The 144179-nt window shown below is 37.3% G+C and overlaps 1 protein-coding gene and 1 pseudogene across 4 annotated transcripts; both read right to left on the bottom strand.

Moving 5' to 3' along the window:
• Positions 1 to 37932: 37932 nt before the first annotated feature.
• LOC140516115 (uncharacterized) lies at positions 37933 to 105839 on the bottom strand. 4 transcript variants are annotated; one of them, XM_072627084.1, is made up of 5 exons: positions 105716 to 105839; positions 97087 to 97195; positions 90282 to 90417; positions 54745 to 54894; positions 37933 to 46006 (listed from the first exon to the last, which is right to left on the bottom strand). In XM_072627084.1, the coding sequence occupies exon 5, from the start codon at positions 45371 to 45373 to the stop codon at positions 44207 to 44209; it is 1167 nt and encodes a 388-aa protein (XP_072483185.1). In that variant the 5' UTR covers positions 45374 to 46006; positions 54745 to 54894; positions 90282 to 90417; positions 97087 to 97195; positions 105716 to 105839; the 3' UTR covers positions 37933 to 44206. The 4 variants fall into 4 exon arrangements, with proteins under 4 accessions (XP_072483185.1, XP_072483186.1, XP_072483184.1 ...); XM_072627085.1 differs by lacking the exons at positions 90282 to 90417; positions 105716 to 105839 and adding an exon at positions 105346 to 105707 and having other exon boundaries at positions 37933 to 45638; positions 45883 to 46006; XM_072627083.1 differs by lacking the exon at positions 90282 to 90417.
• Positions 105840 to 135648: 29809 nt separating this feature from the next.
• On the bottom strand, positions 135649 to 137771 carry LOC140516285 (fizzy-related protein homolog pseudogene; annotated as a pseudogene).
• Positions 137772 to 144179: the final 6408 nt, after the last annotated feature.

The following is a 144179-nucleotide window of genomic DNA, read 5'->3' as shown; positions in this document are numbered from 1 at the left end:
AAATATCATAAATGGCAAGGATGCACTCTCATAGATATTGGTAGTTGGCCCAAATATTGACCTCATTTAGGTCTTTTAAAAATAAGAACAAGATAGATTGTTCTTACACTATCAATTGTAAATTCGAATTTAATATATAGGATGCATTGGAGATGAAAAAAGAAAAATATGACATCTTTTACCAGAGTCTCATGGATAAGGTGAAAACATCATAACTTTTATGGCCACCACAAAAACCATTTCAAATCGTAATCATGTGTAGATGTAATCCAAAAACAAAAACAAACCATGCAATCTACTGGTAGTACTATTAATGATAATGAACATTCAATAGTTTGGGTAAATAAGACATGATGTTATTCAAGATGAACTTACAAATGGAGAAGACTTCTGTTTGGAAGTTAGTGCATAAGTAACTCTCGAGTGCATAGGTAAAAAGTAACCCAATAAATGAACCTGCGTTAAAGGCCAACCAGGTCTTAGGAGGGGTTTCTTTAGGGATGAGAACCTCCTATCTGTTAATATCCTTCCAAAAATGAATGTCTGAACATCCAGGTATCACTAAAGCAGGAACATCGATGGTAGGCTAGAGCTTAGAAGGCAAGATTTCCCAGCATGAAAATAAGTCACACCTCAGAAGAAAACAATTAGAAATGGATTGTAAACAGATTTTTGATTGGGAACCTAGAATCTCTGAGCTTAATAGTAATATACAGTCTAGAAAACTGAGGTGGATGAGGGAATATCATTCTGCAGACTGGCTAGAACAAGGAGAATGGGAGATGTTCAAGGTTGATGAGCAAAACTGTCTGAAGAAGTGGGATTTTAGAACAATGTCAAGTGAGAGAGGAGCCTTAGAGAAGAGAATGAGGGATTGAGGGCAGATTTTAGAAGAAGGGATTTCTGATTCAGGAGAGAACACCAAAGTTCAGGACTGGCGTGTCCTCAAATTTTGCATGTGTCAAAGCTCTGAGAGCTTGAACCTATTTCATCTGCTGTGGAATGCCTTCAGATGCAAAATGTCATCAGTTTCAAGCATTAATTTAGATATATTCTTAGTGGACAAAAATATTTTCCAGTTCTAGGTAAATAAAGAAAGGAGGACAATTTAGAATTTCTGGGTGATATCATTTATTTGAAACTGCTTTATATCATATCCTTATAAAACTCAAAAGAATTTCACATCTACTACTACACATTTAAAGGGTTTGGTTAATGTATTGCTAATGTCTTGACTAACTAAAAAATCTTCAGACAAGGTAATATACCACCACCATGAAACAAATGCAATTCCGTGAATATCTTTTTTTGGTAAGAACTGACATTGATAGGATTACTATTGAAAATGAATATGGAGTTTTTGAATTTACAAAAAAAAACCCTTAGTTGTCAATTTTGGAAGATTCAGAAGTGACAGAAGTGACGTTTCCTGGTCAAAACTCTTGTAAATCATTAAGTACAGTATAATAAGAATCCCAAAAAATACTTTAAAAAACCAACTTTTTAAATGATAGGATTGCCTTTCTTTGCAACTAATAATGTGATGGTTTCTAGATGAGACCAGTCATCTATTTCAACTCATTTTACATAAAACCCTTGCAGAGCTCAATTTTTTTTTATCTCTTCCACCACACAGAAAAAGCATTTTGTTGAAGTAGTGACAATGTTTTGGCCAGTTAAAAAACTCCCAGACAAGGGAACATCCAAGCTCCAGGGAACAAATCCAATTCCATGAACACCTTTCTCTGATAAATGCTGCCATTGACAGGCTTGTTATTGATGATAAATAGAGAATGCTTTTGAACAAGTAAAACTAGGTTTTCATTCCTGAAGCCTCATTAGGGAGATTCATTTTTCCAGATGATAATACCTGTAAGTCATTAGGTACAGTACAATGAAAATCCATTAAAATTTTAAAAATGAAATTTATATATGACAGGATGGTGCTTCCTTGGCAACAACAATTTCATGTCATAGAATGTCCTTAGCACACTTAATGCCTGGGCTGTCAGTTCATATTCAACGCCGATTGTTGGCAGGAGGCAGAAATTTGACTTACCAAATTTATTACTTAGGTATGCGTCCTAACCCTGAATGTCACATGCTGAAGTGGGGATAGGACAGTACAGCAGAACCTTAGAACACAAAAGGTCAGATCTCTGACTGGGCTACAAACCACCCTGGGTGATTGTGGGAAGCCATCTGAGAAGATGAAGCAGAATCTGCTCTGGTAATGCCTTAGAAGGGAAAATGTCATAAATGGCAATGATTTATTTCCACCTATATTTTATGTGAGCCAAACTATTGGCCAGTTGTAGGTAAGTCAAAAACCAGAAGGAGGGAGCATTTGCTTAGGATTCCAATCTTTCCTGTACTTTTATTAACATTCATTAGTAGGGATGGTTTGAAACAAGCCATGAATCGACACCTACACAGCTAAAAGAGTCTGATTGAAGTACTGTTTTCTGAGAAGACAAGAAAAGCCCCCGAACCAAAAAAATTTGGACACCAATAGCAAATGTAACCCCTTATATGTTGTTCTTTAGTCCAGACTACTATTGATATTGCTAACAAGGAACATGAAAGCAACCTGCAGCATGCAGAGGCCTTAGAAAAGATACTGGTTGGTTCTGAAAATCTATATATAGGGAGGATGTATGTGCATTGTCATAATTATCCCATAAAATAAAATGAGATACCTTTATAGATCATTTTCATGATCAGGAGCTGGATGAGGCTACAGTAGGAGCAAAGTCACAATTTTTAGGGTCTGGAGAAAGGAGGGGGCAGAGGCAGAGGGGCTGGGAATGGAAATTTTCAGAAACAGGAGAGTTTGAGCACACAGTGCATCAGGTCTGAGAGTTGCCATGGAGATGAAAATGAGAGAGCAGCAGGGGCCAGAGAAGAGGGAAATCAGAACAAAGACGTTGATTAGGACAGAAAATGTCGGCTCTTGCAGTAAACAACCAAGCCACTATATGCTACAGGTGGAAGGGTGTAGAGAAAAGGGATCATCTCCTGGGGAAGGGGCCTTAGAGTGGAAAACCTCACAAATCTCATGGATTTATTTTTGTGTATGTACTCAGTGGGCCCAAGTATTGGCCGTTTCAAAGTAATTTTAAAAATAAGTGGGATTTTTTTGGTAGGAGATCATTCATTTATGGCAATATGATTTTTACTGAGCATCAGTGATGAATAGAAAAGCTAAAAAAGAAATTAAAATAAACAGAACACAATATTTCATCTCTTAAAATACTGTTCATTTTATGAGTCCAAAAAAACCACATAAACCTCAAATATCTGTACAAAAATAATTCTTCTGCAATTCATTCATTGAGAAAGATATTTCTATTTAATTATAGTAGTGTTAGTGATAATGAATAGTCAATGTTTTTGGCCATTAAAATGGCCTTCTAAGGGGAGAAAGCTTAAGTTTGGAAATCCGTGTATGGGTAAGACTTAAACACATTGGGAAAATAAAAGAAAAATAATTAACCAAAGCAGAAAAAAGACAAAACAAACATTAGAGATCTCAGGACTTTATTCCTTCAGACATGAGACTCATCTCTTTAATGTTCCTTAGAAAACTGAATGTCAGGACTTCAAATACCATTAAAGTGAGCAAGTGAGTTGTAGGCTGCAACTTGGAATGCAGAATTTCCTAAAATGGCAGTGAGTTCCTATCAATGAAACAATTAGGAATGGAGTATGAAAATGAAATTCTTGAATTGGGCTTTGACTTGGAATCTTGACTATGTGAGCATGATTGAAATATTCAGGGACTGAGAATGACAATTGTTAGAAATTAGAGAGCTTTAGCTCATAGCATAGTATAGCCTTGGAGAAGAGAAGGAAGGAAGTAGGAAGAAGGGATATCAGAGCAGAGAATGGCCTGAGACTCCACAGGGCAAATCTTGAAATGCCCTGAAAATCACCATGTTTCATTGCTGGGCATTCTCTGAGAATGTAAATGATTAACTCTGAATGGGCCTTTGAATGGCTATGTTACAAATGGCATCTCTTGATCAGGACTGCATCATACTATATGGTAAAATTCTTCTCTTTCTGACAATTTCCATTCTTAGCCCCTGAACATCTCCCTCTCTTCCTCTCCTATTGCCTCCCAATAATGATATTATGGATTCTACACTCAAGAGAATCTCAGGATTCTGGATTCAAAGTTTTTATCAAACTCACATAGTGTTGGTTCCAAGTGTCCTGCAAGATCACATGCTCTGACTTCACTGTCCCCACTAGAAAATTCAGAGGCTGGATTTAACTCGTAGTCTAGGTTTTCTTCATCTAAGATTCATCTACTCACAAGATTTCTACATGAAAGGTACCCAGAATCCTAAACTTTAGTGACCTAAGGACGATCCAGTATACGACATTTTTGTTTCTAAATCCATATGATGATAGATTGTACGAAGTTATTATTTTAATTAGATTAATTGGATAATTATTGTAATGTACATCGATCTTACCGATATGATGATTGAAATAATCTTCTCCATAAAAGCCCCCTTTACTGAACATCTTTTTTTGTCCAAAATTTCTCAGGATTCATTTTTATTAATAAAAATAAAAATAACAGAATTTACTAAAAAGAATATTTACAACTGCAATTGTTCTGGTATGCAAGTTTTGTGGGGGTCTGGGTTTTTGGATTTTGGGGGGAGAGGTTTCATTGTTTTCATGGGATTTTTTTGGCTACAGAAAATCTCACCATAATATTTTGCCTGATTATTTCAGTATGTGTGGGGTTTTTATTTATGTTTTTTTCTACTTGGATATTTGGGGTTTTGCAGTTTGCAGTTTGTTTCCGAGTGGCCAAAGAATAGATGATATTTTTATCTTGCCCTGGAGGCCCTGTGGTTAAGGAGGTCAGATTTTTTTTCTTTTGTGTACTTCAATGCATCTTAAACAAAAAATTGAAATTTAGGTTTGATCTCATAGGAACAATCCACCTTCTACTTGTTTTTTAAATGACCTACAACAGGTCAGTATTTGGGCCAACTTCTAATCTATCTGAGAATATGTCCTTGCCATTTATTATATTTTCCATTCTGAGGTCCATTCAGAGCTCATCATTTCTGTTCTCATGGATTGCCTAAGAATCAAACCTGGTAATTTTCAAGACATTCCAAGATCTGCCCTTTGGAGTCTTAGGGCATTCTCTGCTCTGACATCCCTTCTTTAAAGTGCTCTCCTACCTCCTTCCTTCTCTTGCCCAAGGCTACACCATGCTACATTCAAAAACCTATTTCTGAAATTTTCCATTCTCAGCACCTCAATGTCCCCAACTTGCCCCCTTCTAATCCTTCTGTACAGCAACATTAGAGATGCCATAGCTGAAAAAAGCTGAGGAATCTGAATTCAAAGTTTCCCTGAAGCCCATACAGTCTGGGTTGTAAAGCCCTCCATGATCACATATTCTGGCTTCACTTTCCACTCCACACTGGGACATTCAGAGGCAAAGATTAGCTACTAGTTCAGAAATTTTCAATCTGTGATCACAATTACTTCCAACATTCCCACATGAAAAGTATCTGGTTCTAGAGACATATCAAGGAAATGGGTCAAGGTATTATTTTTAATTTTATTATTTGAATTATTATTACAATGAGCATTGGCTCAAAGTGTATGATGACTTTAAAATAAAAGTCTTCTCCCTAAAAAGGTCTCTATACTGAACATCTGGGGGGTTGTTGAAAATTACTTGATATTAATTTTGATTAGTAGTAATAGAAAAAGCAGCCTTAGGAATGAAAAGCAAGGAACTGGGTATATATTGGGGGTCTGATTTTTTTGTTTGTTTTTAGGGGTTTATTGAGCTAGCTAAAAAATTGACAATTTCACCAAATATTTTCTTAGTGTGGTGGACAAGATCAGGTTTTTGGTTTATATTTTATTTAGTCTCTTTGTTGGTTTTTCTTATTTGTCACTGATGCCCAATAAAGATCCCATTGGAATAAATGAATGATCTCCTACAAAAATAGCCACCTTCTTAGTTCTAAAAAATTATTTTAAGGTGCCCCATTTTATGTCCACAGAGTATATGCATGAAAACAAATCCATATGATTTGTGAGACTTTCCATTCTAAGGTCCCTTCCCCAGGAGATGATCCCTTTTCTCTGAACCCTCCCACCTGTAGCATATAGTGGTTTGGTGATCACTGCAAAAGCCGACATTTTCTTTCCAAAGCACTCTCTCATTTTCATCTCCATGGCAGCCACCTGACCTGATACACTGTGTGCTCACATCCTCCTGTTTCTGAAAATTTCCACTCCCAGCCCCTCTCCCTCTGCCCCCTCCCTTCTCTAGACCCTCAAATTCTGACCTTGTACCTACTATAACTTCTCCCAGCTTATGATCCTGAAAATGCTCTATATGAATTTTTCTTTTACTTTTTACTGTGTAATTATTAACAACGCACATGAATCTTACCTATACAAAAATTTGCAAAACTAACCTGATTCTGTTCTAAGTCCTCAGCATGCTGCATATTCCTTTTATTTTCTAGATATACTCTGCTGTCATTTTCCTTGTCAGTAATATCAACAGTAATCTGGACTAAAGGAGAACATATAGGGAGTTTGATTTGCTTTGGTGTCCAGTTGTTTTAAGTTTAGGGGCTTTTTTTTGGTTTGTCGGATAACAGACAGTATTTTAACTAGATTGTTTTAGCTGTGTAGGTGTGCAATTATATTGTTTCAGAGCATCCATCCTGCCGAATGTTAATTAAATTTCAGGAAAAGGTTGTCATCCTAGGCAAAGTCTCCCTCCTTCTGATTTTTGACTTCCCTTCAACTGGCCAATATTTTGACTCATTTAGAATATAGATGGAAAGAAATCTTTGCCAATTATGGTATTTTTGGTGCTGAAATTTTCCATTTTCAGCACCTAAATGTCCCCAACTTGCCCCCTTCTAATCCAACTGTGCAGCGACATTAGAGATGCCATAGCTGAATAAAGCTGGGGTATCAGAATTCAAAGTTTCCATGAAGTTCACATTGTTTGGCTTCCAGAGCCCTCCATGATCACATGTTCTAGCTTCACTTTCCATACCACATTGGGACATTCAGAGACAAGGTTAACTAGTAGTTTGCACACTTTCTATGCGGGCTCTCAACTACTTCCAACATTTCCACATGAAAAGTACCTGGAAACATAGACCTTTAGGGTTCTAGAGACCAGAGATGACCTGACTTTTTGGTTCTAAGGCCATATCAAGGAAACTTGGGTCAAGGTATTATTTTTAATTATATTATTCAAATTATTATTACCATGTATATTGATCTAAGGGATATGATGACTTCAAAATAGAAGTCTTCTCCCTAAAAAGGTCTCTATACTGAACATCTGGGGGGTTGTTGAAAATTACTTGATATTAATTTTGATCAATAGTAATAGAAAAAGCAGCCTTAGGAATGAAAAGCAAGCAACTTGTATATTGGGGGTCTGGGTTTTTTGTTTTGAGGGACTTATTGAGCTAGCTAAAAATCAGCAATAATTTCACCAAATACTATTGTTAGTGTGGTGGACAAGATAAGGTATTTGTTTAATATTTTATTTAGTCTCTTTGTTGGTTTTTCTTATTTGTCACTGATGCCCAATAAAAATCATATTGGAATAAATGAATGATCTCCTACACAAACAGCCACCTTCTTATTTTTTAAAGATTATTTTAAAGTGCCCCATTTTTATGCCCACAGAGTATATGCATGAAAATAAATCCATGTGATTTGTGAGACTTTCCATTCTAAGGTCCCTTTCCCAGGAGATGATCCCTTTTCTCTGAACCCTCCCACTTGTAACAGATAGCGGTTTGGAGTTCACTGCAAAAGCCGACATTTTCTTTCCAAAGCAGTCTCTCATTTTCATCTCCATGGCAACCACCAGACCTGATACACTGTGTGCTCACATCCTCCTGTTTCTGAAAATTTCCACTCCCAGCCCCTCTCCCTCTGCCCCCTCCCTTCTCTGGACCCTCACAATTCTGACCTTGCACCTGCTGTAGCCTCTCCCTGTTCATGATCCTGAAAATGCTCTATAAGGATTTTTTTTACTTTTTTAACTTTTATTTCCTGTATAATTATTACAATACACATACATTTTCCCTAGCAAAAATTTGCAAAAGTAACCTGATTCTAATTCCTCAGCATGCTGCACGTTACTTTCATTGCTTTCATTTTCCTTGTTAGTGATATCAATAGTAGTCTCGACTAAAAGAGAACATATAGGTACATTTGTATTGGTGTTCAAATGTTTTCAGTTTGGGGGTATTTTTGGTTTGTAAGAAAATAGTTCTTTAACTAGGCTATTTTAGCTGTGTAGGTGTGGATTCATGATTTGTTTCAAACTATCTCTACCACTGAATGCTAATTAAATTACAGGAAAAGATTGGAATCTTAGGCAAACTCTCCCTCCGTCTGGTTTTTGACTTCCCTACAACTGGACAATATTTTGGCTCATTTAGAATATAGATGGAAAGAAATCTTTGCCATTTATGATATTTTCCCTTCTAAGGCATCATCAGAGCAGATACTGCTTCATATTCTCAAAGGGCTTCCCACTATTGCCCAGGGTGCTTTGTAACCCAGTCAAAGGGCTGACTTTTTGTGTCTAAGGTTTTGCTTTGCTTTCCTATCTTCAGTCCAACATGTGACATTCAGAGTTAGGACTTATACTTGGCTAGGAAAATTGGTAACCCAAATTTCAGGCACTTGCAACAATTGCCATCAAATGTGAACTGACAGCTCAGTTATTAAGTGAGTTAAGGACGGTCGATGACATGAAATTGTTCATTTCAAGGGAATACCCTCTTACCATCTATAAATTACTTCTTTAAAAATTTTGATGGATTTTCGTTATACTGTACCTAATGACTTATAGAAAGTCTGATCTGGAGAAAATGATTATCACTAATGATGTTTCAGGAATTAAAACCTAGTTGTACTACTTGTTCAAAGCATTCTATATTCTTTATCAATAATAAGCATATCCATGGTAGGCTGTATCAGGGAAAGATCAAGGAAGGGTATTTATTCCATGGAGCTTGTATATTACCTTGAATAGGAACTTTTTAGCCAGCCAAAACATTATCACTACTTCAACAAAACTTCTTAGCTCTGTGGTGAAAGATAAAAAAAAAATTTGAGCTTCACAAGTGTGTAATATGAATTGAAATAACTGACTGATATCATTTAAATATTCTCAATTCTCCTACTTTATTTACTTAGAACTGGAAAACATTTTGCCCACTTAAAATATATTTGAAGTGATCCTTGAGAATGAGGATATGTTGCATTGAAAAGTCCATTCCACAGAAGATGAAATAGGTTTGAAGAGCTCTCAGAGCTATGTCATATGGGAAATTGGAGGACACCACAGTCCTGATCTTTGCTGTTCTCTCCTGGATCAGTTATCCCTTCTTGTAAAGGCTCTCCCCAGTCTCTCATTCTCTTCTCCAAGCCTACTCCCAGACTGATATTGTCTGTTCTAAAATCCCATTTCTTCAGACAGTTTCCCTTCATCAGTGAGATGGACCTTGACTGCAGATCTTCCAAGTTTCTTGGGCTAAAACGTTTCATTCCCTGCTGCATCTGCTGCATGAGGATTTGTTTTGGGGCACAATTTTATGGTCATTTCTAAGTGAATGTGGGAGAGTTACAGCAATTTCCTGCTTACTCCACCATCTTGGCTCTAGGAAGTCACTTTTCCTATCAAAAGTGCATTCTCAATAATGAAATTAATTTGAATTTAGGTTTTATCTCAAAGAAACAATCAACTTTCATCTTCCTTGGGCCTACTTCCAGGGCCATCTCCAGTCTTCCTAATCTATATCTTGCCACTGGTTCCTAATAGTTGTGGACCAGAGAGTAAGACTGGACACAAATGCACAGCCCTAATTCACTTGCAAGTGATAATGTCACCTCCTACTTTCATGGTCCTCTTCAAGAAGGAAGAACAAAGGACAACCGGTGCATCACAACAGGTCAATATTTGGACCAACTCAGAATATATCTGAGAATATATTCTTGCCATTTATGACCATGGCCATTCAAAGGCCCATTCAGAGCTAATCATTTGTGGTCTCAGAGAATGCCCAGCAATCAAACGTGATGATTTTCAGGGCATTTCAAGATTTGCTCTGTGGAGTCTCAGGCCACTCTCTGCTCTGATATCCTTTCTTCCTATCTCCTTCCTTCTCTTCTCCAAGGCTATACTACGCTGTGAGCTAAAGCTCTCTAATTTCTAACAATTGTCATTCTCAGTCCCTGAATATCTCCTTTTCTCCCTCTTCTGCTCCCTCCTAATAATGACATTATAGATTCTACAGCTGAATGTAGGTCTTCATTCTGGATTTAATATTTCTGTGAAGCCCATAAAGTGTAGGTTCCAGGTGCACTCCTTGATACCATATTTTGGCTTCATTTCCACTCCACATCGGTACATGCAGAGGAAGGATTTAACTCCTGGTTCAAAAATTCTGTTGTCTCTGTTCTCAATTAATTCCAATATTCCCACAGGAAAGATACCTGGCAGCCTAAACTTTTAGTGATCTAGGAAACGTTGAAGTCATGGTTTTTTGGTTTTAAAAGTCATCTCTAGATAACTTTTATGTAGTTATTTTTAATTTTATTCATTATATTCTTATTATTACAATATACATTGGCTACTGATCTGATGACTTTCAGATAGAGGTCATCTCTAAAACACTCTCTATAGTGAACACATCAGATTTTTTTGTTCAAAATTACTCAATATTCATTTTTATTAAAAGGAATAGAAAAATCAGTCTTTGCTATAGAAAGAAAAACATGTACATGCCCTTCTTTTGGTGTCCATGTGTTGTGGTTCAGAGGCATTGTTTGCTAGCCAAAAAATAGAAGATAAACTCAACAAATTTTTTTGGTACTGTGGTTGAAGATAGGTGGTGCTATTGGTTTTTTAGAATTTTTTCATTTATTATTCTGTACATGACTAGTGTTCAATAAAAATAGTATTGGAATAAATTAATGATCTCCTGTAACAAATCTACTTTCCTCTTACTTTATAAAACCCACCCCATATAAACATGAAAATAAAGCTTTGATATTTGTGAGATTTTCCACTCTAAGACCCCATTCCCACCAGATGATGTCTGTTCCGTGGACACCTAGCCCTCTTCTCCACAGCATATACAGATTAGGAGAACACTGTAATAAAGGATCTTTGCTACTCTAAGGGCTGTCTTTTCTCTGAGGTCCCCTCTTCTGTGGGCAATGCTAGCTCTCTCATTTCGTTCTACATGGCATCTCTCAGACCTGACACATTATAAAGTCATGTCCCCCTACTTGTGAAAATGCCTGTTCCCTGACCCCATACATCTCCCCCTATCTCTTCTCTAGGCACTCACATATCTGGCCTGGCAGACTCTATGGTCTCATCCAGTTGATGATCCTGAATTTCTAATTTCCATCAAGGTCATACATTCTACATTACATGAGGCATCTCCTATCTTGTACTCTCACTAAGCTTTTTATTCCAAATCTGGAACATTTATTCAGAATCAGGAATCATGCCCTAGCTAGGAAGTCTGTTTTCTAAACAATGGCCCAACATAAGTCCTAGAAGGATCCTGGGAAGCTCTGATGTTCCATATTCCGAAGGGCTACCATGAGCTGACATTTTGGACAACAGGGCCATACTCTCCTGTGATCCATGAGGAGTTTTCTTTTTCTTTTTTTATTGGATCATTATTACAACACGCATTAATCTTATCGCATAACAATTTTTTAACACTAACCAGTGCCTCCTTTTTTTGCCTTAGCATGCAACTCATTATTGACCTAGATCTAGAAAATATGTTTGCCTAATAAACAGACATTTAGGGTAGTCCTTGACATTTGTAACATTATACATTGGAAGACCCAATCCACAGCCAAATATGTAGGTTCTTTGAACCTTCACAGTTATGACATGTGGAACATTGGATTATACTCCAGTCCTGACCTTTTCTGTTCTCTCCCAGATCAGATATCCCTTGTTTTGTAGGTTCTTCTCAATCTCTCATTCTCCCAGACTGACATTATCTGTTCTAAAAACCCATTTCTTCTGAGAATTTCCCTCATCAGCCTATGAATATCTTCCCATCTCTCTCTTCTGCTCCTTCCCCAAACTGACATTCCTGTTTCTATACTCATTGTTCTTAGGATTCTTGGATTATATTTTTCAGGATTCTATTCAAGATTATCTATTTCAATCATGCTCACATAGTCAAGATTCCAAGTCAAAGCCCAATTCAAGAATTTGGTTTTCATACTCCATTCCTAATTGTTTCATTGATAGGAACTCACTGCCATTTTAGGAAATTCTGCATTCCAAGTTGCAGCCTACAACTCACTTGCTCACTTTAATGGTATTTGAAGTCCTGACATTCAGTTTTCTAAGGAACATTAAAGAGATGAGTCTCATGTCTGAAGGAATAAAGTCCTGAGATCTCTAATGTTTGTTTTGTCTTTTTTCTGCTTTGGTTAATTTTTTTTCTTTTATTTTCCCAATGTGTTTAAGTCTTACATATACACGGATTTCCAAACTTAAGCTTTCTCCCCTTAGAAGGCCATTTTAATGGCCAAAAACATTGACTATTCATTATCACTAACACTACTATAATTAAATAGAAATATCTTTCTCAATGAATGAATTGCAGAAGAATTATTTTTGTACAGATATTTGAGGTTTATGTGGTTTTTTTGGACTGCTTATAAAATGAACAGTATTTTAAGAGATGAAATATTGTGTTCTGTTTATTTTAATTTCTTTTTTAGCTTTTCTATTCATCACTGATGCTCAGTAAAAATCATATTGCCATAAATGAATGATCTCCTACCAAAAAAATCCCACTTATTTTTAATATTACTTTGAAACGGCCAATACTTGGGCCCACTGAGTACATACACGAAAATAAATCCATTAGATTTGTGAGGTTTTCCACTCTAAGGCCCCTTCCCCAGGAGATGATCCCTTTTCTCTACACCCTTCCACCTGTAGCATATAGTGGCTTGGTTGTTTACTGCAAGAGCCGACATTTTCTGTCCTAATCAATGTCTTTGTTCTGATTTCCCTCTTCTCTGGCCCCTGCTGCTCTCTCATTTTCATCTCCATGGCAACTCTCAGACCTGATGCACTGTGTGCTCAAACTCTCCTGTTTTTGAAAATTTCCATTCCCAGCCCCTCTGCCTCTGCCCCCTCCTTTCTCCAGACCCTAAAAATTGGACTTTGCTCCTACTGTAGCCTCATCCAGCTCCTGATCATGAAAATGATCTATAAAGGTATCTCATTTTATTTTATGGGATAATTATGACAATACACATACATCCTCCCTATATATAGATTTTCAGAACCAACCAGTATCTTTTCTAAGGCCTCTGCATGCTGCAGGTTGCTTTTATGTTCCTTGTTAGTAATATCAATAGTAGTCTGGACTAAAGAACAACATATAAGGAGTTACATTTGCTACTGGTGTCCAAATTTTTTTGGTTCGGGGGCTTTTCTTGTCTTCTCAGAAAACAGTACTTCAATCAGACTCTTTTAGCTGTGTAGGTGTCGATTCATGGCTTGTTTCAAACCATCCCTACTAATGAATGTTAATAAAAGTACAGGAAAGATTGGAATCCTAAGCAAATGCTCCCTCCTTCTGGTTTTTGACTTACCTACAACTGGCCAATAGTTTGGCTCACATAAAATATAGGTGGAAATAAATCATTGCCATTTATGACATTTTCCCTTCTAAGGCATTACCAGAGCAGATTCTGCTTCATCTTCTCAGATGGCTTCCCACAATCACCCAGGGTGGTTTGTAGCCCAGTCAGAGATCTGACCTTTTGTGTTCTAAGGTTCTGCTGTACTGTCCTATCCCCACTTCAGCATGTGACATTCAGGGTTAGGACGCATACCTAAGTAATAAATTTGGTAAGTCAAATTTCTGCCTCCTGCCAACAATCGGCGTTGAATATGAACTGACAGCCCAGGCATTAAGTGTGCTAAGGACATTCTATGACATGAAATTGTTGTTGCCAAGGAAGCACCATCCTGTCATATATAAATTTCATTTTTAAAATTTTAATGGATTTTCATTGTACTGTACCTAATGACTTACAGGTATTATTATCTGGAAAAATGAATCTCCCTAATGAGGCTTCAGGAATGAACACCTAGTTTTACTTGTTCAAAAGCATTCTCTATTTATCATCAATAACAAGCCTGTCAATGGCAGCATTTATCAGAGAAAGGTGTTCATGGAATTGGATTTGTTCCCTGGAGCTTGGATGTTCCCTTGTCTGGGAGTTTTTTAACTGACCAAAACATTGTCACTACTTCAACAAAATGCTTTTTCTGTGTGGTGGAAGAGATAAAAAAAAATTGAGCTCTGCAAGGGTTTTATGTAAAATGAGTTGAAATAGATGACTGGTCTCGTTTAGAAACCATCACATTATTAGTTGCAAAGAAAGGCAATCCTATCATTTAAAAAGTTGGTTTTTTAAAGTATTTTTTGGGATTTTTATTATACTGTACTTAATGATTTACAAGAGTTTTGACCAGGAAAGGTCACTTCTGTCACTTCTGAATCTTCCAAAATTGACAACTAAGTTTTTTTTTTTTTTGGTAAATCCAAAAACTCCATATTCATTTTCAATAGTAATCCTATCAATGTCAGTTCTTACCAAAAATATATTCATGGAATTGCATTTGTTTCATGGTGGTGGTATATTACCTTGTCTGAAGATTTTTTAGTTAGTCAAGACATTAGCAGTACATTAACCAAACCCTTTAAATGTGTAGTAGTAGATGTGAAATTCTTTTGAGTTTTATAAGGATATGATATAAAGCAGTTTCAAATAAATGATATCACCCAGAAATTCTAAATTGTCCTCCTTTCTTTATTTACCTAGAACTGGAAAATATTTTTGTCCACTAAGAATATATCTAAATTAATGCTTGAAACTGATGACATTTTGCATCTGAAGGCATTCCACAGCAGATGAAATAGGTTCAAGCTCTCAGAGCTTTGACACATGCAAAATTTGAGGACACGCCAGTCCTGAACTTTGGTGTTCTCTCCTGAATCAGAAATCCCTTCTTCTAAAATCTGCCCTCAATCCCTCATTCTCTTCTCTAAGGCTCCTCTCTCACTTGACATTGTTCTAAAATCCCACTTCTTCAGACAGTTTTGCTCATCAACCTTGAACATCTCCCATTCTCCTTGTTCTAGCCAGTCTGCAGAATGATATTCCCTCATCCACCTCAGTTTTCTAGACTGTATATTACTATTAAGCTCAGAGATTCTAGGTTCCCAATCAAAAATCTGTTCATGAGTTCTGTTTACAATCCATTTCTAATTGTTCTCTTCTGAGGTGTGACTTATTTTCATGCTGGGAAATCTTGCCTTCTAAGCTCTAGCCTACCATCGATGTTCCTGCTTTAATGATACCTGGACGTTCAGACATTCATTTTTGGAAGGATATTAACAGATAGGAGGTTCTCATCCCTAAAGAAACCCCTCCTGAGACCTGGTTGGCCTTTAATGCAGGTTCATTTATTGGGTTACTTTTTACCTATGCACTTGAGAGTTACTTATGCACTAACTTCCAAACAGAAATCTTCTCCATTTGTAAGTTCATCTTGAATAACATCATGTCTTATTGTCCCAAACTACTGATTGTTCATTAGCACTAATACTACTCCCAGTAGATTGCATTGGTTTTCTTGTATACACATGTGGTATTTGGAGTAGTTTTTTTGGTAGCCATAAAAATGTTAATATTTTCACCTTACCCTAGAGGCTCTATGGTAAAGGATGTCAGATTTTTTTTTCTTTTTTCGTATGCAATGCGTCCTAAACATTCAATTGGAATTTAAGTTTGATATCATAAGAACAATCTACCTTTTTCTCATTTTTTGAATGACCTACAAGAGGTCAATATTTGGGCCAACTAAGACTATCTTTGAGACTCTATCCTTGCCATTTATGACATTTTCCATTCTAAGACCGATACTTGATGAATAATTTTCGTTTTCATGGATTGCCTCACAGTCAAACACGGTGAATTTCAGGACATTCCAAGATCTGCCTTTGGGAGTCTCAGGGCACTCTCTGCTCCGACATCCCTTCTTGAGTCCTCTCCTACCTCCTTCCTTCCCTTTAACATGGGTATAGCATGCTGTGTGCCCACATCCTCCTGTTTTAGGCAATTTTCATTCTCAGCTCGTAAATATCTTTCACTCTTCCTCCTCTAGTCCCTCCTGACCCTGGCATTATAGATTCCCCAACTGAATCAAGCTCAGAATTGCGAACTCAAAGCCCACCCTGTCTGGGTTCTAGGTACCTTCAATGACCTCATATTATGGCTTCAGTTGGGACATTCAAAGGCAAGATTTAATTCCAAGGGCAGACATTCTGAATCTATTCTCTCCAACATTCCCACTTGAAGAGTACAGGAAGCCTTGATCTTCATGTTCTAGGGACCATTCCAGATCTGACATTTTTGTTTTAAATCTATAGCACCCCAAATTAGGTCATTATTATTTTAATTTTTTACTCATTGGATTATTAACACAATGTACATGGATTTTACTGATATGATGATTTCAAAATAACTTTCTCCCTAATAAGTTCTCTTTACTTATCATCTTGTTTTCTTGTCAAAAATTCCTTGATATTCCCTTTTCATAATCATAATACAAACAGCAGTCTTTACTAAAGAATAAAATGAATGGAACTGCATTTGTTTAGGTGTGCAAGTATTCTCTTTCTGAGGGGGTTTTTGATTAGCCAAAAAATTGACAGAAATATCAATAAACCCTTATAAAAATGTGTTTAAAGAAGAGGTGATGTGTGTTTGTTATATTTCATTTCAGTTTCTTTATTTTTCACACACATCACAGGTGCCCTATAAAACTTGCATTGCAATGAATGAATGATCTCCAGCAAAAAAATCTACTTTCTCATTTTTCAGGCTAGTTAAAGTGCCCAACGTTTGTGCCTGCTGAGCATATACACAAAAATACATCCCTGTGATTTGTGAGATTTTCCAGTCTAAGACCCCTTCCCCAGGAGATGATCCCATTTTTCTGAACCCTCCCACCTGTAGCATATAGTGTTTTGAAGTTCACTGCAAGAGCCGACATTTTCTACTCAAAGCATTCCCTTTGTTCTGAGTTCCCTCCTCTCCAGTCCTTGCTGCTCTCTAATTTTCATCTCCATGGCAACTCCCAGGTGTGACATTCTGTAAGCTCAAACTCTTGTTTGAAAATTTACGTTCCCGGCCCCTCTACCTCTCTCCTCTCACTTCTCTAGACTCTCAAAATTCCAACTTTTCACCTGCTATAGCCTCATCCAACTCATGATTCTGAATGTGCTCTATATGGGTTTTATTTTTATTCGATTATTATTGCAATACATATGCATCTTCTCTATATACAAATTTGCAAAATTAACTCGTGTTTTCTAAGTCCTCAGCATGCTACAAGTTCATGTTATTGCCCAAATATACTCTGCTTTCATTTTTCTTCTTAGCAATAGCAATAGTAGTCTGCACTAAAGGATAATATATAAAGAGTTACATTGGCTTTGGTGTCCAAGTGATTTCAATTTGGGGGTGTTTTTTGGTTTGTCAGGTAATATTATTTTAACTAGATTCTTTGAGCTGAGTAGTTGTGAATTTTTTTATCTATTTCAAAGCATCTCTATGAAAATCTTAATTAAATTGCAGAAAAGGATTGAAATCCTAGGCAAACTCTCCTTCCTTCTGGTCTTTGAAATTCCTTACAATTGGCCAATATTTGGCTCACTTAGAACATAGATGAAAATGCGTCTTTGTCCTTTATGATATTTTCACTTCTGGGGCATTGTCAGAGCAGATTTTGATTCATGTTCTCAGAGGGCTTTCCACTATCACATAGGGTGGTTTGTAGCCACATCAGAAATCTGACATTTTATGTTCCAAGGTTCGGCTTTGCTCTCATATCCCCAATCCAACTTGTTACATTCAGTTAGAACTTATACCTACTTACAAAAATTGGTAAACCAAATTTCAGCCACTGCCAACAATCACCATCAATTGTGAACTGACAGTCCAGGTATTAAGTACGCTAAGGACAGTCTAAGTCATGAAACTGTTGGTTCCAAGGAAATGCCCTCCTATCATTTATAAATTTCATTTTAAAAGTTTGGTGACCTTGCACAGCCCTCCCTCACTCAAAATAAAGTCAAGTGCAAGTCATGTCATCATTTCAGAGATGGCATGGTCTTCTTTGGAAATGAAGGACGAACACAGCAACAACAATAACAACAGTGAATTTTCATAACACTATACCTAATGACTTACAGATATCATGATCTGGAAACATTACTGTCACTAATGAGGCTTCAGGAATTAAAACCTAGGTTTATTATTATGTTTAAAAGCATTTTATATTCATTATCAATAATAAGCATATCCATGGTAGTCTTTATCACCAAAAGATCATAGAATTGTATTTGTTCCTTGGATCTTGTATATTTCCTTGTGTAGGAACTCTTTAGCCAGCTAAAACATTACCACTACTTCAACAAAACTTTTTATCTCTGTGGTGGATGTTATAAAAAAATTGAGTTTCAGAAGGGCATAATATAAAGTGAATTGAAATAAATGACTGATCTCACCCAGAAATTCTCAATTCTCCTACTTTCTTTACTTACTTAGAACTGGGAAATATTTTTGCTCACTAAAAACATATCTGAAGTCATCCTTGAGACTGACATTTTGCATTAAAAAGACCATTTCACAGAAGATGAAGTAGAGCTCTTAGAACTATGACTTAGGGGAAATTGAATGAGACCCTAATCCTGACCTTTACTTTCTCTCCTGGATCAGATATCCCTTCTTCTAAAGGCTCTCCTCAGTCTCTCATTCTCTTCTCCAAGCTTCCTCCTAGATTGACATTGTCTCTTCTAAAATCCCATTTCTTCAGACAATTTCCCTCATCTGTGAGATGGTGCCCTTCTTGCAGATCTTCCAAGTTTCTTGGACTAAAACATTGGTTCATTCCATCTTTTTGCTGCTTCTGCTGATCTAGGATTTGTTTGGGGGCACAATTTTATGGTCATTTACAAGTGAATGTGGGAGAGTTACAGCGATTTACTGCTTACTCCACCATCTTGACTCTAGGAAGTCTCTTTTCCTATCCAAAGTGCATTCTCAATATTCAAATTAATTTGAATTTTGGTTTAATCTCATAGGAACAATCTGCCTTCATCATGTTTATTAAATGGCCTTCTTCCAAGGCCATGTCCAGTCTTTCTAATCCGTATCTTGACACTGATCTCTAATGGTTCTGTACCAGAGAGTAAGGCTGAACACAACTGCACAGCCCTCCCTCACTTAAATCCAACTCACTTGCGAGTGATGACATCACCTTCCTGCTTTCATGGTCCTCTTCAAGAAGGAAGAAGAAAGGACAATAAGTGGATCACAGTAGGTCAATATTTGGGCCAATTCAGAATATATCTGAAAATCTATTCTTGCCATTTATGACCATGGTCATTCAAAGGCCCATTCAGAGCTAATCATTTACATTCTCAGAGAATGCCCAGCAATCAAACGTGGTGGTTTTCAGGGCATTTCAAGATTTGCCCTGTGGAGTCTCAGGCCACTCTCTGCTCTGATATCCCTTCTCCCTACCTCCTTCCTTCTCTTCTCCAAGGCTACACCTAGCCATAAGCTAAAGCTCTCCAATTTCTGACAATTGTCATTCTCATTCCCTGAATATCTCCTTTTCTCCCTCTTCCAGTCCCTATGAAAAATGACATTATAGATTCTACAGCCAAATCTTGGTCATGATTCTTGATCCAACATTTCTGTCAAGCCCACAAGGTTTGGATTTCAGGTTTCCTCCCTGATCCCATATTTTGGCTTCACTTCCCAATCTCCATTGGTACATTCAGAAGCAGGATTTAACCCCTGGCTTAGAAATGCTGTTGTCTCTGCTCCCAGTTACTTCCAGTATTCCTTCAGGAAAGCTACCTGGCAGCCTAAACTCTTAGTTTTCTAGGGAACATTGAAGCCATGGCATTTTTGGTTTTAAAAGGCATCGCTAGATAACTTGTGTCCAGTTATTTTTAATTTTATTCATTGTATTGTTATTATTACAGTGTACACTGGATACTGATCTTGATAACTTTTAGATAGCAGTCTTTTCTCTAAAAGGTTTTCTATAGTGAACATGTAGATTTTTGTCCAAAATTACTCAATATTCATTTCTATTAAAAGTAATAGAAATAAAAGAAAATAAAAAGAAGAAAAAAGATAGAAATATCATTCTTTACTAAGGAAATACATGCATGCAAATGCCTTTCTTTTGGTGTGCATGTATTATGGTTCAGAGGCATTATTTGCTAGCCAAAAAATAAAAGATAAGCTCAACAAACTTTTTTGCTACTATGGTTAAAGATAGGTGATGATATTGCTTTTTTAGGATTTTTAAAATTTATTTTTCTTCTGCTTCACTAGAGTTCAATAAAAATTATATTGGAATAAATTTATGATCTCCTGTGAAAATTCCACCTTCCTCTTCATTTTAAAGCCTGCCCAAGAAAACTATAGTTTAAAAAATATGCTTCCACTATCTGGCCCTACAGGACAAAAGAGAAGATGGAGACAAGGGCAGGGAGGGAGGATAGAAGAGAGAGCAGATTGGTCACAGGAGCAATTAGAAAGCTTGGGTTTGGGGTGGGGAGGGGATAAAAGGGGAGAAAATTTGTAACCCAAAACTTTGTGAAAATAAATGTTAAAAGTTAAATTAAAAAAAAATAAAAAAAAATATGCTTCCATCTGCGTTCAAACTCCATCAGTTCTTTCTCTGGAGATGGACAGCATTTTCATCATGAATCCTTTGGGATTTTCTGGGATCATTGTATTGCTGAGAGACTCCTGCCCCTACCAGCTTTATTTATTTATTTGTTTGTTTATTTATTTTTTATTTTCTATTTAAAGAGGCCATTCCATGTCTACTTTTTAAAAAGGACTGTTCACTGAATGGGCGGTACCTCACTTTAAGTGAGTACCTGAAAAGACCTTAGCCTAAAAGACCAAGGTTTACCATTGCATTCTGGACCCTCTCCAGTCATCTTGATGAATATCTGGTCACTGGATCCAGATGGCTTAGGAGGAGAAAGTGAGGCTGGTGACTTTGCACAGCCCTCCATCACTCAAAACAAAGTCAAGTGCAAGTCATGTCATCATTTCTCTGATGTCATGGTCCTCTTCACAAATGAAGGACGAATAGAACAAAGCCTCACCGTATGTAAATATGAAAATAAATCTTTGCTATTGAGATTTTACACTCTAAGACCCCTTCCCCACCAGATGGTATGTGTTCTCTGAACCCTCCCCCTCCCCCTCCCCCAGCAAATACAGGGGTTTGGAGCTCACTATAATATCTCACCTTTGCTGCTCTAAGGACTCTTCTTGTTCTGAGGTCCCCTGTTCTATAGGTACTACTCTCTCATTTTTGCTTCTATGGCAACTCCTTGGCCTGGCACTGTGTGTGTTCAAATCCTCCTGTTTCTGAAAATGTCTATTCCCAGAACCCATGCTTCTCCCATTCTCTCTTCTTTAGTTCCTCACAATTTGAATGTTGAAGATTCTATGGTCTCATTCAGCTGATGATCCTGAATTCTAAATTTATATCATGCTCATCCATTCTATGTTATATGAAACATCTCCTATATTATACTCTCACTAAGCTTTTTATTCAAAATCTGGTCTTCAGAGTCATGACTAATGCATTAGCTAGGAAGTCTGGTTTGCTAAGCAGCAAGACCCCTTCAACATATGTCCTAGAAGGGTCCTGGGAAGCTCTGATGTTCTATATTCTGAAGGGCTACTGAAAGTTGTCATTTTGGATGATAGGGCCATACTCTCCTATGATCCGTGAGGAGTTGTCTTTTTACTTTTTCTAGTGGATCATTATTTTTTAAGTTAATTTATTTTTATTTTTCAACATTCACTTCCATAAGATTTAATTTCCCCCCCTACTTCACCCCTCCCTCCCCAAGACAGCCTGCAATCTGATATAGGCTTTACAGATACATTCATGTTAAACATATTTTCACATTACGCATGTTGTATAGAAGAATTATAATGAATGGGAGAAACCATGAGAAAGAAAAGAGAAAACAAAACAAAACAAGAAAATAGTATGCTTTGATCTGCATTCAGACTCCATAGTTCTTTCTCTGGATTTGGATAGCATTTTCCATCATGAGTCCTTTGAAATTGTTTTAGGTTCTTGTATTGCTGTGAAGGACAAAGTCTTTCAAAATCAGTCATTGCAGACTGTGGCTGTTACTGTGTACAGTGTTCACCTAGTTCTCCTCACTTCACTCAGCATCAGTTCATATAAATCTTTCCAGGTTTTTCTGAAGTCCTCCTGTTTATCATTTCTTATAGCAAAATAGTGTTCCATTATATTAGTATACCATAACTTGTTCAGCCATTCCTCAGTTGATGGGCATACCCTCAATTTCCAGTTCTTGGCCACCACAAAGAGAGTTGTTATAAATATTTTTGTATATGTGGGCCCTTTTCCTATTTTTATGATCTCTTTAGGATACAGCCTTAGAAGCAGTGTTGTTGGGTCAAAGGGTATGCACTTCTTTATAGCCTTTTGGGCGTAGTTCCAAATTGCTTTCCAGAATTGTTGGATCAGTTCATAGCTCCACCAACAAAGAATTACTGTTTCAACTCTCCCACATCTTCTCCAACATTTATCATTTTCCTGTTTTGTCATGCTAGCCAATCTGATAGGTGTGATGTGATTCCTCAGAGTTGTTTTGATTTGCATCTCTCTAATCAATAGTGATTTAGAGCATTTTTCATGTGACTATAAATAGTTTTAATTTCTTTCTCTGAAAACTGCCTGTTCATATCATTTGACCATTTATCAATTGAGAAATGATTTATCTTGTTGTAAATTTGACTCAGTTCTCTATATACTTTAGAAATGAGACCTTTATCAGAAATACTGGTTGTGAAAATTCTTTCCCAGTTTTCTGCTTTCCTCCTAATCTTGGTTGCATTGACTTTGTTTGTAAAAAAAACAAAAACAAAAACAAAATTTCAATTTAATGTAATCAAAATTATCCATTTTGCATTTCATAATGTTCTCCATCTCTTGTTTGGTCATAAATTCCTATGTTCTCCATAAATCTGACAGGCAAACTATTCCTTCTCCCCTAATCTGTTCACAGTACCAACCTTTATATCTAAATCATGCACCCATTTGGACTTTATTTTGGGTATACGTTGTCAGATGTTGGTCTATGTCTAATTTCTGCCATACTATTTTCCGGTTTCCCAGCAGTTTTTCTCAAATATTTTATACTGTCTAAAGTAACTTTAAATGGAATTTTTCTTTCTATCTCTTGCTGTTGAATTTTGTTAGTAATATATAAAAATGCCAGGCCTAGAGGCCTGAGGGCTACCCGAGTCTTACCTTACCTGCCCCAGGTCTTCGGTTGGCCAAACCGGATAAACGTATGAGAGAAGAGACTTTCTGGAGTCGAACAAGGGTTAGGCTTTATTCAGGGTCCTGGTTACATGTGCAGGGAGAGCTCTTCCTTAGGAGGGAGAGAGAAATCTCCCAAGGAGGCAAAGATCTTACGGTAAGAGATTGGAAGTAAAAGTGTAAGTGGGGAGAGAGGGGGAGGGGAGAGCGAAGAGAGGAAAAACGGAGCCTTCTGTCCTGTCAGGGCCCCTCCGCGCTAAGAGCGCCTTCAGGCTTTCCTGACCCTAATTAAGCTCTGTGGCCGTGTAGTTTGCACCTGAATACCGTGCCTGTTAGATAACAATAGGTGTGCCCAGATCCGGGACAGTCTCGAGGGCGGGATGCTCCTCCCATCACGTTTCTCACGGGAAGAGGCGGAAATACACGAGATAGCTCGGTCTCACTCCTCGATTCCCTGGTGTTTCATGGGGGGCCTCATGAGAACTCTAAGATTTAGAAGTTCCCACCTTTACCTGCCCGAGACTGTCCACATGGAATTGAGCTTCCACCCCCAACATAAAAATGCTGAGAATTTATGTGAATTTATTTTATATCCTGCAACTTTGCTAAAGTCATTTATTTTAAGTAGTTTTTTACTTGATTTTATAGGATTCTGTAAGTATATCATTGTATCATCTACAAAGAATGATAACTTAATTTCTTCTTTGACTATTCATATTCCTTCAATTTCTTTTTCTTCTCTTATTGCTAAAGTTGACATTTCTAGTGCCATATTGAATAACAGTGGTGATAATGGACATCCTTGTTTCACCCTGATCTTTAACCCCTAGCTTATTCCCACTGTATATAATGCTTCCTCATGGTTTTTTTGTAGATGCTACTTATCATTTTAAGGAAGGCTCCATTTACTCCTTTGTCCTCTGATGTCTTTAGTAGGAATGGGTGTTGCATTTTCTCAAAAGCTTTTTTGGAATCTATTGTGCTGCATACCTGGTATAAATTCTTTCTGATCAAAGTGTAATATTTTTGTGAAAATTTGCTGTGATCTTTTTGATAACATTTTATTAAGAATTTTGCATCTATATTCATTAGGGAAATATATAATTTTATTTCTCTGTTTGGCTTTTCTTAATTTAGATATAAGTACCATATTTGTATCATAAAAAAATTTGGTAGAACTCCACCAATTTTCCCAAATAGTCTATATAGTATTGGAATTCTTTACAGGATTAACTATTTCCATCAAGTTCAGATTGTTAAGATTCCAAGTCAAAGCCCACTTCAAGAATTTGGTTTCCACAATCCATTCCTAACTGTTTCATTGATAGGAACTCACTGACATGCTGCGAAATTCTGTATTCCAAGTTCAAGCTTGCAGCTCACTGTAATGGTATTTGGAAGTCCAGACATTTCAGTTTTCTAAGGAACTATATATGTATATATATATGAGATTCTCATGTCTAAAGGAATAGAGTTCTAAAATCCATAATGTTTGTTAATTTTTACTGCTTTGGTTAATTTATTTTTTTGTTTTACCAATGCCTTAAAATCTTCCATATATACTGATTTCCAAATTTAAATTTTCTCCCCTTTGAAGGCCATTTTCAATGGTCAAAATACTGAATGTCCATGATCAATAACACTACTATAAACAAATAAAAATATATTTCTCAGTGAGGGAGTTGCAGAGGATTGCATTATTGTTTTGTACAGATATTTGTGATTGACGTAGTTTTGTGGAGTGGTTACAGAATAAACAGTATGTGAAGAGATGAGATTCATGGTTCATATTTTCTTTAGTTTCTTTGTTAATTTTTCTTATAGGTCTCTGGTGCCAAATAAAAATTATATTGAAATAAAGGAATGATCTACAAAAAATCTATCTTCTTTGCACATTTTAAATTAATTAAAAGGGCACAATATTTGGGTTCAGTATATACATGAAACTAAATTCCTGTGATTTGTTAGGTTTTCCACTCTAAAATCCTTTCCGCAGGAGATGATCCCTTTTCTCTGAACCCTCCCACCTGTAGCATATAGCAGTTTGCAGATCATTGCAAGAGCCACCATTTTCTGTCTTAAACACTCCCTTTGTTCTGATTTCCCTCTTCTCTGGGCCCTGCTGCTCTCTCGTTTTTGTTTCCTTGGCAACCCGACACACTGAGCGTTCAAACTATTCTGTTTCTGAAAATTTCCATTCCCAGCCCCTCTACCTCTTCCCCCTCCCTTCTCTCAACCCTAGAATTCTAACATTGTACCTCCTATAGCCTCCTCCAGCTCATGATCCTGAAAATATGCTATAAAGATATTCTTAAAAATTTTTTATTGGATAATTATTACAATGCACACACCTCCTCCTTATATACAAATTTGCATAAATAACTTGATTCTATTCCGAGTCCTCTGCATGTTACACATTCTTTTTTTTTTTTTTACCCCAAATTACTCTGCTTTCATTTTCCTTGTTGGTAGTATCAATAGTAGTCTGAACTAAAGGAAAACATGTCTGGAGTTACATTTGTTATTGGTGTCCAAATGTTTTCAGTTTGGGGGCTTTTCTTGGCTTGTCAGAAAATAGACAATACTTTAACTAGACTGTAACGGCTGTTTAGGTGTGGATTCTTGATTTGTTTCAAAGCATTCCTATGACCGAATGCTAATTAAATTACAGAAGAAGATTGAAATCCTAGGTAAACTGTTCCTCCTCCTTCTGGTTTTTGACTTCCCTTCAACAGGCCAATATTTTGACTCATTTAGAACATAAATGGAAAGAAATCTTTGCCATTTGTGATATTTTCCCTTCTAAGGCATGGCCAGAACATATTCTGATTCATGTTCTCAGAGGACTTCCCACTATCACCCAGGACGGTTTGTAGCCCAGTCAGAGATCTGACCTTTTGTTTTCTAAGGTTTTGCTTTGTTCTCTTATCCCTACTCCAACATGTGACATTAATAGTTAGGACTTATACCTGACTAGGAAAATTAGTAAGCCAAATTTCAGCCACCGCCAACAATCGCCACTGAATGTGAACTGACATCCCAGATATTAAGTGTGCTAAGGACATTCTAAGAATAAAATTGTTGTTTTCAAGGAAACACCATTCTATCATCTATAAATTTCATTTGAAAAAAGTTTCAATGGATTTTGTAACATTCTATGAAATAAATTAGAGATATCATGATCTAGAAATATTACTGTCACTAATAAGGCTTCAGGAATTAAAACCTAGTTTTATTTGTTGTTCAAAAGCATTCTCTATGCATTATCAATAATAAGCCTGCCAAAGGCAGCCCTTATCAGAAAAAGATCTTCATGGAAGTGTATTTCTTCTCTGGAGCTTGTATATTACCTTGTCTGGGAAATTTTTAACTAGCCAAAATATTGTCACTGCTTCTAGGGACCATCCTAGATCACACAATTTTCTTCTAAAGCCATAGTACGCTAAATTGTGTCTTTTTTATTTTTCATTCATTGTATTATCACTATGTACATGGGTTTTACTGATATGATGATTTCAAGATGCCTTTCTCTCAAATAAGTTCTCTTTATTTATCATCTTGTTTTCTTATCAAAAATTTTCATAGAAACAGCAGCTTTTACTAAAGAGTGAGATGAAAGGAACATCATTTGTTTAGGTGTTCAGGTATTGGGTTTTTGAGGGAAGCTTTTGATTAGCCAAAAAATTGGCGGAAATTTCCATAAATGCTTATAAAATGTGTGAATGAAGAAAGAAGGTTTTGTTTGTTTTGTTTTATTGCAGTTTCTTTATTTTTCACATACATCACAGATGCCCAATAAAATTATATTATAATGTATTATATTATAAATGAATGATTCTAATGATCTTAATGAATATATTATAAATGAACGATCTCCAACAAAAATCTACTTTCTTATTTTTTAAATTAGTTAAAACGCCCAATATTTTGGCCCACTGAGCATACACACAAAAATAAATCCCTGTGATTTGTGAGGTTTTCCACTCTAAGGTCCCTTCCTCAGGAGATGATCCCTTTTCTCTGAACCCTCCCACCTGTAGCATATAGTGGTTTGGCGATCACTGCAGGAGACGACATTTTCTGCCCAAAGCACTCCCTTTGTTCTGAGTTTCCTCTTCTCAGGGCCCTGCTGTTCTCTAATTTTCATCTCCATAGCAACTGCCAGACCTGATACACTGTGTACTTACAGCCTCCTGTTTCTGAAAATTTCCATTCCTAACCCTTCTTCTTCTCCCCCCTCCGTTGTTTAGACCCTCAAAATTCTGGCTTTGCAGCTGCAAAAGCCTCATCCAGCTCATGATCCTGAAATTACTCTCAATGGATTTTTATTTTTATTGTTTACTGTATAATTATTACAATGCACACGCATCTTCCATATATACAAATATGCAAAACGAACCCAGGTCTGTTCTAAGTCCTCAGCCTGCTACACATTCATTTACTGTCCAAATATACTCTGTTTTCATTTTTCTTGTTAGTGACATCAATAGTAATCTAAACTAAAAGAGAGCATATAGGGAGTTACATTTGCTTCGGTGTCCAAGTGTTTTCAGTTTGGGAGTTTTTCTTGGCTTGTCAGAAAATAGATAGTACTTTTACTGTGTAGGTGTGAATTCATGATTTATTTCAAAGCATCCCTATGACAAAATATTAATTAAATTGCAGAAAGGGATTGAAATCGTAGGCAAACTCTCCCTCCTTCTGGTCTTTGAAATTCCTTACAGTTGGCCAATATTTGGTTCACTTAGAATATAGATGAAAATAAAATAGTATTTTCCATGTGATATTTCCCTACCTTCTCAGCATTCTCAGGTGTTCTAAGAGGGCTTCCCGTTTGTTCTCCTAACCCCACTCTAACGTGGAACATTCACAGTTAGGACTTATACCTAGTTGGGAAATTGGTAAACCAAATTTCAGCTGCCTGCAACAATCACCATTGAATGTGAACTGACAGTCCAGATGTTAAATGTGCTAAGGACATTCTAAGACATGAAATTGTTGGTTCCAAGGAAACACCTTCCTATCATCTATAAATTTCGTTTTTAAATGTTTTAAATGTTTTTTTATTCCACTGTTCCTAATGACTTAAAGATATCATGATCTAGAAACATTAGTTCTTTCTCTTATGAGACTTATTGTTTAAAAGCATTCTATATTATTTATTATTGTTAATATTAATATCCATGGTAATCTTTATCAAAGAAAGAGCTTCGTGGAACTGCATTTCTTTCCAGGAGCTTGTATATTGCCCTGTCTGGAAATTTTTAGCTAGCCAAAACATTATCACTGCTTTCAATAAAACTTTTTAGCTGTGCAGTGGAAGTTATAAAAAAAAAATTGAGTTTCACGAGGGCATAATATAATGCAAAATGAAATAAATGACTGATCTTATCTGGGAATTCTAAATTCTCCCACTTTACTTAAAGCTGGAAAATATTTTTGCTCACTAAGAATATATTTGAAGTAATCCTTGAAGTTGATGACATTTTGCATTGAAAAGTCCATTCCACAGCAGATATAGTAGGTTTAAAGATCTCTCAAAGCTATGACATATGAGAAATTGGAGGATACCTCAGTCCGGATCTTTTCTGTTCTCTCCTGGATGGGATATCCCTTGTTTTAAAGGCTCTTCTCATTCCCTCATCCTCTTCTCCAAGGCTCCTCCCAGACCTGACATTGTCTCTTCTAAAATCCCATTTCTTCAGACAATTTCCCTTATTAGCCTCTGAGCATCTCCCACTCTCTGTTCTAGTCCTGCCCCAAATTGACATTGTCTGTCCTAAAGTCCATTGAAAGCCAATCATTTGTGTTTTTAGAGATCTCCTAGCAATCAAGCATGGTGATTTGCAGAACATTCCAAGATCTGCCCTTGGGTGTCTCAGGGTACTTTCTGCTCTGATATCCCTTCTTCAAAGTGCTCTCCTCCCTCCTTTCTTCTTTTCACCAAGGCTACACCAGGTTATGGCTAAAACCCTCCCGTTTTCTGACCATTTCCATTCTTAGCCCCTGAACATTTCCCACTCTCCCTCTTCTAGTTCCTCTAAAAACTTACATTAGAGATTCTACAGCTGAATTTAGCTCACAGTTCTGGATTCAATACTTCTGATAAGCCCACAGTCTGGGTTCCAGTGCCCTCCATGATCATAAATTCTGGTGTCACTTCCACTCCTCACTGATACATTCAGAAGCAGGACTTAACTCATAGCTTGGTCATTCTGTATCTCTGCTCTCAACTATTTCAAACATTCCCACATGAAAGGTACCTGGAAGCCTAAACCTTTATTGTTCTAGGGAACATCAAAGACATGGCGACATTCTTGGTTCTAAAGTCATATCCAGATAACTTGTGTCAAGTTATTATTTCTAATTGTATTAATTGAATTATTATTACAATGTACATTGGTCTTACAATATGATGACTTTGAAAAAGAAATTTTATCTCTAAAAAGCTCTCTATACTGAATATCTGTTTTGGTTTTTTTTGTCCAAAACTGCTCGGTATTCATTTTTATTAATAGCAATTGAAATGGCAGTCTTTACTAAGGAAAGAAGTACATGCAAATACATTTGTTTTGGTGTGCTGTTGCTGTGGTCTTGAGGCTTTTTTTTACTCCCCCCCCCAAAAAAAGGCAGTAATCTTACCCTTTGGTACTGTGGTTGAAGATAGGAGAGTTTTTTTATTAGTTTCTTTTTTATTTTTATATGCATTATTGATGCCCAATAAAAATTGTGTTGGAATAGTTAATTGTCTCCTACAAGAAAAACTACCTTCTTATTTTTAAATCATATATATATAGATATATAGATATATAGATATAGATATAGATATATATGAAAATAAATTCTTGTGAATTGTGAGATTTTCCCCTGGGAGGTCTCATCCCCAGCGGATGATTTCTTTTCTGTGAACCCTCCCATCTACAGCATATACTGTTTTCCAAGATGCTGCAAGATCTGACCTTTTGTAGGCTATGAACTGTCATTATTCTTGATATCCCCTCTCCTTTGGACTCTGCTGCTCTCTCATTTTCATCTCCATGGCAACTCCCAGGCCTGCTACTCTGTGTGTGCTCAGATCCTCTTGTTTCTAACAATGCCCATTCCCAGACGCTATGCATCTTCCTCTCTCTTTTCTTTAGAGAACCTCTCAATTCTGAAATTGCAGCCTAATTTTTCTAAATTTTCTTCAAGTTCATACATTCTCTGTTCCACGAGACATCCTTCATCTAATGCTTGCACTCAGCTTTTCACTTAAAACCCAGACATTCAAAGGTAGGACCTAGCCCCTAGCTAAGAAATTCAGTATCCTAAGCTCTTGTAACCCTTGAACATATATCATCATAAGGCTCAGGAATAGTTCTACTATTCAATGTTCCAAAGGGCCTGATATTCAGGATTGTAAGACCTGTGATCTATAAGGATTCTTCATTTTTACTCTTTATTGGATAATTATTGCAATGTGCATGCATCACATGCATATGTAAATTTCCAAAACTAACTCATGTCTCTTCTGAGTCCTTAGCACACTGTATCTTCATTTGGTTGTCCAAACACACTCTGCATTCACTTTCCTTAACAGAAATAATAATAGTAGTCTCGATCAAGGGAGGGCCTATCGGGAATGACATTTGTTTTGGTTCCCAAGTGCTTTCAGTTTGGGGGTGTTTTTTTTTGCTTGCCAAAAATAGTACTTTAACTACATTCTTTTAGCTGTGTAGTTGTGAATGGGAGATGTGTTTCATACCTACAGAACAATATCCAGTAAATTGCTGGAAAGGGTTGAAATGCTAGGCAAAATTTCCCTCCTGCTTGTGAATAAAAATCCATAGAACTGGCCAATATTTTGGTTTATTTAGAATATAGATGAAAATAAATCTTTACCATTTATGATATTTTCCATCATAAGGGCTTTGCTAGAGCAGATTCAGCTTCATGTTCTGAGAGGGCTTCTAGCTCCCATGTAGGATGGTTTTTTGCCTATTCAAAGGCCTGATCTTTTGTTTTATAAAATTTTTCTTTGCTCTCGTATCCCCATTCCAAAGTGGGATTTGTGGGCAGCTAAGAAATTCAGTACACTAACTCTCAGCCACCTTTAACAATCATCCTTAAATGGAACCTGACAGCTTTTCATTCAGCATGCTACAGATACTCCAAGATGTGAGATTGTTGGTTCCAAAGAAAGATCATCCTATGAGCTATAAAGTTGATTTTTAAAGTCTTTTGATGGATTTTTATTCCATGGTACCTAAAGACTTACAGACATCATGATCTGGAAATATTAGTTCTTTCTCTCATGAGGCTTTGGGAATGAATACCTAAGTATTAAAAAATACTCTATGTTCATTATTAATAATAAATCATGTCAATGACAGTCTTTATCAAGGAAAGATCTTTGTGGTATTCCATTTGTTTTATGCTGCTTTTATATCACCTTGCCTGAGGATTTTTTAGCTAGACAAAAAAATACAGTACTTGCACAAAACATTTTTGGCTTTGTGTTGGAATATGTGCAATTTTTTTTCAGTTTCACAAGGGTATAATAGGAAGTAAATTGAAACATGATTTATGTCAACCAGAAAATTAAAATGCACCTAGTTTCTTTATTTACTAAGAACTCCAAGATGTTTTGACCAACTGAGAATATATTTTTAAATAACCTTTGAATTTTAGGACATTTTGCATTTGAAGGTCCATTCCACAGCAGATCCCGTAGGTTCTTAGAGCTCTCACATCTATGACATATGGAAAATTGGAGGATGCTCCAAGTCCTGACCTCTGGTGTTCTTTCCTGGTTATCTGTATCCCTTTCTTCTAGAGGCTCTGCTCAATCTCTCCTTCTCTTCTTCATGACCCCTCCCAGACCTGAAAGTGTCTCTTTTAAAATCCCATTTATTCCGACAATGTCCCTCATCAGCCTAAGAAGATCTCTCACTTTCTTTTTCTATCCATCCTCAAACTGATATTCCTATTTCTATAACTTCATCCAGCTCAGGATTCTAGATTGTAAAATCCCACCAACCTCAAAAATTCTAGGTTCCAAGTCAAAGAGCTGATCAAGAATTATGGTTTCCCAATCCATTCCTAATTGTTCTATTCAAAGGGGAAATTTACTGCCATGCTGGGAAATCCTCTAGTCTGCCAACTACTTGGCACCTTTAATGGTACCTGTTAGCCCAGATATTCAATTTTCTAAGAACCTTCAAAGATATGAGATTCTCATATCTAAGTGAACATGCTCCTAATATCTGGTTGGTTTTATTTTATTGTTTCTTTTGTTGTTTATTTTAACAACTCCCCTCAGTCTTTCCCTGATTTCCAAACAGAGTCTTCTCCCTTATAAGTGTTTGTTATCTAACACCATGTGGTAATGCCTCAAAATGCTTAAAATTAATTACCCTATCAATGAAGCAGTAACAGAAGATTTTATTGCTTTCATGTACAGATATTTGGGGTTTGTGGTATTATTTGGGGTGGTCAAAAATTGATTGTATTTTCTTATTACCCTAAAAGCTCTGAGGGTAAGGATGTAGGATTTGTTAATTTGCTGAAATGTAAATTAGAACTTATGTTTAATCATATCACAGAAATCTACTTTGTCTTGTTTTATAAATTACCTACAATGGGCCAGTATTTAGGCCAGCTTATATATGAGAATAAATCCTTATCATTTATGGCATTTTCCATTCTAAGGCCCATTCATGGCCAATCGTTGCTGTTCTCAGAGATTGCCTAGCATTCAAACCTGGTGCAGAATGTCTCAAGATTTGTTATGTCCTAAAATCCTTCTGCTTTTGAGAACTTCCATTCTCAGTTCCTGAACATCTTTTACAATCCCTCTTTTAGTCTCTCCCAACACATCCATTACAGATTCTCTAGCTGAATCAAACTCTGAATTCTGGATTCAAAATTTTTGTGAAGTCCACACAGTCTTGTTTCTAGTGACCTCCACTTTTGGCTTTGGCTTCACTTTCCATGCCTCTTTGGTACATTCAGAAGCAGGATTTAACTCCCAGCTTAGAAATTCTGTATCTCTGCTCTCAACTCCTTCCAATATTCCCACATGAAAAGTATCTAGAAGCCCGAACTTTTAGTGTCCTAGGGACCATACAAGACATGGTATCACAAAAATGTGTGTCAAGTTGTTTGTGGTTTTAAAAATTAGAGTCTTATTATAATATACATGGTTCATAATGATATGATGATTTTGAAATAAAAGTCATCTCCCTAATAAACCTTCTATATCGAACACCTTGTTTTTTGTCCAAAATTGTTAGTCATTTTTATTAATAGAAATAGAGACAGCAGTCTATACTAAAGAAAGATATAGGGGAACTGCATTTGTTTAGATTCATTATTTATTTATTTATTTTAGATTTGTTTAGATTATTTTTTTAGGGTTTGGGTTTTTTTTTGGCTAACCAAAAAATTGGCAGCAATCTTACCCAAACCCTTTTAATCCTGTTGGTGAAGGTGGGAGTGCTTTTTTTCTCCAATTTGTTACTTTTTCTTAATCACTGATGTTCAATATAATTGTATTGAAACTAATGAATGAACTCCTACCAAAAAAAACTACCTTCCTCTTATTTTTAAAAATTAAAGTGGCCAATCATCAGTCCCAACTAATTTATAGATGAAAATAAATCTTTGCCATTTATGATATTTTCCATTATAAGGCCTCTACCAGAGCAAATTCTGATTCATGTTCTGAGGGAGTTTCCAGCTATCATCTAGGGTATTTTCTAGCCTATTCAAGCACATTTTGTGCTCTAAGGTTTTGCTTTGTTTTCATATCCCTGCTCCAAACCTAGACATTCAGAGGAGGGACTTAGGCCTAGCTAGGAAATTCAATATGCTAACTCTCAGCTTCCTCCCACAATTGCCCTTAAATAGGGACTGACAGCCCAGGGATTCTCTGTGCTAAGGACCTTCCAAGACATGACATTTTTGGTCCTAAAGAAACACCGTTCCATGATCAATAAAGTTGGTTTTTAAACATTTTTAATGGATTTTTACTACACTGAACCTAATGACTTACAGATAGCATGATCTGGAAAGATTAAGTCTGTCTCTTACAAGACCTCAGGAATTGACACCTAAGGTTTTGTTTCTGTTGTTAAAAAATACTTTATATACATTGTCAGTAATCATATCAATGGCAGTCTTTATCAAAGAAGGATTGTTAGAGAATTGCATTTGTTATGTGCATATTTGCTATTGTTTAGGGATTTTTAAGGTTGCCCCCAAATTATCAGTTCTTTCACAAAACACTTGATTGTGTGATGGGAGATGTGATTTTGTTTTTCTTTTTGAGCTTCAGAAGGTTTTATATAAAGTAAATTGAAATAAATTATTGATTTCACCCAGAAATTCTAATTTCTTCTACTTTACCTAGAGTTGGAAAATATTTATGTGTTTAGAGTAATCCTTGGAATTTAAGACATTTGGTATTAGAAGGCCCACTCCACAGTAGATCATATAAGTTCTCAGAACTCTCAGAGCGTATGGTAAATTTGAGGACACTCCAATCTGGACCTTTTGTTTTCTCTCCTGAATCAGATATCCCTTCTTCTAAAGTCTCTCTTTAATCTATCATTCTCTTCTCCAAGTCTCATCCTTGGCCTGACATAGTCTGTTCTAAAATCCCATTCCTTCTGACAATTTCCCTCATCAGCCTCTGAACATCTCCCACTCTCTCGTTCTAGTCCTTCCCCAGACTTTCCTGGTTCTACAGCTAGTCCTTTCCCAGACTTATATTCATGGTTCTATAGCCTCATCTAGTTCAGCATTCTAATTTGTATATATCCATCAAGCTCAGATAGTCTAGGTTCCAAGTTGAAGACATGTTCAAGAGTTCTGGCTTCACAATCCATTCCTGATTGTTCCGAGGTCAGACTTAGTGCCCTGCTGGGAAATTCTGTGTTCTAAGCTCTGGCCTACCACCAGCTTGCCTGTTTTATTGGCACCTATAAACCCAAACATTCCGTTTTTTAAGGATCTTCACAGATATGAGATTCTTATAACTAAAGGAACATCCTCCTAAGACGTCTGGTTTTTTTCTTAAGTTTTTTTGTTTTATTGTTTTATTTTAACGGTGCATTTGAGTCTTACCCATATACTGATTTCCAAAAAGAAGTCATCTTTCCTTATGTCTTAAATACATAGCATCATGTTTTGATGAACCAAAATACTGAATGCTCACTATCATTAATACTACTATTATCTACTGATAATGTTTAATATAAAATTTTGGAATAATCTCTTTGTTCTCTCTGAAGCAAACTCAGAGAGTTCCTCTTCCTATGTCAGCAAAAGCCAGCCAAGGCCGACTCTACACTCCTTAAGGAGACCTTTAACCTAAGACACTATATCTTATTATCTATAGACATATACTATGTTTGTTATGGCATATTAGTGGTAAAGAAAATATAGACATCTTGGGTCGTAATTTCTATGTGAAACTTTGTCAAACTCTGTTATCTTATTGTATTTACAACCTATGCAATTAAGAAATTCCTTTCTAATGGTCTAGTTAGTCACTTATGGAGATCATAAATCTGAAGGACACAGAACACTTCTTTGTCCTAAAACATATTTAAGGCTGCCCAGTTCTTTGTATCGGTAGCCAGAACATTTCTGGCTCCATAATGCATTATGTTACTGTTGTCTTTAATAGGGAATTGATTAATTAATTAATTAAATCATAAAATGTATGCATTTAGCCTGTTGCCTTTTCTTAACAAAGTTTTCAGGTCAACACTACTAATACTAGTATTTTCTACTACTACTATCTATCTTTATCAATGAAGGAACTGCAGAAGATTGCATTGGTTTTGATTACAAGCATTTAGGGTTCAAGGCAATTTTTTTGTGTAGCCACAAAATAGACAGTATTTCTACTGTACCTTTCAGGTTGGGTGGTTAAGGATATATGATTTTTTCTTTATTTTGCATCAATAATGTATACTAAAAATTAAATTGGAATATGTTTGATCTCATAAGAACAATCTGCCTTCTTTTTAAAATGATCTCCAACAGGCCAATATTTGGGGCAACTAAGAAGATGTATGAGAATACATCCTTGCCACTTATGAAGTATTCCATTTTAAGGCATATTTCAGAGCTAATGAATTACATTTTCAAATACCTTCAGTCAATCAAACATGGTGATTTTCAGGACATGCGAAGAGCTGCCTTGGGAGTCTCAGGGTACTCTCTGTTCTGATAGCCCTTCCTCAAAGTCCTTTCCTCCCTCCTTCCTTCTCTTGACTATGGCTACACCAGGCTATGTGCTAAAACAATGGATATTGTTTCTGATACTATCCATTCTCAGCCCCTAAACATCTCCCACTCTCCATGCCTAGTCCCTTCCAACACTGGCATTATAGTTTCTACAGCTGAATCAAGCTCAGGATTCTGGATTCAAAGTTTTATGAAGCACACGCAGTTTGGGTTCCAGGGCCCTCCAGATTTCACATTTTGGCTTCACTTTCTACTCCCCATTGGTGCATTCAGAGGCAGGATTTAATTCCCAATTTAGACATTCTGAATCTATGCTCTCAGTTACTTCTATCACTCCCCCATGGACCATGTAAGACATGCCATTTTTGATGCTAAAGTTATATCATGTTAAATTGAGTCAAATTATTATTTTTATCCTATCTATAGGATGATTTTGAAATAGAAGTCTTCTCTCTCTAGTAAGCTCTCTTTACCGAACTCCTAACTTTTGTCTCCAAAATATCTCAGTATTCATTTTTATTCATAGTAATAGAACCAGCAGGCTTTACTAAAGAAAGAAACATATGGAATTGTGTTTGTTGTGGTGTGCAGGTATTGTGGTTGAGGGCTGGATTTAGGTTGCCAAAAAATTGCCAGTAATGTCACCAAACCATTTTGGTAGTATGGTTGGAGATAGGAGGTTTTTGGTTTTGTGTGTTTGTTTCTCTGTTTTTCTTATACATCATGGATAAAAAAAATTACTTGATATTCATTTTTATTAATAGTAATAGAAACAGCAGTCTTTACTAAAGAGTACACAGAACAATATTTGTTTTGGTGTGCTTGTGTTATGGTTTTGAGGGGGTTTTTTGGCTAATCAAAAAATTGACAATAACCTCACCAAATCTTTTGTTGTTTTATAGTTGCCAAGAGGTTTTTGTTTTTTAGTTTCTTTGTTTGTTTTCCTTATGTATCAGTGGTAACCAAGAAAAATTATATTGTAATAAACAAATGAATTCCTAAGAAAAAAATCTACATTCTTACTTTCCAGTTACTTCAAAATGGTCACTATTTTGGGCCTACTCAGTATATATGTAAGAAGAAATCTTTGCCATTTGTGAGATTTTCTGCTCTAAAGCCCCTTCTCCAGTAGATGGATTCTAAGTCTTCTATGATGTATAAGCATTTTTATTTTTATTACAATACACTTTGCTCTTACCTATATGCAGATTTCCAAAATTTACTCGTGTCTTCCATTCCTTTTGATGCTACCCCTTGATATTTTCACCCAATCATACTCTAATTCATTTTCCTTTTTTTTAAATATTTTATTTATTTTCCACTCACATGTAAGAACAATTTTTAACATTTGTTTTTTAAAGTTTCAATTTCCAAATTCTCTCCATCTTTTCCTCCCCTCCCCCTTCACTGAGAAGGCAAGCTATTTTATATAGGTTATACTTGTGCCATCATGCGAAACATATTTCCATATTAGTCATTTTGTGAAACAACACAGACTAAAACCAACAACATTAACAACAACAACAGCAACAACAGCAACAGCAACAATAAACAAAACAAGAAAATAAAGTTTAAAAAAAAAGTATGCCTCGATCTGTATTCATACTTCATCAGTTCTTTCTCTGGAGGTGGATTGCATTTTCCATAATAAGTCCTTCAAAATTGTCCTGGATCTTTGTATTGTTGAGAGTAGCTAAGTCATTCACAGCTGATCATCATATGGTACTGTATACACTGTTCTCCTGGTTCTGCTCACTTCATTTTGCATCAGTTCATGTAAGTCTTTCCAGGTTTTTCTGAAAATATCCTGCTCATCATTTTAAATAGCATAATAGTATTTTGTCACAATGATATACCAGAAATTCCTCAGTCATTTGCCAATTGATGGGCATCCCCTTAATTTCCAATTCTTTGTCACCATATGGTAAGTTACCATAAATATTTTCGTATATATTAGTGTCTTTCTCTTTTTTATCTTTTTGGAATACAAACCTAGTAATGGTATTGATGTGTCAAAGGGTCTGCACAGTTTTGGAGTCTTTTTGGCATACTTCCAAAATTCTCCTTAAATTGTTTGGAATAGTTCACAACTCAACCAACAATGTATTAGTATTTCAATTTCCCACATTCCCTCCAACATTTGCCATTTTCCTTTTCTGTCACATTAGCCAATCTGACACATGTAAGGTGGAACCACATATTTGTTTTTATTTTCTTTTTTCTAGTCAAAAATGATTTAGAGCACTTTCTCATATAACTAAAAATAGCTTTGATTTCATCTGAAAACTTCTTGTTCATACCCTTTGACTATCAATTGGGAAATGACTTGTACTCTTATAAATTTGATTTGGCTCTCTATATATTTGAGAAATGAGGCCTTTATAAAAAAAAACTTGCTATGAAAATGTTTTCACAATGATTATTACCATGGATTTCCCTCCATCCTATTTTTCCTTTATTTACCCCCCCTCCCCTTTCACCCTGTCTCTCCTCTAAAGTGTTTTCTTTCTGACTACCCCCCTCCCTGAATCTGCCCTCCCTTCTATCAGCCCCTCTCCTTCTTCTTTTATCCCCTTTCCCCCCCTAGAGTTTAAGAAATAGATTTCTATACCCAAATGAATATGTATGTCATTTCCTTTTTGAGCCAATTCTGCTCCGAGTAAAGTTCAAGCATTTCCAACTTCCCCTTGATTGAAATAGCTCTTTCCTGCCCCCATTATATGTTTGTTTTTGTTGCTATTCACTCATTTTTCCAGCCCATTTCTTGACTTTATGTTAGAGCTTGGCTTTGCTTTGGGGTTAGAGGGGACACAGGGCCAAGCTTCAGGTTTTTCTGCTGCTGTTCTCAGATCTAGGTCTGGAGGTCTTTAAGTTTTAGTTCTTCCAAGGTGGTATGACCTAAGGAGATCTGTGGTCACTGCTCTCCTGGCCTGTTCTCTGGTCTATGGTCTATGGTCTATGGTTTCTTTTCCTCCCTGGAAATGTGACTGGGATCCCTGCTCCACCGTAACCAATTGCTCTATTGAGCTAATGCTCCTCCTTGCCCTCTGACTGCAACCCAGAACCACTTATGGGCAAGGCAAAAGAGTCCTACCCTCAGTGTCAACAAAAAGGTCCCCTGTAATCTACTTCTGACCAATTGTCAAACCCCTATACTGTCTTTGGGCAGATAACTTCAGCATGAGGTTATTCAGTCACCCTAAGGCCTGTGCTGGCTTGCCTGGGCATGGCCTACACTGGCCTTGACTGCACTCTCACCCCAGTGAGACAGACTTTTCTGGATGATCTTCTGAGTTGTTGTTGGCTAGAAAATTGCCCCTCCCCAACCCCAAGTCCTTTTGTTGGTTTGGCTGCTATAGAATTTATTTCAAGGCATTATTTTAAAGTTGTTTAAGGGGTGTTTGTGAGAAATGAGGTGAGTCCCTGCCTTTACTCAACCATCTTGGCTCTGCCCACTCCGCATGCATTTTCCTTAATAGTGATATCCACAGCAGTCTTGATCAAATGGGGGCCTAGAGGGAATTACATTTCTTTTCATGTTCAAGGGTTTTCAGTCTGGGGTTGTATTTTTGGCCAAAAGCAGACAGTACTGTCACTGGACTCTTTCACCTATGCAGGTGAGAATGGGTCATTAGTTTCAAAGCAGCCCTACTGTGGAATAGAAATTAAATGAAAAGAAAGGACTGATTTCCTAGGCAAAATTTCTCTCCTTGTTTTGAAAATTCCCTAATCTTGGCCAATATTTTGGCTCACTTAGAATAATATGTGAAAATAAATCCTTGCCATTTATGATTTTTTTATACTAAGGCCTTTACCAGAGCAGATTCTGATTCATGGTCTCAGAGAACTGCCATTTATCATGTAGGGTGAACTGTATCCCATTCAAAGGTCTGACCTTTTCTATTCTAAGGTTTTTGTTTTGGCTCTCATATCTCTACTGCAAAGTGGGACATTCAGAGGTGGGACTTATGCCTAGCTAGGCAATTTGGTATGCTAACTCTCAGCCACCTCCAACATTTCCCCATGAATGGGACCTAGAAGCCCCAGATATTCAGTGTACCAAGAAAATTCCAAGACATGGCATTTTTGATTCCAAAGAAACACCATTCTATGATGAACTATGATTAACTGCAAAATTGATTTTTTTAAAGTTTTTTTTAATGTATTTTTGTCACACTGTACCTAATGACTAACAGATATTATGATCTGGAAACATTAATTTTGTCTCTTACGACACTTTGGGAATTGATACATTGGGTTTTTGTGTCCAAAAATACTGCGTATTCATTATCATTTATAATCATATTAATAGCTGTCTTTATCAAAGAAGTATTCATGGAATTGCATTTATTTCTTGGGCTGGTATATTATCTCATCTAAGGATTCTTTTGCTAGCCAAAAATTATCAGTACCTTTCACCAAACCTTTTTTGGCTTTGTGGTGGAAGATTTGAAAAAAAAAAATTGAGCTTCAGGGCGATTTAACATAAATAAATTGAAATAAATGATTACTCTTATCCAGAAATTCTAAATTCTCCTCACTTCTTTGTTTACCTGTAATTGGAAAAGATTTTTAACCATTAAAATACATTTAAAGTAATCGTTGAAATTTGTGACATTTGGCATTTGAAGGCAGATGAGGTAGGTCCTCAGAGCCCTCACAACTGCGGAATATGGAAAATTTAAGAACACTCCAGTCCTGTCTTTTTCTGTTCTCTTGGATCAGCTATCCCTTCTTCTAAGTCATTCCTCAATTTCTCATTCTCTCCTCCATGGCTCCTCTCAGAGCTGATGTTAATTGTTCTAAAATCTTATTTCTTCAAGCAGTTTCCCAGATCAGCCTCTGAACATCTCCCATTCTCTCTGTTCTAGTCAGTCCCCAAATTGGCATTCCTGTTTCTATAACCTTATCCAATTCAGGATTCTGGATTCTATATTAGCATCAAGTTCAGATAGTCTAGGTTCTATGTTGACTATGTGTTTAAAAATCCTTGCTTCATATTCCATTCCAAATTGTACTGTTCAGAGATGGGACTTACTGCCACGCTTAGAAATTCTGTAGTCTAAGTTCTAGTTCATCACCAGCTTGTCCCCTTCAATGATACCTTGAAACTCAGACAGTCAGTTCTAAGGACCTTCACAGATATAAAATTCTGTTATCTAAAGGAACACACTCCTAAGATCTATAAAGATTTTTTACTAAAGATTTTTTTTATATTTTTAACTACACTTGAGTCTTATCTATATACTGATTTTCAAACATGAGACTTCTCCACTTATAAGTCTTTATTACATAACATGTTTTAATGACCAAAATACTCAATATTCATTATCACTAATACTACTACCAATAACTATCTTCATCAATGATGTAAATGCATAAAATTGCATTGGTCTTCATGTAGATTTTTGAACTTCTATCACTTTTTTTTTCCAATGGCCAAAAAATAGATAGTACTTTCACTATACCGTTAAGGCTGTATGGTTAAGGATGTGAGATTTTTTTTTCCATCACCAATGCATACTAAAAAAAAAAATCAACATTTTAATTTGTTATTTATTTTTTAACATTCTTTTCTTTTTAAATTTTTAGTTCCAAATTATTCCCCTCCCTCCCAGACCCTCCCACACCCACTGAGGAGACAAGCAAAAATGATATCAATTATACATGTAAGATCACACTAAACATATTTCCATATTAGCCATATTTACATAAAAAGCAAGAAAAATACGGAAAAGGACAAAATTATACTTCAATCTGCACTCAGAATTCATCAATTCTGTCTCTGGACATGGATAGCATTTTTTCATCATGAGTCCTTTGGAATTGTCTGGGATTGTTGTATTGATCACAGTAGACAAGTCTTTCACAGTTGATCACCATTACAACATTGCTGTTATTATGTTATGATGATCTCCCTGTTCTCATTTCAGTTAACATCAGTTCATATAGTTCTTGTCATGGTTTTTTTTCTTTTTTTCCGAAACTACCCCTTTCTTCATTTATTATAGCAAAATAGTACTACAACACAGTCATATGCCACAACTCTGTTTAGCCATTCCCCAACTGATGTGCATCCTTTTGATTTCCAATACTTTGCCACCACAAAAAGGAACTGCTACAAATATTTTTATACATATCAGTCCTTTTTCCATTTCCTTTGGTCTCTTTAAAATATAGACCTAGTAGTGGTGTTATTGGGTCAAAGGGTATGCACAGTTTTATATTCCTTTGGATCTAGTTCCAAATTGTTCTCCAGAATGATTCAGTACTCCACTAATGGTTCATTAGTATACTTGTTTTTCCCTCATTCCCTTCAGAATTTGTCATTTCTGATAGGTATGAGGTTGTACCTCAGAGTTGTTTTAATTTGCATTTTTTTAATCAATAGTGATTTAGAGAATTTTTTCACATGACTGTAGATTTCTATAGAAAACTGTAGTTTTCTTCTGAAGACTACTGATTCATATCCTTTGATCAATTATCAATTGAGAAATGGCTTTTATTTTTTTTATACATTTGACTCAGTTCTATATTCAGTATATATGTTGAGAATGAGGCCTGTATCAGAGAAGCTTGATATAAAAAATGTTCTATTATTTAATTGTCCATAGTTCATTTTTAGCAAGATGTAGTTTCTCTGATTACCTTTTTCAATTAGGTCTATTTTTGTTTTTGCTTTCTCTGAGATCATGATGACTAGCCCGGCTTTTTTACTTCAGCTGAAGCAAACAGATTATGCTTCAGCCCTTTATTTTAACATCGTTTGTGTTTCTGTTTCAAGTGTCTCTTATATTGTTGGATTCTGGTTTCCAATCCATTCTGTTATCTGCTTCCATTTTGTGGGTAACCTCATCTCATTCATATTCAGAGTTATGATTTACTGTGTGTTTTCTTCCATCCCATTTTCTTCTGTTTCTTCTTCTCTTTTTATTCTGACCTTCCTTAAAAGTCTATTTTGCTACTAAACACTGCCTCCCTTAATTTTCCCTCCCTTTTATCATCCTCCCTTTCTAATATTCCCTTCCCTTCCTATTTCCCTACTGGGTATGTTACATATCTATATACAACTGAGTATGTATATATATTCTTCCCTCTTTGGAGAAATTCTGATGAGAGTGAGGTTCAAACATTGCCTGCCACTCCCTCGTTTCCCCATCCATTATAAAAGCTCTTCCTTGTGCAACTCTTTTATTTGAGAAAAATCACCCCATTAAGTCTCTCCCTTCCCCCTTCTCCCAGTGTATCCCCCTTTCTCATCCCTTTATTTTTTTTTTGGAGATCATCCCAACATAATTGAGTCACACCCATGCCCCCTGTCTATGTAAACTTGTTTTAAAAAAACTGTCTTAATAATGGTAAAAATTCATAGGAGTTACATGTATCATCTTCTCATATAGGAATGTCAGCAGTTTAACTTTGAGTCTGTTACGATTACTTTTTCATGTATACCTTTCTGTTATATCTCCTTGGGTCTTCTCTTTGAATGTCAAATTTTCTATTCAGATCTGGTCTTTTCAACAGGAATGACTGGAAGTCTTCTATGTCATTAAAGGACCATTTTTTCCCCTGAATGATTACACTCAGTACAGCTGGATAGGTTATTCTTGGTTGGAATCCTAGATCCTTTGCCTTCCGGAATATTATATTCCAAGCCCTACGCTCCTTTAGTGTAGAAGACACTAAATCTTGTGTGATCCTGACTGTGACTCCACGATATTTGAATTGTTTCTTTCTGGCTGCTAGAAGAATTCTCTCTTTGAGCTGAGTGTTCTGGAATTTGGCTATAATATCCCTAGGAGTTTTGATTTTGGGATCTTTTTCAGGAGGTGATCGGTGGATTCTTTCAATTTCTATTTTACCATCTGGATCTAGGACACCTGGGCAATTTTCCCTGATAATTTCTTGCAACATGACTTCTAGGCTCTTTCTTTGATCATGGCTTTCAGGTAGTCCAATAATTCTTAAATTTTCTCTCCTTGATCTGTTTTCCAGGTCAGTTGTTTTTCTGATGAGATATTTCACGTTTTGTTCTATTTTTTCACTCCTTTGTCTTTGTTTCACCGTTTCTTGATGTCTCATGTTGTCATTAGCTTCCACTTGCACTATTCTAATTTTTAAGGACCTGTTTTCTTCAGTGAGATGTTGTACCTCTTTTTCCATTTGGCCAATTCTGCTTTTTAAGAAATTCTTTTCATCAGTGAATTTTCGTACATCTTTTTCCATTATGCCAATTTTGATTTTTAAGGAATTCTTCTCTTCGGTGGATTTTTGTGCCTCTTTTACCATTTGGCCTAATTTGTTCTTTAAGGTGCTATTTTCTTCAGTATTTTTTTGTGCCTCTCTTACCAAGCTGCTAACTTTCTTTTCATAATTTTCTTGCATCACTCTCATTTCTTTTCCCAATTTTTCCTCTACCACTCTTACCTCCTTTTTTAACTCATCCATAAAATCTTGGTCAGGGTGGGACCAGTTAGCATTTTTCTTTGAGCCTTTTTTTGAAGCAGATTTCATATTGTAGTCTTCTTCTCCCTTTTTGTCGTGGTCTTCTCTTCCAAATTGAGAACTTCTTATAGTGAAGCTCTTCTTCTGTTTGCTCATTCCCTCACACTACTTCTTGACTTTGAACTTTATGCTGTAGTGGACAAGCACTGTGCCAAGCTCCAGTCTTTTTTGTTTTGCTATTTTCAGGCCTAGTTCTGGGCGTCTGAAAGTTTTTGGTGCTTCCAAAGTGGTACAATCCTAGAAGTGTGGTCACTGCTCTTCTTGTCCCCAGCAGCCACAAGAACTAGCACTCCTATTTGCTTTGGAACTGTGACGAGGGAGTTTGCTCCCTTGTAACCAACCGCTAGGGCTCCTCTCCACCCTAGAATTGTGGGCCAGAACTCAATATTAATAAGAGTTGCCAATCAGCTCTAGCAGTACCCAGCACTAGCAAAAGGTCTTCTATAATCTCTTTCTGACGAATTGTCCAACCCCCTTATTGTATTTGGGCTAAGAGCTCCTGAAGCTATTGCTGTGGACACTATTGCTGTCACCACCTGTGTACTTCCACCCCACTGTCACAAACTCTTGTTGACCCTTAGTCCCGAAAAATGTCTCACCCCAACCTTTTGTTGGCTCTGCTGCTCCAAAATTTGATTTGAGGTGTTATTTTAAAGTTGATTGCAGGATAATGTTGGGAGAGTTCAGTTGGGTGGCTGCCCCTAATCCGCCATCTTGGTTCCGTCCATACTAAAAGGTAAATTGAAATATATGATTGAACTCATAAGAAAAATCTGCCTTCTTGTTTTTTTAAACGATCTACAATAGGTCCAAATTTGGACCAAGTAAGTATATATGTGAGAACACTTCCTTGACATTTGTGAAATATTGCATTTTAAGATATATTTGAGAGTTAAATGTAATTAGAATACAATTACATTCTCGGACAACTGTTAGTTATCAAACATGGTGATTTTCAGAACATTTTAACATATGACCCTGGGAGTTCTCAGGACATTTTTGCCCTGATATCCCTTCTTCTAGTGCTCTCCTTTGTTCTTTTCAACACAACTAAACCATGTAATGTGTTAAAATCTTCCTGTTTCTAACAATTTCCATTCTCAGCCTCTTAGCATCTTCTGCTATCTCTGATCTAGTCCCTTCCAAGAATGACATTATACATTCTACAGCCAAATTCAACTCAGAATTCTGGATTTAAATCTTCTGTCAAGCCCACACAGTCTTGGTTACAAGTGGCTTCTCTGAATGAATATTCTGGCTTTACTTTAACACTATAAATTGGTCCATTCACAGACAAAACATAACATTTAGCTAGAACATTCTTTGTCTAAATTCTCAGCTACTTGCAATATTCCCATATGAATGGTACCTGGAAACCTAAACCATTAGTGCTGTAGGGGCATTCTGAAGCCACATAACATGTAAAGTTATTTTATTTAATTTTTTTACTAATTGAATTATTATTACAAGACACACGAGTTTTGCCAATATGTTGATTTTGGAATATAAATTTTCTCCCTTATAAACTCTCTACACTTAACACCATTTTCTTTTGTTCAAAATTGCTTGATGTTCATTTTCATTCATACTAATAGTGAGAAAAGACTTTATTAAAGAATGAACTACATGGAGTTACATTGGTTTGAAGAATAGGTTTTGTGGTTTTGAGGGTTGTTTTTCTTTTTTTGGCTAGTCAAAAAATGTACAGTAATCTCACTAAATCGTTTTGGCTATACAGTTGAAGAAGTTAAATTTTTTTTTGTTGTTTGCACTTCTTATGCATCACTGATGCATAAAATAAATCATCTTGGGATAAGTGAATTATCTCATACAAAAACTCCTACCTTCTTACTTTTAAAATAAATTTAAAATGGCCAATATTTGGACCCACTAAGTGTATATATAAAGATATTTTCATTTGTGAGATTTTCTACCTTATGACCCATTACCCAACAGATGATTTCTGTTCTCTGAACCCTCCCACTGCTAGCATATGGTGTTTTTCTAGGATGTTGCAAAATCTGAACTTTCTGCCCTAAGGGATCTCTTTGCTCTGATAAACCTTTTTTCTACAGGAACTATTAACTGTCTCATTTTTGTCCCCAAGGCATCTCCCAGGTCTGACACATTATATGCTGCATGTCCTCCTGCTTCTGAAAATGTCCATTCCCAGACACATGCTTCCCAGACTTCATATGATTTATAAGGATTTTTCTTTTAAATTTTTATTGGATAGTTATTACAATGCACATGGATCTTACCTATATACAGATTTCCAAAATTCACCCATGTGTCTTCTATGACCCTTTGGTTTTTGGTCCAAATACAGACTGCCTTCATTTTTCATTAATAGTAAAATCAATAACAGTCTTGACCACAAAAGCACCTGAAGTCAATTAGATTAGTTTTGATGTCAAAATGGTTTTATTTGTGAGGGTCTTTTTGGCTTGCCAAAGAATAGACACCACTTTTCTCAAACTCTTTTAGCTGTGTTAAAGTAATGCCACTGCAGTATAGAAATTAAATTGGAAGAAAGCATTGATCTGATTTACAAAATTTCCCACCTTGTTTTTGAAATTACTAAAAATTGGCCAATATTTTGGCTCAACTAATATATGAAATATAAATTTGAATATATATACATGAATATACATATAAATACATATATATGTATATATGTATATAAAGAAATCCTTGCCATTTATGATAGTTTCCATTTGCAGCTGGCATGAAAAGTGATTTGTCCACATTCAAAGGTGTGAATTTTTGTGTTCTAAGTTTTGTCTTTGCTTTCATCTGCCTATTCCAAAGTGGGACATTCAGAGGTTGCATTTACTGCCTAGCTAGTACATTGTCTATTCTAAGTCTTTGTCATCTCCAACATTTCCCTTTCACTGGTACTTAAAGTGCAGATCTTCATTTTGCTATGGACCTTCCAAGACATGATAAAAAATAGTCACTACCTTCTCCAATCCCTTTTTTCCTGCAGTGATGATGTCTGATTTTTTAAAAAAAATTTTCTTTAACCTTCACCATGGTATAATATAAATTAAATTGAAATAAATGGTTGATCTCAAACAATTTAAATTTCCTTTCTTAATTTAATAAAATTGGTCAATATTTTTATGCACTAGGAATAAATTTAAAATTACTCCTTGAAATTTTTGACATTTTGCATTTGAAGGCCAATTCCAGTGCAGATGATTTATATTCTCAGAGTTCTCACAGCTATGACATATGGAAAATTTGAGGATGCTCCAGTCCTGACCCCTTATGTTCTCTCTTGGACAATATTTATTGTTCTTTTTGGGTTTTGTCTGACTCTTCATGATCCTATTTGGGATTTTTTTTTGGTAAAGATACTGGAGTTGTTTGCCATTTCCTTTTTCAGCTTATTTTACAGATGAGGAAAATGGCAGCAAATGGGGTTAAGTGACTTGCCCAGAGTCACAAAACTAATAAGTGTCTGAAGCCAGATTTGAACTCATGAAGTTGAGTCTTCCTGACTTCATGGCTGGCACTATATCCACTGCATCACCCATCTGCCCCTTGCTCTGATATCTAGTATTCTAAATGCTCCTCTACATCTCTCATTCTTTCTTTATGATTGTGTCCAGGCCGGATAGTCTTTGGGCTAAAATACCACTGCTTCAGACAATTTCCCTAATCAAACTCCCAATATCTCCTACTCTCTCAGTCTCTTCTTCTCTTCTAGTCCCTTCCAACAGTAATATTCCTCCTTCTACAGCCTCATTGCAGCATTCTAGATTAGAATTTTCCTTCAAACTCAGACATTCTAGGTTCTCAGTGTCCTCTCAGGCCTAAAATTCAGGCTTCAAACTTCCCTGAAAAATGGAACATTGAGAGGTAGGACTTATGACCCAACTAGGAAATTCTGTATTTTAATCTGTAGGCCACATCCAACTTTCTCTCTTCAGTGATACCTGGAAGCCCAGACATTCCGTGTTCTAAGGACCATCCAAGATGTGACATTGTTAGATCTAAGGAACACTTTCCTAAGATCTAAAAGGGTTTTTATTTTGCTAAAGTTTTAAAAATGTACTTATTATTACAGTGCACATAAGTTTTATTAATATAATGATTTCAAAGCATAAGTCCTGTTCCTTATGAGTCCTTAAAGCATAGCAACTTGTTGGGGGCTTTGGGGTTGAGAATATTTTATATTCATTATTATTAATAGAAATATCAATAGCAGTCTTTACCAAAGAAGTAACTGCATGACATCTCATTTGTTTTATTATGGAGGTATTTTGGGTTTTGCAGGGTTTTTTTAGCTTAGCCAAAGAATTGTCAGTACTTTCATCAAACCCTTATGTTTATCTGGTTGAGGGTGTCAGATGATCTTTCTAAGCTTCACCACTGTGTAATATAAATACAATTAGAATAAAGGAGTGATAGCATGTGAAAAATCTGAAGTCTTCTTTTTAATTTACTGCTTGATACTTTGGATCACTACGTATATATAGATAAACAAATCCTTACAATTAATGATATTTTCTCTTCTTGGGCTACTCCATGAACAGAAGATTTATGTTCTCAGAACCCTGACATATGTCCTCAGAGCTATGGTATATGGGAGTTTTGAGGACCTAGGTTCATCTTCTAGATTCTCTCCTTGATCTGATATCTCTTATTCTAAATGCTCTCCAAAATCTCTCATTCTCTTCCCTTTGACTACTTCCAGGATTGACATTCTGTGTTCTAAGATCCCATAATTTCTCACAATGTCCCGTATCAGTCCCTACAAGTTTTGCACTCTTTGTTTTAGTCTCTCCCAACAGTGACATTCCTATCTGTACAGCTTCACCCAGCTCAGGATTCTATATTGGAAATTTCCATCAATCTCAGATATTCTAGGTTCTAAGCCATCCATGTGTTCTAGAATTATGGCTTCACATTCCATTCCCAATTGTGTCACTCAAAGGTGGGACTTACTGCCAAGCTGGGAAATTCTGTATTCTAAGCTCTAGCTTGCTTTAATGCTACCAGGAAGCCCAGCTGTTCAGTTTTCTAACGACCTTCACAAATAAGACATTTTCAAATCTAAAGGAACACCCTCCTGAGATCTCTAAGATTTTTTTGCTTAATTATTTTTACCGTTTTATTTTAACAATGCACTTGAGTCTTACACAATATACTGATTTCCAAACAGAAGTCTTCTCCCTTTAGAAGTCATTATTACATAATATCATGTTTTAAATGGCCCAGAATATTCAATATTCATTATCCTTGATATAATGTTAATAGCAGTTTTTAGCAAAGAAGGAATTCCATAAAGTAGCATTGGTTTTTGCATGCAGATTTTTATGGTTTGGAGGGTTTTATCAGCTGGTGGAAAAATAGACAATATTTTCACCATACCCTTTTGATTATGTGGTTGAAGATGTGGGATTTTTTAAAGAATCACCAATGCATAATAAAAATTAAATTGGAATATATGGTTGACCTAGTATCAAAAATTTACCTTTTTTAAACTATCTAGAATATGTAAATATTTCATGAAACATATGAGAATATGTTCTTGCCATTTATGACATTTTCCATTCTAGGGCACACAGCAGAGCAGATGATTTATGTTCTCAAAACCTTCCCAACAATCAAACACGGTGGTTTTTAGAACGTTGCAAGATCTGACCTTTGCAGCTCTAATGGCTCTCTTTGCTCTGATATGCCTTCTTGTACCTGTTTTCCTATGTCTCATTCTCCTCTCCATGGCTACTCCAAAGGCTCACATTCTACGTAGTAACAACCTGTTTCTGAAAATTCCCATCCTAAGTCCTTGGAAATCTTTTCCTTCCTTTGTTTTTGCCTCTTCCAACACTGACATTAAAGCTTCTACAGCTTCATCTAGTGCAGGATTTTGAATTTGAAATTTCCGTCAAACCCGGACAATCTAGGTTCTAAACATCCTACCTGATCTACAATTCTGATTTTGGAATTCCTGATTTAATATTCTGGCATCACTTTTCATTCTCCACTGGAATGTACAGGGACAGGGGACAAGACTTAACTCTTAGGAAATTTTGTATTCTAAACTCTTAGCTTTCTCTAGCATTTCCATATGAATGCCACCTATACAGACATTCTATGGGCTACATTTTAGGTAGGTTCTAAAGTTGCACCATTCTATGATGTACAAAGTTTATTTTTTCATTTTTTATTATTTGGATTACTATTACAATGCATGTGTTACCAGTATACTGATTGCTTAACACGAAAGTCTTTGGTAAATAACACCTGGTTTTATTTTTGTCCAAAAATCCTCCCCATTCATTATCATTAATAGTAATATCAACAGCAGTCTTTACCAAAGAAGGAACTGCAGGGAATTGCATGTGTTTGGGTATATAGGATCTTGTGGCTTAGGGGGTTTTTTTGGATAGCCCAACAACAACCAAAAAAACCCTTTAGTACTTTCTGAATACTTTTGCAAAGCCTTTGTTGTTCAGGTTCGTTGAGGTTTTTCTTGTTTGTTTGGTTTTTCTTAAGTTCTACCACTGAGTAATTTAAATTAATTTGGAAGAAATGACTGATATCAAATCCAAAAATCTACCTTCTTAGTTTTATATTTTAACTAGAATTGTGCAATACTTTTCCCACTAAAACATATATGAAAACAAAAGCTCTGTCATTTACCATATTTTCCATTCTAAGGCTGTTCCAGAGGTGGTGACATGTTCCCAAGACACTCCCAGCCATCACATAGAGTACTTTTAGGACACTCCACGTTCTGCCCTTTGTTGTTCTAGGGTTCTCTCTGCTCTCATATCCCTGCCTCAAAGGACTTTTCTCCCTCTCTCATTTTCTTCTCCCAGGTTACTGCCAGGCCTGACATTCTATGTGCTACAATCCCACAGCTTCTGACCTCCCAATCTCTGCCACCTTCTCAGTTCTAAAGGTCCTGTTAACTCTTATTATGAGGTTCTAAGGACTCCTCTAGTCAAGAAATCTGGATTTACCATGTCCCTCATGCTCATTCCTTTTCATTTCTAAGTTCTGTGTTCCCTCCTTGATAAAAAAATTCTAGTCTTACTTTCCATTTAAAGTCACAGCATGAAGAAGAAGGATTTAACTCCTAGCTAGGAAATCCTATATTCTAAGCTCTAGAACTTTCAATATTGCCTCTAGAAGGGAACCAAAAGGGCAGGCATTCATTATTTTAAGGATTGTTCCAAGACCTGCCATCTTGATTCTAAGGAAACACTCTAAGGCTATTTAAAAATTTTTATTAATTGGTTAGTTATTACAAGGCACCTGGGACTTACTCATATTCTGATTCTGAAACATAAGTCTTGTTCCTTTTAAGCCCTCTTTAAATAATAACTTGATTTTTTCCCCATTGATCCTCTTAGAGAAAGAAGGATGAACACAGCAACAACAGTAGCAACAAACAGCAACAACAACAACTCTACGTTCATTTATCATTAACGTTAATATCAAGAACAGACTTAAAGACTTCTAGGAAACTGGACTAGTTACAAAGTGCAGAGTTTGGGGGCTGTTGATGGTTCTTTTGACTAGCCAAAAAATAGACACAGTACTCTCCCAATAACGATTTTGTCGGTGTGTTTAAAGATGTGTAGATTTTTTTTAAACATTACCAACATGTAATATAAATTAAATTGGAATAAGTGATTAATCTCAAACAAAAACTCTACCTTCTTGGTTTTTAGATAACCAATAGATTATAGCCTATTAGGCAGTGGCGATTTATACTCTCTCAGCTTTCGCAGATAGTGGTTTTTAAGACATTCTGAGATCTGACCTCTTGTGTTTGAGGATGGAAGTTTTGTTTGTTTTTTTTTTTAAGCATCACCACTATATAATATAAAGTAAATTGTAATAAATGACTGACAGCACACAAAAAAATCTTGTTTTTTTCAATTACCTAGGACTGGCAAATATATTGACAATTAAGAATACATATGAAAATAAATAAATATTTTCCATTCCAAGGATCGTTCTGAAGAAATGCACATGGGCATTATGGATATACTGAGTTTGAAATGTCTTGTTGTTTAATTCTGCTTTATGTAACAAGTTTTTGTTTTGCCAAAAAGACTCTAAATTATCATTAGAAGTAATATAGAATTGCAATCTTTACCAAAGAAGAAAGGAATGAAATTATATTTCTTTCCACGAATTGGTGTTTTAGAGATTTGTTTTTGTTAACCTATACAAAAAGTAACCAGTATTTCCATCATACCCCTTTGACCATGTGAATTTTGAGGTTGTGATTTTTTTTTATTTAAAAGCATCACCTCTATTGATAAATGACTGATACCATATGAACCTTTCTTGTTTTTTTTAAATTTTAACTGGAATTGGCCAATATTTTGACTCACAAATATATATGAAAATAAATCATTATTATTTCTGTTATTTTCCGTTTTGAGGGCTCTTCTGGAGATGGTGATTTCTATTCCCAGAGCACTCATCATACCATCATACAAGGTAGTTTTTAGGACACTCCAATTCCTGTTCTAAGTGACCTCCAAGTCCTGATCTTTTGTTCTGAGGTCTCTCTTTGCTCTGAGCTCCCTTCTTCTAAGGTCTCTCCTCCCTCCTTCACTCTGTTCTCCATGGCTATTCCCAATGCCTGACATTTTGTGTAATAAAATCCCACCATTTCTGACCATTTCCAAGCTCAGCCTCTGAATTTTTCTTTCTCCATTCTAAAATCTCTCCTAACTCTGATATTGAAGTTCCAAGACCTTGTCCAGACCAGGATTTTGGAATTGATGTTTATATATAGCTCAGACACTGTTAGTTTGATCTGATCTTCCATTTCTCAGGCCAAACCAGGTTCTGACATTCAGACTGCAACTTCAGTCCTGGCTAGGAAAGTCTTTGTTCTCTGAGACCTCCAATATTCTTCCCCTCCAAATCTTCTGGAAGCTTAGACATACCTGGTTCTAAGGATGCTTCCACACTTGGAGTTCTAATTTCTTAGGCCACAACCTCCTCTGATATAACATGGTCCTTTTATTCCTTTAACTTTTTCAATTCCATTGATTTCAGTACATTTCGCTTCTGCTTTATCATTGCAATGACTTCAAAGCACAAATCATGTTCCTTTTGATTTCACAGATTTAACATTTACTTTTTTTCATGAAATAAGTTTAATTATTTATTTGACTTTATTTATTCATTTATTTCTAGCATTTAAAAAAATTTGAGTCCCAAATTCTCTCCCTCTTTCAGTCCTCCCTCAACCATTGAGAAAGCAAGAAATATGATAACAATACATGTGAAATCTTGAAGAAACATATTTTCATATTATCTATATCACGGCAAAAAAAAAACTAAAAGAAAAAGAAAGTGAGAAAACTATACCTGTATTCAGAGTTCATCAGTGCTTTCTCATCACGAGTCCTTTGGAATTTTCTTTTAGAAGAATACTCCACAATTATTATCATTAAGAAGAATATTGATTGCTGTCTTACCTGATGAACAGATTGCTGAGTATTACAAGTTTTTCTTTTCCTTCTTTTCGGTCCTTATTGTTTTCAGGGAAATGAGGTACGACCTTTCACCTTGCAAGATTGCATGGGTGTCTGAAGACCTGGATTTTCATTCAAAGCGTCAGTGCTGTGCTGATACAAAATATATTAACATGAATGATTAAAATTCCTCAAAATACAATGGTTCCTTGTTTGTTTGTTTGTTTTTTAATTATCTGGTTCTTCCCCATACTTTGTCCACTGAGAACCAAGCAACTTCCTATGCTCCATAGCTGACTATTTATCATCTCCTGGCACCCCCAGCTCAGACATTCTCTGCCTTCAAGACCCCCCTGACTTCTGACATTCTGTGTTCTGAAGGCTCTCCAAGTTCTTACAGTCCTTGGTCTCCTACTTCTATCTTTCTCTGCTCTATGGATCCTACTAGTCCTGACTTCTTCTGTCCCAGGGTCCCACTGGCTCTGGAAATTTCTTTTCTCAGGCTCAGGACATCTTTCACATTCTGTCTTCTAAGGTCCCTCCCTTTGCTGTTAGGACAGGTTCTAGTGCCCCATCTTGGTTTAGAAATTCCACACAACTCGAACAATCCCTGTTCTACATGACCTCCCAGTTCTGATATACTGACATCTGTGTGCATTGCAAGTTCTAACATTCAGAACCCACACTTCTCTTTCAGCTCTACCATGCTACATTCCAACTCCTCTTCTACCTCCAAACTTCTCCTTTAAAAGAATCCTTGAAGCTTGGGCACTCAACTCTCTAAGGAAATTCCCCAGTCCTGATATTTTATATCTCACATCCTTACCCTGCTATAATCAGTTGGGGTTTTTGCCCCCCATTTTTATAACATGTACATAACCAATACAAAGATTTCAAGGAGAAGTGAGATCCTTTTAAACATAACACCTTATTTTGCCAAAAATATACATTATAATTATTATTATATTGAGAAAACCCTTTTGACTACATAGTTATGGATATGAGATTGATTTTTAAAGCATGAAAAATCAGATAAACTACATTAAATTGGAATAAATTATTCATTTCAGAGAATCTGCTTTGTGTTTTTTTATCTAAAACTAGCCTGTTTTGGCCCACTAAAAATATGTATTGAAATAAATCTTTACTTTTTCTGATACTTTTCATTCTAAAGTCCCTCCCAGGGCTGAGGATTGATATTGTCAGAACTTTTCCAGCTATCACCTGCAAGAGTTCTTCAAGGACATTTCAAGTTCTGGCCCATTGTATTCTAAGAGATCTCTAGTTCTCTTTAAAATTTTAATCTTACCTCTCTCATTCTCCTCTCAATGGCTCCTCCAAAACCTGTCATTCAGTGTGCTAAAATTCCACTGCTTCACACAACTTCCATTGTTCGCCTCTGAACTCTCCCACTCTCTCTGCTCTAGTCCTTCCCAACTCTGACATTTTACCTTTGAAAATCTCATCCAGCTTCCAATTCTTCATTTGAAATTTCCTTCAAGCTCTGACATTCTAGGTTCTAATATTCACCTAATATTTCATTTTCATTTTCCATTCCAAATTGAGACATTAAAGGACAGGAACTGACCCAGTCAGGAAATTATGAATTCTAATGGGCCTTCTCACACATACCCCCCCCCCCCCCCCGAAAGATAGCAGGAAATACTACAGAAGGTTCAATATCCTAAAGTCCATCTCAGCCATGACACATTTTGTTCTAATTCTGCATCCCTGAAGATTTTCTCTTTTTAAAAATTTATTTGGATGATACAATAATGCATATTGTTGGTCAATAATGGTATATATGGGGGATAATTTTGACTAGCCAAAAAATAAATAATTCTTTCACCTTACACTTTTGACTATATGGTTGACAATGAGATTTTTTTTAAAGGATCACAATTGTGTAATATAAAATAAACTGAATAAAAGATAGATCTCCTACAAAAAAAATCTACCTTCTTTAAATTATCTAGAACAGGTTAATGTTTTGGATGCTAAGAATACATATGAAAATATATTATTGCAGTTCATGATATTTTCAGTTCAAATGACCCATCCAGAACATATGATGTGTTCTCTAAGCCCACCCAGCAATGGCCTATAAAAGATCTTAGGACATGTAAGTCTGACTTTTATGTTCTAAGATCTTTCTCTGCTTGGAGATACTTTCACCTAAACATTTCCTAAATTTCTCATTCTTTTCTCTGTGGCTACTCCAAAAGTTTCCCATTCTATGCACCTAAATCCTCCAGTTTCTAAGAATTTTCATTCTCAGTCCATGAACACCTGCTACTCTTCATTCTTCTAGTCTGTCTGAACACTGACATTTCTGTTTGCAAAGCCTCATCCATCTCTGGATTATAAGTAACTCATTTCCATCAGATATTCTGGGTTCTAATTCAACTACCTGACCACATTCCATGCCAAAAGGTTTCAATCAGAGATAGAAGTTACAACAAAGCTGAGAAATTCTGAATTCTAAGATCTAAACAATCACTCACATGCCTCCCTGAATGGCATCTGGAATCCCAGCCATTCAATATTCTGGGAACATCCACAGATATGATATTTTCAGATGTAAAGGAAAACCCTCTTAAGACATATGGGAGGAGGGGAGAGAGAGGGGGATAAAGTATTTTTGCCTAATATTTTTATTGATTTATTTTTTTAATCACTTTAATCTTACTGATATACTGATTTACAAATGTAAGGCTATTTGCCCCATATGTGCTGATCTTAAAGCACCATATTTTCATGAACAAAAGTAATGAATATTCTTTATCACTAACACCAATATGGGTAGAGATCTTTAACACCAACAGAACTGCACAGAATTGCATTGGTTTTCTTGTACATATTGGGGACTTTTTTGGGCTGACTTCAAAATAATAGTGTTTCATGGTGTTTTCATTTTAATCAGAAATGAGAGTTAGAGCAAAGCTGGGAAATTCTGGATTTTAAGCTCTTGCCCAGCACTGACGCGCCTCCTTGAATGGTACCTGGAGGCCCAGACATTGTGTTCTAGAAAACTTCACAGATATGACATTTTCAGATCAAAAGGAACACACTCATAAGATCAATATTGGTGGGGTTTTCTTGCTTATGTTTATTTTATTAATTTTAAAAGGCACTTCACTTTGCTACAATATTGTTTTCATTATTACTAATATTAATATAAGTAGCAATCTTCCTTAATGATGGATCTGCATAGAATTGCTTTAGTTTAATGTAAAGATTTTTGGAATTTTAAAGGGGTTTTATTGACTGACCAAAAACCCAACTATTTTCATGATACCATTTTGACTTAACCACAATTAAGAGTGTGAGATTTGGGGTGGTGGTGGCAGGTTTCACATTGCTAATACATATTAAAAATTAAATTGGGATATATGATGGATCTCATATGAAAAATCTACTTTCTTATTTAAATTAGCTAGAAGAGATCAATATATGAGCTAATATATGAGAATATCATTTTGGCTCTGTGGTTAAGAGTCTGAGATTTAGGGGGCGGCAAGTTTCACATCTCCAATACATATTATAAGTTAAATTGGAACATATAATAGATCTTATATGAAAAATCTACCTTCTTATTTAAATTAGCTAGAAGAGGTCAATACATAAGCCAATATATGAGAATACATCGATGCCGGTTATGGTATTTTAAATTCAAAGGCTCATGGCTGAGGTCATGATTTATTAATGATGAGTAATCATACATGCTGATTTCTAGTATATTTTAAGATCTGACTTTAGAAGGTGTAAGTGATCTTTTGTCTCTAATGTTCCCTTTCTAAGCAATCACCTGCATCTCTTGCTCTCTTCACCATGACTACTCCACAGAGCTCATGTTCTATGTGCTAAAATTCTCCTACTTCTAACAATTTCCATTCCTGATCCCTGAATATCTCCAATTCCTCTTCTAGTCTCTTCCAACGCTGAAATTTCTCTTTCTAAAGCTTCATTAAGATCAGGATCCTTGATTATAAATTTCCATCAAGCTCAGATATTCTTGGATCTAACTGAATTTTCTGTCCACAAATTTTTTGGGTTTGTTTTCCACACCAAAATATTTTAATCAAAAGTCAGAGTTAGAAAAAAGATGGCAAGTTTTGGATTCTAAACTTTTGCCCACCAGCGATTTGGCCTAATGAATGGTACCTGGGAGTCCAGACACTCAGTATTCCAGGAATCTTAACAGATTTGACATTTTTCAGAGTTCAACATACACACTCCTAAGTTTTATATGTAGTTTTGTCGCTTACTTTTTCATAAGTTTATTTTGAAAAGACACTTGAGTCTTACTGATACAGTGACTTCCAAATGCACAATTTCCCTCATATATTCTGATTTTATAGCATCATGTTTTCATGGCCCCAAATACTCAATATGCAGTATTCCTAATACTAATATGAGTAGTGATCTTTATCACTGGTGGAACTGCATAGAATTGCATTGGTTTTCATGCATGAATTTTGGAAGTTTTAGGGAGATTTCTTGACTGGCCCCAAAAGAAATAGTGTTTTCATGATACAATTTGTCTGTGTGACAAAGGATGTGAGTTATTTTTTCATCGCCAAGGCATATTAAAAGTTAAATTGAAATATGTGATTAATCTTTAAGGAAAAATCGACCTTCCATTTGGGCCTACTAAGAAAATATCTGAGAATACATCGATAATATTTCTGAGATTTCTAATTCTAAGGCACACGCTTGAGGCCTTGATTTGTATGCCTCAGAGGCATCGTACATATTGATTTTTAGGACATTACAAGATGTGACCCTTGGAGGTGTAAGGGATCTTATGGCTCTTTTAAGTGTTCTCCTACCTCTCCCATTACCTTCACCAGGGCTACTCTGAAAGGCTCACATGCTATGTAGAGGTTTTTATCAATGATAAAATTGCAAGGAATTGCATTGGTTTTCCTGTATAGAATGTGGGAATTTTCATGGGGATTCTTTGACTGGCCCCAAAATAAAGTGTTTTCCTGATGTCATTGTGGCTCTGTGGTTAAGAATATGAGTTTTATTTTATTTTTTTCATTTCCAATGCATATTAAAGTTAAACTGGAATATTTGACTGATCTCATACAAAAAAATTGACCTTCTTTCTATCGAAATTACCAAGAAGAGGTCAATATTTTGGCTAGCTAAGAATAAATATGAGAACTGATGGCACTTATATAATTTTCAATTCTAAGGCCTATACCTAAGACTTCATACATGGTCACCTTTAGTACATTCCAAGATCTGACCTTTGGAGGTATACAAGGTTCTTTTTGGTTCTGATATTTCTTCTTTATAGGGTTTTCCTAATTCTCCTTTTTTTTCACTTTGGCTTCTCAGAAAGGCTCACATTCTATGTGATAAAATCCTCCTATTTTCTAACAATTCCCATTCTCAGCCCCTAAACATCTTCAACTTTCCTAATCTCTCCCAACACTGACATTTCTATTGCTAAACCCTCATCCAGATCAGGATTCTAAATTATAAGTTTCCATCAAGCTCAGACATTGTGGGTTCTAACAGAATTATCTGTTCAAGAAGTATGACTTCACATCCCATGCAAAAGTATTTTAATCAGAAGTTCAAGTTAGAAAATGACTGGGAAATCCTGGATTCTAAGTTTTTGCCCACTATCACCTTGTGCCCTTGAACGGTACCAGGAGTCAGAGACATTATGTGTTCTAGCAATCTTCACAGATATGACATTTTCAGAGCTAAAGGAACACAGTCCTAAGATCTAAAGGTCTTTGGGGGCTTAAGTTTATTTTCATGTTTTATTTTTAAAAAATACTTGAATATTACTCATACAGTGATTTCCAAATATAAGTACATGTTTCTTATAAATCACAATTTCATAAAAATATGTTCCACTCAGGAAAAAATGTCCAATGTTCTTTATCACTAATACTGTCAGTAGTAATCTTTCTCAATAATGGAACTACAGAGAATTGCACTGATTTTCCTGGATGTTGGGGGTTTTAATAGCGATTTTTTTTGGCTTGCCAAATATAAACTATTTGCATGATTCCATTTTGACTATGTACTTAAGAATGTGAGCTTTGAGCAGGGGGAGGTTGCTTTGCTAATAAATATTAAAAGATAAACTGGAATATATGATGGATCTCATGAAAAACTGACCTTGTTATTGAAATTACTTAGAAGAGGTCAATATTTGATCCAATTAAGAATATATATGAGAATATACTGATGCCATTTCTTAGAATTTCAGTGCTAAGGCCCATGCCTGAAACCATAATTTCTGAAGCATCATACAGACTGATTGTTAGGACATTCCAAGATGCGACCTTTGGAGGTATAAGGACTCTTTTGGCTCTGATATCTCATTTTAAAGTGTTCTCCTACCTCTCCCTTTCACCATGACCTCTGAAAGGCTCACATTCTTTGGTCTAAAATCTTCCTGTTTCTAACAATTCCAATTCTCAGCCACTGAACATCTTCCATTCACCCACTTCTAATCTCTTTCAACACTGACCTTTCTATTTCTACACCCTCATTCAGTTCTGGATCCTAAATTTTAAATTTTCATCAAGCTCAGATATTCTGAGTTCTAACTCAACTACCTGTTCAAGAATTCTGACTTCACATTCAACTTCAAAATGTTTCAGTCATTGGTAAAACTTACAACAAAGTTGAGAAATTCTGAATTCCAAGCTCTTCCCCATCACTGACATGCTCCTGTGAATGATCCCTGGTTTGCCAGTCATTCAGTGTTCCTCCTTCAGAAATATGCCACTTTGAGATCTAAAAAATGCCCTCTTAAGATCTATATGATTTTTTTGCCTAATCTTTTTATTGGTTTATTTTTAAAAGGTATTCAAATCTTCCAGACATACTGATTTGCAGACAGAGCATTATCCCCTGTATGTGTGCTGATTTAATAGCACCATGGCAAAAAATACTCAATATTCATTATCATGAATACCAGTATGAATAGTGTTCTTTATCAATGACCAAACTGCAAAGAATTGCACTTTTTTATGGGGATTTTTTGGCTAGCCCCCAAATAAAGTGTCTTCCTGATGCCATTATGACTCTGTGGTTAAGGATGTGAGTTTTATTTTCCTCATTGCCATTGCATATTATAAGTTAAATTGGAATATGTGGGTGATCTCATACCAAAAAAAATTAACCTTCTTATTTCTATTGAAATTACCAAGAAGAGGTCAATATTTTGGCCAGCTAAGAAGATATGTGAATATACATTGATGGTACTTATGTGATTTTCAGTTCTAATGCCTATACCTAAGGTATCATACATGGTCAGTTTTAGTACATTCCAAGATGTGACCTTTGGAGGTATAAGGGCTCTGATATCCTTTCTTCTAAGTGTCCTCCTATCTCTTCCACTTCCTTCACCATGACTGCTCTGAAAGGTTGACATCCTATTCACTAAAATCCTAATTTTTTTCTAGCAGTTGCCATTCTCAGCTCCTGAACACCTCCAACTCTCCTTCTTCTTGTCTGTCTGAACACTGACATTTCTCTTTCTAATCTGAACTCTAGATTAAGAATTTCCATCAAGCTTAGATATTCTGGATTCTGACTCTACTACCTGTTCAAGAATTCTGACTTCACATTCCACAGCAAAATATTTCAATTAAAAATGTGAGTTAGAAAAAAGCTGGGAATTTCTGCATTTTAAGCTGTCACCCACTATCACTTTGTCCCCTTGAAAGGGTATCTGGACACCCAGACATTCAGTTTCCTAGAAATATACATAGACATAAAACACTTACACCTTAGATCTATATGATTTTATTTGTTGAACATTATTTTAATGCTCTCTTTTTAAAGAAGTACTTGAGTATTGCTGATAGACCAATTTCAAAATATAAGTCTATTCTTCTTACAAATGTTGGTTAATTGAGGAAGAATACTCAGTTTTTGTTAGCAATAATTCCAATTTCAATAGCAATCTTTCTCAATGAGAGAACTCCATAAAATTATATTGGTTTTCTTGTAAATATTTTTTGGATTTTAAGGGGTTTTGGCGGGGGATAAAAAAAAATATTGTTTTGTGACTCCACTTTGGCTGTGTGCTTAAAAATGTCAGTTTGGGGGATATTTTTTGAATAGTCAATAAATATTAAAAGTTAAATTGAAATATATGATTGATCTTACAAGAAAAATTGACCTTCTAGTTATTGAAACTACCTAGAAGAGGTTAATATTTAGGCCAACTAAGAATATATATCTGAGAACACATTGATGCCATTTACGGGATTTTCAATTGTAAGTCCTTTTCCTAGAGCCATGGTTAATGAACTCTGAGGATTCATACATGGTGATTGATGGTATATTTTAATATCTGACCTAAGGACATGGAAGAGCTCTTTAGGCTCTAATATCCCTTCTTCTAAGTTCTCCTCCCTCTCTCATTCTCTTCACCATGGCTGCTGTGAAAGGCTCAAATTCTATGCACTGTTTCCCAAAACTTCCATTTCAGACCATGAACATCTCCCATTCTCTCTGTTCTAGTCGCTCTAGACACTCTCAAAGTCTCTCTCAAGAACTTTGGATTTGACTGTGCAACATGGGAGACACTGGCACAGGACCGCTCAGCATGGCGTGCCCACATCAGGAAAGGTGCTGTGCTCTTTGAGCAAAGCAGAATTGAGACAGCACAAAGCAAACGCAGAATGTGCAAATTTGGGATATCCACCCCAAATATTCAGATGAACTATCTGTCCCCAACCTGTGGTAGAGCATTCTGAACTTGTATTGGTTTGATCAGTCATAGTCAGACACACTGAAATTTCACTTTACAGTGGTGATGTCATTTTGGTCCTCTTCAAAGATGAAGGACAACCAACCAGTCCTTCTCAACACTGACATTCCAGTTTTTAGAGCCTCCTCTGACTCAGGATTCTGGATTTGATATTTCCTTCAAGATCTGATATACTAGGTTCTAAATACCCTCCCTGATATAAAATTCTGGCTTCACCTTCAATCCCAAATCTGGACTATCAGAATCAAAATTTACCTCCCAGATAGGAAATTCTATATTCTAAGCTCTCAGCCATCTCCAATTTTGCCTCTTGAATTTGCCTCCTGGAAGGCTGGACATCCAGTATTCTAAGTAACTTCCAAGAAACCACCCCCTCTTATGAACTATAAGGTTTTTTCTACTTTTATTTATAGGATTATAATTAAAATGCACATGTATCTTACTGATATAATGATCTCCCAATACGTCTTCTTCCATATAAGGTGTATGTAACACGTAGTTTTTGTGGCCAAAAGTACTCTATATTCATTATCATTAACAGTAACTACAATAGTACTCTTTATCAAAGAAGGAACTGCATGGAATTGGATTTATTTGAAGTGTTTTGGGGGAGGGGGAATTCTTTGGATAACCACAAAAACAGAAAGTAATTTAACCATATAAATTTACTTTGTGGTTTAAGATGTGGGTTGCCTTTTTTTAAACCATCACCACTGGGCTAATATATATTTAACTGTAATAAATTATTGTCATATAAAACAAATCTAGTGCCTTTTTAATTTTCAAATTAACCAAAACTGGGCAATATTTTGCCCCACTAAGAATGTATACAAAAATAAATCCTTGCCCTTCCTGATGCCATTCTAAGGCCCATTCAGAACAGATGCTTTATATTCTCAGAGCCCTGTCTGCTATGACAAATGGAAGATTTTAGGACACTCCAGGCCTGAACTTTTATGTTCTAGGAGCTCTCCTCCTCTGCTGTCCCATCTTCTGAGTGCTCTCATTCTCTTCTCCATGTCTAGTCCCTGCCCTAATATTGTGTATGTTCAAATTCTACTCCTTTTAATAATTTCCAATCTCAGCCTCTGAACATCTCCCACTCTCTCTGTTTTAGTCCCTCCCCAAACTGACATTCCCAACTGCTCAAACGTCATCTAGCTCAGAATTCTGAATTCGAAATTTCCTTCAAGCTCAGATATGCTGGGTTCAAAGTACCCTCCATGATCTAAAATTCTGGTTCACTGCCCCTTCAAATTTGGACTTTTAGAATTTGGACTTAACCTCTGACCTAGGATGTTCTATAATCTAGGCTTTCAGTCATGTTCAGCTTTTTTCCTTAAATGGTACCTGAAAGGCCAAACACTCAGTATTTTAAGGACTTCTCAATTGAGTGACTGTAATTTTTATCAGTCACAGATTTACTCAAAGAAGGAATTACATGGAATTGCATTTTTTCTGGTGTATACATGCTTTGGGTTTATGTAATTTTTTTAGGCTAGCCTTTCACCATATCCTTTTGGCCCTGTGGTTGAGGATGTCAGATTTTTTTAAAGCATCACCACTGGGTTAGTAAATATTAAAATGGAATAAATTATTACTCTCATGAGGAAAATTTACTTTCTTCTTTTGTACACTAGCATTGGCCAAAATTTTAGCATGCTAAGAATACATATGGATGTAAATTCTTATAATTGATGAGATTTTCCATTCTAAGGCCCCTTCCAGAGCAGACGATTTCTCAAAAGCCCTCCCAACAATCAAATATGGTGGTTTTCAGGACACTTCAAGATCTGACCTTTTGTGTTCTAAGGGTTCTCCTCTCTTTCCTAATTTCTTCTTCTAAGTGTTTTCCTAACTTTCTCATTCTCTTCTTCATAGCAACTCTCAAGCCTGACACCCTGTGTGCTAAAATCCTATAACCTCTGATAATTTCCATTCCCTGCCGCTGAACATCTCCCACTTTCTCTGTTCTATTTATTCACAATTCTATTATTACATCTTCTATCTTCATTTCTGGATTCTAGATTGGAAACTTCCTTCCAGCTTAGACAGTCTAGGTTCTAAGTGCCTTCTCCAATCTGATACTCTGGCTTCGCTTTCCATTCGAAATTGGGACAGTCAGAGGTGGGACTTAACTCTTCGCTTAGAAATTCTGTATTCTAAGCTCTCAGACACCTTCTACTTTCCCCCTGGAGTGGTATCTCGCAGCCCAGATGTTCAATGCTCTAAGGACCTTCCAAGACATGTCATTTTTGGATCTAAGGAACTAAAACTTCAGTGATCTTCAAGGTGTGTGTGTGTGTGTGTGTGTGTGTGTGTGTTTTAATTATTGGATTACTATACCAATGCCTATGTGTCTTACTGATCAAAAAGATTTCAAAACATATTTCCTCCCTTATATATACATATATATATACATACATAACAACTTGCTTTATGGTCAAAAATACTCTGGATCCATTATCATTAATATTAATATCAATAGAAGACTACCAAAGAAGGAGCTGCATGGAACTGCATTTTTCATTGGGAAGGGTTTTTCTGTTTTGTTTTGTTTTTCTGGGGGCTTTTGGCTGGACAAAAAAAACCCCAACAAAACAGACAGCACTTTCATCTTACACTCTTGACTGTACATTTGAGTAGGTGAGATTCTTTTTAAAGCCTCACTACTGGACTAATATATATTAAATTGGAATGAATTATTAAGATCATTTAAACAATTCAATTTTCTCTTTTTTTTATTTATCTAGAACTGGTCAATACTTTAGCACACTAAGAATATATGTGAAAAGAAATTCTTACCATTTATTACATTTTCCATTCTACAGCCTCTTCCAGAGCAGATGACGTATGTTATCAGAGGCCTCCTAGCTACTGCATATGGAAGTTTTTAGGACACTCCTGATTTGACCTTTTGTTTTCTAAGAGCTCTTTTTGCTCTGTTGACCCTTCTAAGTGCTCTCCTAACTCTCTCACTCCCTTCTCCATGGCTACTCCCAGACCTGGCATTCTTAATGTCCATTCTCAGTTTCTGAACATCTCCCATGCTCTATGTTCTAGTCTCACCTAATACTGACATTCCAGCTCTTATAACCTCATGCAGCTCAGGATTCTGAATTCAAAATTTCCTTCAAGTTCATGCATTCTATGTTCTAATATCTAATGATCCAATACACTGGGGCTTTACTTTACATTCTAATTTGGGACATTCAGATATGAAACATACCTCCTACCTAGGAAGTTCTATAGATCAAGCTCTCAGCCACCTCTCACTTTCCCCCTTGAATGGTACGTGGAAATTTTGACATTCACTGTTCTAAGAACCTTCAAAAACATGACATTTTTGGAGGTAAAAAACCACCCTAATGATCTGTAAAGTTACTCTTTAAAATTTTTATTCATTGGATTATTAATACAATGCACATGAGTCTTCCTGATATTATGATTTCAAATCCTAATGTCCATTCAAATCATGTCTACTATAAGTCTTCAGTACATATCACTCTGTTTTTTCTTTTTGTCTGAAAATAGTCTACATTCATTATTAGTAATAGTAACTTCAATAACAGTTTTACAAAAAAAAAGAACTGCAGGGAATTGCATTTTTTAGGGTTGCAGATTTGAGCGTTTGGGGTTTTTTTGACTAACCCAAAAATAGACAGTATTTTCACCATATCCTTTAGACTGTGACATTGAGGATGCGATTTTTTTCTTTTAAAATTTCCCCAATGCAAAATATAAATTAAATTAGAATAAATGATTTATTGAACATGAAAAATCTACCACATTCTTATTTTCCAGTTTACATATAAATGGCCATTTTTTTGCCCATTATATATATATTTTTATATAGTATTACATACCTACATAGCCTTGTAATTTCTAATATTTTCGATTCTAAAGCCCTTTCCAGAGCCGATGTTCTAAGAGCCCTACAAGATATGAAATATGGAAGTTTTTAGGACATTCCAGGTCTGATCTTTTGTGTTCTAAGAGCAATTCTTGTTCCAAGATCAAAATCCTTTCTTTTAAATTCTCTTAACTCTCTCATTCTCTTCTCAATGGCTATTCTGAAGCCAGACATTCTGTACATTAAAATCCCACTGCTCTCTCTCTCTCTCTCTCTCTCTCTCTCTCTCTCTCTCTCTCTCTCTCTCCCTCTCTTTCTGTCTCTCTCTCTCTTCTCTTCCCTCACAGTTTTGACTTTGTAGCTTCTATGACCTAGAACAGATCAGAATTCTGGATTTGAAATTTCCTTCAAGCTCAGATATTCTAGGTTCTAAGTACCTTCTCCTATCTGATATTCTGGCTTCACTCTGTGTTCCAAATTGGAATTTACCTTATAGTTAGGAAATTACATATTCCAGGCTCTCCTTGAAATGTACCTGGGAACACTCCTTAGCATTTAATGTTCTAAGAACTATCCCAGGCCTGACATATTTTGTTTGAAGCTCACAGCCTTCTATGGTCTAGAAAGGTTTCTTTAATTGTGTATTTATTTGGATATTTTTATACTGCACATGTACCTTCCCAATATAATGATTTCAAAGCATAAGTCCTATTCCTTTGAAAGGCTTTGCACAGAACATTTTATTTGCCAAAAAGATGCTACATTTAATATTACTTATACAATAATAATAGCAGTATTTACTAAAGAAGGAGATGCATGGAATTGCATTTGTTTTGGTGAACAAGTTTCTGATTTTCTGAGGTTTTATGGCTAGTCATTAAGTAGACCATTCTTTCACCAGACACTTTTTGTGGTATGGTTGAGAATATGAGATGTATTTTTGAAAGTATGTACATCGGGCTAATATAAATTAAAATGAAAAAATTAAATTCTTAACAAAAAATCTACTTCTTATTTTTTTAATTATCTAGAAATGGCCAATATATTGGCCCACTAAAAATATATATATGAAAATTAATCCTAATATATAGATGAAAATAATCCTTACTGTTATGATTGTTTCAGTAGTTCTAAGGTCCAGTTCAGAGCTGATGATATATAATCTCAGTGTCCTCCCAGGTATCAAATATGATCATTTTGAGGACACCCTAAGATCTGATCTTTTGTGTTCTAAAGGCTCTCTTTGCTCTGATATCCCTTCTGCTAAGTGTTTTCCTTAAATGTCTCACTCTCTTCCCCATGGCTCATCTTAAGTCTGACATTCTGTTGGCTAAAATCCTATGCTTCTGATAATTTCCATTCTCAGTCTCTGAACATCTCCTACTCTCTCTCTTCTAGTTCCTCCCAATATTGACATTCCATATTCTACAGCCTCATTCAGCTTCAAAGTCTAGATTAAACATTTTCTTCAAATTCAGATGTTAATGTAATATTCTGCCTTCACTTTCCACTCTCAATTAGAACATTAGGAGATGGGACAAATCTCAAGCTAGTAAATTCTATTTTTGACTATTGGCCACTTCTAGCTTTCTCCCTTGAATGGTACCTGGAAGCCCAGAAATTAAGTATTCTAGGATCTTCCAAGACATGACTTTTTTGGATCTAAGGAAACATTCTCACACCATGTATAAGGTTTTGGGTTTTTTCCAGGTTTATGATTATTTGATTATCATTACAATGGGTCTTCATGTTATACTGATTTCAAAATATGTCTTGTCCCTTATAAATAGTCAGTACATAAAAACATGGGTTTTGTCTAAAAATAATCTACATAATATCAGAAGCAGTATTTACAAGCAATTGCATTTGTCTCAGTGCGTACCAACGCTGGGTATTTGGGGGTTTTGAGGGTGGGGGTTGACTGGCCAAAAATAGACAAAACTTCTACCATACCTTTTATAATTTTGTAGCTAAAGATGTCAGCTTTTCTTTTTTAAAGCATCACCCTTGGGTTAGTATATGTTAAATTAGAATAAATTATTAATGTCATACAAACAAATCTATTTTCTTCTTGTTTTTATCTTAACTAGAACTGGCCAATATTTGAACCCACTGAGAAAATATGTGAAAATAAATCCTTGCCCCTTGTGGTGTTTTCCACATAGGATGGTTTGGGGCATAGACCCATTTTTTGTTCTGACTGGTTTCTTTGCTCTGATGTTCTTTCTAAGGGCTTTCCTCCCTCTCTCGTTCCCTTCTTCTTGACTATTCCCGAGCCTGACATTCAGTGTGTTGAAATCACACTGCTTCTGCCCATGTCCATTCTCCACTGCTAAACATCTCCATTTCCCTTTTCTGGTTCCCTCCCAACACTGATATTCCAGCTTCTCCAGCCTCCTCCAGCTCTGGATTCTAGATTTGAAATTTCCTTCAACTTCAGGCATCCTAGGTTGTACATGCCCTCCCTGCTCTAATATTCTGGGGATTCACTTTCCAAGCCAAATTGGGACATTTAGAAATGAGACTTGCTTCCTTGCTAGGAAATTCAGCGTTCTAAACTCTCAATCATCTCCAGAATTTCCCCTTAAAAGATTCCTGAAAGTACTGCATAACAATCAGTGATCTAAAGACCTTCTCAGCTCTGACATATTTTGTTGAAAGGCTCCAGCTACCAAAAGTTTATTTTTTAATTTTGTATTTGTTTGGATATTATTGCAAATCAAATATGTTTTGCTGACACAATCATTTCAAAATATATATTGTGTCCCTTTGCAATCCACTAAAAGATTCTGTATTGATTATCACTAATAACAATGGTAGGCTTTACCAGAGAAAGAACTGCATGAAATTGCATTTGATTCAGTGTGAAGGTTTTGGGATGTTTTTTGGCTTGCCACAAAATAGACGATATTTTCACTATACCTTATATAATTGTATAGTTGAGGATGTGACATTTTTTAAAAGCCTCATCACCATTTAATATAAATTAAATTGGAATAAATAATCTCATACAAAACAATTAACTTCTTATTTGTTCATTTACCTAGAACTGGCCAATATTTTGGTCAAGTAAGAATATAGTTTTAAAAAAGTAAATAATAAGAAAATAAAAGAAAATAAAGCAAATGAAATAAAAATAAATGGAAATAAAATTATCCTTGCCATTTAGATATTTTCCATTCTGAGATCTGTTCCAGAGCAAATATTTTATATTCTCAGAGCCCTCCCAGCTATGGCATAAAGAAATTTTGTTTTGGAAAATCCAGATCTGAACTTCTGGATTCTAACAGCTCTCCTTGCTCTGATATCTTGTCTTCTATGTACTCTCATAACTTTCTCATTTAGGCCTAATATACTGTGGGCTAAAATTCAACTCCTGATAATTTCCATTCTCAGCCCCAGAAACATCTCTCTCTTTCTCTGTTCTTATCGCTCCCAATAGTGACATTTCAGCTCCTACAGCCTCATCCTGCTGTGGATTCGGGTTTAGAAATTTCCTTCAAGCCAACCTTTTGATATATTATGAGCTCTCTCTGCTCTAATACTCTGGTTGCACTCTCCACTGAAAATGGCAACATTCAGTGGATGGATTTGCCTTGGCATTATCCAACTTGCCTCTTGAAAAGTATCTGGAAGCACTCCATAACAATTAATGTTCTAAGGACATTCCTAGTTTTGACATTTGGGGATTTAAAGTTGCATTCTCCTACAATTTATAAGGTTTTTTCACCTTTTTATTTACTGGGTTATTATCATCATCACACTGCACATGAGTTTAACCTATGTACTGATTTTGAAACATAAATCATGTATCTTTTAAGTCCTCTCTATGTAACACCTAATTTTCATGGCCAAAAAGACTATATTCATCGTCATTAATTGTAATATCAATGAGTCTTTACCAAGAATGAATAGCATGGAATTGAGTTTGTTTTAGTGTACAGGGTTTTATTTTGGGGACAGAGGGGGATTTGAATGGCCAACAAATAAGCAGCATCTTCACCTATATCCTTTAGGATATAGGTGAAGAAGTCAGATTTTCTTAAGCATCAGCATTCTGTAATATAAATTAAACTGGAATAAAGAATTGATCTCACATAAAAAAATCTATCTTCCTCTTGTTTTTTTGAATTATCTAGAAATGGCCAATATTTGGGTCCTCTGTAAATATATATGAAAATGAATCCATACCATTTGTGAATTTTGCATTCCAGAGCAGATAGTTTATATTTTCAGAGCCTCCTTGACTATTACATAAGGCTGTTTTTAGTACATGTCAAGATCTGACCTATAGTATTTTCAGGACTCTGATATTCCTTCTCCTAAATGATTTCTTTCCTGTCTCTTTCTCTTCTCCATGGATACTCCCAAGCCTGACATTCTACATGTTAAAATCATATTGTTTACGATCTTTTGCATTCTTGGTCTCCGAACAACTCTCACTCTATTCCAGTCACCAACCATGCAAAACATATTTCCATATTAGCCATGTTGCAAATAAATCAAAAAGGGGTAAGAAAAATAAAGTGGAAAAATTCTTACTGATATGATTTCAAATCATAAGTAGTATTCCTCATAAATTCTCTATGGATCAGCTTGGTTTTGTGGCCAAAAATGCTCTATATTTCTTATTATTAATAGCAGCCTTTGCCAAAGAAGAAACTTCATAGAACTATTTTTGAATTGGTGTGCAGATTTTTGGGGGGAGGGTTGGGAAGGGCATTGACTAACCAAAAAATGGATAGTCCTTTCCCTACATCCTTTTGGCCATGTGGTTTAAGATGTAAGCTTTCTTTTTTAAGCATCATTGGTGGGATAATATATTAAACTGAAATAAATTATCAATGTCATACAAAAAATCTGCTTCTTTTAAAAAAATTTATTATTATTGGCCAATATTTAAGACCACTAAGAATATATATGGAAGACTAGAAGAGTAGCAGAAACACTACAGCCAGGGTCTTCCAACATTTTCCTCCAAATAACTTCAAAGTAATGCCTCGAATTGAATTCTGGGGTGGCAGAGTCAACAAAATGTTGGGACGAGACATTTTTTCATCTCAAGGCAACTCAGGAGGCCAGAAGTAAAGGACAGTGACACTGACATATGGGTTGGCCCAGAGTGCATGTGTGGTAACACCAATGGTTGACCCTGGAGGTATCTGCAATAGCAACAGTAGCACCCGGGCCTCTAGTCCAGAGAAGGTGAGGGGATTGGGCAACTAGTTAAAAAGAAATTAAGGGAGACTCCCATGTTAGTACTTCATGCAAGACAGGCTACTGTTTGGCAACACAATTCCCATAACCCACTTTCGAGTCACAATTCCAGGACAGAGAATAGCACTTCAGTGACAAGAGATCAAAGGCTCTAAGAAGCAGTACTTATTTCAGAAAAATAGAGTAGGGTTCCTGAGGAACAATAGTACTTGTGGATGCAAAGAAATGGGGCCTTTCTTGGATAAAAATCAGAACTCAGACCAGAATAGTAAACACAGCACTCCCTTGGGAGCACCAAAAACATTCAATCCCCAAAAATTAGCTCTGAAACAAGAGTGTGAAAAAGCCTGAAGTTTGGGAGAATACTCATGCTCCCAACTCTCACAAGTCAGCAAGGGAAAAATTTAAAATAAAATTCGAAGAAGTAGGCTGGAAAAATGAGGAAACAACAATAGCAAAAAGAATCTGACAATAAAAAAGCTAATAAAATGGCATGGAATATCAAGACACAAACTCAGAAGAAGGCAATACTGTAAAAAGAGCTACAGGTAAAGCCTCAAAAAAGTACAAGTTGGACAAAAGTCCAACATGAATTCCTAGAAGAGCTATAAAATGATTTTACAGATCAAATAAGAGTCATAGAGGGAAAAAATGGGAAAACAAATGAGAACAATGCAAAACAAATATGAAAAACAATTAAAGCTTGGTAAAAGAATGACAAAAAGTATTAAGGAAAACACCACTTTAAAACAAAATTGTCCAAATGGTAAAAAGCTAAAAAATTCATTGATGAAAATAACTTCCTCATTAAGAACCAAAACTGGCCAAATGGAAAAATGAGGTATAAAACTCACCGAAGAAAATAATCCTTTAAAAATCATAATTGGGCAAATCAAAGTTAATGACTTTATGAGAAATCAAGAAACAATAAAACAAAACCAAAAGAATGAAAAAAATCAAAGACAATGTGAATTATCTCATTGGAAAAAATAACTGACCTGGAAAATAGATAAAGGAGAGATAATTTAATGACTATTGGACTGTCTGAAATCATGATCAAAAGAAGGAGCTTAGACATCATATCTCAAGAAATTATAAAGAAAAAGTGCCCCAATATCCTAGAACCAGAGGATAAAATAGAAATTGAAAGAATTTACCAACAATCCCCCGAAAGAGATCCTGAAATGAAAACTCCCAGAAATATTATAGTCAAATTTCAGAGCTCCCAGGTCAAAGAGAAAAGAGTGTATGCAGCCAGAAAGAAATTGTTCACACACCATACAGCAATACTCAGGACCACACAGGATTTAATACATACCACATTAAAAGAGAACAAGGTTGGAATATGATATTCCAGAAGGCAAAAGAGTTAGGATTGCCACCAAGAATAACCTACCCAGCAAAACTGAGTAGAAGCCTTCAGGGAGGAAAATGGACATTTAGTGGATAGAAGACTTTCAGTGGTTCCTGATGAAAAGACCAGAGATGAATAAAATATCTGACTGTCAAATATAAGACTCAAGAGAAGCATGAAAGGGTAAATGGGAAAGAGAAATACTAAGGGACTCAACAAGGTTAAATGGTTTACATTCATATATGGGAAGATAATATTCATAACTCCTAAGAAGTGTATCATGATTAGGGTCATTAGAAGGAATCTACAGAGATGGAGAGCGCTGGTGTGAGTCAATTATGTTGTGGTCATCTAAAAAATAGTGGAGGAGTGAGAAAGAGGGCTTCACTGGGAGAAGGGGAAAGGGAGAAAAAGAATGGGGAAAACTGCCTCCCATAAAAGAGGCATGCAAGAAAGAGATTTTACAGTGGAGAGGAAAATAGAGGGTGGAAGGGAACTGGCAGTGCTTGAACTTCGCACTCCTCTGAACTGGTTCAAAGAGAGAAGACTCTATAGGCACACTCATTTGGATATAGAAGTCTATCTTACTGAACAGGGAGGAGGATGGTTGGGGATAACAGAAGGGGAGAGGGGTGATAAGGAGGGCAGATCAAGGTAGGCAGTGGTTAGAGCCAAAACAGACTTTTTTGAGGAGGCACAGGAGAGAAGGATAAACAGAAGAAAAGAGGATAAGGAGAAATAACACAGTTGTCATAACTGTGAATATGAATGAGATGAACTCACTCATAAAACAGAAATAAATAGCAGAATGGAGTAGAAACCAGAGCCCAACAATATGTTGTTTACAAGAAACACACTTGAAACAGAAAGACATGAATGGAGTTTAAATTAGGAGCTGGAGGAGAATCTCATATGCTTCAGCTGAAGTTTAAAAAAAAGGCAGGGATAGCAATCGTGATCTCAGAAAAAGCAAAAGCAAAAATAGGCCTAATTAAGGAAGAATCAGGGAAACAACATTTTGCTAAAATTACCTTAGGATTATCAGTACCAAACATATATGCACCAAAATAACATAGCATCCCAATTCTAAAGAAGAAATTAAATGAGTTACAGGAGGAAATAGACAGTCAAACTGCATCTATCAGTGGGGGACCTCAACTTTCCCAGAGCTAGGTAAATCAAACCATAAAATAAATAAGAAAGAAATTAAGGAGATGAATAGAATTTTGGAAAAGTTATAAATGATATAGAATTCTTGAGAAAACAATAAAAAAAGAAAGAAAGAATTATACCTTTTTCTCAGCTGTACATAGCACCTTCACAAGAAGTGACCATGTTTGGGGGGGAATAAAAATCACAAAAACAAATGCAGAGAAAAAGAAATGTGAAATAAACCCTTTTTAGATCATAATGAAATAAAAATTATGTTCAATAAAAGCCTGTGGAAGCAAAATTTAAAAATTTTTGGAAAATAAATAATCTAATCCTAAAGAATGAGTGGATCAAAGAACAAATCATAGAAACAATCCATATTTTATTAAAGAGAATGACAATTAGATGGAATTGCAAGTGAATTCTACCAAACATTCAGAGAACAATTAATTCCAGTACTCTATATTCTATTTGAACAAATAGGTAAAAGAGTCTTACCAAATTCTTTTTAAGACACAAATATGGTGCTTATACCTCAACCAGGCAGAGCAAAAGTGAAATAAAATTTTAAAAAATTATAGGCTAGCTTCCCTAATGAATATTGATGAAAAATTTCAAAAAAACCCCATAAATCAGGATTGCAACGCTGTATCACCAAGGTTAAACACTATGACCTGTTGGGATTTATACCAGGAACGGAGAGTTGTTTCAATATTCGAAGAACTATAGGTATAATTGACCATATATATAACTAAAACCAACAGAAATTACATAATTATCTCAATAGATACAGAAAAATCTTTTGACAACACCCTTCCTTTTAAAAACACTAGAAATCTTAGCAATAAATGGAGCCATTCTTAAGATGGTAAGTAGTATCTATTTAAAACCAAGCTCAAACATCATCTGTGATGGGAATAAACTAGAAGCCTTCCCAATAAGATCAGGGATGAAGCAAAGACGCCAATTATCACTACTATTATTCAACATAGCACTAGAAAGGTCAGCCATAGCAGTAAGGCAAGAAAAAGCAATTGTAGGAGTGAGAATAGGCAGTGCGGAAACAAAGTTATCACTCTTGGCAGATGATCTGATGGTAGAGAATCTTAGAGAATTAACTTAAAAAAGTAGTTGAAAAAATTAAAAAATTAAAATAGCACACAGAAATAAATGACTGTAATAAACTAGTGTTTGATAAATCCAAGGAACTAAGCTTTTGGGGTAAGAATAAAAATGTTTGGATCTTTGAGTATATTAAATACTAGATTACTATAGTCTTTTAATACTGTGTTGTGTATTGAACCTATTCCACTGATCTACCACTCTGTTTGTTAGACCCGGACCTCATTATTTTGATGATCACCACTTTGTAATATAATTTGGAATCTGGTAGTACTAAGCAACCTTCCTTTGCAACTTTTTTCATGATTCCCTTGATAGTCTTGACCTTCCAGATGAATTTTGTTCCTATTTCTTCTAGCTCTGTAAAATAATCCTTTGGTAGTTTGATTAGTATGACGTGAATAAGTAAAATAATTTGGGTAGAATTGTCATTTTATTATATTGACTTCACCTGTCTACGAATAAGTAATATTTCTCCAAGTGTTTAGATCTGTCTTTATTTGTGTGAAATTGTTTTGGCATTTTGCTCATATAAGCACAGCTGAGAAAAAGGTATAATTCTTTCTTTTTTCATTGTTTTCTCCAGAACTCTATATCATTTATAACTTTCCCAAAATTCTATTCATCTCCTTAATTTCTTTCTTATTTATTTTATGGTTTGATTTACCTAGCTCTGGGAAAGTTGAGGTCCCCCACTGATAGATGCAGTTTGACTGTCTATTTCCTCCTGTAACTCATTTAATTTCTTCTTTAGAATTGGGATGCTATGTTATTTTGGTGCATATATGTTTGGTACTGATAATCCTAAGGTAATTTTAGCAAAATGTTGTTTCCCTGATTCTTCCTTAATTAGGCCTATTTTTGCTTTTGCTTTTTCTGAGATCACGATTGCTATCCCTGCCTTTTTTTTAAACTTCAGCTGAAGCATATGAGATTCTCCTCCAGCTCCTAATTTAAACTCCATTCATGTCTTTCTGTTTCAAGTGTGTTTCTTGTAAACAACATATTGTTGGGCTCTGGTTTCTACTCCATTCTGCTATTTATTTCTGTTTTATGAGTGAGTTCATCTCATTCATATTCACAGTTATGACAACTGTGTTATTTCTCCTTATCCTCTTTTCTTCTGTTTATCCTTCTCTCCTGTGCCTCCTCAAAAAAGTCTGTTTTGGCTCTAACCACTGCCTACCTTGATCTGCCCTCCTTATCACCCCTCTCCCCTTCTGTTATCCCCAACCATCCTCCTCCCTGTTCAGTAAGATAGATTTCTATATCCAAATGAGTGTGTCTATAGAGTCTTCTCTCTTTGAACCAGTTCAGAGGAGTGCGAAGTTCAAGCACTGCCAGTTCCCTTCCACCCTCTATTTTCCTCTCCACTGTAAAATCTCTTTCTTGCATGCCTCTTTTATGGGAGGCAGTTTTCCCCATTCTTTTTCTCCCTTTCCCCTTCTCCCAGTGAAGCCCTCTTTCTCACTCCTCCACTATTTTTTAGATGACCACAACATAATCGACTCACACCAGTGCTCTCCATCTCTGTAGATTCCTTCTAATGACCCTAATCATGATACACTTTTTAGGAGTTATGAATATTATCTTCCCATATACGAATGTTTATATATTTATATATATATATGTGCGTGTATATATATGTATATATATATGTATATATATACAAATCTTTGCAATTTATATTTTCCATTATAATATCCCTTCCAGAGCAGATGATTCATGTTCTTAGGGCTATCCCAGCTATAACAAATGGAAAATTTTAGGACATTCCAGGTCTGATCTTTGGTGTTCTAAGAGCTCTCCTTACACTAATATCCCTTCATCAAAAGGTTATTATCCTAACCCTCTCATTCTCTTCTCCATGGCTCCTCTGAGTCCTGACATTCTTTGTGCTAAAATCCCTCTGCTTTCCACAATTTCCATTCTCAGCCTCTGAATATCTCCCACTCTCTCTGATCTAGTCTCTTCCAGCACTGATATTCCAGCTTCTAGAGCCTCATCCAGTTCAGCATTCTGGATTCAAAATTTCCTTCAAGCTGAGACATTCTAGGTTTGAAATGCCCTCCCTGATCTGATATTCTGGATTCACTTTCCATCCTAAACTTAGAAATTCAGAGGAGGGACTTAGATCCAAGTAAGAATATTCTATTTTGTAAGCACTCTACCACCTCCAAGTTTCCCTTTTTAAAGGTTCCTGGAGGTACTTTATAACAGTGTTCTAAGGGCCTTCTCAGACCTGGTACACTTTATTTGAAGGTCACATACTACTGTGGTCTAGGGTTTTTTCCTGAATTTTAAATTTATTTTGATATTATTGCAATGTATATATTTGATAGTAATACCATGTCTAGCCGAAAAAATTATTTTGACATATATGTGGTGTCCCGTTGGATTTCTCTATACTGAATACCTCATTTATTAGATAAAATACCCTGTTGTTTATCAGAAGTGTAATAAAAATAGTCTCTATGAAAAAGTACATGCATGGATTGGCATTTGTTTTGGCCTGGAGATCTTTTGTTTTTCAGGAGTGTTTTGGTTAGCCATTAAATAGACAGTACGTTCACCATACCCTTTCAATGATGTGGTTTTGAATGTTACATATTTTTGAAAATGTCACCACAGGGCTAATATAAATTAAATTGGACAAAAAAAGGATTGCTCTTATACAAAAAAGCTACTTTCCTCTTGTTAATTTAATTAGAACTAGCTGATATCTTAACCCACAAAGAATATATACTAAACTAAAACCTTCCAATGTATATTTTCATTTCTGAGATCCCTCCAGAACTGGTGATTTTTCTTTTCTGAGACATCCCAGAAATCGTATTTGATGGTTATTGAGAACACTCCTATTTCTTATATGTTGGGTTCTAACAGCTCTCCTTACTCTGCTATTCTTTCTTCTATGGATTCTCTGACTCCTCTTATTTTTATCTCCATGGCTCCTCCCAAGACTACCATTCAGTGTGCAAAAATTCTATTTTTTCTGATAATTTTCACTATCAGCCTCTAAACATCTCCAACTCTGTTCTAATTCCTCCCCAAACTGACGTTATAGCCTGTACTGCCTCATTCAGCTCAGGATTTTGGATTCAGAATTTTCTTCAAGCTCAGACATTTTAGGTTTTAAGTGCCTGCCCCGATCTGATATTCTGGCTTCACTTTCCATTCCAAATTAGGACATTCACAGACAGGATTTACCCTCTGGCTAAGGAAATTCTGTATTCTAAGTTCAGGGTCTCCTCCAAAATTATTCCTTGAAAAGTACCTGGAAATACACCATAATAGTCAATGTTCTAAGGACCTTCTCAGACCTAACATATTTTGTTCAAAAGTTGCCTCCTGCTTTGGTTTGTTTTCTTTTTTTCCAAATTTTCATTTTTTTAGATATTATTACTCTGTGCACTATGTCTTCCCAATATAATTATCTCTTTGAAATCTTCTGTACGAAGCACCTTGTTTATATATCAAAAAGACTCAATATTCATTATCATTAAAAGTAATATCAATAATAGTCTTTACCAAAGAAGGAACTGCAGGAAATTGCTTTTATTTGGGTGAGTAGGTTTTTGGGTTTTTTCTGTTTTTTTTTTTTCATCTGGCCAAAAAATAAACAGTACTTTCACCATATCCTTTTGGCTGTGTGTTTTAGGATGTGAGATATTTTTCTAAAGTCTCACGACCATGTAATATAATTTAAATTGGAATAAATTATTTATGTCATACAAAAAAAATCTACTTTATTGTTTTTTTTAATTTACCTAGAACTCACCAATGATTTGGGCCCACTAAGAATATATATGAAAAGAAATCTTTGCTATTTATATTTTCCATTCTAAGGCCCCTTCAAGACCCAATGATTTATGTTATCAAAACTCTCTTAGCTATGGCATTTGGAAGTTTTTTGACATTACAGCTTTGACCTTTTGGGTTCTGAGAGTTCTCCTTGCTCTGACATCCTTTCTTCTAAGAGTTTTCCTACCTGTCATTGTCTTCTCCATGGCTACTTCCAGGACCAACATTCTCCTGCTTCTGACAATTTCCATTCTCAACCTCTGACCATCTCCCTCTATCTCAGTTCTAGTCCCTCCCAACACTGACACTGTAGGTTCTACAGGCTCATCTAACTTCAGATTCTGGATTAAAATTTTTTTTTCAATTTCAGAGAATATAGATCCTATGTGCCCTGCCCAATCTAGGATTCTGGCTTCAATTTCTGCTCCAAATTGGGACATCCCAAAGTGAGACTTCTCCTAAAGTAGGAAATTCTGTCTTCTTGGGTCTTAAAGATACCTGCAATTTTCCCTCTCGAATGGTATCTGGAAGGCCCTAACTTCAGTGGCATAAGGACCTTCCCAGCTCTGACATTTCCAGTTCTAAGATCACCCTCCTCTGATCCATAAGGTTTTTCTCCAGTTTTTAATTTATTAGATTATTATAACAACATAAATGTTTCTGATAAAATGATTTCAAAACATAATATTCTCCTTTATCAGTTCTTTCTATATAAATCCTTGTGTTTTGGCCAAAATTGCTATATATTCATTGTCATTAATAGTACTAGCAATAGTAGTCTTTACCAAAGAAGGAACTGCAAGGAATTGCATTTGTTTTGATGTGCAGGTTTCTGGAGTTTTTTGAGGTTTCTTTGGATAGTCAAAAAATAGATGGGACTTCCACCATAACCTTTTGGCTCTCTGAGGAAAGCTGTGAGGGCCTTTGGGAGTTTTTTTTAGTATCACCACTGGGATAATATATATATACACATATAAATTGGAGTAAATTATTAATATCATATGAAAAATTGACTTTATTCTTATTTTTAAAAATTAACTAGAATTGGCCAATATTTTGGTGCATTAAGAGTATGTGTATATGTACATGTGTATTATATACACATGTATGAATGTTCTGGTCATTTATAAGATTTTCCATTCTACCCCTTTTGGAGTAGATGATTCATGTTCTGAAACTCCTCCCAGCTATTGTAGAGGATGTTTTTAGGAGATTTCAAGATCTGACCTTTTGTGTTCTAAGGACTTTCCTTACTCTGATAGCCTTTTTCTTTCTTTCTTTAAAATTTTATACTTACTTTTCCCCAATTATTTGTAAAAACAAGTTTAACATTCATTTTTAAAACTTTTTGAATCCCAAATTTTCTCCCTCCTCCCTCATTGAAAAGGAAAGCAGTTTTATATAGGTTATACATGTATAGTCATGCAAAACATATTTCCATGTTAGTCATGTTGTAAAAGAAAACAGAGATGAAAAAAGAAAAATAAAGTAAAGAGAAAATATGCTTCAGTTCGCATTTAGATTCCATCAGTTCATTCTCTAGAGGTGGATAGCATTTTTTCATCCTAAGTCCTTCAGAATTGTCTTGGATTATTGAATTGCTGAGAATAGCTAAATCATTCATAGTTGATCACCATACAATATTGCTGTTACTGAGTATAATGTTCTGTTTCACTTTGCATCAGTTTGTATAAGTCTTTTCTGGTTATTCTGAGAGCATCCTGCTCATCATCAATTCTTGTAGCACAATAATATTCCATCATAATCATATACAACAACTTGTTCAGTCATTCCCCAATTGATAGACATCCCTTCAATTTCCAGTTCTTTGCCACCATTAAAAGAGCTGCCATAAATATTTTTGTACGAATAAATTCTTTTCCTTTTTGTTTTTAAATTTCTTTGAGATACAGATCTAGTAGTGGTATTGCTTGGTCAAAGAGTAGGAATGGTATGTCCTTTGGGCATAATTCCAAATTTTATAGCCCTTTTTTCTAATGGCTCTCCTAATTCAATGTCTTCTCCATGGCTAGTCCAAAGCCTGACATTCTTTGTTCCAAAGTCCCGCTGTTTCTGACAATTTCCATTCTCTGCCCATGAACATCTCCCACTCTCTCTATTCTAGTCCCTCCCAACAATGACATTTCAGCTTCCACAACCTCATGCAGTTCAGGATTCTGGATTAGAAATTCATTTCAAGCTAAGATGATCTAGGTTCTACTTTCCATCCCCAATCTAACATTTGCAATTCAACTTTCTATTCCAAATTAGGACATTCAGAGGGTGGACTTACCTCTAGGCTCTTGGGTACCTCCAATATTCTCCACTGACAGGCACCACAAAATACTTCAAAATATTCAAGATTCTAAGGACCTTCCTAGCTCTAATATATTTTATTCTAGGGCAGTACCTACTAGAGTTTTTTTCAATATTTAATTTATTTGATATTATTATAGTGCATATGTGTCTTGCCAATACAATGATTTTGAATTATAAGTGGTGTTCCTTGAAATTATCAGTATGGAACACCTTGTTTTTTTTTTTATCAAAAAGACTAATTTTTCAAAAATAAAATAATACCAATCTTTATCAAAGAAGGAATTGCATAGAATTACATTTGTTTTGCTATGCAGAGCTTTTTTTGTTTTGTCATATTTTTTCTCAGGTTTTTAAAACTAGCCATTAAAGAAGAAGAATTTTTACCGTAACCTTTTGATGATGTGGTTCAGTAGGTTGGATTTTTAAAAAAAATTATCACCATTTGACTAATATAAATTAAATTAGGAAGTGATTAATCTCATGTCAAAACACTTTTAATTAACTACAATTGGCCAATATTTTGTCCCACTAAGAATATATAATAAAATAAAACCTAATTAGTGTTATCTTTCATTCTAGAGACCCTCCAGAGCTGATGATTTATCTTTTCAGAGCCCTCCCAGCACACACATAAAATAGTACTTCATGATGTACTAAATTCTCAGGGCTCTACTTGCTCTGCTAACTCTTCTTCTAAGTGTTCTGTGACCTTTCCCATTCTCTTCTCCATGGCTCCTCCCAGAACTGACATTCTGAGTTCTACAATTCCACTGTTCTGACAATTTCCATTCTCAGTTTCTGACCATTTCTGTCTCTCTCTGTTCTAGTCCCTCCTAAATACTGATGTTCTAGCTACTACAGCCTCATTCAGCTCAAGATTCTGGATTTGAAATTTCCTTCAAGTTCAGACATTCTAAATTCTATGAACCTTCCCCAATCTAATACTCTGGCTTCACTTTTCCACTTAAAACTGGTACATTGAGGGAAGGAACTTGCCTCTTAGGAAATTCTGTTCGGTAAATACTCTAGGCCACTTTGAACATATATCCTTGTACCTGGAAGCACAGAAATTTAGTGTTCTAAGGACGCTACAAGACCTGATACTTTTGGTTCCAAGGCTATATCCTCCTTCTATAAAGTGTTTTTGGTTAATTGGATTATTATTACAGTGCATATGGGTCTAACAGATATACCAATTTCAAAACATAAGTCAAGTCCCTTCTAAGTATTTGGAATGCCACATAATTTTTTTGTTCAAAAATACTCTAGGTCCATTATTATTAATAGGAATGTCAACAGCATTTTCTACCAAAGAAAAAACTGCATGGAACTGCATTGTTTCAAGGCAGACTTTAGCAGAGGGGTTTGGTTTTTTTATTGGCTAGCCAAAAACTAGACAGTACATTAGCCATATCCTTTTGGCATCTTGGTTGAGAATGTGAGATGTGTTTTGATATTTTTAAGTATCACTAATGCATCCTATGAATTAAAATGGAATAAATGATTGATCTCATATGAAAAATCTACATTTCTTTTTTATTTTTTATTACCTAGAACTGACCAATATTTGGACTAACTATGAATATATGTGAAAATAAATCTATCATTTCTGAGATTTTTCATTTAAAGGCCCCTTTCAGAACATGTGATTTATGTGTTCTCAGGGCTCTCTAAGCCATCAAATATGGTGAATTTTAGGACATACTACAATCTAACCTTTTGTGTTCAGTGTTCCTGTTCTGCTAGCCTTTCTTCTAAGGGCTCTCCTCTATCATATTCTCTTCTTCATGGATACTCCCATGCCTGACCTATGTGGTAAAATTCTCCTGCTTCTGACAATTTCTATTCTCAGCCCTTGAAAATATCCCCTTTTCTCTGTTCTAATCTCTCCCAACACTGACATTCTAGCTTCTACAGCCTCATCCATCTCAGGGTTCTGGCTTAGAAATCTTCAATCTCCTCAGACATTCAAGGTTCTCAGTGCCCTCTGTGACCTAATATTCTGGCTTCACTTTCCAGTCCAGATTGGTGGCCAAGATTTAACTTCTAGTTGGATAGAGGTGGGGAATCTACGACCTTGAGAGTCACACGTGGCCCTCTAGGTCCTCAAGTGATTCAGTCAAAAGGCTGTACTTGAGGACCTAAAGGGTCACGTGTGCCTCAGGGTAGAAGGTTCCCCACCCCTGAGCTAGGTGATTCTGCATCCTAAACTCTCATTGATTTCCAACACTCCACCTTAAATGGTACTTGGCAGCCTGGATGTTCAGTGTTCTAAGACCCTTCTAAAACATGTGAATTTTGGTTCTAAAGCCACATCATCCTATTACGTAGAAAGTTTATTCTTTTATTAATTAGATTATTACAAGGCACACAGGTCTTACCAATATACTGATTTCAAACCATAAGTCACTGTCTCTTATGAGTCCTTAGCAGGTAACACTTTGGGTTTTTGTCCAAAAATACTGGAATTCATTATCATTAATAGTGATAGAATAGAAATATTTACAAAAGAAAGACCTGCAGGGAACCACATTTGTTTCTGTGGACAGTTTCTTATGGTTCCTTGGGGTTTTATTGGGCTAGACAAAAAATAGACACTATTCTCACCAAACCCTTTTAGCACTGTGGATGAAGATGTAAGGTGTTATTTTTTTAAGCATCACAGATGCATAATATAAATTATATTAGAATAAATAAATGACCTCATATGAAAAATTTACCTTCCTGTTTTTTTAAATTACCCAACTGGCCAATATTTTGGCAAATAAGAGTATATATTTAAATAAATAGTTGCCATGTATGATATTTCTATTATAAACTCTGTTCAGGGCTGATTTCTGTTTTCAGAACCCTGTCAGCTATCACATATGTGACACTCCAAGTTCTGACCTTTTGTGTTCTAAGAGCTCATTTTGTTCTGATGATCCTTCTAAGTGCTCTCCTAATTCTCTCATTCCCTTCTCCATGGCTACTTCCAGGCCCGACATTCTGTGGGCTAAAATCCCACTGCTTCTGATATTTCCCATTCCTAGCTGCTCAACATCTCCCACCCTCTTTGTTCTAGTTCCTCCCAAACCTGACATTCCAGATTCTACAGGCTCATCCAGCTCTGGATTCTGGATTCGAAATTTCCTTCTACTCAAACATCGTAGGTTCTAAGTGCCCTCCCTGTTCTAAAATTTCAAATTGGGACATTTAGAGGCAGATTTTCCTGCCTCCCTATGAAATTCTAGATTCTAAGTTCTGACCCACCTCCAGCCTTCCTTCTTGAATGGTAGCTGGAAAGCCAGATTTATTCTTCTAAAGACCTTCCAATGTATGACATTCCAAGATCTAAAGAAATACCTTCCTATAAAGGAAGAATAAAGTATTTTTTTTCTTGAAGTCTAGGTTTGGTACTTTTTGTTCTAAGCTAACACCCTCCTATGATTTATAAGGATTTTTCCCCACGTTTTTATTGATTGGATCATTATTATTACAATTCACCTAGATCTTACTGACATCATGATTTTAAAATATTATCTGTGTTCATTATAAATACTCTTTATGTAAGACCTTGTTTTGTGTACAAAAAGACTCTATATTTATTATTATTATAATAAAATCAATAGCAGTCTTTACCAAAGAAGGAAATACAGGAAATTGCATTTGTTTCAATATCCTTGTGTTTTAGATTTATTTTTTTAGCTAGTCAGAAAATAGTTAATACTTTCATCAGAAGAGGGTGTGAGGTTTATTTTTTTTTAATCTTCACAACTATTTGATATAAGCTAAACTGAAATAAATGACTGATTTCATAAAAATATCTACCTTCTTGTTTTATTTAAATTTAACTAAAAGTAAACAATATTATGGCTCACTAAGAATATATATGAGTATTTCAATCCTTGCCATTTGTGATATTTTCCATCCTAAGGCCTCTTATAGACTTGATTTATGATCCTGGAACTCTCCAAGTAATAACATAGGAAAGCTTTTAGGATATCCCAGGACTTACACAAAAGTGTTCTAGGCACTCTCATCCCTCTGATATCCATTTTCTTAAGTGCTCCTAATTCTCTCATTACCTTCTCCATGGGTGCTCCCAAGCTTGACATTCCTGGGTGCTAAAGTCCCACTGCTTCTGACAATTTCCCATTCTCAGCCCAAGAACATCTCGCATTCTCTGTGTTCTAGTTTCTCCCAACACTGACATTCCAGTTCCTACAACTTCATCCAGATCAGGATTTTTAATTAGAAATTTCCTTTAAGCTCAGATATTCTAGGTTCTACATGGCTTCCTTAGTCTAATATTTTGCCTTCACTTTCCAATCCAAATTGGCACTTGCAAAGGTGGACTCATCTCTTTACTGGGAAATTCTGTATTCTGAGCTATCAAACACTTCCAACTTTGCCCCTTGAATGGTACCAGGAAGGCTGGACATCCAGTGTTCCAAGGACCTTTCCAGCTCTGACACTTTTGGTTCTAAGACCACAACCCTGCTGTGATCTGTAATGAGGGATTTTTTTCAGGTTTTTGAAAGTATATATAGCATTATTATTATAATGCACATGTAATTACTGATTTAATGTTTTCAAATTACTGATATAATTATTTCTAAACATGTCTTCTCTCATTTAAGTCATCAGTATCTAATACCTTGTTTTGTGGCCAAAAATGTCTACATTCGATATCATGAACAATCATATCACCATCAGTCTTTACCAAAGAAGGAACTGCAGGGAATTAAATTTGTTTTGATGTGCACAAATTTTGTTTTTTAATGAGTTTTTTAGGGAGGGGTTTACCAAGAAATAATATTTTCACCATACCCTTGTGGCTTTGGGGTTGCGAATGTGAGAATTCTTATTTAAAAAACTATCACCACTAGGCTATAAATTCAAACAAATTATTGATGTTATACAAAAAACCTACCTACTTCTTATTTTTTTAAATTACCTGGCACTAGCTAATATTTGGGCCCACTAAGAATGCATACACATAGAAATCCTCACCATTTGTGAGGTTTTTGACTCTGAGACCTCTTCCAGAGAACATGACATATATATTCTCAGATCCCTCCCAGCTATCACATATGGTGGTTTTCAAGACATTTCAAAATCTGACCTTTTATGTTCTAAGGGCTTTCCTAGGTCTGATATTCCTTCTCCTAAGCACTGTCCTAATTATCATACTATCTTCTTTTTGGCTACTCCCAATCCTGACATGCTACATGCAGAACTTCCATTGTTCCTGACAATTTCCATCCTTCATCTTGGTATCCTCCTTTTGTAGTATGTCCCAACACCGCCATTCCATTATAGAAATAACCTTACCCAGCTCAGGATTCTGAATTCAAAACTGCCTTCAAGCTGAGAGCTTCTAGGTTCTAAGTGCCTTCACTGATCTGATATTCTTATTTCCCTTTCCACTTCAAATGAGGACAATCAAAGCAAAGGTTTGTCTCCTCCCTAGGAAATTCTATATTCTAAGATCTCAGTCACCTCCAACTTTGCCCCTTGAATGGTAACTGGAAGCCCAGACATTCAGTGTTCTGAGGTCCTTCCAAAGAATAACATTTTTAATTCTGAAGAAACATCAACCTGTGATCTGAAAGGTTTTGATTTTTGTATTTTAAAGCATGATTATTATAATGTACATTATTATTACAGTTATAAAATCTTATTGATATAATGATTTTGAAACATAAATTGTGTGCCTCCCTTATCAATTCTTAGGACATAACATCTAGGATTGGGGCCAGAAATACTTTATATTCATTATCATTATTTAATATGCATTATCATTAATAGTATTATCAATAGCAGTATTTACCAAAGAAGGAACTGCAGGAAATTGCATTTGTCTTGGTGTGCTGCTGAATTAGGTTCTCTGGTGATTTCTGAGCTAGCCAAAAAATAGTCAATACTTTCACCAAACCCTTTTGGTTGTGTGGTCAAGCAGGGGAGATTGTTTTTTTTTAATGCTTTACCAGGATGTACTATAAATTAAATTAAATGATTAGTCTCCTATAGAAAAGCTAAATGCTCCTTTTTAAATCTAGGACTGGCAGATATTTTTGCCCATTAAGAATATACGTTTAAATTAATCTTTTAAATTGATGACATTTTGCATTCGAAGGTCCATTCTAGAGCAAATGAGTTATGTTCTCTGGGCCATCCCGTCTATGGTATCGGGAAATTTTGAGGACACTCCAGGTTTGACATTTTGTGTTTCCTCCTTGATGTGATAGCCCTTGTTCTAAATGCTCTCCTACATCTTTCATTCTCTTCTCCATGGCTCCTTCCAGGCCTGGCATTCTCTGTGCAAAAATCCCACTGCTTCTGACAATTTCCATTGTTGGCCTTTGAACATCTCCATCTCTCTGTGTTCTAGTCCCTCCCAACACCAACATTCCAGCTTTTACAGCTTCATCTAACCCCAGATTCTGTATTGGAAATTTCTTTCAAGCTCCAAAGTTCTGGCTTCACTTACCACCACATATTGAAACATTTAAAGGTGGAACTTAACTCCTAACTAGGAAATTCTGTATTCTTAGCCCTAAACTTCAACTCCACGCCCTCCTCCACTGAATATTAACAGGAAGCCCAGATATTTGTTGTTCTAAGAACCTTCCAAAAAATGACATTTTGGGATGGAAAGGAACAACCTAGTAGGTTATATAAGGGTTTTTTAAGAAAAAGTTTTTTTAATTAGAATATTCTGACCTTTACAACTTAGAACTTTGGGTTCAAAGACTATGATTTAAAGGGTTTTTTTTCTGATTTTTTTATTGATTGGATTTTTATTACAGTACACATAGGGCTTAGAGACATGATGATTTTGAAACATAAGTCATGTCCCTTATAATTCTTCTTTATGTATCGCTATGTTTTTGTGGCAAAAAGGTTCTATATTCATTATCATTAATGGTAATATCAATGGCAGTCTTTACCAAAGAAGGAAGTGAAAGGAATTGTATTTTTGCATGCTGGTGTTTAGGGTTCTGGGCTGGGGTAGATAGCCAAAAAATAGTCAATGATGTGAGATTTTTTAAAGCATCACCCCTGGGCTAATTTGTAATAAATTACAATAAATTATTGATTTCATAAGAAAATTCGACTTTCTTATTTTTTTTTAATTAACTTGAACTGGCTGATTTGTTTCTGCCACTAAGAGTATATATTTAAATACGTCATTGCCATTAATGGGATTTTCCATTATAAGTTCCTTCCAGGGCAATTTTGTACTCAGAACCATGTCCTCTTGCTATCACATATGGCATTTTTTTCAGACACTCCAAATTCTGATCTTTTTTGTTCCAAGGTTTCCCTTTGCTCTGGTGCCCCTTCTTCTAAAGGCATTTTCTCCTCCATGACTCCTCCCAGGCCCGACCTTCAATGTGCTAAAATCCTGTTGCTTCAGCCAATTTCCATTCTCAGGACCTGAACTTCTCCCACTTTCTTCCTTCCAAAGTCCCTCCTAATTTTGATATTGCAGGCTCAAAGTTCTCCTCCAGTTCAGGATTCTGGATTTAATATTTCCCTCACATTCAGACATTCTCAGCTCTAAGTGTCCTCCCAGATTTGATATTGTGGCTTCTCTGTCCAATCCAAGTTCTGACATTCAGAGCTACATCTTCCATCCTATCTTGGAAAATTTGTTTTTTGTATTCCCTGAGACCTTCAATATTCTTCCTCGAAAATCATCTTGAAGGCCATACATGCTAAATTCTAAGGACACTTCCAAGTCTGGAGTTCTAGTTTCTCAAGCCACAACCTCCCAACACCTAAAAAGGCCCTTTTATTCTGACTTTCATTTTTTTAATTCTATTGATTTCAGTAAGTTCCCTGTAATCATTACAATGACTCCAAAGCACAAATTGTGTTCCTGTTAATTCTATTCACTTACGATCTAATTTTTTTTTCCAAAAATATTCCACCATCATTATCATTAAGAGGAATATGTATACCTATCTTACCTGATGAAGGGACTGCAAGCTGTTACAAATGTTTCTTTTCCTTCTTTTTTCTTACTGTTTTCAGGTAAATGGCACTTTGCAAGATTGTGTGGGTGTCTGAAGACCTCAATGTTCATTCAAAGCGTCAGTGATATGCCTGATAGAAAATATGCTGACATGAATGATTAAACTCCTCCCCAAAATACAATGGCTTCTTGTTTTCTAAATTATCTGGTCCTTCCCCATACTTTGAATACATCACCAAGCAACCTCCTTCCCAGTGACAACATTTTGTGTTCCAGAGCTAACGACTGGCATTCATAAGTACTATGGACGTAACACTTTATTTTTCTTCAAAAGTATATTATACTACTTATGATTATTATGAAAATCAAGAGCAGTCTTTATTAATGAAAAATGCGTGGAATTGTATTGTTTTCATGTGCCTTTGGTGTTTTATTGGAACTCAAAAGATGAAGAACTCTTTCACCATACTCTTTTGGTAGCATGGTTGAGGATATGAGATTATTTTTTAAAGCATCAACAGTGGGCTAAGCTATATTAAATTGGAAAAATATTAATCTCACAGGAAAGATCTATCTTCTCATTTAAAAAGAATTAACTAGAACTGGCCAAGGTTTTGGCCCACTAAGAATACATATGAAAATAAATCCTTGCCATTGATATTTCCCATTCTAAGGTCCCTGCCAGAGCTGAGGACTTATGTTGCCAGACCCTTTCCAACTATCACCTGAGATAGTTTTTAGGACAGTCCAAGTTTCTGACTATTTCCCTTCTTAGCTCCTGAACATCTCCTTCTGTCTCTGATCCAGTCCCTCTCAACACCGACATTCCAGAAAATGAAGCCTCATCCAGCTCAGGTTTCTGGTTTTTTTGATATTTCCTTCAAGCTCACACATTCTAGGCTCTAAATTCCCTCCCTGACCTAAAATTCTGGCTTCTCATTGAAATTGAGACATTTAGAGGAGAGTTACCACCTAGGTAGGAAATTCTGTATTCTTAAATAAAATTATTTCGAAACAAATGTCTTATCCCTTATAAGTCCTCTGTATATAATACCTTTTTTGTTGTGGCTGAAAATACTTAATATTCATCATTATTAATAATAATATCAATCACAGTCTTTAAACCAAAAGGAACGATATGAAATGCATTTGTTTTGGTGTCCAAGTGTTTTCAGTTTGGGGCTTTCTTTTTTGGCAAGCCAAAAAAAAAAAAATTACTTACACCACACATTTTTGGCTATGTGGTTGATGATGTGAGCTTTTTTTAAGTGTCACTACTGGGCTAATTTATATTAAATTGGAATAACTTATTAAAAAATCTACTTTGCTCTTGTTTTTACATTAACTAGACTTGGTCTATATTTTGACCCACTAAGAACATATCTGTGTGTGTATAAATTCCTGCCGTTAGGAGATTTTCCATTCTAAGACTTCTTCCAGAGCTCATGATTCATATTCTCAGAGCACTCCCAGCTATTATATAGGGTGGGTTTTTTAGCACATTCCAAAATTTGACCTTTTGTGTTAATAAGGATTTTCTTTGCTCTAATATCCTCCTCCTCCTCCTTTCTCTCTCTCTCTCTCTCTCTCTCTCTCTCTCTCTCTCTCTTTCTCTCTCTGTCTCTGTCTCTCTCTCTCTCTGCCTCTCTCTCTCTCTCTCCCCCTCTCTTTCTTTCTCTATTCCCCTCTCCTTCTCCCTCTCTCTCTTTCTTTCCCTGTCTCCCTTCCTCCTTTTCTCCCTCTCTCCTTGGGAACCCCCAAACATAACTTTCAGTGTGCTACAATCCTACTGATTCCAAAAATTTCCATTCTCAGCTCCAGGTTCTAATCCTTACCAAAAATGAAATTCTAGCTCCTCCAACCTTGTTCAGATCAAGATTATGGATTCTAAATTTCCTTCAAGATCAAGCTATTCCAAGTCCTGAGTTCCTTCCCAGATCTAACATTCTGGCTTCACTTTCCAATCCAAAGTGAAACATTCAGAGGCAAGGTTTAAGGAAATTCTGTATTGTAAGCTCTAAGTAACTCCCAACTTTCCCAGTGAATCATACCTGGAAACCCAGAAATTCAGAACCTTCCAAGATATGATACTTTTGGTTCTAAAACTACAACATCCTATGATGTACAAAGTTTATATTTTTATTTTTATTAATTAGATTATTGCAATGTACATAGGTCTTACTGATAACCTGATTTCAAAACATAAGCCTTTTTTTGTCTAAATATACTCCACATTCATTATCCTTGATTAATATCAATAGCCATTGGCCAAAGAAGGAACTAGAGGGATGGCATTTCTTTTGGTCTGCAGGTTTGGAGAGTTTAGGAGAGTTTTTTGGCTAGTCAAAAAAATAGACAGTATACTCCAGGGGTGGGGAACCTGCCACAGGTCTCCCACTCTTGGTAACGGTTCCCATCATGGGCTTTTTCAAAATGGTCAAGGACCTCTCTCGTTCTCTTCTCTATGGCTACTCCCACGCTTGACATCCTGGATGCTAAAATCCTCCTGCTTCTGACAATTTCCATTATCGGCCCAAGAACATCTCCCTTCTTCTATTCTAGACCCTATAAACATTGACATTCCAGCTTCTATAGACTTAATCAGTCAAGGATCCTGGGTTTAAAATTCCTTTCATGCTCAGACATTCTAGGCTCTAACTTTCCTTCCTGATCCAATATTTTGTCCTCGCTTTCCACTCAAAACTGGAACATTTAGAGGAGGGACTTAGTGCCTTGGCAAGAAATTTTGTATTCTAAGCTTTCAGTCACCTCCAACTTTGCCCTTTGAATGGTACCTAGAAGGTCTGACATTCAGTATTCTAAGGATCTTACAAGATATTACATCACTAAGGCCCTTTTGTGATCTACAAGGGTTTTTTATTGTTATTATAATAATAGCTATTATTATTACAATGCACATGTGTATAACTGATATGATGATTTGTAAGCACCAATATTCTTCTTACAAGCTCTTTGTGCATAATATCTTGTCTGGTGGCCAAAATTACTTGATATTCATTATTATTAATAATAATATCAATAGCCATCTTCACCAAAAAAGGAAATACAGGGAACTGTATTTGCTTTGTTGTGCAGGTGTTTTGGGCTTTTCAGGGTCATTTTTGGCAACCTACAAAATGGATAGTACTTTCCGTAAACACTGTTTAGTTGAAGATTGGAGCTTTGCTTTTAAAGCATCACCACTGAGCTAACACATATTAAACTGGAATAAATAAATGATCTCATACAAAAAAACCAATTTCTTCTCAAGTTTTTTTTCTTTCAATTACTTAGAAATGGCCAATATTTGGACCCATGAAGAATATATATGAAAAGCCATCTTTGGCATTTGTGAGATTTTCCATTCTAAGGCCTCTTCCAGAGCTGATGGTTTTGTTCATAGAGTCCTCCCAACTATCACATATGGTGGTTTTAGGACTCCAGGATCTGACATTTTGTATTCTCAGGTCTTTCATCTCTCTGATATCCCTTGTTCTAAGTGTTCTCCTAATGCTCATTCTCTTCTTAAAGGCAACTCCCAAGGATGAATTCTTCTGTGCTAAAATCCTCCTGTTTCTGACAATTCCTATTCTCAGCCCCTGAACATCTTCCACTCTCTCTTAATGGATTACCTGCCAACACTAACGTTCTACTACAACCTCATCTAACTTATTCTGGCTTCACTTCACACTCCAAGTTTGAATAGTCAAAGGCAGGATTAACCTCCTAGGTAGGAAATTCTGTATTCTAAACTCTCAGCCACCTCCAACTTTCTCTTTGAATAAATAGCACATGGAAGCCCAGACATTCCATGTTCTAAGGATCTTCCATGACATGACACTTGGAGATCTAAAGAAACACCCTCCTTTGATCTATAAGGGTTTTAAAAAGTTTTTTATTAGATTATTATTATAATGCATGAATCTTACTAATATAATGATCTTTAAATATAAGTCATGCCCCTTATAAGTCCTCTATACATAATACCTTTTTCTGTGGCCAGAAATATACTAAAATCATTACAATGAATAGTAATATTCACAGTCTTTACCAAAGAAGGAACTTGATGGAATAGCATTTGTGTTTGGTGTACAAGTGTTTTGAGTTTGGTTTGTTTTTTCACTAGCCAAAAACCAAACTGTTTTCAGCATACCCTTCTTGCTATGTGGCTGAGGTGGTGAGATTTTTTTAAAGCATACTTCTGAGTTAATAGATATTAAGTTGGAATAAATTATTGGATCTCATGAAAAATTACTTTCTTATTGTTTTTTAAATTAACTCGAACTGGTCAATATTTTGACTCACTAAAATATGTATGAAAATGAATCCTTGTCATTTATGACATGATAGGATATTCCATTCTAGGACCCTTTCCAGACCTGATGACTTATTTCTTAGAGCCCTCCCTTCTATTACAAACAGAGACTTTTAGGACTCTCTAGGTCTGACAGTTTATGTTCTAAGAGCTGTCTTTGCTCTGATACCCCTTTTTTTAAGTTCTTTCCTCCCTCTCTCACTCTTCTCCATGACTACTCCCAGGCCTGACATTCTGTGCACTAAAATCCCAGTGTTCTAACAATTTCCATTCTCAGCCTCTGAACATCTTCCACTCTCTCAGTTCTAATCCCTCCCAATGCTGAAATCCCAGTTTCTACAGCCTCATCCAATTCAGCATTCTGGATTAGAAATTTTCTTCAAGTTCAGACCATGTAGCTTCTAAGTATCTTTCCCATCTGATATTCTGACTTCGCTTTCCAATCCAAAGTGGAGCATTCAGAGGCAGAACTTACCTCTTAGTTAGGACATTCTATATTCTAAGCTCTCAGCCCACCTTCTTGATCATACTGCCTTATCCTGACAGAGGGGCTTACATAGTTCAATGAAACTATGAGCTAGGCCATGCAGAGTTACCCAAGACAGACAGGTCATAGTGAAGAGTTCTGACAAAAGGTGATCCACTGGAGAAGGAAATGGCAAAGACTTCTAGTATCTTTGCCAAGAAAACCCCATGGGAAGTATTAAAATGATAAAATATATGACACCAAAAAATGAACCCCTCAAGCTGGAAGGTGTACAACCTATTAATGGGGAAGATGAAGGACAATTACGAGTACAAGAAATGGGAGTAGTGTCAGATCAGTTCCCACAATTTCCATTCTCAACCTCTGAACATCTTTCACTCTCTGATCTAGTCCCTCCCAACACTGACGTTCCAGCTCCTCCAGCCTCATCCAGCTCACGATTCTGGATTTGAAATTTTGTTCAGGCTCAGACATTCCAGCTTCAAAATGTCCCCTCTGATGAGATATTCTGCCTTCACTTTCCACTCCAAATTGGGACATTCAGAGGAGGGACTTACCTCCTAGCTGGTAAGCTCTCAGCCACCACCAACTTTCCCCCTTGAATGGTACCTGGAAGGTCAGACATTCACCATGCTATGGACCTTCATAGATATGACATTTTTGGTTCTAAAGCCATTAAGTTTTCCCCCAATCTCTGGTTTATTGGATTATTATGACAATTCTCATGTGTCTTACTGATATAATGATTCACCAAAAAAAGTTCTCCCTTCTAAGTTCTCTTTATATAGCACCTTTTGGTAGCCCCAAACATGCTAGATTCATTATTAATAGTAATATCTAAAGCAGTCTTCACTAAAGAAGGAATTGCATGGAATTATGTTTGTTTTGGTGTGCAGGTGATTGAAGTTTTTCAGGATTTTTTTGGCTAGTCAAAAAATAGAGAGTACTTTCACCATATTTGGAATAAAATATATTAAATTGAAACAAATGATTGATCTTATCCTAAAAATAAGTTTTCTTCTTGTTTTTAAAATTAATTAGAACTGGCCAATATTTTGGCCCACTGAGAATACGTATGAATATAAATCCTTAACATTTATGATATTTTCCACTCCTTTCTGGAGTAGATGATTTATTTTGCAAAACCCTCCTGACTATGGCATATAGGAGCTTTTTGGACACTACAAGTCTGATCTTTTGTATTTTAAGACTCTTCTCCTTCTTATATCCCTTCTTCCAACTGCCCCCCCCACAATGCTCTCATTTTCTTCTCCCTGATTAGTTTGTAGGATGTGTCAGTCCTGTCCTTTTGTGTTCTAATGTCTCTGCCCATTCTTAGATCACTTCTTTTAAGTACTCTCTGACCTTTCTGACCGTCTTCTCCATGGCTACTCCCAATCCTGACATTCTGTGTGCTAAAATCCCACTGTTCTGACAATTTCCATTCTCTACCTCTGAATATTTTCCAGTCTCCCTGATCTGGTCCCTCCTAACACTGACATTCCAGTTTCTCTACAACCTCATCCAGCTCTGGATTCTAGATTCAAAATTTCCTTCAAGTTCTGGCATTCTCAGTTCTAAGTGTCTTCCCAGCTTGAATATTTTGTTTTTCTGTTCATTCCAAGTTCTGACATTCAGAGCCATGACTGCCATCCTAGCTCAGAAAGTCCATTTTCTGTGTTCTCTGCTACCTCCAAAATTCTTCCCCCCAAATCATCCTGAAGGCCAGACATGCTGGGTTCTAAGTTTCTCAGGCCACAACTTCCTAGGACTTAAAAGGGCCCTTTAAATCTTTCATTTCTATTGATTTCAGTAAATTTCCCTTCTGCCTTATCATTATAATGACTACAAAGTACACAACCTTTTAATTCCTAGGACTTACCCTTTACCCCAAATACTCCACAATCATTATCAGTAAGAGGAATTTCAATCTCAATGCCAGTCTTACCAGGAGGAACTAGCTTTTGTTTCCTTATGGAATTTCAATACCTGTCTTACCTGATGAAGGAACAGCAGATGCTTTTCCCCTTTTGTTTTCAGGTAAATGAGACACAGCCCTGGCACCTTCAGCAATGGTCAGGTTGTTTGAAGACCTGGGTATTCACCTCTGTGTTGATATAAAATACATTGATATGAATGATTAAACTCTTTCCAAAGTACAATGGCTTCTAGTTTTTTAAATTATTTACTTCTTTCCCATACTTCGGCCCACTGAGCACATAGCCAAGCAAATGCTCTCCCAGCAAATAATGTTTTGTATTTCAGAACTGAAGATCTGCAACCTCATGGTACCCCCAACTCTGACATTCTACTCCTCTAAGGCTGCTCTGATCTCTGTCAGTGTGTGTTCTAAAGGTTTTCTAATATTCTGGCTTCTATTTTCACTCAAAATTGGGACATTCAGAGGCAAAATTTACCTCTTAACTGGGAAATTTGGTATTCTAAGCTCTCAGTCACCTTTAATTTTTCCCCTTGAATGGAACATGGAAGGCCAGTCATTCAGTATTCTAAGGACCTTCCAAAATACCATATTTTGGGATTCCAAAGAAATATATTCCTATGGATTAAATGTTTTTCCCAGTTTTAGGTTTACTGCATTTCTTTACTGATATAATAATTTCAAAATGTAAGGCTTTTCCCTTACAAGTTCTCTGTATGTAACACCTTTTTTTGAGGCCAAAAATATGGCATATTCATTAACAATAATATTAATGATTGTCTTTACAGAAGAAGGAACTGCATTAGTTTTGCAGGTGCTTAGTGAGGTTTTTTTGGGGGGGGGGCAATCGGGAGGATTGGCTAGACAAAAAAATAGACAGTACTTTCACCATACCCTTTTTAGCCAGGGTGGTTAAGGATGTGAGATTTTTTTGAAAGTAACAGCACTGGGATAATATAAATGTGTGTGTGTGTGTGTGTGTGTGTGTGTGTCTGTGTGTATGTATGTGTATATATAATTGGAATAAATTATTATCAAGTGAAAAATCTATTTTTTAAAAATTAATTAGAAGCTGGCAATATTTTGGTCCTCTAAAATGTATATATGAAAACGGATCCTTGCCATTATTTCCATTCTAAGCCCCTTCCAGAGCTTATGGTTTTTGTTTTCAGAGTCCCCCCAGCTACAGCATATGGAAGTTTTGAGGATGCTCTAGGTCTGGGTTTTGGTGTTATCCCTTGTTCATAGTGCTTAAATTTAACAAATCCACCTAGAAACAATAAATTTCACAAGTGACCAGGAGTAAGACCTTCACATACAAAGGAAAACAAATTCAAATAACACAAGACTATTCTGCACCCACCAGAAAGTACAGGAGGCAACAGAATGATGTGTTTCAAATAGCACCACAATTTAAGATACTACCCAACGTAGCATCACCCTGCAAATAAGTGTGTAACCATCAATTTAAAAAGACAAGAATTCAATAATAAAGAGAAGATGGAAACGTTCTTAGAAAGAAAAGCAGACTTGAAGAGATTGTTTGCTTCACAAATACCCCAGATAACAGAAATACAAGAAAGGTACAGTAACACAGCAACAATAAAAGGACAACAACAACAACAAAACAACAGAGAGATCATTAAGACTTCTTTCTAAATGTACACAAGGAGACAGGGATGAAAGCAAAAATCAAATTAAGGTGATGGTAGAGGAACAGGCTTAAAACATCATGGACTACACCTTAAACCTACTCCTATCCACTGACAGGTGGACCAATGGTTTTTGTGTAGAACTAGGCTACAAAATGAGAGTGCATGAAAAGGGAAAAGGGAGTTAAGAGCTCTGAAGAGAATATGTGATATGCCTTAACCAAGTCAAAGGTTAGCAGTGAAGGGAAAGTCACTCCTGTAGTTTCCCAGGAAGAAAAGAGTCTACAGGAAAATGAGAGAGGAGGCAAAGGGAGGGAATTGCAAAGCATGGAAGGAAAGAGGGGTAAATCTTGTTTCAGTGATGGAAGGGGTTTTCACGATAAGTGCTGCTATGGGTGAAAAAAGATATTCTATAAAGGAGATGGGGAACTTACAATGGGTATTATCTGCAGAGATTTAGTGCTTAAAAAAAGCACTCAGTCTGCCTCAAGAGAAAGGGAAAGAGCTCTTGTGGACAACTGAAAAACCCAGAAGAGGGAAAAGGCATGGGCCTAGGGAAGAGATTTTGAGAAAAATGAGGGAGGAGGAGGAAATGACCAAGGGGAAGGCAAAAGTCAATAATAAACTGTATAATTAGGAAGATAGGAAGAATCCTATCATGGGGCAATAACTTCCTTATAATTTTGAGGAATTGGTACTTTGCTATAAGTGAGGCATAAGAGAAAAAAAGGAGGTCAGGGGGCAAGTAAGGTAATAACAGAAACTGTTAAGAAGGGAGAACAAAACGTAAATAACTCAACATTTGTAGTCCATGAGGAATACAGAGAATAAAGAAGGATGAAATAAGTAGAAGGCCTGTGAATCAAAGTAGAAAAGTCTAGAATAGACAGAAAGGGAAGATTAAACAAAGAAATGAGTGACGGAAAGAAATTCATTCTAGAAAAAAACACACAGAGAAAGCTAAATTTTAAGAAGAATAAACAAGATAAATTGAAAGGGAAAAATGGAATGAGGAAAGAAGAAAATAACCAGATAAGAAAAAGGAACTATGAAGCAAAACTCCAAAGAGAAAGGGATAAAAAGGGCGGGGGAAGGGGATGGAGTGGGGTCAAAGGTGAGATGTGGCAAGCCATTGGGAATAGGGTCACCTTAAAAAAATTAAGCTAAAATAACTGAAGAGCTGTAATACTATATTCACAGAGGAAGAGGATAAAAATCAGAACTTAAAAAGAAAAACCAATATTTGAGACAAATGGAGGGGAAAAAAACCCCCTAAATCTCATAACTTTAAATGGGTATTAAGCAATCTAATAAACAAAAGAGTGATAGACTGGACAAAAAAAGCAAACCCCACAGTCTCTGCTTACAAGACACATATTTAAAAGACAATATATATATAGAATAGACTGGAAAAAATTTTACTATTCATCAAGTGAATTAAAAAAAAAGCCTGATGAATACTAAAGCTTTTCCAGCCTCTCATTTTTATTCTGTGTATATGTTTGTCTTTTAAATGTTAATTCCTGCTTTTTTTAATTTGCTTGATGAGTAGTAAATTTTTTCCAGTCTCTCATTTTTAATCTGTGTATATGTACATATATATGTATATATACATATATGTATATTCGAAACAAAAAGACACCAACAAGGAAAATACATTATTCTGAAAGGAACCAGAGAAAACAAACCAATAACAACATTGAACTTATATACTAAGGCATTTGCCTTAGAATCCAAATTTATAAATAAAACAACTGAACTACAAATATATAGAGGAAAAAAACACAATAGTAATAAGGTTATTAAATGTCCTCCTTGGTATTGGATAAGTTTAACAGAAAGATAAATAAAAGAGAAAATGTAGAAATACACAAAATGCTAGAGAAATAAAAGCTAAAAGACTTGTGGCATCTCCTAATCTTTATGTATTTCTCACCACTACATGGATTTTTTATTAAAATTAACCACGTATTAAGGTACAAAGACAATGCAAACAAATGTTAAAAGGCAGAAATTGTAAAATTCTTTATGAGATTGGTTCAGGGACCACAAACAGCCCCAAATGGAGATTTGACAATGAAATACTAAATATTAAGTGTAACAAAAAGCAAATCATAAAAACAATTATGTGAAAGAAAAGTACGATGATAAACAATATATCCAAATTTCTAGGATACAGCTGAAAAAGACCTCAGGGGAAAAGTCACTTCTCTACAAACATCCATTGACAAAACAGAAAAAGGGAGGATTAATGACTGGAATACATATTTTAAAACATTAGAAAGCCAACCAATAAATAAACCTAAAATAAGCGCAAAGGAGATATTAAAAATTGGAAGAGAAATAGGTAAACTGGAAATAAAAAATAGAAATAAATCAAACTAAAAACTAATTCTTTGAATAGACTAAAATAATTGATAAACCTTTAGCTAATATGGTTTTTAAAAGGGTAGAAATTCAAATGGATAAAATAGCCACTGAACAATCTGAAATCACAACAAAACCAGAAGACAAAGAATAATCACAACCTGTTACGTGTAGTTATATGCTAACAAAATTGAAAACTCAAAAGAAATACAATTCTTTCAAAAATGTACAACAATCTAACCGACAGAAAGCCAGATAGAGATAGTAAACAATCAAATTTCCAAAACATAAAGACACCTAGCTATAATGGTACTAACAAAAGGAAAAGACTCCTGGTCCAGGTGAATTCACAGGAGAATTTGATTAGATTTTTTTAAAAAAAGAATTAATATTCTTACTAATCAAATTATTCTCAAAAATTGAGAAAGTCCTCTACCAGAATCCTTTTGCAAGACAAATGTAGACCTAATATCTAACCCAGGAAAGGACAAAGCACAGAATGAAAACTACAGATAAATATAATAAATAAATGTCAATTCAAAAGTTTTTGACAAAATCCTGTGGATCGAGTGATTTTTCCAAGAAACCACACAATATGACCAAGATAGATTTCTACCATGGATGCAAGAATACTTCAACGTTAGGAAAACAACCAACATAACCATATTAAAAACCAAAATATACAAAACCACATGATTATCCCAGAAAAAGCCTTTAAGAAAACAGACCACTGTTTTACACCAAAAACTGTAAAGTACAGGCATCTTTCTAAAACCAAAAGCAAGCATCACATACAGTCACTGCCACTTTTTTCCAATAAATACAGGCATAAAAAGTAAGAATGCTCACTCTTTGCACTATTGTTTCATATAGTTCTGGAAATGTTCCTCAAAGTGATAATACAAGAGAAAGGAATTAAAGGCATAGAGTTAGGTAAATGGAATAAAGCTATCTTTACTTGTTGATGATATATTAGGAAAATCCTAGGAAATCAGCAAAGATTCGAATTGACATGGTAGCAGGCTTACAAAATAAACCCTCAAAAATCAGCTACATTTCTATAGAATGGTTACAAAATCCAAGTAATCTAAGAAAAGCAAATCTCGTTCCAAATGACTACAACATGCAGAAAGTATCCCAAAGCACACAAAAGATTTCTATAAATTCAATTACAAAGTGCAAAGTTCTTAAAGAAACAAACAACTTAAAAAGCTGGAAGAATATCCAATCATCAAAACCATCTATCTGGTATATGGATTAAAAATATAAAGGGTCTAGACCAAGGGTTGGGAACCTGCACCCTTGAGGCTATGTGTGACCTCTAGGTCCTCAAGTGTGGCCCTTTAAGTGAATTCCTTCATAAAAGAATTTGTTCTGTCAAACTTGAACTTAGTCAAAAGGCCACACCCAAGGACCTAGAAGGCCACTTGTGGCCTCAAGGCAACAAGTTCCCCACCCCTGCTAGGCCCCTTCTTGCTCAACCTCCCACTGCGGTTGTGGTGGTTGTCATCATCCTGGTTGTTTCCCACTTATTTATTTATATTTAATTTATCATACTGCATATATATTACAATGATTTAAAAGCAGAAATGGTGTCCCTTTTTAATCCTGATTACTTAGCAACTTACTTTCAAAAACACTCAGTATTTATGATCATTAAGAGAAATAACCACTGCCTTCTAACCCAATGAAGGCACAGAGTAGAACTCCAATTTTTGACTTTTGTTGTTTGCCAAATAAGACACCGTACCTTTGGCTGAGTGGTTCAGGATCTGAGCTTTAACTCAGAGCATCACCACTGTGCTGATAAAAATCATATTGAAATAAATGTTATATCTCATACCAAAAATATACTTCTTGATTAAAAAAAAAATGATCTGTCCTTCCCCATACCTGGGACCCCTGACTGAGCACATCAACAAATTCCTTCCATGCTATGATTGTGTGTGTTCTCAGGACCCTCCCAGCTCTGATGATCTATGACATAGACCGTGACATGTGGCCCTCTAGGTCATCAAGTGCGGCCCTTTGACTGAATCCAAACTTCACAGAACAAATCCCCTTTGTAAAAGGATTTGTTCTGTAAAATTTGGACTCAGTCAACAGGCTGCACCCAAGAACCTAGAAGTCTGAAGTTTTCCCACCCCTGAATTCTATGTTCTACGAGCCCCTCCTAGGTCAGACATTCTTCTCTCTATGGTTATTTGCAAGGCTGACATTTTATGATCTAAGGTCCCACTGGCTCCAAGGGAAGGAATGAGAATAAGCATTTTATAGTGATACTATATGCCAAGTTAAGTTTTGTGTTAAGGATTTTTTTTTAACAAATACTATCTCATTGGATGCTCACAACAACAACCCTGTCATGTACCCCTGTACTGCTATTTTCCCCATTTTACAGATGAGGAAACTGAGGCAAATGTGACTTGCACTAGTGACTCACACAGCTAGGAAGTGTCTGAGGCCCCAGGCCCAACAATCCATCTATCTATCTGCCACTTACCTGCCAACATTCTGGTTTCTTAAGCTCTGACTATTTCCTACCAACTATGTTCTAAGATCCCTCCCACCTGTTAAATCTCCTGTTCTAGGGCCCTATCCAGCTCAGGAATTCTTGATTCTAAGATGACTCCTAACTCAGACACTCTGTATTCAAAGGTCCCACTGGTTCTGATAATTTGTGTCCTCGGGCTCTAAATATCTCTCACTTTACCTGTTCCAAGTTTCCTCCCAGCTTTGTTATTCCTAATTTTAGGGCCTCATCCAATTCAGACACTCTTGGAGTCTAAATTTCCTCCACGCTCAGATATTCTACATTCTAAGTACTTTGCCAGGTCAGATGTTCTGACTTTTACATCCACTCCCAGTTCAGACACAGAGAGCCCCTGACTGCCCCTGCAACTCTGAAATTCTCCATTTTAAGCTTTCCACCAGCTCCAAAATTCTCCCTTGATAGGCACACTCAAGCCCAGGCACTCTATGTTCTAAGGTCCTTCATGACCCTGTAATTCTATATGCTAAGGCCATAGCATTCTATGATATTCTAGGCCTTTTTCACTTTCATTCTTTTAATCTTATTACATTGCAAATGTGACTTACCAATCCAAGAATTTAAAAGTAAAAAAACACATCATTTTAAATAGTGCATACAATAACACCTCATTTGTTTCTACAGACATTCCCTGTTTGTTATGACAGATTATAGAAACACCAACAGCACTCACCAATAAGGCAGTGCAAGAAATTACTTTTTCTGTTAGACCTTTGATTTTGTGTTTGAGTCAGATACACAAAGTATTTTCCTCTTTTATTTTGGGTGTCTGGCTCAGGATCTGAATTTTAATTCAAAGAATCACCATTACGTTGATATAAACTGTATTGCAATACATCTTGCATTTCATGCCATATATTTCATTTTTTTTAAAATTTGTTTGTCCCTCCCCACATCTTGGACCCCTGAGCATATTAAACATATACATTAAAAGCGCGCGTGCATGCACATACACACACACACACACACACACACACACACACAGTCCTTCCAAGATATGATATTCAATTGTATGTATTTTCAGGCCCTTCTCAGGCCCAACAATCTATGCTCTGAGAGCCTTGTCTCTCAGAGCCACTCCTACTTCACGCATTGTATGATCTAAGGGCTTTCTGAGTTCTCGGAAGCCTTTGTTCTACACGCCAATTCTGACATTCTCTTCTCTGTGGTCTCTCCCAAGCCTAACATTCTGTGTGCTAAGGTCCCAAAGAATAAAAGAATCAGAGAAGAATCAACCTCCATCCATCTCCCACTTTGGGGGTCCTCAGGTCTCTCTCACCTCTGATATTACAAGTCCCTGAGCCCCAGCCAGCTCAGGCACTCTTGGTTCTAATTTTCCTATAAGTTCAAACATGCCCTCCCATGTCTGATAGCCTATTTTTCTCTGTGAATTATCCATTGTGATATTCAGTATCCAGACTGCCATCCTAGTGCAGAAATTCTCCATTCTCATCTCCATCCAGCCTTCAGCATTGTTCCTTGAAAATCATCTCACATACCAGACATCCTGTGAATGGACCTGCTCTAGTCCAAAATTCTATCCTCTAAGGCCCCATCCCGCCCTTTTTTCCCAGCGCTTTTTTTTCTTTTCATTATTCATCTTTATTTCACTACAATGCACATGTGTCTTAGCATTACAATGATTTAAAAACACAAAGAGCGTTTTTTCAATCCACCGTTCTTAACACCTTTTCCCCCATCAATGCTCCCCATTCATCGTCAATAGCATTAACACCAACAAACCTTACCTGCTCCGGGCCGCACGGTATTTCTGACACTAATGCGCCTTGGGCTCCGCCTCCGCCTCCTCCTGTGACTCTAACCCTAATCGCCTCTGACCCTATTTCCCCTTTCCTGTCTGCCTGTGTGGTTCTGCGGCTATGCTCTCATTTAGAGCATCACCTTTGTGCTGATCTAAATATACTATTATCTATAGATGCACGAATAGATTTTGTCACTAATCATTAAATTAACCTGTCCTCAATACTTTGGCCTACTGAGTGCAAAAAGAAAAAGAAAGAAAGAAAGAAGCCAGTACCCCTTTCGGAGGTGTAGCGGAGCCCGCTTCCCAGGCGCAGCTTCTGTCTCCCACCCACCCAGAACCGAAGGATGCTCTACCTCAAAGAAGACAAAGCTGCCTCTGGCCTCTGATTGGCTCCCGTCTCGGTCTGGCCTTCCCAGACACAGCTCCCCCCTCTTCTGCCTCTCTCCCTCCTTTCGCAGGCAGCACTAGCTAGGCCGAGGACAGCGCTGCCTCTAGCACCTGATTGGCCTCGGATTCTCTGATGCACTCCCCGCTCCCCCCCCAACAAGTCCAAACCTTCTCAGCCAACATGGGATAGGCTGAGAACAAAGCTGCTCTGGGGGCTGATTGGTTGCAGCCTCCCTGGCTCGACTTCCATTTCCCACCCCTTCCACCAATCTTGGGTACCTAGGCCGAAGCTGCCCCTGGCAACTGATTGTCTCTCCCTCTTCCCCCTCCCCCCATTCCCCATGCAGGCTCCTGGTTACCTAGGAGCTTGAACATTCCCAGCCCCCTGGCCTCTTGAGTCCCCTGTGCCAAGAAAGTTATTGTGCCTTGTTGACCAGACCAGACTGGTTTCCATGAGGGTGGAGGGGATAGGGGGATAGGGGAGGGGGAAAGAAGGAAGCTAAGTGCTCCTGGGGACATCTTGCATGTCTCTTCTGTGTTGTGTTTGTTCAGTGTTCACAGTCCCTAGCACAGAGCAGGAACTTAATAAACGATGATTGATTGATTGATTGATTGGTTTTTAAAGACCTCACCACCCAACCAAACTAAGAGCTGCATGTCCAACTCATTGTGTGTGCTTGAGTTATAGAGTACAGAGGAGGGAGGGAAGAGGAGCATTATGGGCTCAGTATCTGTTCAGTATCAAGCCCTTTCATGGTCCTGTTTGAAAACAGAGTGAACAGTCACCAACTTCTAGGCATGTTATTGTGGGCAAGGCCAAATGGAAACCCTTAGGGTTACACAAGCCATCCCATGTAGTTAACTCCATACATCAAGTTGCTAGGACGGTAAAGATATCTCTAACAATGGTAAAACTGAAGGAAACTGGAGTACTTTATTATATCAGCTTCCCTTAAAAGCCCTGTGTTACCTGGAAACTCACTAAAGGGAGCTGACCAAAGTTTTCTCTACAGATTTTCCTCTCTAGAGCTGTTCTTGCCTGACCTCCTCACTGTTGGAGAGACTAGGCAGCACAGGCCAAGTGTCAGTGATAAAGGGCTATTCATCTGGCCAATGCTTTTTTCCTCACACTTGTGGTTGACAATTCAGGAGCAGTTTTCTTTTACTTGGGAAGGAGTCCAAAGCACCATCCTTCCCCAGGACTCTCTCATACTGTCATTCTGCCACATGATAGTGGGCAGAGACCTGAAAGAGGGTTCTCTTTTCCTGAAGACATTGATGAATACCACCACATTGATGATTTTATTTTTACTGGGCCAGATGAGGTCATGGTGGCAGAGGTGGAAGAGGCCCCAGATAATGGTCCATATAAGAGATAAAGCGTTGAAAATCATCCTTACAAAAATCTAGGCCCCAGTCAAGTTTGGGGAAATATAGAGGGTAGGAAAAACCACAGATTCCAGGCATAGTCCAGAAGAAAGAAGGCAAGGAGAGAGAAAACGAAACAAATATTTAATAAGCACCAAATATGTACCAAGGCTATGCTAAGTACTTACACAGATATTTCATTTGATCCTCACAATAACGCTAGGAGGTAAGTACTATTCCCATTTTACAGTTTAAGAAACTGAGGCAGACAGAAGTCAAATGACTTGAGTCATACAACTAATAAGCATCTAAGGTCAGATTTGAACTCAGGTCTTTCTGATTCCAGGTCCAGCACTCTATTCACTGAACCACCTAGCAGCCCCTACTCAACCTTTCTTTCCTTCAAGATCTAAAAAGGAAGAACATTATTAGATTCTTCTGTTCTGATGGCTCCCATTTACCAAGTCACATGTAACTCTGCCTTATTCAAGTGAGACCCAGAAAAGACTGTTGCCCTGGAAGAGATACAGCAGGCTGTCCACAAGTCTCTCCCCTGGGGCACTTATGACTCAGGAGGTCTCTCTCCATAAGGACCAGACTTAGTGGAGCCTTTGGCAGGCACAAAGGCATGACCAGAATAAGTGACTATTGGGTGTCTAGAGCCCCAAAGATCCCAGAGCAGCCACTCACTATACTGCTTTGGAAAAGCACTTGCTTGCCTCTGACACACTCATATAATCAGAGACTGAGGCCTCCAGTCTAAACCTTGGAAGCTTGCCTCCTCCACTGGACCACTGTGAAATACCTATTAAGGACCTGGCTCTTAAAGTATATCATTTTGTCTGACTGATCTATGACTTCCTCCACTCTAAGAGAGACATATACAATTGGACTTGTTAATCCAGTAACAAGTGATACCCTAGGGAATGTGTGTCCTGTTAAGTTTTCCCAGTGGGCTAAGCTCCAAACTGTTACAGCTAGTAAGTGAAAGAGCCTTGAGCAACGGGTCAGAGAAGAACTTCATCTAACTCCTGGGAGGTGGCCATGGTGGTCTGGGGCCTTGAGAACACAGGACTGGACACTGAAAGGCTCTTCCCTTGGGGTCAGGTTAGAGTTGCTAGATCAGGTTAGAGCTGTTACAGGAACAGTAGAAGTTGGAAAGTGGAGTATGTCGTGTCAATTTGGACATTGGGATGGCGATGCCATTTTATTCTGGGCAGATGATCACGTGAGTCCCCATAAGGACAACACCAACTTTTTCAGCCCATGTTCCTTATACCAGTAGTTTTTTAATTGCATGGAAGAGGTAGAACTGTCACTATCTCTTCCACATCGCAGGGGTTAGGGCATGATGCCTCTCCATCTGAAAAAATCTGTGTAAAATGTTTTGAGCCTCCCTTCATACCAGAGAAGAAGTCTGAATATTTTCTTTTTCTTTTATGGGGTATTTATGGCACTTCATTGTAAAATTTGGGGTTGATATTATATAATGCTGTACATATATTTTATGCATTTCTGAGTTTCTAAATTTTTTCTGTGTCATCTACTGGCTTTCACATGTCACCTGAAGCTTCCACAAAACTCCCCAAAAGTTCTCTTTTATGCCAACCCACAATGCATCAAAATCATGATGAGGAAAGCAGTAACATGAAAGGGATAACTGTATATAACTATGATGGCCTTGTATTGACATGGAAAAAGGGATTCTTTAGTTGATGTCATGTTCTGAGTTACTGGATGTCATGAGGAAGAATTCTTATTTAACCTTTGTGGAAGAAGGGAGAAGCCCCTCCACAAAGACCTCTAAGGGGCAAAGATTCTGCATCATTCCAATAATGCAGATATCAGGAAGGAAAAAGGTTTTGAAAATCAGGCAAGGGAATAATGAGTGGGTTTCTGTACAGGGAGAGATTGGATCCCAGGACAGGTTGCATGTGAAAGGCTTGTGATCTCTTGTCTGCTTTATTATAGATGACCCTGATATGTGATGAATTGTTGACTGGGACAGAAATGTCCATTCTGTGGCCCTGGTGTTCTAGAGCTACTCCTGATCATTGTCGCCACCTCACATTGAGATTCACTATGAACTGCAGAGATTTGGAATCATCCACCACTTGGACCACACAAGGAAACTTGAGACTTGGTCCTTCCAAATGGGTGCCTAGGACTTGATAATTTTGCTTTAATCCATGTTTTTGTTCTGTTTTCGTTTTTTGTTTATTCACTTCTCCACTCTTCCCCTTAGTACTTCCTATGCCAAAATAACTGTCCCATAAAAGCTCTATAAGAATTTCACCAGAATTTCCTTGAATCAGTTTCTTTCCTCATACCCACAACATGGGAGATTTTATCCAAAAGAAGAAAAAACTGTCCCCCAGGACCTGATTGGCCACAGGTTCTTTGATGAAGCTTCATTCCTTATCCCAGGGGTGGGGAACCTGCAATCTTGAGGCCACAGGTGACCCTCTAGGGCCTCAAGTACAGCCCTTTGACTGAATTCAAACTTCACAGAACAAATCCTCTTAATAAAAGGATTTGTTCTGTAAAAGTTGGACTCAGTCAAAAGGCCACACTCAAGAAACTAGAAGATCACATGTGGCCTCAAGGCTGAAGGTTCCTAATCCCTGTCTTATCCCTATCCCCCAAAACCGCAGTTAGCATGGAGAAGACGTAGAAGAAAGCCAACCCTGGGATTTGATTGACCCTGGCTTCCCTGAAGCAGCTTTCTGATCATGCAAGGGCATCAAATGCCTTCGACAAGTGGAATCTGGTCCCCTCAGACTTGGTGGATTTCTGAAGCCCATTCTAGTCATTCAATAAACATTTATTAAGCACGTCCTACGCACCAGCCACTGTGTTAAGCACTGGGGATATAAAATGAGAATGAAGACAAAGTTCTCAAGGAGCTCCCGATCTAATGGAGAACAAAACAAACCAGAATAAACAATTTATATACAGGATAAATAAGATGACCGTAGGAAAGGTACAAGAATTAGAGTTGAGAAAGGCTTGCAGGGGAAGATAGGATTTTAGTTGTGACTTGTGGGAAACCAGGAAAGTCAGTGGTCAGAGATGAGGGAAGACATTCTAGGTCTGGGGGCCAGTCAGAAAAACTGCTCACAGTCAAGAGATGAAGTGTATCATTCTAAGACTTCCAAGTGCCTCATTTTATCACAGCCTTCAGAGTGAGATGGCATTAGAATGGCATTTTTTACATTGTCCTTCCAAATGCTCTATCCTTGGGAGCAAAGTAAATAAAAAGATTCTTCCCATCTGGGATTTTGTGTTCTGAGGGTCTCCAAGCTCTAACATTCTGTTTTATGGCTGCCAGTTCTGACATTCTGTGGTCTACGGGCTCTCCTATCTCATATTTCTTGTCCTTATTGCCTCTCAGTACATGCATTCTCTTCTCTATGGCTACTTCTAGTCTTCTTATATTCTAAGATCCATTAACGCTAACAATTTATGGCCTCAGACTCTGATCATCTTCCCCTTTCTGTGCCATAAGGTCCTTCTCACCCCTGATATTGAAGGTTATAGGGCCCCATCCAGCTCAGAATCTCTTGATTCTGACTTTCATTTGAGCTCACACATTCTGTATTCTAAGTGCCTTGTCAACACATGCCTGGTGAGTGAGGTGGCAGAGGAGTTGCTGTGGACACTTGCAGGAGAACAGAATCCTTGGTTTTGGTCTCAGGGCAGAGAGGACAGCTATAGTTTGCGGCCACCAGAGGGATCACAGGGAGCAAGAGCGTTTGTGGGACAGTGTAGTGGGGCCCTAGTGGTGATTTAGGTGTGGAGGAGTGCCTAAACTGGGCCCCAGGACAGAGCTCAGAAAATAAGAGTAAGAAGGACCTGAGGTCAGGTACATCAGTCCCACACCTTGGGACTAGAACTTGATTATAATAATAACTGGTAAAAATAAAATAAAAATGAGTAAGTAAAGGAGAAAGAACCCAGCCACTATGGGGATAGAGAAGATCTGGGTTCATATTCAAAGGAAGATAGTGGAGCTAAAAAAGCCACTCCCTTTTCAATGAGAAATGTCAAATGATCCCAAGCCCCAAAAGAGTTTTTGGAAGAACTTTAAAAGGACTTTAAAAATCAAATAAGAAAGATCGAGGAAAAGCTAGAATAAAAATAAGAGCAATTCAAGAAAATTATGAAAAGCAAGTCAACCAACTGGAAAAAGAGAATCAAAAACTTAAGGAAGAAAATAATTCTAGAAAAACTGAAATTGAGCTATGGGAAGCTAATGATGTTATAAGACACCAAGAAATAAAACAAAATCAATAGTAGAAGAGAATGTGAAACATCTCATCAGAAAAACAACTGATGTGGAGAACAGATTGAGGAGAGATGATATAAGAATAGTTGAACTGCCTGAAAGTTATAATAAAAAGAATCTTGATGCAATATTACAAGAAATTATCAAGGAAAATTGCCCTGAAGTTCTAGAACAAGAAGACAAAGCAGAAATAGAAATTAAAAATCCACTAATCATCCCCTAAAAGATATCCCAGGAAGGAAACTTACAAGAATATCATAGATAATTTCAAAGTTCCCAAGTTAAGAAGAAAATACTGCAAGCAACAAGGAAAAAAAAACAATTTAAATATCATGGAATTACAATAAAGATCACACAAAGCCTAGCAAATATTACATTGAAAGACAGAGCTGGAGTTATGACCAAGGGGAATTTACCCAGAAAATTTAAATATAATCTTGAATGGAAAAAAAATGGACATTCAACAAACTGAAAGACTTTCAGGTATTTGTAACAGAAACAGCAGAACTTCATGGAAAATCTGATATATGAAATTCAGGAGAGACATAAGGTAAACATTAAAGACGAATTATAAAGGACTCAATATGGTCAAACTGTTTACTTCTTATATGTGAAAATGTTGTCAGTCCTCTAATGACTGCCATCATTATTTGAGCAGTATGAAAGAAAGGCTTTGACTGAGTTGTGTATGATAGGGTGATTCTAAAAAAATAAAACTGTGTAGGGGGAAATAAAAAGGAGTAATTATCTCATAAAAATGAGGCATGAAAGAAATAAGAAGCAAGTGCAGGGTGGGTAGTGCTAGAACCTGATTCTCATTGGGAATGGGTTAAAGAGGGAACAAAATATATGGCCAAAAGAGTATAAAAGTCTTTTAAGTTTAGAAAGAAATAAGAAGGTGAGGGTATAGGGTGGGGGGAAAGGATAAGGGAGGGATCTTTGGAGGGGTGGGAAGGTTAAAGAAGAGGAGGGTAGAGTGGGTAGAAGTAAAACAGAAGAGTGAGGAAGCATAGGGTAAATAGGGTAAGGATAGTGAGGAAAAATAGGAAGGAGGAAAATACACAGCAAGTAATGATAGTTTCAAATGTGAATGGGAAGAATTTACCCACAAAATGGAAATGGATAGCAGATTAAAAATCTGAATTCAACAGTGTGTTGCTCTTACGAAGCACTGTAAAAGTGAGAGATGCACACAAAGATAAAAGGGATGGAATAGAATCTATTATGTAAAAAAGCAAGGGTAGTAATCATAATCTCAGATAAAGTTAAAAATAATATAGATTGAATTAAAAGAGAAAAATAGGGAAATTATACTATGTGTCACTAATATTATTCAATATTGTTTTAGACCATTTAAAATAACTAGTTCAAGGTTGGGGAACCTGTGGCCTTGAGGCCATATGTGGCCCTCTAGGTCCTGAAATGCAGTCCTTTAACTGAACCCATACTTTATAGGGCTGCACTTGAGAACCCAGTGGGCCACACATGTCCTCAAGATCACAGGTTCCCCACTGTTGAGTTAAATAGTATTAAAATACCTGAAAATATACCTGCCAAAACAGACACAGGAACTACATGAACATAAATATAAAACACTTTTCATACAAATAAAGTCAGATTTAAATAACTGGAGTAATATTTATTATTCATGGGTAGGTAAAGCCAATATAATTAAAAAGGACAATTTTACCTAACTAATCTATTTATTCAATGTCATCCCAATTAAATTGTCAAAAAATTATCTTACTGAGTTAGGAAAAACAATAACAAAGTTCTTTTGGAAGAACAAAAAGTCAGGAATTTCAAAGAAACTAGGGAAAAAGAGGTGAAGGAAGGAGATTCAGCAGTATAAGACCTTTAATTATAAGGCGAAAGCACTGTTGAAGTATAAAATGGATAATTTTGAGTATTTTCAATATACATTTTCTTGTATAAATAAAACCAATATAGCTTGGAATAGAAAGAATGCAGAAAATTGGGGGGAAAATTTTCATGGACAATCTCTCAGATAGGATGTGATTGTGTTGGAATAGTGTTGTAGGATAAGAATGATGAGCTGGTTGATTTAGAAAAATATGGAAAGACTTGGACCTATGAAGGAAGATGCTATCCACCTTCAGAGAAAGACATGACAGGTGGAAATATGCATAGTATATACATGTGTATGAGTGTATATGGGTATATATCTGTGTTTATAGATATCTATGGATATGTGTGTATATCTGTGTTTAATTGTTGCCTTCTTTAGGGCAGGGGGAGGGAGGTAGAAAATAAAATAAAATAAAATAAAAAGTTCACAGCAGAGAATGAAGCAATACCTAGAAGGAAGCAGAGAAAAGCTGGGTAGCCTTGAAAACCATGTGTAGTGTGTGTTATATAGGTTTTCTTGAAATAGAAATATATTGTTTCATATTGAATCCTCTCATGTTCTGCTGTGTATATGGAAATGTTCTTTTTTCTTTTCTTGTTTTGTATTTAAGTTTGAAATGAATAAAATTTTACAAAAGAGAAAGGAAAAGAAATCCTATATACTTAACACACATGACTATAAAAAATACTACCCATTCATTGCCATTAACAGAAATGTCAATAGTAGTCTTAATCAAGGCAGTCTATAGAGTTGCCTTTTTTTGTCTTTCTTTTTAATCTGTGTTGTTTTGTTTGTAGCTACATAAGGTACTGTTTTTGTTTTTTCCTACCTTTTCTCTTTGTCAATGTGGTTGAAGACCTAATTTTAAATTCAGAATATCACCATTGGGCTGTGAGATGTTATATTGAAATAATTGCTGTATATCATATCATAAATATATGTTGGTTCTTTTAAAAAATTTACCCGTCCCTCCCAGTACTCTGTGGTCAGCTAGGTGGCACAGCGGATAGAGAATTCTGGGCTTGGACTCAGGAAGACTTTTCTTCCCGAGTTCAAATCTGGCCTTAGACATTAGCTGTATGACACTTCACCCTGTTTGCCTTAGTTCCTTATCTGTCCAATGACCTAGAGAAGGAGATGACAAACCAATTCAGTATCTTTGCCAAGAAAACCCTAAATGGGGTCACGAAGAGGGTGAAATGACCAAACAACAAAATTGACTTATTATCGCCCTTAGAGGCTTTTCCAAACCTTTTCTTTTTTTAATGTTTATTTATTTATTTTTAGTTTTTAACATTCATTTCCGCAAAATTTTGAGTTCCAAATTTTCTCCCCATCTCTCCCTTCACCCAACCCCAAAACACTGAGCATTCTGATTACCCCTTCCCCCAATCTGCCTTTCCTTCTATCACACCCCTCCCTTATCCTCATCTTCTTTCATCTTGTAGGGCAAGATAAATTTCTATACCAAATTACCTGTATTTCTTATTTCCCAATTGCAGGCAAAAACAAATTCTCAACATTTGTTCCTAAAACTTTGAGTTCCAAATTCTCTTCCTTCCTCCCTCCACACCCATCCCCACTGAGAAGGCAAGAAATTCAATATAGGCTGTATATGTGTAGTTTTGCAAATGACTTCCATAATAGTCATGCTGTGTAAGACTAACTATATTTCCCTCTATCCTATCCTGTCCCCCATTTATTCTATTCTCTCTTTTGACCTTGTCCCTCCCCAGGGGTGTTTACTTCTAATTCCTCCCTCCTCTCATTTGCCCTCCCTTCCTTCATCCCCCTCCCACCCCACTTATCCTCTTTTCCACTACTTTCTTGTAGTGTAAGATAAGTTTTCATACCAAATTGAGTGTACATGTTATTCCCTCCTTGAGCCAAATGTGATGAGAGTAAGCTTCACTTTTTCCCTCTCACCTCTCCCCTTTTCCCCTCCTTTGAAAAAGCTTTTTCTTGCCTCTTTTATGAGGTATAATTTGCCCCATTCCATTTCTCCCTTTCTCCTCCCAATATATTCCTCTCTCACCCCTTAATTTTATTGTTTTAGATATGACCCCTTCCTATTCAATTCACCCTGTGCTCTTTATCTCTCTCTCTCTATATGTGTGTATATATATATATATATATGTATGTATAAATATAAATATATATGTGTATGTATAATCCTTTCAACTACCCAAATACTGAGAAAAGTTTCAAGAGTTACAAATATTATCTTTACATGTAGGAATGTAAACAGTTCTACTTTAGTCAGTCCCTTATGATTTCTCTTTCCTTTTTACCTTTTCATGCTTCTCTTGATTCTTGTGTTGGAGAGGCAAATTTTCTTTTCAGCTCTGGTCTTTTCATCAAGAATGCTTGAAAGTCCTCTATTTCATTGAATGACCATTTCTTTCCTTGAAGTATTTTACTCAGTTTTTCTGGGTAGGTGATTATTGGTTTTAATCCTAGTTCCTTTGACTTCTGGAATATCATATTCCAGGCATTTTGATCCCTTAATGTAGAAGCTGCTAGATCTTGTGTTATCCTGATTGTATTTCCACAATACTCAAATTGTTTCTTTCTGGCTGCTTGCAATATTTTCTTCTTGACCTGGGACCTCTGGAATTTGACTACAATATTCCTAGGAGTTTCTCTTTCTGGATCTCTTTCAAGGAGGTGATCAGTGGATTTTTTCAATATTTATTTTGCCATCTGATTCTAGAATATCAGGGCAGTTTTCCTTGATAATTTCATGAAAAATGATGTCTAGGCTCCTTTTTTGATCATGGCTTTTGATCATGGCTAGTCCCATAATTTTTAAATTGTCTCTTCTGGATCTATTTTACAGGTCAGTTGTTTTGTCAATGAGATATTTCATATTATCTTCTATTTTTTCATTCTTTTGGTTTTGTTTTGTGATTTCTTGGTTTCTCATAAAGTCGTTAGCTTCCATCTGTTCCATTCTAATTTTTAAAGAACTATTTTCTTCAGTAAACTTTTGAACTTCCTTTTCCATTTGGCTAATTCTGCTTTTTAAAGCATTCTTCTCCTTATTGGCTTTTTGCACCTCTTTTGCCAATTGAGTTAGCCTATTTTTACAGGTGTTACTTTCTTCAACATTTTTTGGGTCTCCTTTAGCAAGCTGTTGACTCACTTTTCATGACTTTCTTATATCGCTCTCATTTCTCTTCCCAATTATTTCTCCACCTCTTTTACTTGATTTTCAAAATCCTTTTTGAGCTCTTCCATGGCCTGAGACCATTGGATATTTATTTTGGAGTCCTCTGATGGTAATCATTGTTCTTCCTCATCCAAAAGGATGGAAGGAAATACCTGTTCACCAAGAAAGTAATCTTCTATAGTCTTATTTTTTTTCCCTTTTTGGAGTATTTTCCCAGCCAGTTATTTGACTTTTGAGTCCTTTGTCAAGAATAGGGTGTACTCTGGGGACCTGTAAGTTCCCAGTTCCTCCAAGGTGACACAATCGAGGGAGAGGAGTTTACTCCTCTCCTAGCCTGTGCACTGGTCTGGGAGCAACCAAAAACTTTTCTGCCCAGAATCTGCGAGTAGTATAATTCCCTCTCCACAAAGACCTCCAGCTCTGCCAATCCAGCAGTCCTCCCCACTCCCTGGGCAAGAGATTCAGATCAATTGCTCAATTCCCCCAGAGGCTTTAGGCTGAGTGCTCCACAAATGGATGCTGCTACTTCTGCCTCTTCCAATGCCTGGGGCTAGGGTTAGGGGAGGACCCTGCTCCCTTCTCAACCAGTTGAAAAAGCCCTCTCACTGACGTTTGAAGTTGTCCTTGGTGTTTGTGGGTTGAGGGATCTGAGAACTGCTGCTGCTGCTAGGGATTCTACCCCCGAGGCCTCTTCCAGTCCTGTTCTTCCTGGTGCCACACAGCCAAGGCTGAGCTGTGCTTCATTGGTTATGCTCCATTCTGTGCCCATGGGATAGACCTTTCCTGTTGGCCTTCTGGGCTACTTTGGGCTGGAAATCTCTTTCACTCTGTCATTCTGTGGCTTCTGCTGCTCTAGAATTTGTTGAGGGTCATTTTTACAGGTATTTTATGGGCTTTGGGAGAAGAGCTAGAGTATGTGTGTCTTTCTACTCTGCCATCTTCTTTTCCAAACTTTTTCATCCTTCCTCAAACCTTTTCTAACTTTTCCTCTCCTTTCATTTCATCTGAAAACCTTGTCTCATATTTCATTGAAACAGTTTGACAAGAGCTTCCTCTTCTCCACTCCTCAGCTCCCATGTTCCAGGTGCCTTCTGCCACTCTCTTGTCCTTCACCCTTGTCTCACATGATGAGGTGGCCCCTCTCCTGATGATCCCATTCCATCCTGCATTCTCTGTAATCCCCATTCCCCCATTTATATTCAACCTTTCCCCTGTCTACTGGCTGCTTCCCTAGTACATTAGTACTCATGCTCAGATATATATAAAAATTCTTTTTGTGGCAGACAAGTTTCATCCTATTGAGAAATGGCTGAACAGATTGTGCTATATGAATGTAATAGCATATTATGATGCCATAAAAATTAGGAAATGGACAGAAATGAGCAAAACTAGGAAAACAAACTACCCAAAGATAATGTCATTAGAAATAAAACAACTTTGAAAGAATTTAAAACACTTTTTAACACAGTGACAAACCAACCACAAATCTAAAGATTGACTAGGAAACATGACTCTCATCTCCTGCCACAGAGGTGATGAATTTAGAAAGCTGAAAGATATATTCATTTTTGGACATGTCCAATGTGGCAATTTGTTTCATTGGACTACATCTTTATTTTTTTAAAATTTGTTCATTTGTAGGGGAGGGAAACCTGTGGGCTTGAGGCCACATGTGGCCTTCTAGATCCTTGAGTGTGGCCTTTTGACAGAGTCCAAGTTTTACAGAACAAATCCTTTTATTAAGGGGATTTGTTCTGGGAAGTTTGGATTCAGTAAAAGGGCCACACTTGAGGATCTAGAGGGCCATATGTAAGGATTTTTTGTGTGAAGTTTGGATTTGGTCAAAGGGCCACACTTGAGGACCTAGAGAGGATTTGTTCTGTCAAGTTTGGATTTATTCAAAGGGCCACCCTTGAGGATTTAAAGGGGATTTGTTCTGTGAAGTTTGGATTCAGTCAAAGGGCCAAATTGAGGACTAGAGAGCCACGTGTGGCCTCAAAGCCACAGGTTCCCTACCCTTGGAGGGGTTGGGAGGGCAGACAAATTAATAAAAGTAAGAGCAATAAGTAATTAAAATGTAATTATGAGTAGCAATGTTATCAAAGATATCACAAGTTGAGAAATTTTCCACCTAAAAACAAGTTTTCCCAAAACATTAATCTTATTGTGGCTATTTTTATAAATAAAAGACACAGTATGTAGAGTGCTGGATTTGGAGTCAGAAATATGTGTATTCAAATCCTGCCTCAAACACTCCCTGTCTGCGTGATCCTGGGCAAGTCACTTAACTTCCCTGTGCCTCAGTTTCTTCATTGCTAAATGGAGATAATAATAGCACCTATCTCACAGCATTGATGTAAAAGTCCAATGAATTAACATATGCAAAGTGCTTTGCAAACCATAAGAATTGCACTATAAATATCTATGCATCAGTGCTCAGGTAGGTGAAATATAGTTTTCTTTTTCCCTTACTGTCAACTGTTACTAAAAAGTGTCATCTAGAGGCAGAGCCAAGAATCTCCTACCCAGCAAAACTGAGTATAATACTTCAGGAGAAAAAAATGGTCATTCAATGAAATAGAGGACTTTCAAGCATTTTTGATGTGAAGACCAGAATTGAATAGAAAATTTGACTTTCAAAGACAAGAATCAAGAGAAGCCTGAAAAGGTAAACAAGAAAGAGAAATCATAAGGGACTTACTAAAGTTGAACTGTTTACATTCCTACATGGAAAGATCATATTTGTAAATCTTGAGACTTTTCTCAGTATTTGAGTAGTTGGAGGGATTATACATATAGACAGAGGGTATAGGGTGAGTTGAATAGGAAGGGATGATATCTAAAAGGTAAAATTAAGGGGTGAGAGAGGAATATATTGGGAGGAGAAAGGGAGAAATGGAATGGGGCAAATTATACCTCATAAAAGAGGCAAGTAAAAACTTTTTCAATGGAGAGGAAAAGAGGAGAGGTGAGAGGGAAAAAGTGAAGCTTACTCTCATCACATTTGGCTTAAGGAGGGAATAACATGCACACTCAATTTGGTATGAAAATCTATCTTACACTATAGGAAAGTAGGGGAGAAGGGGATAAGTGAGGTGTGAAGGATGATAGAAGGGAGGGCAAATGTGAGGGGGGAGGAATTAGAAATAAATACTTTTGGGAATGGACAAGGTCAAAAGAGAGAATAGAATAAATGGGGAGCAGGATAGGATGGAGGGAAATATAGTTAGTCTTTCACAACATGACTCTTATGGAGGTCTTTTGCATAACTACACATATGTAACCTATATTGAATTGCTTGCTTTCTCAGTGGCGATGGGTGGAGAGGGGGGAAGACAGAGAACTCAAAATCTTAGGAATGAATGTTGAGAATTGTTTTTGAATGCAACTGGGAAATAAGAAATACAGATAACGGGGTATAGAAATCTATCTTGCCCTACAAGAAAAGAGAGAAGATCAGGATAAGGAAAGGGAGAGGTGTGATAGAAGGGAGGGCAGATTGCACAGTGTCTTTGGGTGCAGGGAGGGGAGAGATGGGGAGAAAATTTGGAACTCAAAATCTTGTGGAAATGAATGTTGAAAACTAAAATGTATAAATAATTTTTTAAAAAAAATCTATGTGTGTCACATTTTTATTTTATGTTTAAGATTTGTTTGTATATAAATAAAACTGAACATTAATAATTTTTAAAAATTTTAAAATGAGAGGTTGGACTTCTAAACTCCTCAAATCCCTTTCAGATCTGGATATAAAATTCTATGAATGACCTTGGACAAGTCACTTTACCTCCTTATGACTGTTTCCTCCTTTGTAATATGAGGATGTTGAACAGCTCTAGATCTTTGACTCTATTATCCAAGTTTGCTTGCAACTAGCCCACAGTTCTGAACCCACACTATGCACTCAGTCAATCTATTCTAAGCCTTGGCTACTCCTAAGTGGAGTCCCCTTCCCTTCCTGCTCCCCTCCACTGGAGTGCCAACTATAGGTCAGCCTTCGAGAGCCACTCTGCAAACAGTTTCTGAATTCCAGAAACATCACTAGACCCTAGGAACTCTCTCTGCCTCCTTCTTGCTTACTCTGTAGCTTCCCCTGCACTCCTAAGCCTCTACCTACAAAGGAGTATTAGAAAGAAAGACTAGATTCAAATCCCACCCCCCAGAGAGAGAAAAGAGAAAGCCTTGGACTTCTACTCAGAAACCCCTGGATTCCTACAATCAGACATAATCTCATTTACCTACTATGAAATGAGAATTCAGACTACTTGAAAGATGACTACCCAGCCTCATATTGGAAGCCCCAAAGAAAAGGAATTCTTTACCTGTGCACCCTGTTCTGGTCTCACTTTCTTCCTTCTCCAATCTTGACACTATAAATTAACTGAGGTCAATAATCCACTTCCTTTTTGTCTTCAAGTCTCTCGTCCTCTTACCCTATCACTGCCTATTCACTTTCAATCACCACTCCCTGGATCTCCTCCACTGAATCCTGCCAAACACCATATACTGGGGAAGTCATATGGATGGTTGATGGGAACCATACAAATATATCACCTAAACTCACTTGGGCTCTCACAGCTGCAAGGCAATCATTTCATTTTGCCCTTTTGGACTCACTATTATACTCCCCACTAGGTGTGTTCCAAGACTTCCCAACTTTCCTCAAACTTCCCACATCTCTTTTCAACTCACACTTCGCATTCTCACTCGCTCATCTTGTCTCTATCTGTTGGTTCCTTATCTGTTGCTTAAAAACACATCCATGCCTCACTAATTCTTTTTTTAAAATTTATTTAACTTATATGTAGAGTACATCATGTGAAATGCCAAGCTGGATGAATCAAGGGTCAGAATTAGGGTTGCTGGGAGAAATATGAACAATTTCCAATATACAGATGATACCACTCTGATGGTAGAAAATTAAGAAGTAGACTCTTGAGGGTTAAAGGGGAGAGTACAAAATTTGGCTTGAAGCTTAACATTAAAAAGCTAAGATCTTGGCAACTGGTCCCATCACACTCTGGCACATAGAAGAAGAAGAAATGGAAGCCGTGTCAGATTTTATCAGTATCCTAGAAATTAAAAGATGTTTGCTCTTTAGAAGGAAAACTATGGCAAGTCTGGACAGCCTACTAAAAACTTTATCTTGCTAATACCTTGATAATGTCTAAAAAGACATTATCTTGCTGACAGAGGTCCATATAGTCAAAACTATGGTTTTTTTCCAGTGGCAATGGATTACCTTACTTCATTTGCCCGCAAATAAATTGTTGAATGGTTCCCAGAGCATTCAACTATGAGAGTTGGACTATAAGGAAAGCTGAGCACCGTAGAACCTACACTCTCAAATCATGATGTTGGAGAAGACTTTTGAGAGTCCCTTATACAGCAGGGAGATAAAATGAGTCAATACTGAAAGAAATTAATCCAGGCTCTTCACTGGGAGGTCAAATACTGTAGCAGAAGTTTAAATACTTTGGCTACATTATGAGAAGATAGGACTCATTGGAAAAGACCCCTGTGTTGGGAAAGATTGAAGGCAAAAGTAAAAGGGGATGGCAGAGAATGAGATGGATGGATAGTGTCATGGAAACAACAAAAATGAGCTTGGAGAGGCATCAAGATACAGTAGAGGACAGAAAGGCCTGGTGTGCTATGGTCTATTGGGTCATGAAGAGTTGGACAGGACTGAACAACTGAACAGCAACAACAAATCATAAGGTAGCCTCCTCTGCTCCTACTGAGGGTAATTAGGCATTCAGTTGACTGACGACAAGTACCTATTTCCTTTACCAGAGTCCCATTAAGCTATAGCTCATTTCCCATTTCAGACTAGGAGATGGTCCCATGGCTCTTTCCAATGGGAATGCTAATTAAAAAGGCAAAGGCCAATGGGAGCTTGGATTTTCATGATTATAGATGACTTGTCCATAGGCCCATACTGAGACGGAGCCCTCCTAAGTCACAAACTCCTAAGTCAGCCTTCAGTCCATGACCCCAGTATATCTCCCCCAACTCTAATGCCCCCAGTAGAAGGCCCAGAAGAATAGTTTTTCTCAAAAGTATGGAGGTAGAAAGCTGCTGAGTGAGGCCTGGGATCCTCCTTTTCTGACTACAGACCCAGTGTTCCTAGCACTGCACCCCAATGCCTGTCTTGCTTGTAGGTTTGTGGGTGAGGGAGGAGCAGGAAGGGGACCTTTTTTTGGGTAGGGCCCTCTCCCTTTGTGGATACTCATGCAGCTTCCTAAGAGCTCTGTGATTGCCCAGAGCTACCCTAGTGGCAGGTACTGGGCCTGCCAAATCCTCTCCTGCCTCTCCTCATGACCTAGGTTTGCCACCCCTGAGGGTCCTGTGGCTACTGCCCTCTGCCATGTACAGCTAGCCCTAGGGAACCACTCCCTTCCTGGGATAAGTGCCAAAAGGGACAAAGGAGATATGTGCTGGCCACACTGGCAGCGGTCACCTCTCTGGACCTTGGCATGACCTGCCTATGGTAAGCTCAGCTGCAGCCCTAGCCTTGTCTGCCTCCATTCCTACTGTGCCCTCTGGCCCTTCCTCTATTGGGCTGTAGCAGAAACGTCACAGCTCTCAGAGTCAGAGACCTGGAAGCTGTAATCCCAGTTCTGTCACTTACCAGATGGGGGCCTTTAGGCCATCACCTCCCCTTGATGGGCTTAGCTTTGTTTCCGTAAAAGAAATGTTAGTAATTGCTAACTGGCATTTAGATAGTGTTATAAGGTTTGCAAAGTGCCTCCTGAGCATTATCTCTGACCCTGAAAACCACCTTCAGAGGTAAGTACCATTAGTGTCCCCATCTTCCTTGCCCACAGTCACACAACTGGCGAGTGTTTCAGGCTGGATTTGAACTCAGGTCTTCCTGATTCCAGATCCAGCACCTATCTACTATGTCACCCAGCTGCTCCTACCCAGCTTGACAGACAGAGCTACCTGATTCTGGGGGTCTGCACATGTATATATTCTGCATATGTATATATCTCTATATATCTATATCTATATACATATATGTATATCTATATCTACCTATCTATATATCTATATATGATCCACCACATCTACAGGCCTGAGAATACTCCCCACCTACCACAGGATACCAAGAAATGGCCAGTGAGAGGGAGCAGAGGAGGACTGAGAGACAGCAAAGAGCTGAGCTCTTACAGTGAAGGGGAAAGAAAAAACACCCCCCAACCCACCCCATAATACTATTGCAGGGCAGTTGTTAGGAAAAAAGGAGAGAGTAGTAGTGATTAGTACTCAGCACTCAGTCTTAGTGCTAGGGCTAGAATTTGTTGTGTCGCCAGGTTTTGAGCTTTAGCTTGACTCCTGTTGGGGTTCATTCTGTCCAGGGCTGGATTCAAGCAGGAGTCTAGAGTAGACTTGGACTCAGCCTGGGGCACAGTCAGGGCTAACTGTGGCACAGATCAGGTTTTAATTTGTGGCCAAGATTCAATGGCAATTTGTAGCCAGAATCAGGCATACTCAGGAGCAGGGTTTATGGCTTGTCTGCTTAGGGTTGGCTCAATCTGTGGTTAGAGTTAAGGTTCAATGCTCTGCCCTTTCTTGATTCTAGTTAAGTTTCAGTATGTGTCCAGGTTTGTGGTTCAGTTTGGTTGGGCTTGGGGTCAGGACTCACTTGGGGCATTCTGGGGCCTGAATCTAGGCTCAGCCTAAAGTTCAGATTGTACTATTGTTTATGTTCTGGGGCTATATTCAAAATCAGGGCCCTACTGAGGCTGCAGTGGATTAGGGTTAGGATTTTTAAAATCAAGTAAAAGTAGTAGAGGAAAGGTTAGGAAAAGAAATCTAAGGAAGACAAGAAAATTATGAAAAGAGAATTAATGGCTTGATAAAAGGGGCACAAAAATACTGAAGAAAATAACCTCTAAAAATCAGAATTCATATAAAAGTCTTCTAAATTCAGAAAGAAATAAAACACTAAGAAGATAGGGAGAGGGAGAGGATAAGGGGAGACATCTTTAGAGGGAAGGGTGAGGAAATAGATTAAAAGGGGAAATAGATGTTTTGATTTAAGGGGATGAGAGGATGAGGGAGGGATCTTTGGAGGGGAGATAGGTTAAGTAATTGGACAGCAAGAGAGCGGGTAGAAGTGAAGTGGAGCAGTTAGCAGGGATCAGAAATAAGAGATATGCACAAACATAAAATAAAGAGCAGGAACAGAATTTGTTAGGGAAAGTATCTGTCTATATATGTATGTAGCTATGCGTACATAAGTATATGTGTATCTATATCTCTATATAAATATATCTGCACTTAATTGTAGCCTTTGGGGAGGTAAGGAAGGGAGAAAAAGGACAAAGTAAAAAGTTCACAGCAGAGAACAAAAGAAAACGAACAAGAAAAAGAAAATATAGACAGCTCTCAACACAATGCATAGTACTTATTATATAGACCATCTTGAAGTGGAAATTTATTGCTATATATTTTGAATCCTCTCTTATCTTCTGCTGTGCACATGACATGCTTTTTCCTCCTTTTCTTATTATGTATTTCAATTTCAATATTAAGTTTACAATATGTTTCTTTTTCTTTTCTTATTGTGTATTTGTTTCAGTAATAAAAATAAAAACAGAGTTGTCCAAATAGTAAAAGAGGTACAACCCCACCCCCACCCCAACCCAAATCACTGCCTTGCTATGGTGGAGGGACTTGTATGACTCAATGAAACGATGAGCTATGCCATCCATGCAGGTTAGCTAAGATGGATAGGTCAGAGTGCAGCATTCTAACCAAAGGTGATCCACTGGAGAAGGAAATGGCAAATCACTCCAGTATTTTTGCCCAGAAATTCCCATGAAGAGTACTAAAATAATAAAAAAAAGAAGACATCAGAAGATAAGCTCCTCAGTTGATAAGGTGTCCAATACACTACTGGGTAAGAATAAAAGACAACCACAAGTAGTTCCAGTACTGATGCTAAGCTAAAGCCAAAAGGAAATTCAGCTGCAAGTGTGTCTAGTAACAAAAAGAAAGTCCAAAGCTATAAAGATTAATATTGTCTAGAACTTGGAATGTAAGATCAATGAACCCAGGTAAACTGGATGTTGTCAAACAGAAGATGGAAAGGCTAAACATCAATATCTTAGATGTCAGTGAGAATTATGAAAAGAGCAAGCTGGTTTTTGAAGAGGCAGAGAAACTAGAGACCAAACTGTTAACATTTGCTGGATTATGGAGAAAGCAAAGGAGTTCCAGAAAAACATCTACTTCTGCTTCACTGAGTACACCAAAGCCTTTGATTGTGTGAATCACAACAAAATGTGGCAAGTCCTCAAAGAGATGGGTGTATCAGATCAGCAATAACAGGGTTAATTGTCATCTTGGAAAAAGTATTTTCAAATCAAAATATCTAACACTGACCACTCTCTTGAACTCCATTACCATATCACACCTACCTGTTCACATTATCTCCTGTATGGTCCACAAATATATGAAATTCAACATGGCGCAAGAAAGGGTTCATCATCATTCCTTCTAAACTTCCATCTCCCTCCAGACTCTCCTATTTTTCTCAAGGCACTAACATTCTCTAAATCAGAAGTATCAAACATATTGGATCATTGGCTGAATGAGACCAGCAACATTTCTGAGAAGTCAGAACAGGATTAAAAAGTAATGGGGAAATATTTTGATAAATAAATAAAATACAATAAAACATAGTATCACATTTGAAAACAAAGCCCATCCACAACCCACAGGGATCCTTCTATATGGTTTAGTGGCCTCAGTTTGTACTTGAGTCTGACACCATTGCTTTCAGTCATCAAGGTTCATAACTTTCAAATAATACTCAACTCTTTCCTCTCTTATACACCCCGCATTTAATCATTTACTAAATCTTATCACTTCTATTTTCCAGTCAAGTAGCATGTATTAAATGCCTACTATGTGCCAGGTACTGGGCTAAGCACCGGGGATATAAAGAAAGGCAAAAGACAATCATAGCTCTCAAGAACCTCACAGTTGAATGAGGGAGAAAATCGGTGAACAATTTTGTACAAATGAGGCATAGCAAGGATTAGCTGGGACAGAATGGGACAGAATGCACTTAGATTAAAGACAACTGGGAAGGTGGGACTTGATTGAGAATTAAAAAAGTCCAGGTAAGCTAGGAAGTGGAGACGAGGAGAGAGTTCCAGGAATGAGGCAGCAATTAATGAAAATGTTTAGGTTCAGAAGACAGATTGTCTTCTTTAAGGAAAAACAAAGAGAGCAGCATCAATGGATTTCAGAATATATTGAGGATGAATGGGATTGGGGGAAGGAGAGAGTAAAGTGAATAAAAGAAAAGAAACATAGGAAGGAATCAGGTTATGAAGGACTTTAAAAGGCAAACAAAGGATTTTATATTTGATCCTGGAGGTAAGTGGGAGCCATTAGAGTGTGTTGAATAGGTGAGTGATGTGGTCAGACCTGTACTTTAGGAAGATCCCTATGGCAGCTGAGTGGAATATGGACTGTAGTGGAGATGGGCTTGTTGTAGGGAAAGCAATAAACAGGCTATTGCAATAGTGTGAATGTGAGGTGATGAGGATCCACACTGTGGTGATGGCAGTGATAGAAGAGATTGGCTGGGGGAAGAGCGAAGAGTTGAGGATGATACCTAAATTTGTGATCTGGGTAACTGGGAGAGGAGGAATGTACCCTCTACATTAATAGGTAAGTTAGAAAGGGGGAAGGGTTTGGGGGGAAAGATAATGACATGTTGATTTTAAGATCTTTGAGACATCAAGTATGAAATGCATTCATATCAGTAGACATGAAATAGAAATGAAATAAATACAAGGATTTTTTTTTGGTGGGAAGGAGCACTAACTAGAAGCTGGAGGGTGTCAATAAAGACTTTTTGTAAGAGGTGGTGCTTGAGCTGACCCTTAAAAGAAGCTCAGGATCCAACGAGGCAAAGGTAAAGAGGAGATACCTTTCAAGCATGGAGGAGAGCCAGGGCAGAGGAACTCCAATTGGGAATTGAATATCCTATTATCTTGAGTGAGGAATACCAACAAAGCCTATTTGGATGTACTGAAGAGGGTACAAATGTATAGTAAGTCAGGAAAGGTGGGCTGGGGCCAGATAACAAAGAACTGTAAATACAAAACAACTAGTTCATATTTTATCTTACAGTGAAGAGGAAACCACTGGAGTTTCTTGGACAGAGAAATCACATGATAAAACATACATTTTAGGAATATAACTTTGACAATTTTGTGAAGGATGGGCTGGAGTGGGGAAGATTTGAGCAGGGAAACCAATTAGAAGACTATAGCAAAAATCCAAGCTAGAATTCTGAATAACCTGAACAGTGGTCATGTAACTGGAGAGAGGAGGATGGATGTAAATTTGTGGAGGCAGAATTGACAAGATTTAGCAAGTAAGGATTCTAGAAGGACTCAGGTTATGAACCTGGGTGACTGGAAGCTGCCCATTACAGAAATAGAAGGAGTTTGGAGGAAAGGTGGGATTCAAGGATTGAGAAGGGGTAATGAGTTTTGTTTTGGACATGTTAAATTTGAGATACCTACAGGACATGCCATTAGAAATTTCCAGTTGGTAGTTGGTGGTATGGGACCAGAGCTCAGGAGAGAGAATCATGGATCATATATGGATCTAGAAATCATCCTCAGGGAGATACTTAAACATATGAGAGCTGACAAGGACAACAAAAGAGAGATTGTAGAAAGAGGGGAAAAAAAGAGGGCCTGGGATACACTCTTGGAGTATAGCTACAGTCAGGAATGTGACACAGGGGTGTCAGCAAAGGAGACTGAGAAGTAGCCAGGCAGGTAGGGGGAGAACAAAGAGAGAGAAATGTTAGGAAAACTCACAAAACAAAGTGTCTGGGAGGAGAGGGTAGTCAACAATGTCAAATATTGCAGAGAGATCAATAAAGAGGAGTACAGAGAATAGTCCACTAGATGTGGCAATATGAGAACATTGGCAACTTTGGAAAACATAGCTCTAGATGAATAATTAGGTCAGAAGACAGTGTAAGCTGAGAAGTGAGAGAAAGAAGAAGAGAGGAAGCAATAGAGACAAGTTGTTTTCTAAGAATTTGGCTAGCAAATTGCCAACAACCCAGCATAACACAGGACTTGTGAGTATAAAACTTGAGATATTCCAGATATTAAGATATTGAGATACTGAACTCCTACAAGGATGGGTAACCAGGGAAGATTGTTGTGGAAGAGATTGCCAATATTTATGAGGAATGGTGAGGTGACAGACTAGAGACCACCCAGATGAATTCTCTCAACATTCTCCTCCAAACAACTTTAAAACAACTCCTCAAATCAAATTTTGAAGTAGCAGAGCTGACAAAAAGTCAAGGTGTGACTTTTTTCAGCCTAAGAAAATGTTGGAGGTTGGCAGAAGTTCGTAGGGGTGGAAGCCTGTTGGAAGAAGTTTGTAGGGATGGAAACCCACAGTTGTGGCAACAGCAGCCACAGCAGTGGCAGGTCAGAGACAATAAGGGGGTTGGACAACTGGTGAGAAAAAGATTACAGGGGATCCTTTGCTGTCACTGGGTGCAGCTGATGCTGATTGGCAACTCTGTGGCCCATAAGTTGTCCTGGGTTGCAGGGAGGAGCGCTGGTGGTCAGTCACAAGAGAGCAGGGTCCTTGCTTATAATTCCAAGGCCAAGAGGAGCACTAGCACTTGCAGTTACAGGAGAACAAGGGACCTGGTCACAGTTTCAAAGCAAAGATTTGTGGCTTCAGGGAACCAGGACCCTAACTGAGTAAAGACCAAGAGGGCAGTGACTATGCCTCTCCTAGGATCATATCACCTTGGAAGCACAGAAAACTTGCAGACTTCCAGAACTGGCTCTGAAAACAGCAGCAGAAATCCTGAAATTTGTGACAGTGCCTTCCACTCACAGGTGAGAAGAGCCCAACTTTAACATAGAGTTCCAAGTCAAGAAATAGGCTGACAGGTGAGTATAGAAGGGCATTTAGATTAATGGGAATGGGGAGGTTAAGGGAGGGATCTTTGGGTGGGGTAAGGGCAGAGGGTAGGTTAAGCAATAGGAGAGCAAGGTAGCAGATAGAAGTAAAGTAGAGGAGTCAGGAAGGATAGGAAATAAGAGATATGCACAAACATAAAAAAATCAGGAGTAGAATTTGATAGGGAAAGCATATGTCTACATATGTATGTCTACATATATATGTATATGTACGTGTATATATATATATATACATATATATATACATATATATATATACGTATATATGTATATATATATGTCTGCTCTCAATTGTAGCCTTCTGGGGAGGGGAGGAAGTAGGGGAAAAGAACAAAGTAAAAACTGCACAGTATAGAACAAAAGAAAACCTACAAGGACACAAAGAAAAGATGGACAGCTCTCAACACAGTGCATAGTATTTAATACATAAGCTTTCTTGAAATGGAAATTTTATTGCTATATATTTTGAATCCTCTCTTACATTCTGCTGTGCACATGGCATTTTTTTTCTCATTTTGTATTTAAGCTGCAATAATTAAGTTCATAATGTTTCTTTTTTTCTTATTGTATGTTTAAGTTTTCAAAAAGAAACAGGCTGAGAAAATGAGCAAACAACAATAACAAAAGAATTTGACCATAAAAAGCTACTATGGAGGCAGGGAAAGCCAAGACATAACGAACTCAGAAGAAGACAGCAATGTGAAGACTGCAACAAAGACTCAAATAAAAAGGCTACTTGGACTCAAGCCCAACAAGAATTCCTGGAAAAATCTAAAGAAAGATATGAGTGGTAAAAGAAAAATGGAAAAAGAAATGAGAGTGATACAAGAAAATTATGAAAAGAAAATTAACAATTTAGTAGAAGAGGCACAAAAAATGCTGAACAAAATAATACCTTAAAAAATAGAAGGGCCTAATGATAAAAGAGGAACAAAAATTCAGTGAGGAAAAGAATTCTTTAAAAAACAGAATTGGCCAAATGGACAAAGAGGCACAGATCTCACTGAAGAAAAGAATTAAAAGTAGAATTGGGGAAGTGGAAGCTAATGACTCCATGACACGCCATAAAACAATAAAAACAAAGTCAAAAATGAAAAAAAATTGAAATATCTCATTGGAAAAAAAACTGACTGGGAAAATAGAACAAGGAAAGATAATTTAAGAATTACTGGACTACCTGAGAGCCATGATAAAAGAAAAAAACTTAGACATTATATTTCAAGACATTATCAAAGAAAACTGCTTTGATATTTTAGATCCAGAGGTCAAAATAGAAATTGTAAGAATCCACTGATCACTTCCTGAAAGTGATGCGAAAATGAAAATTCCCTGGAATATTATAGCCAAATTCCAGAACTCCCAAGTCAAAAAGAAAGTACTTCAAGCAGTCAGAAAGAAACAATTTAAATATTTTGGAGTCACAGTCAGAATCACATAAGATTTAGCAATTTCCACCTTAAAGGAGTGGAGGGCTAAGAACATGATATTCCAGAAGGCAAAGGAGCTAGGATTACAACCGAGAATCACCTACCCAGCAAAACTGAGTATAATCCTTCAGGGGAAAAATGATGACTTTATGAAATAGAGGAATCTTAAACAGTCCTGATGAAAAGACCAAAACTGAACAAAAATTCTGACATTCAAACATAAGACTCAAGAGAAGCAAAAAAGGTAAACATGAAAGAGTAATTATAAGGTTCTCAATAAACTATTTACATTCCTATATGAGAAGACAATATATGTGATTCCTAAGAACTTCATCATTATTAGAGTAGTTAAAAGGAGGTGAGAGAGAGAGAGAGAGAGAGAGAGAGAGAGAGAGAGAGAGAGAGAGAGAGAGAGAGAGAGAGAGAGAGAGAGAGTACGTACAGATGTGAATTGGTTATGTTAGAATGATCTCCCAAAAAACTGAAGGGATGAGAAAGAGAAATATACTGGGAATGGAGAGGTAGAATGAAGAAAAATTTCTCACATAAAAGAGGTGCACAAGGAATAGCTTTTACAACAGTGAGTAAACTTCACTCTCATTGGAATTGGTTCAAAGAGAGAATATATATGTGTGTATGTGTATGTGTATACACACAGTTGTGCATAGAAATTAGCTTACCCAATAGGGAAATAGGAGGAAAAGGGGATAAGATAAGAGGGGGTGGGGATGATAAAAGAGAGAACAGTTTAAGGGAGGCAAAATAGACTTTTGAGGAGGAATAGGATAGAAAGAGCTCAAGAAGAAGAAACAGAAGAAAATGAGATGAAAGGAAAAGCACAGTTAGTTAATGAATGGAAAGTTCACCCATAAAATAGAAGCAAATAGCAGAATGGATTAGAAACCAGAATGAAAAATATGTCATTTACACACAGAGAGTTAACATAAAGGGCTGGAATAGAATCTAATATACTTCAGTTCAACTAAAAAGCAGGGCTAGCAATCAGGATCTCAGACAAAGAAAAAGCAAAGAAAATAGAGCTAATTAAATGAGATAGTCAGGAAAACTACATTTTGCTAAAAGATATCATAGACAATGAAGTAAAATCAAAAAATTTTACAGCACAAGTTTCTCTGATAAAGGCTTCATTTCCCAAATACATGCTGAGTATAGAACTGAATCAAAAAATAAAATAATAAAAAAATAATAAAATAAAATAAAAAGCCATTCCTCCCAGTTGATAAATGGTCAAAGGATATATATATATATATATATAAACAGGCAGTTTTCAGAAGAAGAAATCAAAGCTATCTAGAGTCATAGGAAAAAATGTTGTAAATCATTATTTATTAGAGAAAGGCAAATTAAACAACTCTGAGGTGGCACCTCACAGCTATCAGAAAAGACAAATGGTACAGGGGATAAGGTACTCTAATGAATTGTTGGTGGAGTAATGAACTTACCTAATCATTTTGGAGAACAATCTGGAACCATACTCAAAGGGCTATATAAAACCTTTGACCCAGCAAAATCACAACTATGTCTGTATCCCAAAAAGATCAAGAAAAAGGAAAAGGACCTGTATAGACAAAAATGTTTATTTATAGTAGCTCTTTGTGGTAGCAATGAATTGGAAACTGAGGGGATGCTTATCAATTGGGAAAGGGCTAAACAGGATGATTGCCATGGAATACTATTGTGCTGTGGGAAATGATAAGGGGAATGGTTTCAGAAAAAACATGGCAAGTTCTATATAAAGTGGTGCAAAGTGAAACGAGAAGAACAAAGAGATCATTGTGCATGGTAATAGTAATGTAATGATGATTGACTGTGAAAGACTTGGCTATTCTGATCAATACAATGATCCAAGACAATTCCAAAGGACTCTTGATGAAAAAATGCTGTCCATTTCCAGAGAGAGAACTGATGAACTCTGAATGAAAATTGAAGTATAATTTTCTCACTTTATTTTTCTTTTTCCTTGAAATATGGCTAACATGGAAATATATTTTGCATGATTTCACATGAATAATTGATAATATATTACTTGCTTTCCCAGTGGATGTAAGAGGGCTAAGAGGAAGGGAGAGAATTTGGAACTCAAAATTTTAAAAGAATGTCAAAATAAATATGTAATTGATGATTTTCAGAAGATATATATAGGGCACAAACATAAATTAGATGAAACCAAGTGCCATTCCCCAGTGGATAAGAGATCAAAGGGTATGAACAAACCGTTCTCAAAAAAGAAAGAATTCCAGCTATAATAGGTGACAGGTGCTCCTTGTTATACAAACTAGTAATGACCATAAGAAAGAATGCTCCAAATCATGGACACATATATTCACACATTACATATCTCCCTTCCCGACCCCTCCCCCACAACCATGTCCCTAGGCAGTCAAATAAACCTCCCCAAGGACACAAAGCTGTGAATGATGCTTAGTCCTATAATAGACTTCCCAGGCTTCCATGGTTGGCTAAGGACTAGATAAGTGGCTGCTGATGAGGCCAGTTGCTAAGATACTGATTCCTTTGAGAGAATATTGTCCTTTCTGTCTCTAGTTAGATGTAAGAGGAAATTCACTTTCTCAGCTGTCCAGTTGATCAAATTTGAATTTTTAAATAATATTTTTCAAAAGAAACATAAAACTACTGTGTACACTCTCTGACCATCTCCCCTCAAGATCCCCTGGATTCCTCTACAGATGCAACTGGTTAGTTTCCCTTCTTATCCTCCTTGTGCTTTTCTGAGGCAGATTGTTTTCTATAAATCAGGAGTTCATTTACCATACTTTAAACCAACACCCTCGCCTCCCCCTCCCCCCCCCCCCCCCCCCCAGCAAATACACATAGGTACATATATGGGAAGAACAAAGGAAAGCCAGAGGGCAAAGAATACCTTTTCTAACAAATGCATTCTTGCCCGGGATCCAAATATTCCCTGTTTAGCACAGAGCAGAAGCAACTACTTAAGAGGGTCTGAGGCTTCTCACCTGTAACCTAAGCCATCAGTGGTTCATTCAAAAACTCAGCAATTTAAAAAAAAACCCTGCTTGTTGGCCAAATCCATCCTTTCCTTCCCCACTCAGGGCTGGTTCCTACCTTCTAGCTGACTGCTCTAAGCCCTAAGGAACACATTCTAACTAGATCTGGGAATGTTCAATATCCCCACCCCCACCCTACTAAAGGAGACTCCTTAGGAGTTGGAGCTGGTAGTCCTGGTCTAACCTGATTGACCTTTTCCCTCAGGGCTGCCATGGTCCACATGGTGAGGTGGAGTCTACTGACTGCCAGGAGCAGCTAAGGGAGGGAAATCATGTTGGGGAGGAACAGGGATGGAGGCAAAATGCACAGCTGGACTGAGGGTTGACCCAGGCAGAGGAGGCCAGGGTTACTGGGAACAGAAGCTCTGGTCCCTTTTTGTAAAACAGAAGCACATAAAGTTGATCAATAAACATTTATTAACTTCATGCCTATTATATGTCAGGCCCTGACCTCAGCAGCAGGCATTGTGCGAAGCACTGGATGTACAAAGTGCCCATCCTAAGTCTGCCCACACTATACTCTTCAAAGCCCTATTAAGCCATTTGCCCAGTAGGAATAAGATTCTAATTTTATGCTGGGCAATAAAGTGTTTTTCTGAGAGGCACTGATCTAATGAAAACATTGTTTAAAAAGCAGGTGTTCAGATTCATAAGAATAATACCATCTTTCTCTTGCCATCCAGAATGACAATTTGAAATAGCTTCTTTGCTTTGGTAGAAAGTCCACCTGAGTATTTCCCCATCCCTTAAAAATAGAAATGACTTTCCCAGTCCCCACCTTTCTTTTGGGTGCCAGTGCTCTGAACGGAGGGGCCATAACTCTAGGATTCTCTCGAGCTAGGGTGGAGCAAGGATTCCTCAATCCCACTAGAACCTTCATACCCCACTCAATTCTCCCCTTAATAAGACTCAGAGCTTAGAAGGGGGTTCCATTCTCAGTGTTTCCTCACCAACTTATTTTACCAGAGCTCTGCTCAGCTGTTAGCCAGTTTAAGCGCTGAGCCATGTGGTCTTGTTTGAATGTATCACCCCCACTGAATCCCAACAGAGCTCATTGGTCTTTGGGGTTTATAATCACAAGGGTGGGGCAATCCACATGGCAGTTTGCTCCCTTCAGCATGGATCCACCCAACTTTGTCACCGAATAGGACTGGAAATCCCAAATCCTGAAGGGGTTGCAAACCCCTGGACAGGTCACCAGACTGGGCCCTACTTACTGTCACCTAGGGCGAAGGCATTTTGTTTCTCTGCTCCAACCTATGAACTTTACGCTCTAGCTCCCTAAAGTCCTCAACATTTGAATTAAGGGGTGGGGAACTGCCCTGAATCTGAGATCACACAGAGCCTGTACCATCCCCGACCTCCCTTTACTAACCATTCCCACCTCCTCCTGCTCTGGCCCTCAGCGAAGACAAAACAAAGAAGTACATTTATTAGAAGCTGAAATGCTATGAATGGTGATGCTCCCTCTCCCCTCCCCACCTCACCTTTTTGATTCTCTTTTGTCTTCCCTTTGAGAAGAATGATATCTTAATCTCTAAGTGGTTCCTCCCAACCATGTACCCTACCCCAAAATTAGTCAACAACTGTCACAGTTAGGAATTTAATAATAATCTCAAAAGTTTCTCCAGGTCCACCTGCCCATACCACCTCTTTTCCATTCCAGTTGATCACTGAGATTCCATTCATGAGGATTAGTTAGTGTGATCCTGGATGTGAAGTTGAGGAGTTATTGGATTTTAGTGAAGAAACTGAGAACAAATGCAGATTCCTTTGCTGAATGTGTTTTGTGAAAAACATTCCAAAATCTCAAGGTCTCCTCTCCAGCCCCTGTAACTAAGGCCTTTCTATCAGGAGACACTGCCAGATACAAAACTTGGTAGGTATGGTCTGTGAGTTTGGCTGCTTGGGTCAAGGAAAGGTATTCCCAGATGGTGATCTAGTTTTGAGCATATTCATGGGTGCTGACCAGCTCATTGTTGTATCTGGACTAGGCCAGGTTGCTCACTTGGGAACCAGTATCAATGTGGTGGCAGGGCTGCCCTGTCAGCATATTCTAGAAGCGGATATACCCATCTGATGTCCCATCACCTGATAGGCCATGTTGGAGGGAGACTATGAGATAGCTGTCACAGCTACCACATACTTGGTGTATCTATGGATAGGCCTTAAATTACAGAGGCTCCAGACCAGAACTGTATTGTCATTTCCATTGAGGCCAGCAGCTGGTGATCTGTGGACCACTTTAGCCTATACACCTCCTGCTTGCGACCCTGTGGTCAGCATTTGGACTGCCAGGGGGATGCCTAGAAGATCATTCTGTCTTGGCTTCCAGAGGAAATCTGGTTTGCATACCAGGCGAGCTCATGAGCACACTGACTCTAGCTACATGACCCTCCACTTTACACAGTATTTTTTTCTGCAGTTGCATCCCAGATCTGTACCAAGTCTTTATTTGTGCCAACTGCTACCAAGTTACCCTGTTCAGACCAGCCCATGGAGGTCACACAATCTCTTTCCATAGATAAGTTACACAGCTTGGTCTCTTGGAATGTAGAAGCATTGAAGCATGCATGCCCTGGCCCACAGTGATGATGTTTAAGGAAAGACCAGTCTAGTAGGTTCAGGTAGAAGTCATTTTGGAGTTCAGGGACCTCAAGGGCTTTGGGGGATTTTTCTGGTCAGTTTCTGTTGAGATGCTAGTAACGTCTGGCTTTTCTTGCTAATGGGAGATAAGATGTAAGGACAGGCTTCTTGGCTGGCATCAGGTCTCCAGCACTTAGTTATGTGAACATAAGTGAAGAGATTCTTTTTGTGTGAAGTCCAAGGCTGCAGCCATAGGCCCCTCTGTCTTTGGATCCTGGACATTCTCAGTCCCAGCTTCTAATAGTTCATTCTTCAACAAGGCAGTATAGACTAGGTTAACTTTGCCATTGCCTGAAGTGGCACTGATTGGGTGGCTGGGTGCCTGTGCTTGGACCCCAATTTCAAGACCATAATTCTCCTTATCTGCAAAACACTATCCCTGGCAGCTTCTCCCCAGCCCAAGGACACTATGCCTAGCAATTACTCATGAGTGGGCCCCAGCAAAACGCTTCTTTCTCTCTCCCTAGTACAGTAACAAGCTGTACCTGTAAGAATTCCACTGGATTGTCAGTACCAACTCCCTACCTTGTTACATACACTCTGGACTCCTCATTATATATACCTTAGGCTTTAGATATATGTATACTCCCTTCATCTATCTTGTCAAACAAAACATTGATGAGTGGCAGACTGGGCATTCCTCAGTCAGCCCTGACTTAGTGATGTGGTAGGCCTAAAAACAATACCTCCCTGTGCCACCCCACCTTGGGTGAACTCTGGGTAAAACACCTTCACAGTAGATACAAAAGGTTCACGTTCCTTTAAAAACTGACCAATCCTTAACCACTCCCTAATCCCACCCCACATCACCTAGTTAGCATATTTGGCACATTTCACCATTGTTTATCTTACATAATCTTTACTTGTACCTCTTTAAGGTCACAGGTTCTTTAAGAACTTTTGCTCACTGAAATGCATAACAATAAATCTTTGCTAACTTGACTTAAAGAATGCTTGAGTCTGTGAATCCATTCAAGACAAACTTGTCCAGTACTCTGGTCCTTGAAGCGTCCCTAAAACCGCAACACCCCCCTAAACTGTATCAGCACCTTTGATTTTCTGTTTCTGCTTGGGTAGTTTCTCAGGTTCATATAGTCTAAGGTGCTTCCGATGGCTCTAGCTCTGGAGGGAATGAATCAGCCTCCATGTTTTGGTTTTTTTTAAAGAGGACATTGGAGAACCGGGAAGTGCCAAACTCCAATTCATGTTAGCTCCACCTCAGTCAAGTCTCCTAGGATCTCCTGGGGTTTTTCCTGTGGTCTCACCCTGAGGCAGGTCAGGACACAACCCTTGTTCAAGTTCACTCGGAGTAAGAAAGTGACATTTAAAGTTGGAGGTCTAACAATGGAAGGGCAGAACAGACTAAGACAGACAGATGGACACGTGATGAATGGACCCACATACAAATAGAGTCATACATTTCAGGTGCTCTTACTCTGAAAAAAGGTCTATGGACTGAGGCAGCCTGGGATTCCAGTGCTGGATCCAGGAGGGGTGATATTCAAGATCAGTCTGAGAAATAAGATGCCAGGTGGGATCTTGGTTCTAGAGGGAAAAGCCAAGATCAATCTGTGAGAAACCTTTTAGAATCTCTGTCCTGGGGAGAATATCTAAAGTCAGCATGGGATGGCTGTCATCTCAGTATGTAGAGAAAGTGAGGTTACAATGGCTTGGCATTCAGAGCCTGAATTCAAGAGTTTAGATGGCTTAAAATAAGTCTAATATGGGACACCTTTTGGGATCTCAGTCCAGGGGAAAATGGTCAGTGAGTCCAAGGGGAGAGTTCTTTTATGATCTCAGTGAAGGCTGAGTGAAGGCAGGTTGTGGCTCAGGGCCCACAAAAACCAACAGCCAATCTCAGTCTGAGAAGAGACACTTTGGGAGATCTTGGTCAGGGAAGATGGAGAAGAGCTGGGGTGCTGTCCAGGAAAGAAAGCAAGGACACAAAGTAACTTACTGACTGTTGATACTGAGAGTAGAAAAGAATTCACAATGGCAAAACCTTTCCTTTGTGCCACTGGGAGATGCTAGGGCCAGCTTGGGGCCCTCTGAACTCAGGGCCTTGATTCATCAAGCTGATGACCCAGGTCAACCTCTGGGAGATATCTTTCAGGATCTTGGTCCAAGAAGAAGGTTGGGCCAGAGCTCAAACTGGTGATATCTCTGCCTTTGGTGGTAGAAGAGATGAGGTTAAGTCTGGGAGAATAGGTCTTTTGAGAGATAGGTTGGGGGAGGAGGCGATTTGCCCCTAATGAACAGCCTAGGAGGAGATGCCTCAGTCTTAAGGGAATGGCCTGGATATGTCCAGAAAAAGAGGGCTTTCCTAAACTCTATCTGGGGGTCACCCTCAGGCCAAGAGCCAAGATCATTTTAAGAAGGGACACTGTTGCAGACATGCCTTGGAAACACCTTGAGATGGAAAGGGGGATGGACAGGAGGTACAGCAGGAAGGGACCAGTATAAAGACCTGGGCCCCCTAGTCTGCCAGGGACTGCCTCAAGGGCAAAGACAGAGGGTCACTCCTGGGCTGAGAACCAAACTGAGGCCTTTACTGGAAAGGCGAAAGGCTAAGGTGAGAGACTAGCTCCTGGGGACAGCTTGTGCTCACTGGTCAGCCAAGGGACAGAACTCCGAGGGGGTTCAGTGAGGTGGGACCTACAGGGAGAGACAAAGAAATCTCACACCCAGGCCTCAGGGCAGCCACTTCTCTTCCCCCCCCCCCCCCCCCAAGTATTCAAGATGACAGCACAGCTCTCACTGAGGTAATGCGCACCAACTCCCTTACTCAAGATGGTGGTGTCCTTCCCTTCTTTTCTGGCTTCCAGCACCCTCTGGGTGGGGCACAGGGTTGCCATGATAGATCCCCAGCTCTTAGGAGTCCAAGAAGGGGGAGGGGAGGGGAGAAGAAGGGGAGGGGAAAGGCTAGAAGCTGGAGAACAGTATCTCTAAAGAGCCCAGCTGATCAATTTTCAGGGAAAAGAAAAAATGTAACCTGGTGTGATTGTACTGATGAAGTTTGGTTCCAGAGAAAGCCTTTGCAGAGTTGGGGGACTAGGGATAAGGAAAATGGAATATACTGTCAGACTTAGGATACATGTTGGCTATTCTTACTAAAACTTCTCCCCTGCCCCCTTTTTCAAAACATCCTTCTTAAAATAGTCATTTAGAGAATCCTTTAGACAAGGGGAGAAGGAGATATTCAGACATGAAGATGAAATAAAAACAAGAGATTAACAGTACATAACAGATTTAGCTGCTTAATCTGTCAGTGCTCTGGGCAAATTTAGCACTACATAAGGTGCCCCAAAAGTCTTAGTGCAGTTTAAATTAAAACTTTTGGGACACCCTGTATAAGTGGAAAAGATTCACCCCATTATCCTAATCTTATTAATATAAAATAGATCTCTCTCTCCTCTCTCTCTCTCTGTCTGTCTGTCCTCCCTCCACTTATGTGTGTGTATGTGTGACAGGAATCTGGTGCATGTGTAGATCACATCAAACCCACATTACATGCATAAATATGCATATATATATGTATATACGTATGGAGAGAGGAAGAGAGAGAGAGAGAGAGAGAGAGAGAGAGAGAGAGAGAGAGATACAACAGAAGTTATTACTGCTGCCTAAGCTTGTTTCTGTCAAATGGACATGTATGTATTGTGTTTAGCATTTCTTTTCTGAATATAAAACAACTACCTATCCCCCATTCCTGATTCATATTTTTATGCCCAGGCCCCTACTCCCAACCATGAGGCAGCCATGTGGTGTAATGATGGTGCACTGGACCTGAAATCAGGAAGACCCAGGTTTGAATCCTTCCTCAGATAATTATCAGCTTAATGACCCTGGGCAAGTCACTTAAGTCTACCTCAGTTTCTTCATCGGTAAGATGGAGGTAATAACTAATAGGTGTGTCCTTACAAATGGGACAATACATCCAAAGTCCTTTGCAGCCTTTGTTGTTCAAGCATGTCTTACTCTTTGTGATCCCATGGACTGTAGCATGCCAATACTGTCCATGGGGTTTTCTTGGCAAAGATTCTGGAGTGATTTGCCATTTCCTTCTTCAGTGAATTAAGGCAAACAGAGGTTAAATGACTTGCCCACATTCACACAGCTTGGAAGTGTCTGAGGTTGTATTTGAACTCAGGTCTTCCTGAATCCAGGCCCAGCACTCCATCATATTTACAACCTTAAAGCTCTGAAAACAGACTAACAAAAAACCAACCCACTGTGATTAAGTGATCTCATCTCTCAGCACCTATTTCCTAGTCAGTAACTTCATGAGGTTGGACTCAAGTTTTTCTAAGACCCCTTGTAGTTCATGGAATCATAGATTTAGAGCATGAAAGGACCTGAGAAACTGCATCTAGCCCCATAAATTTACATATAAGGAAATTAAGGGAAAAACAAAACTGAGAGAAGGCATGTGAAAATACTATGTAATATACTGACTATATTGTAAGGCATTAGAAAACATCCCCCCCCCCCACATACATACACATGCACATTTTGGTGATAGAAGGGCTTGACCAACAACTTGGTGGAATTATTTGAAGGTTCAGAGGAGATGTCAATAAACTGACATCAAGCTTGTAGTACAGTGTGAGTAGTGAGATAGAGAAGAGGAGGAATAGGAGAAGACAGAGGGGGAGGAGGCTGAAGGCAGGGCCTGGGGTTGGTCCTAGCTTTGAACTAGGTCTAGGAGCCTAGCCAAAGCACTCGGGAGTCTCCTCAGTGAAACAAAGCTGCTTAGACTCTAGACCAGAGGACCTTCACATTTTGGGGGTTGTGAACCCCTTGGGCAGTCAGTCTGACGAGGCTGATGGACCCATGTTCAGAATCATGTTTGTTGCCTCCATTTCCTGATTGGAGATGCTCAAGGTCATTTAGGAAAAAGGAACATGTAATTTCTACCCTGCTCCATGCAAGTTCACAGAACCATTGAAAATCATTCATGAACTCCTTGGACAGTAGAGTCTATGCACCCCAGGTTAAGAATCCCTGGATTAGATTGTCTCTGAGGTCTTTTCCAGTAACATTTCCAACATTTCATTTTTGCCCTCCTCTTTCAGTACAAAGAGGGGATGACCAGTTGATAATATCATATGGGAGGTGGGGCAGAGGATCTGGGATGGGGGTCATGGACCTTGGAATGGAAGGAAAGAAGGAAGGAGGGAGGGAAGGAAAAAAGAAAAGAGGGAGGAAGAGATGGAAGAAGGAAGGAAGGAAAGAAAGAAGAAAGGAAAAGAGAGAGGAAGGGAGGGGAAGAAGGAAAGAATCATTTATTTAGCACCTATAATGTGCTCTATCCCCATCATCAGAGTGAGTTAGGAGGGTGTCAGCATCAAGCATGTGAAGACTTCCTCTGCAGAATGGACAGATGAGAACAATTTGTTCCAATGGCTATGAAGGGGCTGAAGCAGGTACTGTGGAGAGCTTAGAGCTTGGTCAGGCATCCGAGTGCCAAAGACATCCATAGCATCCCAAGCCATTGCCAGTCATCTTGACTTTTGTCTTACCACTCAACTTGGATGACTATGGAAGAGAGAGTGAGGCTGATGACTTTGTGTAACTGCCTCACTTAAATCAAGTTCATGGGTTAAGTCATTGCTCCTCTTCAAAAGTCGAGGACAAACAGCACCAAACAACAATATAAAGAAATGTAATGTCAGCTACCAAGAAAACTGGGAGGGGTTGATCTGGTGTCCCTGCAGACTGGTCTCCCTGCACACATTGTACTCCCACCTCCCGTAGAGAGGAGGGAGCATTTTTCAGAAGGGTGGCCTTGTGTTCAGCAACATCCTGAGCTACCAAAAGACATTTTCTCATTGTACATCATATTGTATTGACTACTGCAGCAATGTAGACTATTTTTTGTTGAGAAGATCTTTGCCAATAAGTTTTAAAAGAGAAACACTTTTTTGGGTTCATCTTCAGCCTAGAAAATTCAAGGAAGGGAACACTGAGCACTCTGGAGAATTCATAATTTAACATCTAATAAGGAGATGAAGCAATGTAGTGCGGGGTTTTTTAGGGCTGAACTTGGTGCCTGGGAAACCTAAGTTCAAATCCAGCCCGTGATACTTTTAGCTGTGTGATCATAAGCACTCAAGTGTTTTATGTGAGGGAAGGTGATACCTGTAATCCCTCTGGAACAGGGATGGTGGGAGGAGCCATTGAGATAATGTACATAAAATACTGTTTAAATGTGAAAGGTCTCAAGCATTATAGTCCTTAAGACAAGGTTTAGCCTGTGGGGTACTATGGGTTCCCAAAGAAATAGCTTTTGGACTGGAAATCTTAATTTGTTGGCTTGGCTCTTCTCTTCTTTTAGGCCCTGGAGACACAACCAACTTACTTGTCCAATTTAAGCACTTTTTCAAGGTTGTGCAAGTTTCTACAGTAAATGTTGTAGTAGCTGTGTCTTTGATCAACTTCTATTGGCCTCCTAAGCCCCAGACCACTGATAGAAGGCTTATCAGATGGCATTCACCATCAAAGAAGTGGATTTGATCTACTGATCAGTTTGCTGTGGAGACCATTGAATGGACCTAGTTACCTAATAAGTCACCCTGTTCTTGTTCCTTTAGCTTTTCCCCTCCCCTTCCCACTGGGTAGGTGGGCGTCATTTGGTTGTATGCCCCAGGTAACTGACTTGAAATCTAAGCCTCAGTTTTGTAGTTCAGGGTAATCCTTTTGGGAGTTGTTAAGCCCAGGGGTCCACTTTGCTTCCTAATCTTAACTCCAACCCTAACTGTTCCCAATTCACTTTAGGAGAAAAACGAACATCCCAGTATTTTTTTTACAAATATTGCGAGAGTCTTAAGCAACAGAGACTAGATCCTCACAAAGTCTCTCAGGTTCTTGTGAGCTAATTTACATGTCTTCATTTCAGGCAGATGCCATAGAGATGTGCTTTCTAATGAGATGTAGTTGAGGAAGGTCTCACTTGGAGATCTTTCTTGTTTCCTGTGTCTGTCCCTCTCTGTCAGCCCCATAAGTCTTCCTGGTTCTGTGATGTTCCACATGCCATGCCAAGGGAGTGGGGAGAGCAGGGCAGGGAGTAGAGAACAAAGAACTTATTTGCCAATGGAGCCACCATTTTGTCTTTGCAGCAGTACCTTACACAGTCCTTGGTGGGGCCTCATCCAAGATGCCCAGGCATGATTCTCCTCAGTCACAAGTGGAGTATAGCAGGGCTCCTTCTGACTATTCCAGTGAGACCTTTGAGTACTTCACAGAAAAGGAGGATTGTGTTCATCCTTCATTGCTGAAGAAGACCATAACATCAGAGAAATGATGATATGACTTGCACTTGACTTTATTTTGAGTGAGGGAGGGCTGTGCAGGTCAGCAGCCTCACTTTCTCCTCCAGAACCATCTGAATCCAGTGACCAGATATTCATCAGGATGACTGGAGATGACCCAGGATGCACTGGGAGACCTTGGGCCCTTTAGGCCAAGGTCTTTGCAGGTACTCACTTAGGGTGAGGTAACGCCCATTCATTGAATAGGCCTGTTTGAAAAGTAGCCAGGGTATGGCCCCTTTAATGAGGCCATGAAAAAGAAAGCTGAGGCTTACATAAGTGAAGTGACTTAAATGTCACATGG

Source organism: Notamacropus eugenii, chromosome X, assembly GCF_028372415.1.
Source record: "Notamacropus eugenii isolate mMacEug1 chromosome X, mMacEug1.pri_v2, whole genome shotgun sequence".
Lineage (NCBI taxonomy): Eukaryota > Metazoa > Chordata > Mammalia > Diprotodontia > Macropodidae > Notamacropus > Notamacropus eugenii.
This window is presented reverse-complemented; position numbering and strand designations above follow the sequence as displayed.

Excerpts from the sequence above, each read along its gene's own strand:
- LOC140516115 (XM_072627084.1), bottom strand. The coding sequence starts at position 45,373 with ATGAGCAAACAGAAGAAGAGCTTCACTATAAGAAGTTCTCAATTTGGA.